The 139,280-nt window shown below is 38.9% G+C and overlaps 3 protein-coding genes across 4 annotated transcripts; 2 read left to right on the forward strand and 1 right to left on the reverse strand.

The window, feature by feature from the left end:
- The first annotated feature begins 37,223 nt into the window (after positions 1 to 37,223).
- Positions 37,224 to 80,144, forward strand: LOC127442615 (sickle tail protein homolog). Its single transcript, XM_051700778.1, is given in 21 exon segments — positions 37,224 to 37,466; positions 44,568 to 44,763; positions 48,941 to 49,139; positions 50,604 to 50,697; positions 56,918 to 57,666; positions 58,384 to 58,485; positions 58,607 to 58,656; positions 58,877 to 59,037; positions 59,822 to 59,997; positions 64,879 to 65,015; positions 66,618 to 66,765; positions 67,214 to 67,658; positions 67,877 to 68,105; positions 70,532 to 70,788; positions 71,138 to 71,281; positions 74,127 to 74,243; positions 75,214 to 75,276; positions 75,392 to 77,107; positions 77,600 to 77,722; positions 78,292 to 78,606; positions 78,608 to 80,144. Coding segments are annotated over 21 exon segments (5,739 nt in total). The 5' UTR covers positions 37,224 to 37,352; the 3' UTR covers positions 78,812 to 80,144.
- Positions 80,145 to 84,930: 4,786 nt separating this feature from the next.
- Positions 84,931 to 102,254, reverse strand: LOC127442644 (PAX-interacting protein 1-like). Of its 2 annotated transcripts, XM_051700821.1 has the most exons (21): positions 102,094 to 102,254; positions 101,336 to 101,470; positions 101,114 to 101,157; positions 100,892 to 100,955; positions 100,683 to 100,793; positions 99,345 to 99,977; positions 97,793 to 98,621; positions 97,496 to 97,590; positions 95,191 to 95,283; positions 94,885 to 95,022; positions 94,618 to 94,739; positions 93,016 to 93,200; positions 92,827 to 92,870; positions 92,595 to 92,662; positions 90,591 to 90,693; positions 89,887 to 90,055; positions 87,468 to 87,568; positions 87,082 to 87,216; positions 85,633 to 85,708; positions 85,390 to 85,454; positions 84,931 to 85,241 (listed from the first exon to the last, which is right to left on the reverse strand). In XM_051700821.1, the coding sequence occupies exons 1-21, from the start codon at positions 102,172 to 102,174 to the stop codon at positions 85,230 to 85,232; spliced, it is 3,303 nt and encodes a 1,100-aa protein (XP_051556781.1). In that variant the 5' UTR covers positions 102,175 to 102,254; the 3' UTR covers positions 84,931 to 85,229. The 2 variants fall into 2 exon arrangements, with proteins under 2 accessions (XP_051556781.1, XP_051556780.1); XM_051700820.1 differs by having other exon boundaries at positions 84,931 to 85,454.
- A 6,593-nt stretch (positions 102,255 to 108,847) lies between these two features.
- LOC127442546 (5-hydroxytryptamine receptor 5A-like) lies at positions 108,848 to 112,673 on the forward strand. Its single transcript, XM_051700657.1, has 2 exons — positions 108,848 to 109,546; positions 112,338 to 112,673. Exons 1-2 carry the CDS (start codon positions 108,848 to 108,850, stop codon positions 112,671 to 112,673), a joined length of 1,035 nt encoding a protein of 344 aa, XP_051556617.1.
- Positions 112,674 to 139,280: the final 26,607 nt, after the last annotated feature.

Raw genomic sequence — 139,280 nt, forward strand, 5'->3', positions numbered from 1 at the left:
AAAATGACATTTGATATAATTACGGACAACTTGTCATCTGCAAAGAGCATACAAAACTAGCACAGGTGCAGTGACACTCAGTATTTTCCCAAAGTTTAATAGCATATGTTTTTATTTAAATGCATTAATATTTTCACTTTTAACAGCGAGGTAAATATACAGAGCAAAATAATTATGGTGACTCCAGCGTTGCAGATGCATCAGCATTTCGCTGTAGATGCTAGAAATGTCCTGCCCCTTATTGAAACGGAAAATATGACTGATTAGAAAATATCCAAAGCTCAGCTAAGTCGAACTGTCTCCCGCTGTTCTGTGCGCGGTTAGAGAGAATTTATGTCAGGGCTGTTTCAGACCATTCTGGCGCCCTTGGTGGTGGCAGCAGGGTTGGCAGGGTTACTTTTGAAATGTATTCCATTACAGATTACAAAATACATGCTGTAAAATGTAAAGGTCAGTAACGTATTCTAAATACTAGGGATTACCTCTTCAGCACTGGTAGATTTTTCACTTGTTTTGACTATAAAATCTCTGCCAGTACAGTAAGACAAAATACACATTAAAAATACATTCTCTGAAAAACCTAAATATCTTATGCAGTGTTGTTTCTAAAACAAGATCAATCAAATTGAATTTTAAGAATTTTAAGATATTTTTACAGGAAAACAATACAAAAATTATTATCAAGAATATGATTTTTGCCCTAATATTAAAGGTCTTACTAGAAAAAAATTAATTATGATCCGACGAATTTTCTTGATAAAAAAATATGATTGTGCCTGGTAACATGTGCATGTAAAATGGCTAGAAATAGCATTTTAGCTAAGCGTAAAGCTGACAATTTACACAATGTATATTTCTATTTCTTCTGCTCCAAACTTACTTCAAACTTACTTCTCTGTCTGCTCGAATGAATGTAAAACATCATAAGAAAGTGTTTCACCGCTGTTCAAAGGCACTTTGGATCGCATCATTTATATGTATAAATGTTTTCCATCTGAAAGGACTAAATATTAAATTAAACAAACGACAATAAAATGCAAATTAATCTCTTCAGTAAACAAAATACTTTTTGAATGTAACTGTATTCTAATTACCAATGATTTAAATTGTAACTGTAGTGGAATATTTTGTATTTTAAATACGTAATCCCGTTACATGTATTCCGTTACTCCCCAACCCTGGATGGCAGAGGCCTCCTCTTTGGCGCCCTCCCAGCAGGTGGCACCCTAGGCGACCGCCTAGTTCGCCTTTGCCTAGAAATGGCCCTGATTTCTGTACACGTATTTAAAAAAAATAAACTCACAATTTACTCAACGGTGCTGCGGCATCACCAAATAATTAGAAGTTATGGGTCAAAAGCCTCCTCGCTTTTCTGGCTGCCATATGTATCATAACTCATTTTAGGTGGGCATATGCAAAATCCTTTGAAAGATAGGTGTGCATACGGCATATGCCTGCATATGCCCTAGACTACACTACTGCATTAAAGGTGCAATAAGCAATACGTTTTGCAAAACCACAGATAATGTGTCCCTATCTGACAGATATCACATCTATCTCTGTGACAGCCCTAGGCTCTGTAAACCAAGGACATATCTGAAGAAAGCTATCTTTTAACATTCTCACTTAGCTGGCACATGACCCCCAGAAAGTATGCAGTTTGAATTTTGCAATCTTTGCTCCCTCATGGAGTCAGTTCTGAACACAATTGTTTCTGAGCGAATTACTAAGCCCTTCACTAGCAACTATACTGAGCTGTGATCTCAAAGGAAAAACAGTCCATTTTATCAGCCCTCCAAAAATCAGTCACTGGCTAAACATGTCCTATAATAATGTCATATTTTATCAGAATACATGGCTACATTTTGGCTTTGTACCCCCAGATGACTAACTGGACTATTCTACCCAGCCAAACCTTGACCTCTTGCTGCAAACATAAAAAATGAGTTGGGGGATTGGCCCACCCTTTTTAGGCCAATCATGAAACTTAGACAATCAGCGATCACGCTCTGCCTTTATCTTTTACTGTTCGGGTTTGCTGACATCGGGTTGGCTGACATGTTTTTGAAGGGTGGATTTTTGGAGAGAGGGCGTATGGTTGAAGGGATGGGGGATGTATAATTCAGTGATTTAATCTAGTGAAAGATTGATAGAAGAAAGATGTGTACACACCTTTAGACACATTTAATTTGAATGTATTGTATGTGGAATTATGTTGAATATTAATTTGCCCATAGAGCCTAACACGGCAAAGTACCTGCTTCCTTCTTTACATTTGTTTGGCTACATTCTATTCATTGATCTTCAATGATAAAATTTTTCCTTGTTAATCATAGAACCTAGCAGACAACACATGCGAATATGCATACTTCTCTACAATATAGTATGTCAAAAACAGTATGCCAATGGAGTAGTATGTCCGAATCCTAAGTATTCATAAAACAGTTAGCGATAAATAATCGGATGAACTACTATTTGCAGCGAGTTTCTGAAGTGCGGATCAACTGGACACTTTACCATCCCATAATTTCTCAGGAGCTGAGGAGATGTCAAGTTAAAAATGCTGGATTTAAAACAAATGGCAGAGAACCGCAAGTCGGACGGCTCATCTCATCTGTAAGTGCAATATATAACAAGAAAGTTGTTTCTTGTGCTTAAATGGGGCTTGTTTAACAAAACCAGAATAAATTATTTTCATGACAGTTGAGCACTTAATTAGCAACACCTGTACACCTACTTATTCATGCAGTTATCTAATCAGCCAATCGTGTGGCAGCAGAGCAATGCATAAAATCATGCAGATATGGGTCAGGAGCTTCAGTTAATGTTCACATCAACCATTAGAATGGGAAAAAACTATGATCTCTGTGATTTTGACCATAGCATTATTGTTTTTTTCTGATTAACAGTTTTTATTGATTCACACAACTGACAAAGAAAAGCAAAACATATATTCACAGAATCAGCATTTAACCCCCATTATTCCCTGTCCCCCTCCCAATCCCCAACCCCACCCCCACCCTGACCCTCAACAAATATCCTGTGGTCACACTTGAATATACACACCAAAAAAGAAAAAAGAAAGAAAAATGTGTTTAATAAATAAAAAATGAATAAAAATAATCACACACATTTAAAACTACACTTCTCTCTCCAGTGCCCTTCCCAGAGAGCCCTCCAAGAACGCCAAGCAGCTGCCCCATTTTTTATTAAATTAATCTAACTTGCTTAGCCTTCTACATGGCATTTCCCCGAATGCCGCCACCCTCCCCATCTCTGTGCACCACTCTTGAAATGAGGGCACTCCAGCCGACTTCCATACCCTAAGAACAATCTGTCTTACAATCATAAAACTGGCTACTATAATATCCACTATATTAATGACCGCCTCATCGCCTAAAATACAGAGTCTGGGGCAAAATTAAATTTGAGTGCCCATATGTCACACATAAAACTCTGAACCCTCAACCAAAATTCTTGGATCTTAACACGCCACCACCAAAAATCATGGGTTGTGTCTCCACCTTCTGATTGGCATCGCCAGCAGCTGTCTTTCAAACCAAGCCTATACAAACTAGTGGGGGTCCAATAGAATTGATGTAAAATCTTAAATTGCAAAAGTCGCACCCCTGCATCTCTAGATGTAGACTTGACGTTATTTAGAATCCTAGCCCACATTCCCTCCTCCAATACCAAGTTTAGATCTTTCTACCATAATCTCTTGAGAGAAGCCGAAGCTCTGTCCCCCAGACTCTGAATTAGCAGGGAGGAATACACTGATGCCTAGTGACCTTTTCCAAAAGCAGTAATCACCACTCCCAGAGTATCTGCCACTTTAGGGGGTGTATGCTACTCCCAAAAATAGTACAGAGCAGGTGGCACAGCTGTAAATACCTAAAGAACTGAGACCTGGGAATCCCAAAATGTTGAACCATATTTTCAAAGGATCTCAACACTCCACTCTCATATAGGCCACTGAGCATATTAACCTTCCTCTCAATCCACTCTGTCCAGCAGAAAGGGGACTTATTAATACATAATTTTGGGTTCAGCCAATATACATTTAAATAAATGTCCGAATTAAACACTCTGGACACTTTTGTCCATACTGACTGCAAATGCAAGATAACGGGGTGTAACTTAACTTCTCCGGTTAGTTTGATAGAAAGGCTTTGCAATGGCGAAATAGGGGCAAGAACTTCCTGTTCAATACAAAACTAGGGAGGGGCTATCTCAGGTGGAGCAACCAATGAGCCAAATATCTGAGACTGAATGCATAATAATAAAACAAAATCTTGATTAGGCCTAGCCCACCTTTGTCAATCAGCCTATGCAATTTACTGAAATGTAATCTTGGATGTTTACCATTCCAAATGAAGGACTTCGCCATGCTATCAAATTGCTTGAAATAAGAGAGGGGGACATCTATAGGGAGAGATTGTAGCAGGTACTGGAATTTTGGAATACAATTCATTTTAATAACATTAACCTTCCCATTCATAGATAAATGTAATGAAGCCCACGTCGCTCTAAAACCTTTTTATTAAAGGGTCAAAATTAACTCTAAATAAATCACACAAATTTGCTGGAAATAAAATACCCAAATACTTAATGCCCTGTTTGGGCCACTGGAAGGTGCCTTGCTGAAAAGCTGTTACCGGGCAGTACGCTGTCAGAGCCAAAGCTTCAGATTTAGACCAATTAACTCTGTATCCTGAGAACTTAGAAAAGGAATTAATAATTCTGTGGAGGCAAGGCATAGATCTAGTGAGGTCGGAGACGAATAATAAAATATAATCTGTGTAAAGCAAAAGCTTATGCACCACACCTCCCACCATCACACCTGGAAAATCATCCTTCTTTCTTTTCGCAGCTGCTAATGGTTCCAAGGCAAGACAGAACAATAATGGGGAAAGATGGCAACCCTGCCGGGTGCCCCTATCCATAGTAAAATAATCTGAAATTAAACAATTTGTTTTTACTGCTGCTACTGGGTGTCTATAAAGTAACTTAATCCATCCAATAAAATTATTCCCAAACACATACATTTCCAAAATCTTAAAAGAGTCTGATCATTCGCCACTGACCACATGATATTGATGAAACGCTTAATGTTATCAGAAGAGCTACGGCCCAGAATAAACCCCACCTGATCTATATTTATAAAAGATGTCATAACTTCACTTAATTGGTTAGCCAACATTTTTGACAATATTTTAACGTCTAGCTGGATCAGGGAAATTGGACGGTAACTCTTACACTCGCTTGGATCTTTGTCCTTCAGTCTGATCCGGGCTTGTGTCATGGTTGGCGGAAGCTTTCCATTCTTTAATGATTCCGTATAGACTTCTAGCAAGAGTGGAGCCAGTTCTGTAGCATAAGATCTAAAAAATTCAGCAGCAAAGCCATTTGGCCCCGGAGACTTGCCTATAGGCAAGGCCTTAATTACCTCACCAAGCTCCTCCAAGACTATCTCAGAATCAAAAGAATGTTTTTGCTCAGCCCAGAGTTTAGGAAGTTCTAATGGTTCCACAAAGTTTCTAATATCCTCTTCAGTAGAGGAAGATGTGGACCTATAAAGTTCAAGATAGAATTCTTTAAAAGCCTTATTAATATCAGTGGCCGAGGTAAATATTTCACCACTAGCAGATTTCACTGAGGGAATGGTAGAAAAAGACTCTCTCTGTTTTATTTATTTATCTAGCCAGAAGTTTTCCTGCTTTGTCCCCCAAATCAAAGTATGACTGTCTTGCCCTGAATAGCCAAAACTCCACCTTCCGCGACAAAATAGTATTATATCTCTATTTCAATCGGGTCAGTTCGCTGAGGCCATTAGATGACATTCGGCGCTTCAGCTCTGCCTCGGCACTTTTAATATTCACTTCCAATTCCACGAGTTCTTGTGCTTTGGATTTTTTGGTGAAAGCAGCATACTGTATAATCCGGCCCCTAAGAACTGCCTTAAGTGCCTCCCAAGCCACGCCCACAGAGGATACTGAGGACCAGCTGGTCTCCATATAGACATTGATTTCAGCCTTTAGCATTTGTTGGAATTCAGGATTTTGCAAGAGGGCTACATTAAAGTGCCAACTATATGATTTCCTTTTCTTCATACGTGGCAACACCTCTAAACACACCAGGGCATGATCTGAGACTAAAATGTTTCCAATTGAGCAATCAACGACAGTTGAAATGAGACTGATTGCCTTCCTTTACTCCTCACCTCACGTAACACAAGATCTTTATTGGATGATCTCAGAAATTTGGCCAGAATTGATCAGGGCCTGTCTCCCTCAGCGGATCGCTGAGCCGGAACCCTGTGAGCTTGCTCAATTTCCAGCTTATTGCCTGTTATGTCGAGCAGACTTGTAAAGAGCCTGTCCAGGAATTCCACCAAATTTTGTCCCTCCACTCCATATGGTTTTCCATGTACTTCCATGTTACTTCTCCCAGACATGCTCCAAATCCACCTTGGTCGCTAGCGGATTATCAGATAATTCCCTCTCCGATGACTCCAGATAATCGATGCATTTTTCAACATCCCCCACTCTTGTGACCACATCAGTAAATTTCCCCTCCATGGCAGTGATCGATCGACGTATCACAGTAAGATCCTCCAAGTCAGCAATGACCTTCGTCAGCATTGCCGACATGTCCAACATCTCTCGCCGCATTTCCCGCATCTCTCTGACCAAATCGACTCCAATCGATCCGCGGCCTGCTTAGGGGTGTCAGCCTGAGCGCGTTAGTGTCTTTTAATGTCTCTAGAGCCTGAGGATTTTGAATTCTTTGACATATTGTCCTCCTAGAACAGTTATGGAACAGAGTGTATCGAATCTCACCGGTTTATATCATTAAAAGGTATTAAAACTAGCAAAGTGCGCAGAGCTCGCCGTTCACACATCCGACCCTCGCATGGCGTCATGTGACTCACCATAGCATTATTGTTAATGCCAGACAGGCTGGTTTGAGGATTACTGAAACTGCTGATCTCCTGGAATTTTTATGCACAACAGTCTCTAGAGTTTACTCAAAATGATGGCAAAAACAAAAAACATCCAGTGAGCGGCAGTTCTGCAGATGAAAAGGCCTTGTTGATGAGACAGGTCAGAATGGTTCAAACTTTGAGCTGACAGAAAGGCTTTGGTAACTCAGATAACCACTCTGTACAATTGAAGTGAGCAGAATAGCATCTCAGAATGCACAACACATTGAACCATGAGGTGGATGGGATTTAGCAGCAGAAGACCACATGGGGAACTTTATTAGGACCATAGTTCCTAATAAAGTTCTCAGTGAGTGTATAAGGGTCACAGGACAATCAGAATCAGCTTTATTGCCAAGTATGCTCACACATACAAGGAATATGTCTTGGTGACAGGAGCTTCCAGTGTACAACAATACAAAAACAATACAAAAACAGCAGCAAGACATAGATAATAATAAAAAATAAAACTAATTATACACATACGTACAGACACACACTAACATACATACACACATACACATGGGTAGTGCAAAACTAATGCAATCTGTCATGTACAGTGCAAATACAAATCTGTTATGTACAGTGCAAATGTAATTTTTTTTATCTTTTCAGAGGAATGAAATGGCAGAAGAGGTTGGATGTGTTGGATAAATATTTAAAAAAAAAAAAAAAAAGACTAAACTGTGTACTGCACATAGTTATTGCTCAATGGGGCAATTTAACTGTTCATGAGATGGATAGCCTGAGGGAAAAAACTATCCGGGAACGTCGACATTAAGTATGGCAGGAATCTATTCATTCGGTTAGGTCATCAGATTTAAATGTCTTCCTCTCCCCATCAGGTGTCAAATGTGGATAAAATGGGTGAAAGGGCCAGAACACAGGAAAAAAAAAAGAAAAGGAACCCCCCCCCCCATACACACACACTTTTGAAAATGAGCATTAGGGCTGCTTGCAACTGTGTGATCCTGTGCTAATACCTTTTATATCACAAAATAAATAGTCTATAAAATAGCGACACTTTGATGTTGTGCATGTTTAGGAAAAGGAATGAGAAATATGTTTCAAAAGCAAGTGATATTAATCATAATTGGGCTGCAGTGGTGTAGCGGGTGGAGAAACGATCTGCTAGGTTGGAGATAATTTGGTTTCGTTATCTGTTAAATGGTGTGATTATGCTGGCCTGCTCTGCAGCTGCATGGGGAAAATATCCTCCATTAAACTTTTTCGAAAAAACTTCTGGAACAATGAATTCATTCACTTTGTTCTTTTCTGTTAAGTTAACGCTTATCACCCCATCAAAGACAAAAACAGGATGCTTTCAGAGGTACAGTAAAGCTTTCTTTTAAAAGAGAATGTTTGAAAACCACAGAAATAAAAATGTTTAAAGGGACCGTTTACCCAACAATTCATTCACCCACTTTCTTTTGTCTGCGGAAGACTCTGGGGGTGGAGCCGCGGAAGACTGAGCCGTGGGAGGCTCGAGGGGCCAAGCCGTGGAAGGTGGAGCCGTGGGAGGCTCGAGACAAAGAGTCCTGGATGAATGGGAAATTACCTCCATGGTCACGAACATGGAAGGAGACTCGGGAACGACTTCCGTGGTCGTGTACATGGGAGGAGACTCGGGAACGACCTCCGTGGTCGTGTACATGGGAGGAGACTCGGGAACGACCTCCGTGGTCGTGTACATGGGAGGAGACTCGGGAACGACCTCCGTGGTCGTGTACATGGGAGGAGACTCGGGAACGACCTCCGTGGTCGTGTACATGGGAGGAGACTCGGGAACGACCTCCGTGGTCGTGTACATGGGAGGAGACTCGGGAATGGAAAATGTTCTTCGCTTCCTCCTCTGGATGGCTAAAGTTGGCAACGCTGACTCCGGGACGGGCGAGGCTGGCAACGCTGGCTCCGAGACGGACGAGGCTGGCAACGCCGGCTCCGAGACGGACGAGGCTGGCAACTCGTTGGACGTGGCAGGCGTGGGCGCAGACAATTTTTGAGGTAGGGTCTTCATGGACCTACACACTGACATCAGTGGCAGATCATACAACTTCGAGACAGGGGCCGTGGAAGGCTTCGAGACAGGGGCCGTGGATGCAGGTTTTGGCCCGGGGTTCCCGCCATAATCCACTGTATAAGGGGAACCGCTAAGTTCCAGAGCCTTCGCCGAGCGTCCAGTGAGGATCAGCTGGTGGCATGAGTTCCCTCAGTGCACTATTCAGACCGGCCCGGAAGAAAACCACCAGAGAGCAGTCTGGAGAGTGTACTACATTTGCCAGCTCTAAAAACTCACGGGCATGATCCTCAACTGGACGGTCCCCTTGCTGAAGGAATAGAATCCTGATGGCCGCTAGATCCATTTCTTGGTCAGTCTTTCTGTGACGAGACAGGAGAGAAATGAGGATCTAAATGCAGCCTTTTTTAATGAAGCAAAAGTAAACCAGGTAACTCAGAACATAATGAAACAAAACACAGGGAACAAAGCACAGCATAATACAGATGAAGACTGACAAAAAACCAGGGGAAAACAAGGGCTTAAATACACAAGGGAAAACAAGGGAACTAGGAACACCTGGAGAAACAATCAGGGGAAAACCAATCATGAAAAGGAACTACAAAGGACTACAAAACTAACAGGAAACAGCAACAGGTAACTAAACCAGAATTTCAACATAAAAGTCAAAACAAACAACAGGGAATATGTGACAGACATTATGTAAACAAACTGGCATTTAAAGGGTTAAAATCCTGAAAATGAATGAATATTTGGTAGTTATGTTCAGGACTGATGTTGGTTAAAAAATCAGTCAGTGAAATTGGAAAATAATATTAATGTCCTCTAACTTTTTTATTGACACACAAGGGTTAAGGGTGGATGGCGTCTTACAATTACCCACTTTTTAGTCCTGAACACATAGACATGTGGAGACTTAATTACTAAACTGCGTATTGAACACAGAGATTCATGACTTCTTCTTCTTGCAAGTCAACTGAACTTTAATTCTCTGTAGTTACACAAGCTCCCTGCATCTGCCTCTAAATTCCTAATGTAATACAGGAATTAACCAGACTTTTATGTGTTGTTGCGTCTGTTTAATCTGTAGGAAGCGATATGGTTTGACATCAGTGTGATCTTACACAAGGATGTATGCCTGTCTTGTCCCATTCCTCTCTACTGCCTTGTCTAACCTCATTTTTGTCCCCTTCTCTGGCTTAGCTCTGTGACATTTTTCCATTGCTCTACAGCAAAATTGTCCACAGTTCAAAAACACACATCATCTGCTGCACAAAGATTTTTACGAAGATTCAATCCACCACTGACATTAAGATTCCTGTTGGTCAATGACAATCTACATGAAAGAACTGCAGAGAACTGGTTACTATACTGACCCCCTCTACATGCAATTGTTCTGATTTGGAGTTTAAAGTAATTACTGCACAATTAGACAAACATAAGACATACTGCTGCATAATTAAACATACTACAATCCCCATGTAGCAGATCTAGACATTGTATCTCTAATAACTCAGCCTTACCAGTTTACCTGCAAAACTAACCAATTTAAATGTTAGACAAAGAGCAGGTTGATTGGCTACTCAATTACATGTCAAAGGACCTATCAGTTTACACCATGCAAGCCGATTGGCTTAACATATCACATGTAAGTGAGCTTATTGGCTAACAGAAACCAGTTCAAAGAACCTATCACCCTGTGCCATGTATAGTTTCATGCCTGGACATCGTTGATTCAAAACCCACATTGTAGACTACTTACCTTGGCCTATTTAGGTTGAGTTATTAGAGATACAATTTATGTCCTTGCCATTATATTAAGGAATATGATTTGTGAACTGAGGTTAGTCTTAGTTAATTCTTCTGAGATTATGGTGTTTATGTCCTATGTTCAATTATTTGTTCAATTTCTAGGGAAGATTCTAAAAGCTAAACGTGAATAATGTGGCTTAATGAAAAAAAAAACACAAAAAAAACATGACCAAGTGCCAAATTAATTTTTTGAATTGGATGTTCCGGAACATTCCGTCTCAGTTTAACCACAAATTGCCCCTCCATGTGCATTTTGTGTTTTAGCATATTTTGGAAAATAATAATAAATCGTTCCAAAATAATAAAATCGATTTGTGAGATATTTAGATTTTTATAATTAAATAATATAAGCCTTATATTTGAATACATTAACAGGCCGACCTACTTCAATGCCAAAAGTAGTATTAATATTTAAATAGGCCTACATTAAGTCATTATAACCTAACACAGGGCTGAAAAATCATTCTGAGCTAAAATGACATTAATGCAATGGTTGTTATGTCACTTTATTGTGCTTCAGTTTTTGCACACCCTGTTTTCCCGTGGCACACCCCAGAGCCTGGTTTCTGGCTATGCCAGTGGATGCAATCCCAGATTCAGGTAAAAGTTAAGTTGTAATTTTAGTGGCTTATATAGCTGAAATTACTCTGATGTCACACCATAGGCAACTGCGTTTCCGGGTTCTTTTGAGCAGCAGATTTCAATGGTGGATATGGGCAGTGCTGCAGTTTTAATAATAATAATAAAAAAGCATTATATAAGGTAATAGCATGCGTTGATGTTATTAAAAACGGAGTGACTATTTACATTAGGTCTAAATAGCACCTGGCACACAGCGTGGCTATTTGCACTCAAATAGTCTGGTGGAAACACAGAAGTTGAAGACAAACTGCACCCGTAAGTTCTACTGTAATGGCGTAGTGTGTAAAGACAGCGTAGATGTGCTTTATTTCATGTGGAAGTCCCTTTTGTCCCACTTTTTCCCATCCTGTTTCTTCTCGTGTTTTTTGGCGATAGCCAATGTTTCAATGCAATTAACCATGGTTACTACAGTAATATGTTGTTTATATAGTAACCATGTTTAATTTTGTGGCTGCTATGATAAGTTTACTACAAAATACCATGATACTATGGTTAATGTAGTAAAACCATGGTTAATTTTTGTAAGGGAAGGTTAGGGTCAGGTTTAGGGGTAGGGGTTGGTGTAGGGTGTCTGTGGGACTCTAAATAAGCACAATAAACACACTGCAGTGATATTGTATGTTAGTATTTGTTTGTATTTAATTAGGAGAGCAAACAGTATATGCTACTGTTTGCACTAAGGTGCAAATAGCATCTAAAACTATTTTCACTTAGTGCAAATAAGATACTTTTTATTGCTATATACACTTACTGTAGTGTTATTTGCACTTATTGCAAATAGCCTCTGTCTAATAAAAGTTAGCTCATTTAACTGAACTAAGCTTTAAAAAGGAGTTTTAATTTTCATTATATCGTCATTAAAATGTAATGTGTTACATCTGTCTGATATGACACTGGGCAATCTAAAATGAAAAGTCTACAGTTGCAGTATTTGTGTGGCACAATCTGAAGAACTGGAGTTTGGCAGAGATTAATTGCTTCAAGGTGCACAATCAGCCAAGAACAGGACACTATATAATTTAAGCTTTTTATTACTGCTCATGAAGTGGATCTGTACCCACTGAGCATGCTATAGTAGTTTACCATGTGAATCTTACTTAAAGCTTTAAAGTTAACGTTTTGTGTTAATAGCTTATATTGCACAGAACTAAACAGAGAATAAATAATCTCTATGCTTGACTGAAAATGTCCTTTTAAGATGCTGTCAAATCACAGAAGCATCTTGTAGCTGTCTTACAAGGACATCACTAAATTGCCCAGTGCTTCAACTGCTGCCAAACAAACCACGTCTAACTGATCAAAAGCCACTCTCTTGAACATCCCACACTGTTCTCTTTAGCTAGATATTTGGTTTCTTCATATCTGAGCCCTTGGCTCTGTACCCAGTAATGTTTTGAGTGCTTTTTCATTTTCTCCTTAATATCCTCTTAACTGCCTGAATCAGAGAGGTCAAGTGTTAAGGTCATTTAGCTTTAATGCAAGTCCTTTTTGATGCAGGTGTTCCTAAAGTGATAGTTCATCCAAAAAATGTAATTCTGTCTCATGTACTTACCGTCCTGGTTACTTTCGTAACCTCCGTTCCCTGATGGAGGGAACGAGACGTTGTGTCGATGTAGTGACACTAGGGGTCACTCTTGGGAGCCCCAAACACCTCTGCTTTTTTGAAAAAGGCCAATGAGAATTGGCGAGTGGAATTTGCATGCCATTCCCCCGGACATACGGGTATAAAAGGATCTGGTATGCAACCACTCATTCAGGTTTTGTGCTGAGGAGCCGAGACCAGGTCCCAGCCATTTCAGCGGGTAGTTCAGCGTTGCTGCAAGAGGGACACAACGTCTCGTTCCCTCCATCAGGGCACGGAGGTTACAAAAGTAACCAGGACGTTCCCTATCTGTCACTCACTCGACGTTGTGTCGATGTAGTGACACTAGGGGTCCCTATATAAAAATGCCACAACTAGCTGAACTATGTTGCGTGAACTGGCGGTGTGTGATGGGCAGACTGCTGTGTGCCTTGTAGCCAGTGCACCAGGCCATCATGTAACCTCCCCCAACACTCTTATGAGCGTCGAATGGTCCATCAGGAATAAGTCGACTGCCCAGCTATAGGGACAGGCTAGCCCAGCCGAGGCCTCTTTTCCCTCTCTTTTCTCCCCAAAAAGAGTGGAATTTGTTAACTGACTGGGAGCCATAAATGTCTGCATTGGGGGTGTCCCTCCCAAGGGGAAGACACCGCGGAGACCACACCCCGCCCAAAAAGGGGGGGGGGGTATTTTGAGTGGAATATGTCACATGGTCTTACCGAGTCTTGTCGGAAGTATGTCATGTGGCGAGGTCCCATGGTAGGTCCTACCTGAAGGGGGAGGAGATTCTACAGAGCATGGCGACAGGGGGCAGAGGGGCCTCTGCCCAAGGAAGATGCAGTTTGCCCTCAGGGAAACAATTTTGTGGAAGATATCACATGGGGTCACCTTTGGAGTGCCTACCTCAGTACAGGGACTCATTAGAGCACGTACTGGGCCGGTCAGCGAGTTTCTCCGCAAACTCAGCTGTCAGAGGGCTAAGGAGGAAAGTCATCCAGGGATCACAGTCTGTGAACACGACTGGGAGTCAAGAGCGCACGTCTTCACCTCAAGGGAGGGGAAAGGCACTATGCGCAAGTGGTACACCCGGCCAGTTGTCCTGGAACTTATCTGCTCGTGCCTGCCAATACACAGGACAAGACCAGCTCAACCCGGAGATTGTAGAACCTCACAAAAGTGTTGGGTGTTCCACAGCCCGCTGCTCTGCAGATGTCTGCCAAAGAGGCGCCTCTGACCAGGGCCCAGGAGGCCACCACACTCCTGGTGGAGTGGGCTCATAACCCCACAGGGGGTGGCACGTCCTGAGCCTTATATGCCATCATGATGGCGTCGATGACCCAGTGGGCGATCCTCTGTTTGGAGACAGTGCTTCCTTTCCGCTGTCTACCAAAGCAAACAAAGAGCTGCTCAGAGCTTCTAAGGCTCTGCGTGCGATCCAAATAGATGCATAAAGCTCGCACCAGATACAGCAACGCCAAGGCTGGGTCTGCCTCCTCCTGGGGCAGTGCTTGCAGGTTCACCACCTGATCCCTAAAAGGAGTCATGGGAACCTTGGGCACATAGCCCGGTCGGGGTCTCAGGATCATGTGAGAGTAACCCGGATGAACTCCAGGCACGATTCACTGACAGAGAACACCTGCAAGTCCCCTACCCTTTTGATGGAAGTGAGTGCAATCAGGAGGGCAGTCTTCAAAGAGAGTGCTTTAAGCTCAGCTGACTCCAAGGGCTCAAAGGGTGCTCCCTGTAGACCCCGAAGGACTACGGAGAGGTCCCATGAGGGGACGAGGCATGGTCTGGAGGGATTCAACCTCCTAGTGCCTCTCAGGAACCTGATGATCAAGTCGTGCTTCCCCAAATACTTACAATCTACTGCACTGTGATGCGCCGAAATAGCGGCTACATACTCCTTATGGGTGGAGGGGGACAACCGCCCCTCCAGCCTCTCCTGCAGGAAGGAAAGCACTGATCTGACTGTGCATCTCTGGGGGTCTTTGCGTCAGGAAGAACACTACTTAGCGAACAGATGCCACTTTAAGGCATACAGGCGCCTCGTAGAGGGAGCCCTAGTCTGAGTGATCGCGTCTATCACCGTGGGTGGTAGGCCACTTAGGTCTTCCGCATCCCGTCCAGGGGCCAGATGTGGAGATTCCAGAGGTCTGGTCGTGGGTGCCAGATGGAGCCCTGTCCCTGAGAAAGAAGGTCCTTCCTCAGGGGAATTTGCCGGAGGGGGCTGTCGCGAGGAGCACGAGATCCGAGAACCACGTCTGGGTGGGCCAGTAGGGTGCTACTAGGATGATCTGCTCCTCGTCCTCCCTGACCTTGCACAGGGTCTGTGCAAGTAGGCTCACTGGGGGAAACGCGTATTTGCGTAGTCCAGGGGGCCAGCTGTGTGCCAGCGCATCTATACCGAGGGGTGCCTCGGTCAGGGCATACCAAAGCGGGCAGTGGGAGGATTCCCGGGAAGCGAATACCCCCTGGCCGCTCCGCCATCGAGGGTAGTGAGAGCAGGGGAGCTGAAAAACCAGGACCAGGCAGTAAAAGGTGCCTCCCACGATCTTGTCAGCTCCTCATGCACTTCCAGGAAGAAAGGAACGGGGGAGGGGCGTGGCTGTGGGTGGCGCCCCGAGCCCAGGAACCAATCTTCCAGCCACGAGGGTTCAGGGGAGAGCGGAGGGTTCCACTCTAGTCCGATGCTCACGGCCGCCCGGGAAAGCATGTCCGTCATTTCCGCATCGGCCTGGGACTGGGCGACCACTCCCGAAGGAGGAAGTCCAGTTGAAGCCTCTGTGTCCGACTGGATGAGCCTGCTCTCCGATGCTGCACTCGATAACTCGTCTTCTTCCCGGGCTCCAAACGAGATGTCGAACTTGCCCTGAGACGAGCCGGCGATCTCGTCCGAGCGCCCAACCGGAGCAAGCGAGTGTGCTGGGGAATGGGAGGTCCGTGGGGGGATACCCGGCAGAGGTGGTCCCATTGAGGTCCCAAAATCACCCCCAGTGCTAACCAGCACGGCCTCATACCCGTAGGTAGAAGGACCGAGGCGGGGAGCCGCTGGGGTGGCTTGCTGTCTAACGTATGCAAGCTGTGACCGCAACATTGCCATGGTCATGTTCTCGCAGTGAGGACAAGACCCATCCACGAATGATGTCTCCGCGTGGGCAGCACCCAGACACGTAAGACAGCGATCGTGGCTATCAGAAGTGGTGAGATTTCGATCACAACCAGGAATAACACACAGACAGAAAGGCATCTTTAAAAAGACGTTCCGTGTGTGCCGCTCTTTTAGAAAGAAAATATACTTTTTTGTTTTAGAATATACTCTTTTAGTTGTTTCTGCCGAAGCGCCCAGGGGCGTTCTCTGCACTCCATGGGTGCAGAGTGGGAGAAGCCGCAGAAATGCGTCGTAGAATCCAGCAGATGAGGTGAATGAACTTTGCGGATGAATTCAGCTTCAATTAATAGAACTGCTCGGCTCCGAATAGAAAATCTGAATGAGTGGCTGCATACCAGCTCCTTTTATACCCGTATGTCCAGGGGAGTGGTATGCAAATTCCACTCGACAATTCTCATTGGCCTTTTTAAAAAAAAGTGTTTGGGGTGTTTGGGGCTCCCAAGAGTGACCCCTAGTGTCACTACATCGACACAATATCGAGTGAGTGACAGATAAGGAACATCATGTTTTACCAAACTCGTATGATTTTCTCTTTTCTGTGGAACACAAAATGGTTGTTAGGCAGAACATTAACCTCAGTCACCATTCTCTTTCATTCCATCTTTTTAATACAGTGAAAGGCTTAGGGTGAGCAAATAATATCATAATTTTCATTTTGGGGTAAACTATCCCTTTAATGGATGCCTTTTGCAGTTGTACGCATTGTAGACACATGAATGAAAGGGTTTTATCATGGGCTTTTTCAGCTTTTAAACAAATTTTAGCGATGAGAGTTGTCCCTTGTTTAACAGACTGTCCAGAATAGCTTGGAATTTGGTACACTACCTAGTAAACAAGCTGGTGGGCATGATGTCGTGTCTTGGCCAGGTTGTGCACAGCATAAAAAAGGGACTAGAGTCCCCAAATGCCTGCTATTTTAACCACCTAATTTTAAACATCACATTCCCCACCTTTGTGCTTGTCTTTCCCTTTCTAAAGCTCTATCCTGCAGTGGCTTGAACAAACAGAAGAAGAGAGATTCATCTCATGACCATAATGAATTTCTCCTCCTCTCTTCTGTGCCATTTGTGATATGTGCTGTACATGCTCACTGAGAGTGTAGTGAACCATTGCAGCATGGCAGTCTTGAGGACCCCGCTCCAGGGCCCAAGTGAACTAGATCAATCAGCTTGGGTTTGTCAACCCAGGAGTACCATCCACTGCCTTCGTTACATCTGTGTCCCTCCGTGCACTGTGCTGTTCTTCCTGAAAGTTGCACTTAGGTGTCTTGTGCAGGAGCGCTGCATTTTTTTAGGCCAGCATGACCACATGGGAAGTCGACATATTGCTACGGAATGTTCTGGTTCCCTGACGTCAACCCCAATTCTGCCTAGTTACTGACTAGCGCCATCTTCCATCAGACATTTCTGCATCAGTTCAAATGTGTTTACCTTTTCCTGTGGCTCAACTGATAGCGTGTTGTGTCAGCACCCTCAGAATCCTGGGTTATCGTTCTGCATTGAAACCAAGAAGTAATTGCATTCACATAAGCATTGATGAGCGCAATTCGGAAGTTGCATTTTCCCTCTAAGATTCATTGTATTACATTATTTACTACTGGAAACACCTCTCTTTACAAGCCCTTTTGGTGCCCCTCTGTTGACATTTCATCTGGAAAAAGAAACTCAAATTTGCCCATACTTTAAAAGCACTTCCCGAACCACTGGGTCCAGTGTTTTGAATTTTGGTTCTGAATTGATTTTAGCTCAAGAACTCACAGTGAGATCAGTCTGTTTTAGACACTGTGTCAAGTTAAAAAGAACTTAAACTTTTAAAAAGGTGTCTCTAGACAACACCATTCTCTTCTATTTGTTTTGCTGTCTAGCTTTTTTTTTAGCGCAAGAACACATTGAGTATAAACAGCCCATAAGCATGCATGCTGCATTTAGAGCACTCTTAGAGCAACTTAGATCCTGTCTAATGCACGTATTCTAATCTAATTCACAAAAAGGGTACAAAATTGGACCTGAAACAAATTTTTACAAATGGTCAGTGAAAGAAGTTTCTTAACCTTCAGAAAATGTTGGACGTCAAACTCAAGTGTTGAAAGTAAATATTATAAGTCTTATTATAAAATTTTTATTCAAGGTTTGAAATTTCTGCAATTTTATTGTTATTTTCTTGCATCAAAATGAAATTTGACAAATTTTGTATAATTATACATTTGTAAATAACAATTTCATTCTAGGTTAATTTTATTTTATGTAACAGTTTATATAATACAGTATATATAGTTGTTCTCACTAAAATGGGATTTGTGTCCCCAGTGCTTTTAAAAAAAGTAATGAGACAAAGTGTACCATATTTGTAGAAAGTGCCCTAAAATAAAAGCATATGTAAACAACATGAACACCACTGAACAGTACTGATTTGCAGAACATTAGCCTTATTCAATTAAAAAGTTTGAAAGAGTTTCATGAGTCTGTCTCATATCCTAGGGATCTGATGTATTTATGCTCTCGGTGGTTAGCTTGGATAAAGAATACCATTAATGAAGAGCTTAAAGTTGTAAATTTGTGGGGGTAACAGTAGCAGTGCTTGTGTCTGTTATTGGTTGAATAAGACTGCTCAGGGATTTTTATTGTTATTGCTGTGAATGTGGACTTGGTTAGGAGGGAAAAGTTTTGTGATATAAAATGAACAGTTTTGAAAAATAAAGGTGCTGGACATTTTGAGGTTCTAAAAATCTATTAACATATATCATACTGTATGTATGAATGCAGATACAACATGTATGCATGCTGTTGTCTGATTAAGCCTGATTGAATGCTCTCAGTTTAGGCATTGGTTTATTGAAGAGAGTTTTTTTATTGATTGTTTGATTTGTTCTTCTTTGGCAGTACAAGAGTATCATGACAAAGAAAGCGTGTGATTTCATGACCTTTTTTTGTGTAGCAAGTCAATCTGCCACTCTGTGTACTATGAAAATATTTGAGTAGACTCAAGCTCTTGGCTCTGGCTTTGATAAAACATTTATTGGTTTCAAAGTTCGTGTCAGAACAATGTTCAGCTTGCTAAACTTGTCTGATGTTGTTATAGCAAGAAATGTCAGAGCATCATAGTACCAAATGAAGCACTATATGCAGTTATAAGTCTCACACTTCATTCGTATGGTTTGCTGATTTTAGAGGAGTTTGGGGCACTTGCCAACTGGTCAGGTTGGACAACCAGCAGGCCAACTAACAAAACCAGCAGAACACCAGCTTGGCCAGGCTGTGAGAGCAGCTTAAACCAGCTCAGACCAGCACACCTGCTTAGAGTTTTTTCATCAGGGATTGTATAGCAACTTTTTCTTTGTCTTGAAGTCTTGTTGATTCTTTCTCTCTCTGTCTGGGGATGGACAGGAAGAGAGGGTGGAGGAACGAGCTAAGGAAATTGGTTATTAACCCCAACAAGCAGAACCAAACAGCTATTTTTAATTCCTGCGAACAATGGGCAGGTGTTGGAAACATTATATGGAACACAATGCAGAGTGGAATATTTGACATCTTATGAGAAACATATCACAGCTATATTTTGCTCTCCCGTTTGGAGGTGGTGGAGGGAGATGTAACACAATCTGCACTACTGCTTATGCATTGTTAAAAGAGCTGGTGAACCCTCTGTTTTGGTCTGTTCAGGGTGATTGTTAGGGTTTGTTGCTGGAAAACTAACCCCTCGCTGACAGTGTAAGCACTGTGCTTTGAAACATGAAGGAAAGCTTTCAATGGCTGCGTTCTGATGCTGTAACCTGACTACAAACAAATTCTGGAACCACAAACATAAACACTTCTTAACTAATTGTGTTTAACCTATTGACCTTTTTACAGCCAGTGATCTCTCAGTCACTAGTTTACAAAGGTGAGGTTCTGTTTCAGAAGTAAGCTGAAATTAGGGTCTTTTTTACCATTAGTGCAGGGTTTACCAACAGAGGGTTTTAAATGGAACTGCAGGGGGTTCGTTTCAGAAATGCCAATGCCTAAATAAATAGAATAAAATAATATTCTTATACATTAAAATAATGTATAAGATTAAAACTATCAAAGTAAAACACTTACTAAAAAAAAAAGAAAAAAAAGTTTTTTAAAACAACGTGTGAAGATACTGAATATGGTTATAATTATTGACTGGATAGCATAACTTAAAATCCCAGGGGGCTTTTCAAGTAAATAACTTGGGTCTTATGGGTTTGGCTTATAAAAAAGGGTTTGGTGCCCCGGCATCAGACAAAAGACCCTCCTTTTTACTGCAACTCTGACTCACACACCCTAACTTCAGACAAACTCTGTTGGGCAGAGAGTGAATGCAGTGGTTTGAGCAGTGGGCGAGACAACATATTTAATAGAGGGTGAGTGTGAACCTCACATCAAGCAGGATACACATGCAAACTGACTCAGAGGACATTCAGAGCTGGTGAGTATTTTATACAACTAAACTACCTCTATTAATGTCAAATCATTTATGGGTGCACACATTTCACAAACACAGTGGCTTGGGACACTAATGTCTAATGGGTGTATTACTGATGAAGAACACCTTTGTAGAAATGTAACTTTGTCATTGATATGTATGTTTAACAATAACAACCAGCCTGTAGTGTGGCAATTTAAAGCACTGTTATTATTCAGACTTTTACAATAGATGTCTTTGCCAAGATTTCTGTCATTAAACAAGTGTAAAGAAAAATATATTTCCGATTTTGTAATATATTCGCATGACCAGGACATGATGTACTTGCCAAAGATGACATTGAGCATGTTTCAGATTTTTATTATACTTAGCTCTCTTCCTCTTTTGCTGTTAAAAGACAGAGGAGTGCATTTATGCCCTTCCTTATGCAGTAAGGTCACATGGTAACACTTTACAATAAGGTTCCCTTCGTTAACATTAGTTAATGCATTAAGTATCATGAACAAACGATTAACAATATATTGTTTACAGCATTTATTAATCTTTGTTAATGTTAGTTAAAAATACAACTGTTAATTGTTAGTTCATAGTACATTAACTAATGTTAACTAATACAATTTTTGATTTTAAAAATGTATTAGTATATGTTGAAATTAACATTAACTAAGATTAATAATTGCTGTAAAAGTATTGTTCATTGTTAGTTCATGTTAATTAATGTTATTAACTAATGTTAACAAATGGAACCTTATTGTAAAGTGTTACCTGTCACTTTATATAAACAACACTTCAAATAATAAATGCAAAGAAATTGGAAGGTTATATCAGTGCAGTAGCTTAATTAAAAGATGGTTGTGGACTAACAAATTGGCTACATTATAAGAATTTAATGTGTAAAGTAAAGGGCACTAGCATCAGCATAGATGCAAAGTCTTGAGAATTTGAAATGTTGTACATGGCAACAGCAGAAGTCTCCTTAATGTTCAGGGAATGTTTTCTTTTTATTTCTTTCAGGAAGTGTACCACAAGTGTTTTCTTTTGGTCAGTCAGACCACAGTGATGTGGTTGTATGATTTAATTACAGAAACAGTTTCTGGCTCTATTTGCAAAGGGGAGATTTTTTCACCTCATTAGCATTTTTGCATTTATAGATGTTATTTTCGTCATGCAGGGCTCTATTTTCTTGACCGCAATAGGTGCTGACCTGCTCTGCTCTGCTCTGTGTTTTGTCCAATTGTCATCATAGCTCTAATTCTAAGTGCAATTTTCATGCCAGCGCAGCACACAAGTGGCTGTGGGTAGGAGTGCTAGCGCTGTCTGTGGGCGTATGTGCACAAACTGTGGGTGTGATGTGTGTTAAGGAAGTGTCGCAAATCATAATTTGCTATTTTCCTGAGAAATAAGTAATTGCACTAAAATGTATGAAAACCACGACTATTCTCTGCGCAAAGTCTAAACTCCGTTCTACAAACCCATTTATGCTTTGCACATGCTTTTTTGCTAGCCCACTAAGGCCTAAGACTTAGTGCACATTTGCACGAAAATACCAAATCTTCATGGCCATGCCCACTGACTTTGCGCGTAAACTGCATCGTCACTAACAAATACTGCATGTACCAAAAAGAACCATGGTTTTTGGGCATGTGCCATGGTGTTTCCATGGTATTCTTTACAGTGCACCATGTAAATACCATGGTACCTTGTGTAATATGGTAATAATGCAGTGCCATACTGTATTGTATATTACAGTACCATAGTAGTACCGTCTGATAATCAGCAATTTTTGTAAGGGATGCCTGTCTGGAATATGAGCATACTGTTATATGAGCTTGAAAATGACCAGCTGTAACAGGTAAATAATTCATAGTGTTAATAATGAGCTAGGTATGCCAGCATAACCCACAGAGAGTGTCACAGTACTGGAATCAGGGTTCAGTTCTCTTTTCTAATGAGGCATTTGTGATACATCAACAGCGATTTGAGTCCCATTTGTTCTAATGGTGTAGAATGCAGGGCTCTAACATGGGCCAGCTAAATGGTCTATAAAATAGCACTGGTTGATGAGGCTTAATTGTTGTTGAGGTCTGCTGAAATGCGGATGGCCATGTGTCAGCCTAAATCTTTTGAGCCGAGGCGTTTGTGTGAGTGGGCGCAGGATGGGTTGCATTCCACTGCTTTGCTGACTTAGGGAGGATTTGTATTTGATGTGACTGTGCCAGTGCCAGTGCTGAGTTACAAAGCAGGGACAGCACATCCAGTATGTACAACAAAATGTCTGGGGTTTTAGACTAAGCGTATGGGTGGGGGAAAGCATCAAGCTGTTATAAAAGTGTCTCATTTTTTGGAGTTGCAGACTCTGTTAAAAAGACCAGCATTACTGTTCACTGGCATATGTTTTGTTTTGGACAGACTGATCACACTTTGAATTTGGCAGCAGGAGGTCGAAAGTTCTGCTGCTGAAATCTGTCTGTGCTTACCAAAATTTTAACCACTGCCCCCAGTGGCCGAAGCTTGAAGTTTTGTTGAGGTGAAATATCTACAGGGTGGCGCCAAAAAGTCGATTTCATTGTACATGAACATTCGGAATCAACATGTCGATTTCCTGTGTGATCATGTCATGTTTTGAATGCTTGTCCCCAGCATGGAATGCTGGTAAACTGGTGTCCTTACCAGGATTCCTAAGTAGCTTAACTATAGCCATGCTGGTCTAAGTTGGTCTTTTTAGCAGGGATGGTACATGAAATAAACATGATGTAACAGGTAAAGGTGGGCAAGGTGGAGGCGGGAACCGGCTGAACAGTCAACATAAACTTTAATGATATTAATGAACTTAAAGCAACATAAAACATAAGGACACACACACACATGCAGCGCGGCTGCGTGCGTCTCTCTCTCCCTCGAACAACCATCTCCAGCTCCCCTTTATCTCACTCTCCCGTTGATCAGCTGATTCAGTGCCGACCCTCCTCCTCGTTACACTCCTCCCCTGCCCAATTCAGGCCGGGGCGCCACCAGACTGACCTACTTTCGAACCCCCCCCATCTCTGGAGAGGGAAAGGGTGAGAGGGAGACACACAGAGAGAGAGAGAGTGTGGAGAGAGAGAGAAAACTTGCCCGCCGGTTCCCGGACATGCCGTTGCCCGGTCCTCAACCACTCCTCCCCTCTGGAGGACGACAGCTCGCTCCTCCCCTGGTGGATGGCAGCGAGCCCTCCGACCCCCAGGCAGATGGCCGCGGCTGCTCCTTTGGGTGGACGGCAGCGGTGAGGACTCCGCGAGGACTCTCAGCGCATCCCTCCTCCCTCCTGGGTTTCGGCACCACTGTAACAAGTAATGGTGGGCAAGGAGGAGGTGGGAACCAGCTGAACAGTCAACATGAACTTTAATGATATAAATGAACTTAAAACAACATAAAACATAAGGACACAGACACACATACAGTGCAGCCACGTGCGTCTCTCTCTCCTTCGAACTGCTGTCTCCGGCTCCCCTTTATCTCGCTCTCCCACTGATCAGCTGATTCAGCGCCAGCCTCACGGCCCTGCCACGCCCTCCACCTCATCACACATGACTTTGCAAGGAACAGTCAACAACACACATTTGCCTTTTTCACTTTCTAAATTGATTGATTTTTTTGAGTGATATACTTTTCCAAGCCAGATGGTTTTGTCTAATTTAAACTCCATGTAAGGTTCTAAGACACTAGTCTGATACTTGTATTAGTAGTATGCTGTACATAGCATGTGTTGCCATTATCTGCTATAACAGTTTATGTTAAAGCTTTGGATGATAGATTTGCCACTGAAAACATGTCTGTTTGATGGAGGAATTCATTTGCAGTACATATGCTTTTGCTGTATACTAGCACCCTTGAAAAAAGGTCTTTACCTTCCAGAGTTGTTTAAAAGCTGTTGAAGGGGTAGTTCACCAAAAAATGAAAATTCTGTATTTTTTTACTAACCCTTATCATGTTCCAAACCCATATGACTCCTGTTTATCTGTGCAACACAAAACATGTTAAAGGAATAGTTCACCCAAAAATAAAAATGCTCTCATGATTTACTCTCACCCTCATGCCATCCCAGATGTGGATGACTTTCTTTCTTCTGCAGAAAGCAAATTAAGATTTTAATGAATATATTTCAGCTCTGTAGGTCCATACAATGCATGAATGGTGACCAGACCAAAAAAATCACATAAAGGCAGCATATGACTCCAATCATATGACTCCAGAGGTTAAATCCATGTCTTCAGAAGTGATATGATAAATGTGGGTGAGAAACACATCAATATAAGTCATTTTTTACGATAAACCCCACTTTCACCTTCACATTCAAGCGAAAATGAAATTGGAGATTTACAGTAAAAAAAAAGAAAAAGGATAGGAAAATGTATCTGTTTCTCACCCAAAGTGATTGTGTCGCTTCAGAAGACATAGTATGAGTCCTATGGATTACTATTGTGCTGCCTTTATGTGATTTTGTGAGCTTCAGAGGTTTGGCCACCATTCATTTGTAATGAAAGTATCTACAGAGCTGAAATATTCTTCCAGAAATATTCCTTCGTGTTCAGCAGAAGAAAGAAAGTCATAAACATCTGGGATGGCATAAAAGTGAGTAAATGATGAGAGAATTTTCAATTTTGGGTGAACTATCCCTTTAAGCAGAATGTCAGCATCAGTCACCATTAATTTTCATTGCATCTTTGGGGATCATTCAGCTTAATCGCTCCTTTTGTGTTTTAAATGGAAGAAAGTCATATGGGTTTGGAACAACATAAGAGTTAGTAAATTATGACAGAATTTTCATTTTTGGTACTAAAATTCTATCCCTTCAGCTCGATCGCTATCGATATCAGTCTATTGGTCAAAATGTAAACCTACTGCCCAGTAAACAATGAAGTCATAAAGCCATGATCAAATTATCAAAAACCAAAGCAGTCACTGAATAAACTCCTCCAGTGCATCACAAGTGTAGCTGCTGCTCTTGCCTGCTCACATTGCTTCCACAGTCTGCATGTGATGTACTCTAATGAGCTCTCTCTGCACATATCCATAGATATTCTCTTGTGCTGCACAGTCCTGGTTTAACTCACCTGAAGTTTGCATTGCTGTATTTATGCTCCTTCTTTGACATTCTAATGCAAGCTTGCTGCATGAATCATGCTTGTTAGAGAACAAGACTGCAATTTGTTCTGAGCTTAGGGGGAAAAAAATATTATTTACAGAAAATAAAAAATATACAAAAGGAATGTCACTGTCTCCTCTGCACAGCAGAAGTTCTGGTAAACTGATGAGCTTGCTGAAATGGTTTTAAGCCGTCCATGTCGAGTTGCTGTGTAATATCAACTGAGGAGCATTTGTCCCATGTAGTCATTTATCCTGCCCTTAAAAACTGAGTTGAAATAAGATTTACAACAAGGCTGCGACATTAATTAAGCTGCAACTTTAGTCAGATTAGATCGTTTAAGGGATATAATGTAATGAATATAGATCGAAAGCCCCACAACCCTTCAGCTGCTCCTAGGGATGTACAGAGAGTTTTAACAGTGTCATGAATTCATATTTGCTAACCACAATGTTATTCAGCTGTCTTTGAATATTTTGAAAAGACACCAGTATGACCCCATCATGCTCTAATCTAATTTTCCATGTGGGGGACAGTTGGTTTGGGTTTATTGTGAGAGTCTGTTAGGGTGTGAGCAGGGAAAACAGTCAAGGACGAATGAATGGAAATGGTTGTGCAGGGGGGATCTGGGCTGGTTGATATTTCCTGTCTGCCGGTGTTAATGCTGGTGTCCTGATCTGCTCAGTGCAGTGCCAAGTTAATGGAAGATTCCAATTCTCTCCATTCATAGAATAGCAGGAAAGGATGGTAGCTGCCAAATATGAAAAAGAGACTTTGGAATACTTGCTTGGTCTGATTGGTCAAATGTGGCATTCTGCAGTGAAATATTTTTGTATAATGACCGGTAACCTGTATATTTGAGCATTGTCCCTTGTCTACCCTGTGCTAATTTCATGCCTCTCGTATTATAAGGACTCTTTCTTCACAAATCACTAAATAATTCAAACTCAAATCAATATTTCATTCCCATTTAATATTTAGTAAGTAGTTGTGTAATAAGTGTGATAATGTACATTCAGCTAGTTAGTATGACAAAATAAACCCCTTCAGGATGATAAACAATTTACATATAGTATTTGTTTAAATCATTTTCTTATGATTTCCTACCTGCCATTTACAGTTTTACACAATTACTTTGGCTCATTTTTTGAAACAGTCTTAACATTCTCAACTGTAAGTGCAATTGTCAGCTGTTTTATGGGACATCACAACTCTATTGCATGTCTGCAAAATGTAGTAACGCAAATGTAGTAATTCATGCTTCAAAACCTAGTTATTGTGTCAGTAAATTGGCCAATGCCATCAAAATGAAAAGTTTTTTTATCACCATGTGAGCCGTACTGGTCAAAATGTTTACATGTTTTATTACCATGGCAGTCAACCCTGGAAATGTTTGTTATATACAAATTTCATTTTTGTTCTACTTTTTTGTTGACACTGACTGCTTACTTTACTATACAAGAATGTCAGTTTTGTTTAGCTGAATGCTATTGTGTATCACACTGAGCTTTTTACATACCGATTTCAACAGTAGGTAAAAGTTTACTGGGAAAAGTCAATACTGTACAATACTGTAGTTGTATGTATACAGTAAATGTATTTTTGTAGCAATGTGTTACATGTAAACAGAAAATTCACATTTGCATGTCCATTTTTACACATTTCTTACATGTAAAATCATATATAGTGAACAGTAAATTGCCACAAAATTACATCCATGCAAAACATCCTGTTGCTCTTGTTGGTCTGGCCAGAGATATAGCAGACATCACAAACATTCCATGTCATAGATATTTATGGAATATACATGTATATCAGACAGATTTTGATAATTGAATGGATCATTTGGCATGTGATGGCTCACACGATGAAAGAATGTTTAGAAGTTGTGAAGAGTATGACAATTTCACTGAGAATCAACTCATCAGTTTTGATCAGGAAGCCATGTGCCATGTTTAGTTATTGTGCAAATTGTAAACAATTGTACTTTGTTGCACACATGTGCCAAAACACGTGCAATTTGCTTAAATGAATAAGAAATTCAAAACTGGTGTGAACAAGAAACTAACTGTTAAAAGATTTTAACTTAATTTTTGAAAAATATAATTCTCATTCGATAATTGAGCCAAATCGAGAAAAACTGTAAGACATGGCAATATTAATCTGTATAAAAATAATTGACCAAAATTAAAACTCATGGAATAGGATTTTTAAGAAAAGCTACATTTGTTTAACAGACATCTGTATGATGTATTGAGTTATTACTCCAGTCAGACAATTTTTTGCCATTGAATTTCTGGGCTCATTTTAAGGATATACATGCATTGGTCTTGGTACAGTCAGTTCTCAAGAAGTATCATACACTAATCCCTAACGGAAAGCAGAATTGAACATCCAGAAGTTGAGTTTGCAGAGTTTTTTTTTTTTTTTTTTTTTTTGGATTGTTCAAAAGTATATTTGAACAGTGTGGTTTAAATATGCTGTGGCTACACTGAAAGATTGATACTCTTGGCTACTTTGCAGGTTACTTTTTAGACTGTAGGAGGGGCTACCAAAATAATTGCAAGGTCAGGAATAAGCTTAACAGGGGAGGCACATTCCTTTCAAATGTGTCACACACCTACCAAATGTTGTGCTTAAAGTCTCGCTCTTTTCAGCCAGCGCTGTTTCACACACACACCAGTTCAGATTCAGAATGGCAGAGGGGAGACTTACGGGCTCACGTGGTGGACAGGAGTACTGCGTGAACATAAATAATCGTAACAGACTGAATAAGGATGAGTTTCATTAAGTAACTTTGCTCTGTTTATGTGTGTGATTGTGTATTTATCCCCTAAGGGTTTGCCGTAGAAAGCAAATGCCCATACGGCGCTTTAATAAGAAAATGAGTTGCGTTCAATAAACAGACTGTTTTGTCTGAGATTGCTCGGTTTTCTGCATTTTATTGCCAATTATCCTAATTTTAGTGTATGAATATCGCAGTGTCGCATCGCACCTGGTGTAGACAGACAGATAGCTTGTCACTGGAATCTTACTGCATCACATCTGGTGACAAGAAACACTATGGGGAAAAGTGGGGCATAGTGGGTAATCGAACCTGGGATGTCCGCTTGACAAAAAAATATCCACACTGTCTTTACACACTACACCATTGCAGCAACACTTGATAGTGCAGTTTGTCTTTAATTTCTGTGTTTCCAGCAGACTACTGGAGTGCAAATAGTAGCACTGTGTGGCAGGTGCTGTTTACACCTAGTGCAAATAGTCACACCATATTTGAAATGCTGAATTGTGTTCAAAGGAATGTTCTACAATTTTATATTTGTGTGAATTCACATACTGTACCAGAGGATCTGTTTGAACAGGTCAGGGAGTCATTCTGTGAAAGACAGTTCATGAAAATTATGGATGTGTTAGCTTTACTTCATTCATATAGTGTCCCCTGAGGCTACGTCTACATTAATCCGGATACATTTGAAAAAAGCGGTTTCGTTTTTGAAATGCTCTCCTTCCACACTGCTGTTTTCTAAGTGTTTTCCAAAAGTTGCTTGTCTACACTAAAACTTATGAAAACTCTTAAATCTCCTTACTGCGCATGTGCAAAAATCGGCCTACCATGTACAGTCTGAAATGCAACTGTCCTTGTGTTCTGCCACTGGACAGCAATTCCAAGTAAACTCCCCGTCAGCTATGAAGGAATGCAATGTGAAGGTTGTACAAAGCAACATGTATCTTTAACAATACTGTCAAAGTGGATAGCAGACACAACAATGCATCTAAAACATGGGCCACCATCTTGATTGTTTTGGGGTGAATGGATCACATGACTGTGTCACATGACAACAAATACATCATAGTTTTCAGATTTCTCCATTTCCCCTGTCCAAAATGCGGGAGATAAACGTAGAGAAACGTAGAGAAAAAGATGCGTTTTCAAACAAAACGTATTAGTGTGGACGTGGCCTGAGTTATGCAACACTTTAGAGCATTTATTGCTGGAATATAAGCGAATGCCAAACACAGTTTAGTATTTGGAAGATAAAGCAATTTTCCCATAACAAGGCAGAGAGGTAAGTATGCAAAGCTGCTTATCATGGTTAGCACAGGTGCCAACACCTATAATGCAAGCACCGTACTGAAAACTGATTGAAAGCAAGTCATTAAAAACGTCCTACATTATATGACTATGGTAAATCGGTTTTACGTAATACTTAGGGATTCTCAACTGAAAACACCTCACTGAATACTAATCACAATACACTGCAGTCAGAGCATTCAAACTGTAGCAGATGGCAGACACAAAGCACACTAGCCATGCTAGCATGATGTCAATGGCATTATTAGGATGTTCATACTATGAGAAAAAGTTTTTCCTTGTCATTTTACTCTTCTGGGAAGACAACTAGGGGCCTTTTCTGAGAAATCACTGTGTGTCTCATAACCCTGATCTTTTACTTTGGATGTCCTTTCATTGGATTCTCATGTACACAGCTTGTGTATTTCAGAAGGGAATAAAAGTGAGCTTAGCTGCTGCTTTACGAAAAACAGCTGATGTCTTTAAATTCTCAGTCCACCTGTCACATGGTAAGTGATCAAACTGATGTGAAAATGAAATGCATGTCTGTATCCCTATAAAGTTCTATAAAGGTACAGTATGTGTCACTCTTTTTCCGTTTTTTCGGAGTGACTAATTGCACTAGGTGTAAATAGCACCTGCCACACAGCGGGGCTGTTTGCACTCCAATAGTTTGATGGAAACACAGAAATTAAAGTCAAACTGCACCCCTAGAGTCTCTGCAATAGCATAGTGTGGATTACTTTTTATCAAGCAGACATCCCGGGTTCGATTCCCTGCTTTGTTCCTACTTTTTCCCATCCTGTCTCCTGTCTCCACTCTTAATATTTCCGTTAATGCTACTTATAATACTTAATAAAAATGGATATAAAGGTTGTTTTTTTTTATTTTTTGGACATGGTGGGGAGTTGAGACAAAGGTCTGATGCAGGTAAAATTAACCATGCTTTTAGTAATATTGTAGAAACCATGCTTTTTGGCCATAGTTTTAATGCAATTAACTATGGTGTTACTACAGTAATATGGTGTTAATATGTAACCATGTTTAATTCTGTGGTTTACTATGATTTTATTACAAAATACCATTGTGATACTATGGTTTCTGTAGTAAAACTATGGTTAATTTTCATAAGGTAAGGTTAGGGGTAGGGGTTGGTGTAGTGGTGCAGTGATGCACCAACATATTGATGAACACTAGTTGCATTCAGTGCAAAGAAGATTGTGTAAATAGCATATATTGGGGTTTTTAAAGGCATTATTTTCATATGTAAATGGTACATTTTCAAAACACTTTTAGGACAAAACTCCAAAGGGGTTTTTTGTAATTAAGGCTGTAAATGTTTCCTTTCAAACAACCATCATTTTGAAACATGTGTCTGTGTTATATAATGAGATTGGTTTAATCACCAAAACACAACAGAATTATCTTATTTCAATTTATTCATTTTAATTAGATAGCAAACTATTCAAGATAAATATTTCAAATTGCTCTTACCTTAAAAGTAATGAATAAATTCCTGTACTGTATTGTACAGTTGATAGCCTATATTAGGCAAAACACTTTAATTAACCAAATTGATATAAATTCCATAATACCTGTAATATACTGTATATTCAGTGTGTGATCAATAAAGACATGACACCGACATGGGATTTTACTTTCAGTTCTGTCTAAAAATATCAGCTTTTAGACAGAATGATGGATGAATGTATTAAAATTAATGAGAATATCAGCAAATGGAAAATTTCATGTGAACTGCAATCAGAAAGGTTAGTAGGAAGTTCAACCTGCCACAGGTGCTTCTGATACAGGTCTACTCAGCAGTCATTGAGTCTGTCCTCTGCACTTCAATAACTGTCTGGTTTGGTTCAGCTACGAAATTGGACATCAGAAGACTACAAAGGACAGTTCGGACTGCTGAGCGGATTATTAGTTGACCCCTGCCTTCCCTTCAAGAACTGTACACTTCCAGAGGGAGGAAAAGGGCTGGAAAAATCACTCTGGACCCAACTCATCCAGCCCACTACCTTTTTTAACTGTTGCCTTCTGGCCGGCGCTACAGAGCACAGAGCACTGAGCACCAGAACCATCAGGTACAAGAACAGTTTTTTCCCTCAGGTTATCCATCTCATGAACAGTTAAAACTATACTATAATTACGTACAATACACAGCCTAGTCAATTACATTATTTAACATACCCTACCTCTGCTGCATTACATTCCCTTGCACTGTATATAACAGGTTTGTAATTGTACATACTTTATGTATATTTTTGTCTTATTGTGTATTTCTATTTATACTTATATTTCTATTTGCTCTTTATTTTTATTCTATTTTTTTATTATCTCTGTCTTGTTGTTGTATTGTTTGTGCACTGGAAGCTTTTGTCACCAAGAAGAATTCCTAGTATGTGGAAGCATACTTGGCAATAAAGCTCATTCTGATTCTGATTTATATGAAAGCTTTTTCTAGGTTAAACACTGATTAGGTTTTTTGAAAGGTGTGGTTACTTTGTGATTTTGTGTTTTGTACACAAAATCACAAATTAGTACTTTGAGATTAGTACTTAGAGTTTTTACAAATTTCCACTGACTTGTGAAAATAATGCCAAAGCAATTACAAAACTATATTGCTGTGGAATGACCCAATATTAATTGTGTGATATTTAAATTCACAATATACAAGAAACAGATGTTTGCAATTGGTGTTTTTTATCCCCTGCTGTCAGTACATGGGGCAACAATAAAAGCAGAGCACATGAAAACATTAAATGTTGCTCTGATGTGTCATGTTGAAATAAACCCCTGTCTGTGTTAGAAGAGACATGGATTTATTAGCTGATGGGAGCTCTAAATGCCAATACACTATTGATGAAACCAGAAATGCTCTTTGCTACTTTTGTATATGGTGTTCTATATTACATTAGTTGCCTGCATCATGTTTTGGTATGGTTATTATTAATGTGACATATATCAGAAGATTTTCTCTCTTTTGTCTCATACAGTAGCTATCTATGGCTGATTATTCTTTCAGGAAAAAGCACACAATCAATCTATTGTCTGGCTCTCTAATGACCCCATCAACAGTGGATTAAGTGCTTGTCTACATGGCATGTGACTGCTTTATGCTTAATGGAAGACTAAAAAAGACTACCTATGTCTCTAGAGTAGACCTCTCACGATAGAGGAATAGGAGTCAACATTTATTTCATTTCCATAGGAAAGCAAACGCTCATCAGGCCAAGCCTGTAAATCCTTCAACCTCTTCAAATTGTCCAGGCTAGTACCTTATTATGGAGTGATGATATATTTGTCAAACACAGCCCTGTTTAAACAGGAAACCTTTGATTTATTGATAGAGTGAGACTTTTAAATGTTTTGTTCAAATGATAAACTACCAATGTTATATGGTTGCGCTTCATCATGCCCACGCTATGCTTAAGTTTAGTTGAGGAGATACAGGTTTGTCATTTAGGTCCACATGCCCATAAGCAACATCTGTGAATGGAGAAGAGGATATCCTCACCATGAGGTGACCTCACAAGCTTGAAATATTTTGGAACAGACAATGGCTGGATTTTCTCCAGTGGTAGCCTGCTTTACTTAAGTGGGTTTTCCAAGGCATTGTGTGCAAGGGATGTTTTATTTTTTTCTATCATACATATTGAATTGGAAAACATTGAAAGAACATTAAGGTTTGTATTTCTGGGAAATTGGAGAAAACAGAAATATAAACCCAGAGGGGCTATTCAAAGCTAATGGAGATAATGTTTGCTTATTTTTTGTTCTACTTAAGTCATTAAAAACAATAAAAATATAAATGTAATATTGACAATGGATGGATGGACAGACGGACGGACGGACAGACAGACAGATAGATAGATAGAATAAGACATAAGATAAAATGTTAAGTGTATTATGTGTTAAATATCATAAAGTACAATAACATCTAATACTTGAAATTAGTACTAAGATCATTTGCAAAACAAAAGCAACAACACTTTCCTCTTAGTCCTCTCCATTTCTTAGAATAATTGCAGCATTTTTAGTTTTGTCTGTCTGTATGTGTGATAGCTTTCAGAGGAGTGTAAAGGTTTGGTTACTGCAATAGAAACAACAATCAGGCGTTCATACATAATCCCACAAGAACAGCTGGCTATCAACAGTTATCTATGACCACTCAACAGCATTAACCATGCCCTTCCTCTCGGGGCCATCCAGATGCCTGTTAATGATCACACACCAAGTGATTTTTTTCTCTCAAATGGGTGGTTAAAATGGCAGGAACATCTCTTTTCTGCATGATGGCTTGTGGGGGTGGGGAGTGCCTTGTAAAAATGTTTCATTTTTCCTCTAGTACAAATAAGTAAGTTATAATTTCTTCTCAACAGACCTCATTCACAATATGTGATATTTGCTGCTCAAAAATTATATATTTTCTCCTATGCAATATATTTGATGGGGAATAAGTGCAGAGGCATGCAAACTGGAAACATTTTCATTTTCATTGGTCTGAACCTCTTCAGTCTTGTTGACAGTGTGATTTTTCTTTCATGATGTCTTATTGAGGAAAGGAGTCTTTCAGAGTGTCATACTGTGTGTCCATTTCCCCGTATTTCTTCATAACTGAGCGAATGGTCTGAGGAAAGTTTAGGTCAGGTCAAGGAAAATTAATGGACATTCAAAGGATCGGGGCTTGAACCCCTGCCAAAATGATGTTCACTGAGATTACACCTTAGCTGCCAATGTCAGAGAAACACCTTGTTCTATGTGTCGTAATCTCTCAAATGACTATCTGTTCTCTGGACAAGTACAAGGCCAGCAGTACAAGCAACATGAAATAAAAACCCCACAGCACATTGTCTTGGCCCCTTTTAGGCATTTGAATGCAGTTTTTTTATTTGTAATCTACAAAGTGTCCTGCTGAACAGATTATCTTACACCAGCATGAATTTCCATGTTGGTTAAGGATGGTTTATGCCGGTCAGCAATGCTGTCCTCCAAAAAAACAAATGCTGGTCAGCCAACTGGTCCACATTGTGACACTCGTTGACCAAGGAAGTCCTGCTGGTCACACTTGCTAAGAAGCCTGATAGGGACACCAGCACACGCAGCATCCAAAATACAACATATGCTTATGACTAGCAGTGTTGGCCTGTGACGAGGAGGAGAGTGGTGCAGGGCCGTGACTACACACGCCTGGCCCCCAATCGGGCTAATCAGCCAAGGAGAGGGATAGGTGCAGTGGAATGCAGCAGTTTGAGAGAGAGAGAGAGCCACACGCAGCTGCCATGTGTGCGTTTGTGTTGTGTGTCGTTTTGTTTCATTAAATATTATTTTGACCGTTCAGCCGGTTCCCGCCTCCTCCTTTCCCATTTTAACCTTGTTACACTGGTGCCGAAGCCCTGGAAGGAGGAGGGATGCGCTGACATGGAGTCCTCGCCACTGCCATCCACCCAAAGGAGCAGTTGTGGCCGGGGGATGGAGTCGTCGCTGCTGGTCGCCTGGACACGGAGGAATGGTTGCCGTCCACGAGGGGAGGAGGGGCTCTCTGCCGGCCGCTTGGAGCAGTGGATCCGCTGCCAGGGGCGGAGGGGCTCCCTACCAGCCGCCAAAACGTGGAGGGGCATTCCATCCGCCAGGGGAGGAGCGGCTGTCATCAGCCAGAGGGTGGAGGAGTGATCGAGGACCAGGCAACGGCGTGTCTGGGAACTGGCGAGCAAGTTTTTTCTCTCTCTTCACTCTCTGACTGTCGCTCCACCTTGCCCTTTCCCTCTCCTCTTTTTTTTTTTTTTTTTTTTCCCTCCCCTTGTCCCCCTCCGCAGCTCTAGAGAGGGATGGGAAAAGCCTGCCGGCAGGCGGGGCCAGAAGTACGTCATGCTGGGTATTCCCCGGCCTGAGGCAAAGGAGGAAGGAGTGTAACGAGGAGGAGGGTGGGGCCGGGCCGTGTCTACACACGCCCGGCTCCCAGTCGGGCTCATCAGCCGAGGAGAGGGATAGGTGCAGCAGGATGCGGCAGTTCGAGAGAGAGAGAGCCACACGAAGCTGCCGTGTATGCGTTTGTCTTGTGTGTCTTTTTGTATCATTAAATATTATTTTGACCGTTCAGCTGGTTCCCGCCTCCTCCTTTCCCATTTTAACCTTGTTACATGGTCTTGTCAACAGGGTAAAGGTCACATTGAAGTGCAAAAAGAAAAACATTCTTGCAGATTAAACTCTTGACCAAAATCTTATTTTTTTCCTTATTGTTGAAGCTTATCCACATAGAGAGGATGGAGGCACTGTAAAGGATGATGGATGTGCTACACATTCAGTACCATAGAGAATCTCCTATCTCATGATGAAGGTTTCTCAGATAAAAAAAAGCATTAGAATGTTTCCCTAACAAGAAGCTTGAGACTTTATGACTTCAGTTACGTAAAATGATCATCATGAGAAAGGAAATTAAAGTGGATTACTTCTTGTCTCTCATTATCCTTCTGTGATGGAATGCATCTGTCATAGCCAATAATGAGGCAACGATTCTTTACAGTAAACCTGTTGGCAGATTCACTAAAAATATTTTATATTGACAATCCTGGGAATAACTATGGTTTAAAAACTATGGTTTAAAATGGCTGTCTTGTTATATTTCGAACTCCGTGCCATTTCTCATTCCCTTAATAAAGGTTCCATGAAAGACAGAATTTAAATTCATACTGTAGAAGCAAACCTTTACAAAGTTTTGTGCATCTTTACAATTTACCAAGTATCATGGTGCAGAAGCTATTTCATTTGTATAAGAATCAATATCATAATATAATAAATTGTTCCCCAAATTATTAATTTCATATTGATTTTTATGTTTGTCTCTTGGATACACATTCACAACATGACAAATTATGAAAGTCAAGTAGCTCAAGAAGTGTGGAGGCTCATAAGCATTGAAATGTGTATGTCCAAACCAACTTTGGCCATTTGAGTAATAATTTTAAAAGTAGAACCGACCTTCTCCCGGAACTGTAATGTGTAATAGGCTATCTGACTCATTGCCTGATAGAAATGACCCCTGACTTTGCTCTGTAGTTTGACTCCCCACTGGAGGCCCTCAGTGCCATGCAGACAGCCCCGAACCAATAATGAGCCACCACACTGAGTGCTCGGAGACCTCTTTTGGCAAATGGCCTGTTTGTAGCATTGCTCAGTAATTGTTCTCTTGGCCAGCAGCTGTCTGAATCTAAGCCGGTCATTGCCTTAACTGCGCTGCTTATCACACTAATTAATGGCAGATCTCGAGCCAAGTGCAGCCGCTCACTGAGTGTCCCTTATCTAATCTTTATTCCTTTGTATATTTTCCCATGCCTTTAATCAAAGAGCCAGTGAAAAGCATCCAGAGGCTGTGCTCCCCCGAGGATGTGGACAGCCACAGCAGAACGCGAAACAGCGCAGGTGAGAGCGATCAGTCAGAACCCTGGTCCCCCTGCACCGTGCCAAGGAGACACACAGTAGGAGGGCCTCGCACTGCTGGGGACGTCATGCAATCCTACAACACGGACCACAGGAAAGAGGCCTTTCTTGAGCACCTGAAACAGAAGTATCCCCATCATGCCACCATAATCATGGGCCACCAGGAAAGACTCAGAGAGCAGGTAAGCTTAGCTCTCTTTTTGTTCCTTTTGGGTCATCCGAAGGTACACAGTTTATGTGAAATACTTAAATCAGCTAGTGGTATAAATTACTTTTTTTTATTCTCAGAAACTGCATTTTCTAGCTTGCTCTTTGTAAACTTCTTTAAAGAAGTTTCTGCTGATTTTACATTGTTTTATTTACAGTATATACTGAATTCAAAGCAAAATGGCACTATCAAAAAGGGATGGATGCATGAGAATGTATTATAGCAGCACACACAACAAAAAAAAACAAACAAAAAAAAACAGAGAAGTCAATATTGTGATTCACTATTATGGAATATAACATTTTATAGATTTTTGTTCTGTATAAATCATTAGACTTGGTCATGGGCAATTACATTCCATGTTACGTTTAGTCTTTCTGTAAGGCATTTTTCCAATGAGGCATAAGGAGTTGCCTTATAAGATGCTGCTGATGTGTTCTCATATTTCATCTTTGCAGCAGAGTATTCTAACTCTCATCAACACATGTATCACCTGACTCTTGAAAGATTAAAGAAGGAATGTCCCAGGTTCAATACAGGTTAAGCTCAATGAACAGCATTTGTGGCATAATGTTGATTACCACAAAAATTAATTTCGAGTCGTTCCTCCTTTTCTTTATTAAAAAAAAAAAAGAGAAAAAAAAAAGGAAAAATCGAGGTTCCAGTGAGGCACTTACAATGAAAGTGAATGTGGCCAATATTTTGAGGGTTTAAACACAGAAATGTGAAGCTTATCATTTTATAAAAGCACTGAGGCTACATTCATTCTTCTGTTAAAACTTGTGTATTATTTGAGCTGTAAAGTTGTTTAAATTGTAATTTCTACAGTTGTTTTAGGGTTTTAGGGTTTGTTGACATTACATTGTCATGGTAACAAAGTTGTACAGTTGGCTATAACTTCACACAGAAAAGGTTTGTAAGTGATGTTATCACACTAAAATCATGTTTACACTCATATCCTTTCTGTATTGTGGTTATGCTTTTGAAAAAGTATCTTAATGTTAAAAAATTGTCCCCCATTCACTTCCAATGTAAGTGTCTCACAGGAATTTTTGCTTTTTTTAAAGAAAAGGAGGAACGAGTTGAAATTATTTTTTGTGGTAATCAACATTATGCCAGAAATGCTGTTGATTGAGCTTAACTTGTATTGAACCCGGAACATTCCTTTAAGGAGCACTGACATTTTCATTGCCGCTGGTTTCCGCTTGACATTTTCAATGCATGTTTGTTGGTTGGATAACTTGAGTGTTTTATGGCTATTACTGTTGCCATTAACAATTAAAGAAATCAAATAAATGTGATACAAATCATGTCAAGTATGACAACATTTCCACTTTTGTTGCATCTCAAATAAATTAGGAAAGATATATTATATAGATATACGTGATCATCGATTTAAGTTGAATTTGTAGCCTGTATCAAATGTATAGAGGGGATGCAATACCATGGCATCGCCAGATGATGGCGCTCGAGACGAGTATAGCTGTTGGTATTTTACACCGATCAGATTTGCCTTCATACACAGTACTGTAGTAAAACGCAGGGGGGGAATGTGGCACATAATGTAAAAGAAAGCGCGTTTACAAACTAAGTGCAGCTTTAACGTCATTGACAGACCATAACTTCACTTTGGTTGAGTCTTGCTCGGGGACGGTCGCCCTCTCGCGGGGAAGTCATCAGTTTGCGTAACATTAGCGATTTTGATCTAGATTTAAGATCTAGTTTTGTAGATTAGGTGCACTATTTTTATTTATTTATTATTATTATTATTATTATTATTATTAAACCATAAATGTAGAAAAACGTATCGTTTGTGAACTGCAAACGTAACATTTGAAAACTGCACTTTTTAAATGCTTATCTAGGTCCAGTAGCTAGCCTACATTTGCAAAAAAAAAAAAAAAAAAATGATGAGGGGCACATACTCCACACTGTCCCCCTCCAAACACCACAAGTGTTTTCCGACTTTTAGAAGTTGATCTCCGTTGTAGTATATAAGAAGGTGGTGTAACAGATGCATGTGGAAAGGTTGCACATTTCGCAACCTTGCCTGGAATACTTACACATTTTGTAGCCCAACAAGTCTTTCAGGTAAGTTCATAGAGGCGGGTGTGTCTATGTAAAGACGCTGATGTCACCGTGCATCTGTCTTAGACCATTTTACTAGAAACGCGCACTCCTTCTGACCCTACATAGGAGTTTTTGAAGCTCTGCGGAGTTTCCAGACAAAACTCTGGACTTGGTATCGACACGTACTGTTATTATATGGAATATGCTCTGATCCTCAGTGTGAAGAATCAAGGTGGACGTTTCGCAGGTTTTGCGTCAAGGTATTGTGAATTAAATTTACAGTGTCTGCAAATCAGATCCATCCTAGTCTCGTTCAGTTGTGAAAAATAAATAAATAAATAAATAAAATTCAAGTTGTATTATATACATACAAAAATAATTTTAGATGTAAGATTGATACATTTTAATTAATTAATATTTAATAAATAAAAAAACTACGTTTTATTCATTTAATTTAGTTAAACATTACATAATTCAGTTTGATGGAATTTTGTTATGAAATTGAAATGCGTAAATCTTAAAAATAGGCTTAAATATTTTATCTGTTTATTGAGTGAATGGGTTTTCAGTAATTTAAAAGACCAATAAACTAAATTATACATGTATATATTTATATCAATAAGTGACTTCAACATGTTTTCTTGCATGTCCCTGGAATACTGAGGAAATGATAATGGATGTGTAAACTGAATTTGTACAGAGTACAATTTTAGATAAATTGTCAAAACAATTTGGATGTTTTGACAATGATCATAGTATAAGATAAACACTACTGATAAGTAGTCCATGTCTGGCTTGACTAAAGAATTATGCTATTATCAAGTTTATTTGGATATGGTATGGTGACTATGGTGATCATGCAGTGCCATGGTATTACCATCTGATACCATCACTGCATGGTCACTTCTAAGGGTTTTTTGAGATGTTGAACCTTTCTTGCAACTCTTGTAAATCACTTATGTTCACAGTAGCTGGTTTCTTGAAAAATAATGTGTCTTTTTGAGCATAGTTTTTGTAAATTTTCTTTGTGTTCATGCTCCAGACACAGAATAATACTCAAGCCCATCCAGCAAGAGAGGGAGTCTGTCTTTCGTCCTCCTTTCTCTCTTCAATATTCTTCAGACGATGGACCTATGATTTATCTGACCCTGCCAGTGCTTTCAAAGACCTGGCATTAGACCAGCTCAGATGAAGCATGGTCTCTGGCCATTCATCTGCCTGTGATTAGAGGAGAGTGCAGTGAACCATGCAAACTGCTCCCTTCAAGCCCTACCTTATGCTATAAACTCCTGTATTCAGGCCTCTTTCTATTTCCCTGCATACTGCAGGTAACACATTCTGACAACGTCTGAGTGCAAACGTATGTTGGCACGGCTTGCTTATGCACGTGGAATCCGTGTCAAATTAAACCCTGGTCTGCTGGTTACAGTTTGGGCATCTGGAGCTAGACAATCCAAGGTTAATAATGCTCTCAACAAGTGTAACATGCAGTGGCTGTTGATGACTACTTATTCAAAATTCTTTTTTCCACGTGACAGACTTCCGGTCCTTAGGAATCTTTAGAATGCTATCTTATTTATTTTATTTAATCCACACAAATAATACGTTTAATGAACCATTGCATTATGCATGTGTGGAATTATCTCAGCTGTCATGCACCATAAATCTTGTTTTTCAAGTGAAGATAAAAGGTTATTATTTGCTCTTCCAGTGCATGTGAACACATGAGCGATTGTTAGTCGACCAATAATGCAACACCTGTGCAAAGATAACATCTAACTCATATTCATCACTTTCTAGTCTCAGCCTGGACCTTGGATATGTCGCCTAGCGAACTGCAAGAGCACAGCTCTCTATCACTCAGCACAGTTTTTGGCTTTGAAAAGAGGTTTCTGAAATTGGCTCAATAGGAGGCAAATTCAACCTTACTCATTGTACAAAGCCACACTGCAAAAGGTAATTTCTTTGTATTTTTGTCTTCTTTTCCTATAAAAATTATATAAACATCCTTAAAACAAGACATTTACGTGAAGAAAAAAGGTCATAAGGAGCTAAATGACATTAGGGGCCCTATTTAGCTAGCGCTAAGCTCAGTGCTTTGCCATAAGTCATAAGTGCAAAGTCAGTGGGCATGGCCATGAAGTTTTGGTATTTTTGTGCAAGCGTGGGCTAAGTCTAGGCACAAGTTTGGCGAAATCGTGCACTCAAGGCTCTAGTTAGGTCAAGTGCAATTTAATTCTGAGGTTCTTTTCGGGTTATTGCAACGTCTGCGTCATATTATATAGTCCATTCCCTCAAGCACCAGCGATATAAACAAAGACAGCACATACAGAAGTTGGTATATAAATGGATTGTATGCAATGAATTATAAGAATAGAAATATGAACTTACATTATATTGTGCATTAACTGCGTCTTTGTTAAATGGGACACGCTCCTTACATACGCATGGAAAATCTGGTTCAGGATATGGATGTATGCTCCGTTAAATTATAGAGAATGTAAGTATTAATAATAATAATATCATTTACTGACACACAAATCATGGCTAGTATTAACAGTGATTATATCGGAACGCACTTCACTTCTGCCTGTCGATTTTGATTCTGAAATATGTAATTCATTTATTGAAACACAAAAATGTTTTACCAAAAAAATATTTTTAAATTCAATTTACACTTCAAAGGAAACACAAATATAATCAAAATATCGAAGTGGTCAAAAAATAAAAAAATTAAAATAAATCATACCAAATCCAAAAATTTTACCATCTTCAACTTCTTCCACCGGCCCCTTTTGCAGTAATTAAAAATCACTCTACGACAACAGGTGGAAAAATACCAATACAAATTATATCATAAATACAATTGTAAATATAAACATAATAATAATAATAATAATAATAATAATAATAATAATAATTGAAAATAAGCTATAACAATGATAGTTTAACACAAATTTTGTATATTTTTGTTTCATAAAATGGCTACAACAGTGATTGTCATGGACATAATTTGATGTTCCACTATATTTTCAGAGTTTGGACATGAACTTTATTACCATCTGCTGCTGGAATCTCCAAACTACAAATGCAGAAACTGAGTTTAGACTTTGCACTGAAAACAGACGTGGTATTGAAACGTCTTAGCGAAATTACCTATTTCTCAGGAAATTGTGTTTTGCGCCACTTCATTACCATACAATACACCCACAGTTTGCGTGCATACACCCACATATAGTGCAAACACTCCTACAGACACGCACTTGTGCTTTGTGCTAGCACAAAAATTGCACTTAGAATTAGCGCTCTCACGCAAATTGGATAAAATTCGATTTTTTTTCTTGTTTTAAAATTTTGTTAGATTTCTTTGAAAAAAAGACCTAATATTTTACCTTATTTGTTTCTCGAGTAAATGTGTCATGTTTTAAGTATGTTTAGATATTTTTACTGATAAACAAGACATTTTTTTTACAGTGCAGTGGAAACAGTTTGTGCATTCTGTGAGAATGTCTCAGTGTAGTGGTGAAAGGGTGAATTTGGTGTCAGTTTGCCTCTGAGCAGCTCTTATATTCATCCCTCAGCTGAGAGTGACCTCCTGCTCACTGTCCTGCATTGTGTAAAATAGAAAACATCCTGAGTCAGGAATGCAGGGTGAGTTTAACCACTCAACTGGTTATGTAGACCTTACTCTTTTTGGGACTGAGTCCTGCACAGTGTGCTGCTGTGTGTCATGGAGGTTTTTGGATCTCTAAGAGAACAGAATTTATTTTTCGATTTGCGTCACACAAGACCTCAGATCAAAAGTGTCTCAGATTTGTAACACAATTAAGTATTGTTTGCTCAAAACATATTTAGAGCTTGAGCTAATCTCTGGAGATGCACTAAACCTTTAAAAAAAAAAAAGAAGACGAAAAAAAAAGTACAAAAGAATGTTCTGATTTAAATTCCTTCCTCATAGTTTTGGAAATATAGTGAGGTGTTTACAGGATTGTTTTGCAACTCATTTGTCCAGAAATGCTGGTGTCAGACTTACAGTCTAAGATGTAATTGTGTGCCTTTGTGCTGACCTCATAATTGTGGTGTCACCAAAACCACTGACGAAAATGAAGCACCGCTAGGATTTAGATCCTAAATCATGCATGGTGGTTATTCGGCAGGCATGCATGTCAAAGCAGGTCAGTTGTGCTGCTGTTGTGATGAGGCACACTCTGACTCAGAATATGTGATCTTCTGCCTGTTGGTTTTTCCTATTGCCGAGGAGGGAGCAATGAGTTCCAGCCTCAGGGTGAGATCTTAACTCGGCATATCCGCTAACCTTTGCCTGCCGTCAGTTTAGCCCCATAAGGTGTTATTAGAAAGACAACCCAGCTAGCACTTTGGTGTGTGCATATAAAAATGCTACAAAAGTATAAGGCTTGAACACACTAATTGCTCCTTGTGCGTTTACTGCTTTTGTGTGACTGGAGATAAATAAAAATAAAAAAAATTTATGTGTGAGCTAAATTACAGGACTGAGCTGTAATTGACTTGAAGACAGGTTGACAGTTGTATATTTGCATGCACGAGTCTTTTTACAGCAGACTGCTACCTTGCATCACCCTTTTCATTAGTAGATAATTGTTTTCATTTAATAACTTTCAGGCACACAGTTTGCAAGCCTGTGTGTAGGTGTACTCTAAATAAAGGACTATGACATCATCTTTACTTTTCATTCTGTCCTCTCGGATGCCACTCTGTGTAATTGTTTTTACTGAATAGATCTCTCTATGCCCACTTTGTGGCATCTAGAGTTATAAAACAGCATTTAGCATCTCTCCACCTTCCTCCCTGACCTTTCTGTGGACTTGCCTTTTATTGAGCATAACATTTTATGGCGGTGACCTTGCTCACATCTTGGCATTCAGAATTACACTACCCTGCACAGTAAATAAGAAACCTATGTATATCAGTTCAGATGCAAAACTCTATGGCTAACTTCTGCTTTGATCATTGTGTTGTCCTTTAGATCAGAAGCTCTGCACACAGTGTAACCACCCAGTCGACTGTAGGGGAGCCAGGGGAGCATCTCTCTTTGGCTTCCCTCAACTCTTTGGAGGCCATGTCGGAGGGAGAAGCCCCCTCCGCCTTCACACGAGGCAGCCGCTCCCGAGCGAGCCTCCCTGTGGTCAAGTCAACTTACCAGACCAAGGACAGGTCATTAGGTACAGTACAGTCTCAAAACTCCTAAATGTATTAACTTGGTGTATTTCTTGGCCATTTTTATTTTTTTTGTGTGTGTGCACTTGAATAGTGAAGAGACTGATGAAATCATATATTAGTGAAAATTAATTCCAAAGACTTTTTATCCACATTGATGTTAGAAAGGGTTGATCATTAACCCTTAAACGCATGGGAATTTCACCAAACACTCTTACATGCTTATTCTTATCCGGCATGTTTATCTATCAAAAATGGGTCTACAAAATGCCCAGATAGTGTAAAATTTTCAAAATCTTTGAAAACAATTAGAAAATAATAAAAAGAAAAAAAATTATATATATTTTTTTAGTTTTTTTTTTTTGTTGTTGTTGTTTTTTTACACTATTTATAAGAGATAGGTTGAGGAATACTAAAGAGGTGTGGGTACAACTCCAAAAAATGGATGAGGCACAGGGGGTGAAATGAGGTCCCGGGTCTCTAAATACCAAAGGTATGTGTTTAAGGATTAAGCCCTTATTGTTTTATTTAACAATTTTGTTTAATATTTTAATATGGTTGATTAATATGAAAAGCATTACTTTTAGTATAATTACTTTTAAAATAAACAAGAAAAGATCCTGCACACTGCTGTTTCTTACAAACATGTTGCAATATTCTTTTTTAGCATCATTCTTATTGAAATATAATCTAAATTCCAACATGCTGTGACAAAATGCCTACCTTTGGGCATGGCAGACCAAATGTGGTTGAAAAATTCCATGCTATTTTGCCAGCTCTGGCTGCCCTTTGCAGTTCTTGTTTTACCTCAGACACAAAGCATGTAATGCCATGAAATAAAAAAAAAATAAAAATAAAAAAAAAAAAACAGCAAAGTGTACCCTTATAGCACAGTGTGCACAGTTTATATTTCAATAAATAAAATTATTTGCAGACAATAAACTACTGTACATAGTACATAGTTGCCTCTTTTAAATATCATGTTGATATAATTATGCAAAAACTGGGCTTTCTTTCACTATAATTGGTAATTCATTTGGAAAAGCTTTAATTTTCAAATGCATCTCGATTTGTTCAAAACTTTAATGCATTCCAATCTGTTCATATACTGTATGTTTCAACATCTGATTGATGTTACAGCTAAGGAACAAATGGTAAATTTTCTCTCCATATATCTCATGTCATGTGGCAAGAAAACGCTAACACTGCATTCCTACCAGACCCCATTTAGGCTATCTCGAGGGATTCCTTTAATGAAGGTTTAAATACCAAACACAAGAAGGAATGCAGTTGTTACCATTTACCATCAATACCTTCATTAGTCTATGCTATACTGTATGCATTAAAGAATATTTATACAGCTTTTAGTGATTCCATAGTGTTAGGAATGACTCAAATTATAACATAAAGTGAGATGAAGACACACATACCAATTTGCCAAATCAAAATGTATTCATTCAGTTATGTGTACTGTATGTTAAATAGCATGGATTGCTTCAACAAAAGTGATCAAGGAAAATTTAATTAATTAAAGAAAAAGACAATTAAAGCAAAAAAATGGAGAGAGAGAGAGAGATACAGGAATCTGCAATAAGAAACCCACTTTTTTTCTTCTCTAAGAAAGCCACTCAGTGCTCTTTTATTTTCTAATGGACCAACCATACCATTTACAAAATTAAAAAGGATAGTTTACCCAAAAATGAAAATTCTTTAATTTATTCACCCTTATGTTGTTCCAACCCAGCGTGACATTCCTCCGTGGAACTCTGTAGATTTTAGGCAGAATGTTAGCCTCAGTCACCATTCACTTTCATTGCATCTTTTTTCTGTGTAATGAAAGTGAATGGTGACTGAGGTTAACATTCTGCCTAACATCTCCTTTTGTGTTTCACAGAGGACATTCTGATTTGGAACAGCATGAGGGTGAGTAAATTATGACAATTTTCATTTTTGGGTAAACTATCTCTTTCATGATGACCATATGTGTCATGATTCACTGTTGTTTTGCCCTGTGTTTTGCCTCTGTCATCTGTCTCTAGTCTCCTATGCACTACATTTCCCATAATTCACTGCCCTGATCACTACCAGCTGTTCCCTATTGTTCTCACCTGTGTTTCATTTACCTTGTTAATCCCTGTGTATATATTGCCCTGATGTCTGTTTTACCTTTGTCAGTTGTTGTGTTTCTCTCCAGTTTGTGCTCCGGTTTCTATCCTGTTTGTTTACTTTTGTTTTTGCTTCCTGGTTCCCAGTCTTGCCCTGTTCCAGCATTGATCCTGTTTTGTATTCCTGTTTTGTATTTTGTTTCATTTTTTCATTAAAGTTAAGCTGCCCTTAGATCACGCTCTTGTGACCTTCTTTAAACATTACAGAACAACTGACCGAACCGAAATGGATCTAGCAGCTTACTTTGTCCAGTTGAGCCAGGCGGACTTACCCATTAAGGAATACTCACATCTTTTTAGCACCATTGCCAGATACACAGGATTTGCTGATTCCCACCTGAAATCCCTGTATCGGATCGGACTCTTAGCTCACAGGTGGAGGGATTTGCCAGAGACAGGAGACTACACTTGGGAGAAATACATGAGTTTAACACTAGAAACTCTCTGTTCAGAGGATCATCCTCTCCCTACCCTGAACCCAGCTTCCAAACCTCCCACGCCTGAGTCTGCTCCACACCATGTCACAGCCACGCCTGAGTCTGCTCCACACCATGTCACAGCCACGCCTGAGTCTGCTCCACACCATGTCACAGCCACGCCTGAGTCTGCTCCACACCATGTCACAACCAAGCTGCCCGTGGCTCCTTGCTCCACGCCTGCCACAACCACTGAGCCAACGCCCACGCCTGCCACGGCCACCAAGCTTGAAGCCTTGTCCGTCCCAGAGCCAGTATTGCCAGCCTTGTCCGTCCCAGAGCCAGCGTACACATCTGCCCGGAAGCAGAGGAGAAGAAGGGCTTCTACTCCCGAGTCTCTGCTCATGTTCGCGACCACGGAGGTCATTTCCCAGTCATCTAAGACTCTTAGTATCGAGCCTTCCACGGCTTTGCCCCTTGAGCCTACCATGATTCTGCCTTCCACGGCTTTGCCCCTCGAGCCTCCTATGTCTCCGCCATCCACGGCTTCACCCCTCGAGCCTTCCACAGCTCTGCATGCTGCGGCTTTGCCCCTCGAGCCTCCTATTGCTTCACCTACCCTGAGGTGGTCTCCTGGGTCTCCTGGCCGTCCGCCTGATCTGCTCTGGTCTCCTGGCCGTCCGCCAGATCTGCTCTGGTCTCCTGGCCGTCCGCCTGATCTGCTCTGGTCTCCTGGCCTTCCGCCTGATCTGCTCTGGTCTCCTGGCCGTCCGCCTGATCTGCTCTGGTCTCCTGGCCTTCCGCCTGATCTGCTCTGGTCTTCTGGGTCCCCTGGCCGTCCGCCTGATCTGCTCTGGTCTCCATGGTCTCTCGGCTGTCCGCCTGTTCTGCTCTGGTCTCCTTGGTCTCCCAGCCTTCCACCTGATCTGCTCTGGCCTCTTTGATCTCCGGCTCCATCTTGGCCCTGCCTCCCTTACCTGCCTTCCTTGGGTGTCAGGAGCTGCCCATTGGGGGGGGGTTTATGTCATGATTCACTGTTTTGCCCTGTGTTTTACCTCTGTCTCTAGTCTCCCTTGCACTACATTTCCCATAATTCACTGCCCTTATCACTACCAGCTGTTCCCTATTGTTCTCACCTGTATTTCATTTACCTCGTTTATCCCTGTGTATATATTGCCCTGATGTCTGTTTTACCTTCGTCAGTTGTTGTGTTTCTCTCCAGTTCATGCTCCGGTTTCTATCCTCTTTGTTTACATTTGTTTTTGCTTCCTAGTTCCCAGTCTTGCCCTGTTCCAGCGTTTATCCCATTTTATGTTCTTATTAAAGTTAAGCTGCTCCTAGATCCTGCTCTCGTGACCTTCTTTAAACATTACAATATTTGGCGCAACCTGTCAAAAAGGAAGAGAACAGCAAAACAGACCACAAATACAAACACTAGAGAGGGTAAATGGGAAAATAATAAATAATTGCAAAATAAATGATAGATAAATATTCTGTATATCTGAGAACATAACAATAGTTAATGCACCTCCAAAGTACAGCAAACATCATGTTTTTTACATTAAATGTTGGTAATGAATTCTCATTTTGTTTTTTCTCAGGTGTACTTTACCTGCAATATGGAGAGGAGACCAAACAGATCCGAATGCCCAAAGAGGTGACAAGTGCAGACATCATCAGGGCCATGTTTGTCAGTGCCTTCCCTCAGCACCTCACCATGAAGACCATGGAGTCTCCAAGTGTGGCCATATACATCAAAGATGATATGAGGAATATGTACTATGAGTTAACTGATATCAGGTGTGTGTCGCAGCAGTCTTGCGCAATACGATCTCTTGTCAATTGTGTGATTTTTTAATGGTAATGGAGCTTAGCCTGTTTCAATTTGAAAGAGGAAACAATTTGTCAGAGTATATCAAGTGTGTCACTGTGCATTAGCAGTGCAGTGTACACCAGGAAGGATGCATGATAAACTGCAGATCCTCTTCTTGAGTGCACAGTCACATGCTTCTGCATGAATTAGCAGAATGTGCTAATTAAATATGGTTGACCTTTTTATACATATATATAAAAACATCCCAAGCCTAACATGGGATGCTTCAATGGTGCATGCAGTTTATGATGCAGACATTTCCTTTCATGTGCAGTTAATGCAGTGTGGTTAGCTTACTTTTGTTGTTTTTAAAGTACAGAAAATTGCAGGGAGTGCTTGATTTTAAGTACGCATAGCCTGTTGGGTGACTCCCTTTTCCACACCCTATTCTACACTGGCCTGCGGCTCCCTAACAAGTCAGCAATGACAGTGTGATCCATCTCTTTGTGCGTGCGCGCGTGTGCACGCGTGCGTGTCCAGGTATTCCCAAAGATAGTAAAACCTGAAACTTTTGACTTTGTGGGGACAATCAGTCGGTCCCCATGAGGAAAACAGCTTAAATCATACTAAATTATGTTTTTTGAAAAATGTAAAAATGCAGAACGTTTTTTTTGTAAGGGTTAGGTTTAGGGGTAGGGTTAGGGGATAGAATATAAAGTTTGTACAGTATAAAAGCCATTATGTCTATGGACAGTCCTAAACCCAACATGCATGTGTGGGCGTGAGTGTGTGGGTGTGTGGGCAGGTTTAAGTGGTTTACGAGGACTTGTTTTTTTAGGTTACAAACTGGTAATTACAAGGGTATTATGCTATAAATGTGGTTTATGAGGACATTTCTAGTGTCCCCATAATTCAAATCGCTTAAAAAAAACATACTAAACGATGTTTTATTGAAAATGTAAAAATATTAGTTTTTTGTGAGGGTTAGGGTTAGGGGATAGAATCTATGGTTCATACAGTATAAAAATCATTGTCTATGGAGAGTCCTCATAATGATAGCTGCACCAACGTGTGTGTGTGTGTGTGTGTGTGTGTGTGTGTGTGTGTGTGTTATTTAGCACAGACTGGGCTTGGTTTCTGAACAAGCTTTAGAGTTAGGAGGAGGGAGCTTGTGTTGACACGCTTCTCACTTTTCTGTCACTATGAGGTGCAGATATATGATAATGCTCTGTTTCGAGGTTTGTGGCAGTGAGCTTGTATTTTTAGTTGTTATTTGCGCTATTTACACCATCACACTTTGCATTCATTCCCACTGAAATGTCTACAGAATATCTTGGAAATAATCTCACTACACATTGACAAAGCACTCGAGATGGGATATATTTGTTCAATCCCCTTAAACCCAGGTGACACAATATGAGATCCATTTCTTTTTTGTCTTTTGTCTACAGGAACATCACACCACACTCTTGCCTGAAGGTGTATCACAAAGACCCAGCCCAGGCCTTCAATCACAACGCAAAAGCCAATAATGGAGATATTAGGGTGGGTATAAGAGTGTGACCACAGTCCCATAAAACTATCACGCTATTAGTACTCATTGTGTGTGTCAAAGAAAATCTCTTTTTGGCAAAAAAGTGCTTCTGTTCAGCACTGTATGCAGCTCGTGTTGACAGGTGTTAAGGGCGTGAAGGTTAAGGTTCTGCATCTGTTTTTTTAGAGCATAGAATTTAATGCGAATACTTGCCACACCCATTCATGTTGGATGGGGGCTGACTGATTGGTCATTCCACCACATGACAGGAAAAAACTGCTGCAGTTATAATGATTGGTGTTCACATTTAGCAAAGCTTCTCCTCAGGTTAACTCTGCAGAGAACTTTGTCTTCTTGCTGGTTGGCTAAATTACACAATACAGTAGGTACAGTAGTGTTTGCTGCATAGTGTGCTACATTATGTCAGGAATGTAGTTAATTCAGAAGTATTCCTTTGTCTCTAGAGGCCAATGAACCTATGAATACAAATAAATTAAAAAAGGCATATAATGACAGTTCCTTATCTCATTATGTAATATGTGGCATCTGGATTTGAGTAATGGATTTAATTGGAAACATGCTCCAAACATCTCGCTCTATAATCATTTCAGGGAAATGCTTGATGAATCCCTAAAGTGCCATGAGTGTGAATTTATGACACTGACCCCACAAACATATACAATAGGATAATTTTACATCTTAGGGTTAGTCTACCCAAAAAATTTTCTTCTTCTGTTAACGCTGCTGTGTTTTTTCATACAATGAAAGTGAATGGTGAATGAGGCTGTCAGTCCCTAACATTCTGCCTAGCATCTTCTTTTGTGTTTCAAGGAAGAAAGTCATACAGGTTTGGAACAACTTGAAGGTGAGTAAATGAGGACAGAATGTTCATTTTTGGGTTACCTGTCCCTTTAAAGTAACTCAGTATTTAAGTTCTTTTTTACTACCAATCTCCACTTTCACTTTAACATTCTTCTTTTTTGTCGATTCGCATTATTCATGCAAATCACCACCTACTGGGCTGGGAGGAGAATTTATAGTTAAAAAGTACTTAAATATTGATCTGTTTCTCACCCACACCTATTATATCGCTTCTGAAAATATGGATTTAACCATTGGAGTCATATGGATTACTTTTATGCTGCCTTTATGTGCTTTTTGGAGCTTCAAAATTTTGGTACCCATTCACTTGCATCTTCGTTTGTATTCAACAGAAGAAAGTCATACATATCACAGATGGCAGGAGCGTGAGTAAATCTTATCATCTTTAATCTTATCAAATATTGTGATAAGCTACAAGATCTAAAATATAGCACATGGTAGCTTTTCAAATGCATGAAAAGAATATATAAATCAAATACACTGTGACCATTTATATGACTATTTTAAGCCCCAAGGCTACACACAGTGTTGCACCTCTAACATGAGATACACGTTTTTGGAGCTATTGTGCTGTGGTGCAATTTTCTATATCTAATTTGTAAGCATTTCTGGAAAACTGCTCTGTCTCCTGCTATCTTATCCCTGTCTCTAGTCCAGCAGACAATAGAGGATTGGGAAGAACATAATACAAAGCCAGGGTTGAAATTCTTTGGCCGGGTGTGGAAAAGAACTGAGGTCAAGTCATGAGACAATCAGAGCTCCAGTCGCTCTCTAAAAGAAAAAAAAATGGAGAAGCATCTGACCTTGTAGTTCTCTGCTCTAATGAGAGTGGAGAAAGGATCAGCTCCTGTCTGCTCCGACACACCACCCGCACTACAAGAAGCCTGCTATTTAGTTGGGCTTCTGCGGCCTTCATAACCAGTTCTAGTGTGGAAAACTGGCCAGATGTTTGAAAACAATATCAATAGAACAGGGTTTGCTTCCAACACAATGCAATTAACTGACAATTTTAATCTAGAGAGACTATTATAGCATAATTAACTGCTGTACAGGTAGGTTGAAGCTGTCAACCTGATTCCAGAATATTAGTTGGAGGACTTTGAACATTCCTGAGCAAAGTTTGTTGGAAGTAACGAGTTGAACCTAAATGTGCAAAACTGCATATTTTTAAAAATTGACAAGGTGGTTTGTCGATCTTAAAGGTGCACTCACTAAAAGTTACCAATGCAATCGAAGAAATGCGCTATTTGCAATCAGTCATGATTAATTTATTCAGCAAGGAAAAGTTTCCAATTACAAGGGAGTATCGAGATAATGTGGGTAATATTGGGTTGGTCATTTGATCTCAGCATTTTGTGCTGGGGGTTGTGCTGGCTGACTGACTTTTTTAGATGTTCCCTTACCCACTGTAGGAAAAATTCATAACGAATATCAAAGATAAATTAACGATCTTGAGCGATTTTGCCATGACGGAATCGGACCAGCTTAAATACAGGACAAATCACGTCCTGCATTTTTTCGTTAAAAAAAAATGGATGATCCTGTTTTGTGCGGGACAGGTGGCATCCCTACATAAATGTGCCTGTAGTGTTTAATTCACTACTAAACTGCCACAATATGTACAACGAGCCACAAAAATCATGTAGCAAAAATGTAGGTATAGAAATGTGATTCTTCTGTATGAGAATAGATTGCAAGGAGCTCTTTATAATTATATTATATACTGTAACAATATATGATCAAATTCTTTTCTTAGAGATATACAGTGTGTATGCAAAGCGCTGCACTTCAATAGGATGACAGATATTCAACAAATAAATTACCTATAACCTTATTTCACAAAACTATCTTAGTCCTCACAAAAATCTGATAATGCATAATAACGGGAACATTGCTCTCAGCAGGTGATTTGAAGTTCAAAAGCATTTCTTGAAGTAATTCTTGAGTGGTGCTTTGATAGCAATAGTGGTGGGGCTTTAAAGGGGGATGAGCAACTTCTTGCAGAGGGTTTTAGTGTGTTGACGGACAGTCTAACAATTACTGGTAGTATGCTTAAACCCTCTGCAAAAACTTGAGTCTCTAAATGCTTCCCTTTTAAAACACTGCAGCTAAAAACTATTAAAGCAAAGAAATCTAGATAAACTAGTCAAGCTCACAAATCAGCTAGTAGGTTGATGGATGAATAGTCAACCAGTTGACCATCCTGGCTCATCCCGAGTCTAGTCAGATCTGAGCTTTCTAAACCAAAGCAAGCCTCCTTTGTGTGGATGCTAAAGCAGATGGCGGCTTTCCAGCCATGCCTTCACTCTGTGTGTTTTTTGTATAGGAGGCTGTGCATTTTACAACATGAAGTTACTTTCCATGTTTTCCATTTTCCTGGCCTACACAGCTGGCTTGCCTTCCAGCCTCTCACATATTATCGCCACACAGTGTGTTGGCACATGTGTCGGCACATGTGTCATTGTGTTTAGGGGATGTGAGACCTGCATAAGGGTTTCAACCTGTGACCCCACAGGAGTTTCACTGGCACAGCTGTAAGCCCTCCAAATATTCTTCCCACATGCTTTTGGTATGGTGAAACCTCCTAAACCAAATGTCATATCAGTGGGATCATAGGAACTAGAAAAACAAATTAATGTGTAAAACAGGTCCTCTGAGAGTGTGAGAAAGCATACATGCATGGACATGTTTGTTGATGTAATGCACTTGTTTTGAAGGGCTATAAAAATGACCCATTTTTATATAATGTTTGGCTCAATGATATATTGGCCTTTCATTTTAGCTGTTTATCAGTGCTTTAAATCTCTGGAAAGTTGAAGCTTGTCCTTCATACAAATAATTTATAGACTCATGTACAATGGTGCTCGATGAATTGTTCCTACATTCCCAGGTGCTTTGCATCACTTCTGACATGTTGTTGAGCTAACAGTCCCTTAAGCTTTAATATTTAAAGGTGTGTTTGCAGTGTTTGGTTCCTGTGGTCGTATGTGAAAATTACTGCATTTTAATGGAGTTCTTTATTTACCCATTGAAAGAAGACACATTTTTGAGCTTAGATGATACAATAATGAAAAGAGGGCTGCACCTGTTTTAACATGCCTGACTTTGCATGTATCATCACACTTGAGTACTTGGCCTATTCTTACTATGTCCTGTTTCTTTAAGCACAATGGCAGAAAGACTTAACTGTTAGAAACTTTTACAGATGCAACTTGTTTTGTCATGTCATTTAGTTGACGTTAATTTACCAATCACTTAGCCAAATTATCAGCCAGATAAATTCAGTATAGTGTCGAGACAGTACTTTTGAAGCTACTCACAATTTAAAGTAGTTAAAGTCAAGCTACTCTTTTTGAAAAAAAAATATTGTTGCACTACAAACAAAAAGTAGCTATGAAAACTAGAATGAATCAGACTTCCAAACGGTACATATGGGAAGGAGAACTGTTTAGGCGAGCATGTTTGACTACTTCCTCAGCTAGCTTTGCAGTAAAGCTGTGTGCACAATACAATGTGATTAAAACAATTATGTAGCATTTTGTTGGGCTACGCTGTTACTTGTTGGAAGAAATAGGATGGTTACTGGAAGAAAAAAAAAAATACTATTTTGAAAACAGCTGAACTACTGTCACGCTACTGAAAAATTTAGTTAAGTTATTAGTGTCATTACATTTAGTTATAGTTACTCCCCATCCCTGATTAAGTGCACAAGTGCAAAGTGAATATGGTCTGGAAACTAGACCTGAGGTTGTAAAGACAGGTTTGGAGAATGTTATTAATTTTTGTGCAAATGCAGAGGCTGCTGTTGTGCTCTGAATGGGGGATAATTCACCTGCACACACACTCTGTCTGTGGGCTTTATTACTGCATGCTTAAGCATGACCACTGTACAAAGACAGGTCTGGGCAGGGCTATTGTGTGTGCTTTTTCTCAGATTCAATCTTTTGTTCAGATCTGTTATATTTCTTAACAAATCATATAACATTGCGTAGTTTCCTACCTTGAAAAGTTTGGTAGGTTTAAATGCTGGGAACATCTTAATCTTTTTTTCATGGCATATATGTGTTAAAAGGTTAGAACCTTTTCAGATCCAACAACTTTCTGTCACTGAGTTGTTTACACCTGAGGTGTAATCATTTTAATTTATATGCACCAATATAATTAGTAATAAACTAACAGCAATATTTATATACCAAAATGTTGTAGTAAAACTTTATGGAATAATGCCACAATTTGAGTGATGAATGATGCAAATTAATAGTTGAATCAGTTTTGAATCGATTTACTTAACCCTTGGATGGTCTTAACGATCAAGTCCCTACTTTGAATCTGCTGGGTCAAATTGACCAGAATTTATTTTCAATTTCAAAAGCTTGTAATAATGGCTCTGTTTGCTCTGTTTCTCTACTTTTTGTCTTAAATCGTTCCTCTAGGTGGCAGCAAACACTTAAATATTTTTTTTCTCCATCAACTTCTATTACAATACAAAGGTCTGAAAGGCAGGGGGATCCCCAGTGTGTTTTGTGACTCCGCCCATAGACATCCAGACTTTTTTGGAAGCCCTGCCTCTTTCCCCATGTTTTGTGGAATATCTCAACGTGTGTGTGTGTGTGTGTGTGTGTGTGTGTGTGTGTGTGTGTGTGTGTGTGTGTGTGTGTGTGTGTGTGTGTGTGTGTGTGTGTGTGTGTGTGTGTGTGTGTGTGTGTGTGTGTGTGTGTGTGTGTGTGTGTGTGTGTGTGTGTGTGTGTGTGTGTGTGTGTGGAAATTGAGTATACTGATAATAACATTTTGAACATTTCTGCCATTATTTTCTCATAAGTTTTGGTAAGATCTGGGTCAAATTGACCTGGAGGTACAAAGTAGGTACTTTTGTTTTTTAACTTTATTTATAAAGACATGAATTTAAAGAAATTACATTGCCAGGTTCAGATCACCTCTGTAGAAGAAGTCATGAAGTTTCAGGCCGAAAACTTAGTTAAATTAATGTAAATCATTGTTAAAAGTTTATACGGGTCAAAGTGACCCATGAGTCCAAAAACTTAAATTAATTCTGAGTGATGACATGAATTACCATTATCGTTGAATCAGAATTTTAAATAATTGAACTTACCAACTCTTTTAAAACAAGCCTTCTTAATGCTCTCATACTCGCAAGCCATGAAGACTTGTAAAATTAATCTAATAACACAGTCTAGGAAACTTAATGGCCAAATAAAGTCCATCAAATCATGGCAATTATTCAAAGTGTTGCTTAATTTTATATTGTCAGCAAGATCATTGCATACAGATAGTGTATATTTAATATATTGCTTAACCCTAGTGTGATATGCTTTTTCGATCTATCCCCAGATCACAAAAGAGAGGCTTTATAGCAGCAGACAGCAACCGGGAGGCCAAAGCCCAGTGCATACTCTTCCCCACAGTCCCATCCACACAATCCAGGGCTCCACGTCTCCACCTACACCTCGTTCCATGCCCTCCTCCCCATCCAGGACCGCCTACAGTCACTCTGTTTCCATGCCAGGTGGCGCTACCTTACCCAGGGACCGTCTGTCCAGCGTTCCCCCCAGTCGCTCCATCACGCCCTGCGCCAGTGCCATCTTGGAGCGGCGTGATGTAAAACCGGACGAGGATCTGAGCAGCAAGAGTGTTCCACTGTATGGAGACCGTCACACTCCACCTGAGGCCAGGCTCAGTGTTGCTTCTCAAGGCAGTCATACTGGAGATGTCCCGGATGGAGTGGCATATATCCAGCATCGCTCCTCTATCAAGTCTACTGGTGCTTATGCAGAGGGTCAGGACCAGCAGCACACCCTCTACAGACAGAAATCTCGCAAGTACAGCGACAGTCAGATCACCTCCATGGGATCCAAAACTCCGCCTACTTCCCCCCACAGGGTCAGAATGATTGACATGCAGGGAGAGGCAGTGGAAAGGGCATCACCTGTTAAAAGGTCTTTCCGTAAGGACAGTAATGGAACCATGGAGGTCATGACCAGGGTGAGAGGCAACTTGGCCTCTCCTGTTTTTGCTGACCTTCCACGCGGTCATGGGGAGAGGCCATTTCAAGGACACGTGTCAACCGGAGATCCTCAGAGGTGAGAGTGAATGTGACTTTTTAAATTCAACGCAGATTGTTAGAGCAGTGCACAAATGGTTAGCACATGTGCTCTACACATTGAAGCTTGGTGCTCATGTGGGAGACACAGGTTCGAATCTGTCCTCTTTATAAAGTTCTGTCAATTAAAAGTGGAAAAAATCCCAAGAATGAAATAAAAACATCCTTGCAGTTTAAAGATACTGTATATGTGATTTTCCAACTGTTCCAAAGGCATTCTTTGGTTACCAGCTCAACTGTGCAGCTTATCTCAGAAATCAGTGGCAAATCCAAGCAGGTTCAGCTATCTGAAATTAATGCTGTAGATATTAAAGTTTTAATGATTTTAATAAAATAAGAAAAAAAAGATGAAATATGTCAAATACTTGTTCAAACAGTGCATAAGTAATCAAAGGCTTAGGGAAAAAACAGAATAATCATGTTGTGGCAAAGTAAGAGAAATGTAACAGAGGAGGACAGAGGTTCTACATTTAAGAGCAAAGGCCAATGATTATGTTCTACTATTCATAGCAAAATCATCAAAGATTGCCACGAGATCTCCCTTGAAGATCAGAGAAAGGCGAAATATTGCCCTCCTGGTGCCCACAGTTAGATCCACAGCTTTGTGGACTGCGAACATGTTCATTATGTTGTTTATTTAATTGTTATAGTCTTTATTGTCCAGTATATCTATAATGATGTGGACTTTGTTTTGCAGTGAAAGAATAAAAGCAATGGAACAGCAGATAGCAAGTCTTACTGGACTTGTTCAGAATGCTCTTTTCAAGGGGACAAATACCAGTGGCATAGAGACATCAAGGTAATATTGTGTCCACCAAAAGATTTTTGATCTATATATCTTAGGAGTGTCTAGATTGGTTTTCAAACACATTGCATAAAGTTGTTGTTTTTAAAACTCACGATTTTATTTTTCACTGTAGTGAGAAATCGTTGAGGATGTCCTCTCCTGCTCATAACATTAATAATGAGGGTCAGTTATTTATATTCTCTGCTGTGCAAAATCAACAAAGAATACTGAAATATTTGTATCATTTCAATACCTCACTTGATCCCATCACCCTCCTTTCTTGCCTCCATAAATCATGCTTAATTTAATGTAGTTACCACATATGTTCAGTAGTTTCATGATATTTACCCTACCATTCACTTTGTTACCTGAGCAATAATTTGAAAATATTTATTTTCTCCAGGAGTCTGTGCTGTAGCATCGTCTAAAAACCCAGCTTTGCATATAGACACCCTTTCAGCACAGGCCCCTGTCGGAGACCCTGCTATATGCTCCATTCTCTCAACCTTCAGGAGAAATGTCTCTGACCTAAGACTGCAACTTCACCAACTTAAACAGATGCAGGTATAGAGTATATAAAATTCTAAAAGAAAATTAAGCAAGATCTGTCCAGTGCATCTGTAAGATTGGTTCTTAACCAGGGGGTCAGGTTTCCTCTGCTGAACACAAACGAAGATTTTTAGAAGAATATCTCAGCTCTGTTGGTCCTTAAAATGCAAGTGAATGGTGACCAGACCTTTTGAAGCTCCAAAAGTCACATAAAGGCCACATAAAAGTAATCCATAAGACTCAAGTGGTTAAATCCATATCTTCAGAAGCAATATAATAAGTGTGGGTGAGAAACAGATCAATATTTAAGTCCTTTTTTACCATAAATCTCCACTTTTACTTTTAAAATGTGAAAGAATGTGAAAATGGAGATTTATAGTTAAAAAGGACTTAAATATTGATCTGTTTCTCACTCACACTTATTATATTACTTCTGAAGACATGGATTAAACCACTGGTGTTTTATGGATTACTTATGTTGCCTTTATGTGCTTTTTGGAACTTCAAATGTCTAGTCACCATTCGCTTGCATTGTATGGACCAACAGAGCTGAAATATTCTTCTAAAAATCTTTGTGTTCTGCAGAAGACAAAGTTATACACATCTGGGTTTTTCATTTTTGGGTGAACTGTCCCTTTAACTGTTATGTAACATGTTGATATTCTGTTGGTGTTTCCCTTGTCTTATAACTGATACTTTTGGAAAGGTGTTGTATGAATAAAATATTAATATTATTGTGATATGTGTGCAGTAACTCAAGTGTCAAGTGTGTTGAAAACGCTTTGCTTTGGATATACAGTTGCAGAACCAGGAGGCAATGCAGCTGATGCTGCGACAGGCAGAGCAGGAGATCTCTGGAAAAGCTTCAGACACTCTCTTGCACCTTGAAGACCCTGTAAATAGACAGAGAATCCAGGTGGATGAAGAAAGGCACAGATATTTGGGAACGGAGGAGAGGGTTCTCATTCAGCTCGGGTAAGAGTACAAGACATCATAAATCTTTTGGGACTAGTGTGCAATTACTGATCCTGTTAAAACCTTGAAATTAATTACCCATGAAAAATCCATTATGGATTGGTCATCTGTCTAGAATGTGAGACAGCTGTAGAAGAACAGAGCAACATGTTGCAAACTGACGGGGAAAATCACAACAGTGATTAGCTGCTGCTAATGAGCCAGATTTGATGCTGATTAAATTCTCATGTCAAATCAAAGCTGAATTCCTCCTGATATCCAGCACTAATTAATTATAATCTCAGGTCTGCAGTCAATGCTAAATACAGTCTTCAATAAACAAAGATCAGTGTTGAGTTTTAATAGATTGGATATCCTAAAAAAAATGACTTTCCGACTTAAAATATATAGACATTTTCAGTTCTGTTCAGTCTAGTTTTCATCTATAAAAGCTGAAGGTAAAAAAATAAAATAAAAATTAACATCTTGACATTTATCTGTGTTCATTAAAGGATAACTTGACTGTTGTTCTTTATTTTATTATTTCATTTTGGTTCACGAATGAAGCAAGGTTGTAACACCAGTGACAAATCATCTCAAAAGATGGTGTCAATAGCACTAAAATCTGAATAAATCACACCATTAAATCAGTTATTTTCAAAAAAAACAGTTAAAATGTAAGTTTATAATTTTTTACAACATGGTCGGAAAATTACTGTATGCACATTTGAGCAGCCCCTTCATCTTTGACCATGGAAGTTCTTTTCTACAACCTTTTGTATTTTCAAAATACAAGTTTTTAACATCTATAACACCAATAACATGAAATCAACAGACAAACTCTTTTCAAATTATTTAAATTAAACTTATTTAATTTTTTTGCACACTTGTAAGGCCTTGCACTAATGCTTGACCTGAGAAAACAAAATGAGTAAAATATGAACAAGTAAATGTCATAGAAGTGGTTTACAGGATGAAGGGCACAAGGCCTTTTTTCAGGCAATTGACAAATTTAAATATATTTTCAAAAAATGGTGTCAAACAATACAGGTGCATCTCAATAAATTAGAATGTCATGGAAAAGTTCATTTATTTCAGTAATTCAACTCAAATTGTGAAACTCGTGTATTAAATAAATTCAGTGCACACAGACTGAAGTAGTTTAAGTCTTTGGTTCTTTTAATTGTGATGATTTTGGCTCACATTTAACAAAAACCCACCAATTCACTATCTCAAAAAATTAGAATATGGTGACATGCCAATCAGCTAATCAACTCAAAACACCTGCAAAGGTTTCCTGAGCCTTCAAAATGGTCTCTCAGTTTGGTTCACTAGGCTACACAATCATGGGGAAGACTGCTGATCTGACAGTTGTCCAGAAGACAATCATTGACACCCTTCACAAGGAGGGTAAGCCACAAACATTCATTGCCAAAGAAGCTGGCTGTTCACAGAGTGCTGTATCCAAGCATGTTAACAGAAAGTTGAGTGGAAGGAAAAAGTGTGGAAGAAAAAGATGCGCAACCAACCGAGAGAACCGCAGCCTTATGATTGTCAAGCAAAATCGATTCAAGAATTTGGGTGAACTTCACAAGGAATGGACTGAGGCTGGGGTCAAGGCATCAAGAGCCACCACACACAGACATGTCAAGGAATTTGGCTACAGTTGTCGTATTCCTCTTGTTAAGCCACTCCTGAACCACAGACAACATCAGAGGTGTCTTACCTGGGCTAAGGAGAAGAAGAACTGGACTGTTGTCCAGTGGTCCAAAGTCCTCTTTTCAGATGAGAGCAAGTTTTGTATTTCATTTGGAAACCAAGGTCCTAGAGTCTGGAGGAAGGGTGGAGAAGCTCATAGCCCAAGTTGCTTGAAGTCCAGTGTTAAGTTTCCACAGTCTGTGATGATTTGGGGTGCAATGTCATCTGCTGGTGTTGGTCCATTTGTGTTTTTTGAAAACCAAAGTCACTGCACCCGTTTACCAAGAAATTTTGGAGCACTTCAGGCTTCCTTCTGCTGACCAGCTTTTTAAAGATGCTGATTTCATTTTCCAGCAGGATTTGGCACCTGCCCACACTGCCAAAAGCACCAAAAGTTGGTTAAATGACCATGGTGTTGGTGTGCTTGACTGGCCAGCAAACTCACCAGACCTGAACCCCATAGAGAATCTGTGGGGTATTGTCAAGAGGAAAATGAGAAACAAGAGACCAAAAAATGCAGATGAGCTGAAGGCCACTGTCAAAGAAACCTGGGCTTCCATACCACCTCAGCAGTGCCACAAACTGATCACCTCCATGCCACGCCGAATTGAGGCAGTAATTAAAGCAAAAGGAGCCCCTACCAAGTATTGAGTACATATACAGTAAATGAACATACTTTCCAGAAGGCCAACAATTCACTAAAAATGTTTTTTTTTATTGGTCTTATGATGTATTCTAATTTTTTGAGATAGTGAATTGGTGGGTTTTTGTTAAATGTGAGCCAAAATCATCACAATTAAAAGAACCAAAGACTTAAACTACTTCAGTCTGTGTGCATTGAATTTATTTAATACACGAGTTTCACAATTTGAGTTGAATTACTGAAATAAATGAACTTTTCCACGACATTCCAATTTATTGAGATGCACCTGTATAGTCAAACCACTTTATATTCTTTTATAAAAGGTTAGGTTATAGAATGATGCCTTTTAAATGGGGTTTCCTGTCTATTTGAAATCTTTCATGACTGAAAGGTCAAAGGACTTGTTTGTCACCATATTTTATAAAATGACCCAAATGTGAACAAAGGGGATTTTTACATCATTAGTGTTGTATTGGGTATAATTTCAGGGTTCCCATGGTCAGAGAAAACTTGGAAATTGTAAAGAATAATAAAAAATGAAAAAAAAATCCAGGCATGGAAAATAAACTAATTAAAGAAAATACTAAAAATTAAAGAAATTAATAAAAGCTTAAAAATAATGGACATTTCTATAGTGAATATAATTTTTTTTTTTTTTTATCTGCTCTAAAACATTTCATCGGTTAGATACTGCTATTTTGCTTCTGCATCCATCCAGACTTCAACAATGCTATCCTGAACTGTGTGAGTGTGACTGACTGAACTAAACGTAGTTTCTCCAGCCGGAACATGAGACTGCCGGTTCTTTTTTCTGTGCTTACAGATATGACGTAATCATGCAAGGATGTATGTATAAACCAGCGATTTTGTGCCAAATCTGACCCGACAGCTCAAAAATATATATATATTTTTTTTATAAGCTTTCCATAGTGAATCGGGGTAAGGTAAGGATGTTGTTTTGAACATTGATTGTTTATGTATCCAATCAATAATGGCAATTTGTTCATTCTGAACCAAAAAAATCGTACATAGTGCAGCTTTAATTTAGATGTTATGACATGAAACACATTTTTTACTTTTTTTAACATTCAGGTTTAATGCAAGCAATAGTGACCAATAATTTCAATTAATTGGTCAAAATGGTTCACAAATCAGTCTGAATGATTCATCAGTGAATCAGTTCAGTCAAAATGATTTTTAAAAATCCTTCCTCTGTAATCACAAATGATATGAAAAAAATGGATATTCGTTGATCAAAAAATTTCAAAACCCTGTTATTCTGAGGCCCATTTGGAAGTATAGACCTTGATAATTAAAACTACTCATGCCTTGGGTGGAGTTGTGTATGATTTAATAAAATTACACATTGAATAAGCAACTGTCCCGACCTGTCTCAAATGAAAAAAGGCTTGTTAAAGTTTCTTTGGGTTTGAATATTACTGTCACAGTGAACGCTCAGTGTACTTCTGGAGAAATATAATAGGATTACTTCAGCAAGGTACGTTTTGTTTAGTCACTACTGCTAAATTTCAAAGCATTTGTTCCAGTGACTAAGATTGTCAATTCATACACATACTAAAAACAATAAAAAAATCTTGTTGTGTGCCCATCTAATGTAAGACAGTGCCACAGTGAGACTGATAACAGAAAAGCATGACTTGACATTGTGCATGGGAAAACCCTTAGGACAGCCCTCAGGTAAATCATAGAAAACAGTAACCATTTCCCACAGAGACAGGACTAAACTATGATCTCAGAGCATGTGTACTGGCACGCAGATACCTGCATGGCTGCTACAGGCTTTTATATGTTGGTAATACCCAGTCATGATGACCAGCTTTAGCAATTCTGAAAACAGTAAACAAGAAAATGAGAAAGGCAGACGTTATTATGATCCTCTACAGGTATTTGGCTGAAAGGTGACTGTTGTTGCCATTTGCAATCTTTTGCTTGCTCACAACGACAAACTTCTCTGTATGCCAACTGTCAGTCAACAAACAGGCCTAAAGCACGTCAAACAGGTTCCAGCCTTGTTAGCAGGTATCACAGTCAAGACATTGTCGGACAGTATTAAATGTCAATTTATGCACTGAATGTTGCAAACATAAATAATACAGTTGGTTGAAATGAACTAAAATAAAGTTTTGATAAAGAAACACTATGGTGTAAAATGAATTGGAAATATTTAAGATTCTAAACCATTTCTTGGTCACTATTAAAATAAGCTAATTTGTGACATTGTCCATGTTAATTCAGCTTTACAAAGTTCACTTAAGCACACAAGAGTCAGAACATTATTTAGAACATTCTCAATTTATACTGGGAAAACAAAGCTCAACAGGTTTTGCACTTGTGAAGTCCATGCCATCTCGAATACATGCTGTGTGCAAGCCAAAAGACATACCAAACAAAATTTAAAAATCATGTTATTTTATAACTCAAATTGTTTTGCTTATAAAATAATTTGTAATGTACCCACTGTATATTCCGTAATTACATTTTTGCAATTGGAGTGATGGTTGTCGTGCTGACAAATGACATCCTCTGTAACTATGTTGCAGAGAGCTGGAGAGCTATGTGGAGAAGCTCAAGCAAGAATCCACCTCTGCCACAAGCCATCGGCCAGTCACTCTAAAGGATGTGGAGGAAGGGGCGGTCAATCTACGTAAAGTAGGAGAAGCTTTGGCTTCTCTCAAAGGTAAACATTTATATTTTCCCAACCTAGTCACTTTATATAACTACATTTTTTGCAAACTGAGTTTAATGTGATACTTTTTGTTTTGCTGCAGTTTCCTGGTGAAATTAACACTTGAGGTGCTACAACTGTGCTTTCAATTCTTTTTCACATAAATCACGGGTGCTATGGCTGTTTATGATTTTATAAACACTTATTTTTCGCTTTATTACTCACACCCTACTATATCATTATATCAAAACACTTTCACTCTAACCAACATTTGAAAAACGATACATTTGAATGCTTTTATTACAGACCCACCTACATTTACACACTTATTCCAACTTGATTAGCTTGCGCTGTAGTTCACCTGATAGTGTGGACTTCAGACTCAGAGACCAAGCCTCGAGCCCAGTCAAGGAGACTTAAAACGAAAGTAAAAGTGATGTGGAAGTGCCATAGAAGCGACACGAAATGACGTGGTTGCTTCAGTAAATGTGCTTTTAATGTCAAATTTGCTTTTAAAACACTATCAGTTAGGTTTAAGTGTTGATTTAGGGTAAGGATGTCTGTTTTGTTCACCTCTCATTACATTTGTTTTTAACACTATTGGTTAGGTTTAGGTTAAGGTTGTAGGTTAGCGAGGTACGTTTTACTCATTAAAACATCAATCTAATATTCACCTTAAAAACTTTGTCTGATCACAACATAATTTCACTCACTTTTGGCGCCCCCCAGCTGGACATTTCACTGGGAAACTGCAGCCAAATGTGTAATGAGGCACGTAATTTCTGTTTGCAAAAATGTTGCCATTGTCATGTAAATTTTAACCTTTTCACATGTGAGGTTCTCCTGTACTGACAGACCCTGCAGTGTGAGTTCTTTAATGCGTGCTGTAATTAAAAAACAAAAAAACAAATCTTGCCTTTCACTTCATAGCAGGTGCACTGAAGGTCAGATTATATGTTATCAAACATATAATGTAGTGATTTAGATGTTTATAATGATTGATTATGATAGATCAGATGTGATCGCAAATGCGCTTGCCGGCTATGCGTGCCACCATATTGTTTAAATGCAAAGCAACATGGGATTCGGAGTAGGTATTAGAAGCATAGAAGGTTCTAAAAGCCTAGCCCTTCCACTTTCCCAGCACCAGAAGTGGTTAGAATGAGTGATGGACGGAATGGGAGAAGGCTCGAGTGTACTGACTAGTTTGTATATTCTTTGTTTGACGTTAGAAAACATGGCTGCATCGCTGCATCAAAACAGTGTGCTCTGACGGCTTTAAACTTATATTTAATGATTGTTTGTAACATATAAAAATAAAGATATTGTGATGTTGAAAAGACTATTTGAGCAGCTGGTTCATTATTACAGCTGCTTCAGTCCCTCTTTTGCTGGTAAAAGTAGCAGGAATGCAGATCACATCGGTTTGATTGTACACATCTGAGCCCTGCCTAGTGTAATCACACCGATTTGATCATACATGTGAAAGGGTTAAGAGATTAGGCTGATTTTTCCTTCTTGTAGAGCCATCTTATACTGTATATTAATGCAATATCTGAGTTATTTGATGGTAGATCTATCTATTGTGTAATAATTGTGCATCTGGAACTTCAGGAGAGTTCCCAGCACTGCAGATGAAAATGCGTGCAGTGTTGAGGGTGGAGGTGGAGGCAGTGCGCTTCCTGAAGGAGGAGCCTCACAAGATGGACAGCATGCTGAAGAGAGTCAAAGCTCTGACTGACACTCTCAGTGGACTGAGAAGGTGAAATGCTAACAATGCTGTGTCTCATGCACCATTAGCAATACCAAAGTATCTAGCTGTAAAAAGGGTATAGTTCACCCAAAAAAAGACAATTTTGTCATCATTTACCCACCCTCATGTGGTTCCAAACCCATATTACTTTCTTTCTTGCATGGAACACAAAAGGAGATCTTAGGCTGAATGTTAGCCTCAGTCACCATCCATTTTCATTGCTTCTTTTATTTATACAATGAAAGTGAATGGTGACTGAGGCTAACATTCTGCCTAATATCTCTGTGTTCCACAAAAGAAAGACATACATATGGGTTTGAAACCTGAGGGAGAATAAATGTTGACAAGGTTTTAGTGTTTGAGTAAACTAATCCTTCAAGAGTGTGTACTAGACCATTTTTTTTTTTTATTTGCTTGAGGTCAATTTATAAGTGTTATTTTTCTTTGTTTTGTGCAGATATGGTACTGAGAGCCACAACCATGCTTCTGATGCAGTGCCTGCTAAGGCAGTGGCTGCTGATGCAGTTACCTTTGTGGAGGAGTGTAGATCAACCCAACCTGTTCACGATTCCCCAAACCCACAACCTAGATCTCCTGCCAAAATTAGCTGCTCAGAGCCCACGCCCTCATCTCCCGTAACTTTGCACCATGTTCGGACGGCTCCCGTCACCTCACACCACCACAGCCCCCGGCTCACACCCACCCATGGCAGGGACTCTCCAACTGTGGCGAAGGTCAGCCCTAGGAGCAGAGAGACCAGCCCTGCTCTGCACAAGAGAGCAGCTCCACAAGACCAGGAAGCCCCACTGGCAACTACTGCCATCAGGACAACTGGATCATCCACATCTCCACTGCAAGGAGAGGAGATCACTGTCAACACAAGCAGGCCCATGCCTGAAGAGGTGCGGCTCAACTGCGTCTTTCACTTTTCATTGATTGAGATTAGTGCATTGGCACCAACACAAGAATGTTGATAACAATCTAAAATCGAGTAATTGTTTGCAACAAACTGATTTTTTGATAAAAGCCATAACTCTCATTTTAGCCATAGTCATACACAAAAGGTCATCATGAATGATATAACAAATGAGTGGTTCTGATATGTAAAATAAACTCACAGGTTTCAGAAAGCACAGCAGAGGGGGATGAGGGCACACCCAGCATGGTTCACTCTGCTGGCACAGAAATGGAAAAGGAAATGGATAGGATCCTTCAGCAAACCCAGGCCAGCCTTATGAAGGCCATACCTAACCTGGAGTTGAGCAACCAGGTGGACAACACCCACTCCCAAACACCCAACATCCTGCTGGACGAGGTGGACTCTCCACTCCCTGTGTCTCCAGTCCCTTGTATGTCTGCTTTTTTTAATATTAGTATTTTTGTCTGTGTAGAAAAATCGAATTCTTAAAACAATATACTTTTACTTGGGACGTAAAATGACACAAGATATTAGGTCTTTGTTTTCAGAGAAATCAAACAGAAATTTGCGAGGATTGTGCTTAAAAGAAGAAACAACTTTACTGATGGGGTAATAAAAATAAACTTGCTTTCCCTTTGAATTACAAGTTGTAAGTTTATTTTTCTTACCTGGGAGTTTTTTTGTTTTTTAAGACTGTTTGTTAGATTTCTCTGGGGGGAAAAAAATTAATATCTTTATGTAATTTTGCTTCTGAAGTTTATGTATCTAAGAATGTTTATATTATATTTCTACTGGAAAACAAGATAAAAATACCATGTAAGACATTTTTTATTTTATTTATTTGCAGTGTGTCCACTTATGTTGTGAATCTGCATATACCACTAAAATATTAATTCAGGTTGCAAAGGTTTCAAAGCATAAATAAAACAGAATAGGGATATACTATCATATGTTTTTTTTTTTTTTTTTTTCGATTGTATCATAGCATTTATAGAGGCACTTTAATTAGGGATGGGAATCATAAGGAATTGAATGATCCCAGTTCCTCCAAGGGATGGTTCACACCAAAATGTATCTCATTATTTAATCATCCTCATGCCATCCCAGATGTATTTGACTTTCTTTTTTCTTCAGAACACAAACGAAGATTTTTAGAAGAATATCTCAGCTCTGTAGGTCCATATAATGCAAGTAAATGGTGACCAAAACTTTGAAGCTCCAAAAAACACAAAGGCAGCATAAAAGTAATCCATTTGACTCCAGTGTTTTAATCCATAGGTGCATCCCAAACCTCACACTTCTGCAGTATTCTACGCCATTTTGTAGTGTAAGAAGTGTGAGTAGTATGTTTACACTGAAAATGCAGCAAAAGTAAGTGTTCTTTAAGTATCCATATGATGCACTTTTTCATAATTTTTCAAATGGAGTGTGGAATGTTGGACACTTCATGCACTCAACGCACACGGCTTGCCATACATAGTGGAAGGGGCAGAGTTACCTTGCTGCGCTGCTGGTCTGACAAAACAGTTGTAAATAATGAAAGTAGCAGCTAGCAAAATTTCAGTGGATACAGCACCTTACAAACGTGAGTTGAATGCTTTACCATCACCCCAATCTGTGTGAATATGTATGTTTAAGATACAAATGTTGAACTGAGGTTGGCTAACGCGCTAAACCTAGCGGCAACACATCACGTGCGCTTGAAACGTTATTTCCATCAGCTGTTAAACAGTGCTTCTGTATAGTAAAAAATCCATTAAGTGTTCCATTTGGGACGATAATACACTTTGAAAATTCATACACTACATGGCTGAGTGTATAGTATATTTTGTAAGTGCAAAGCGTATAGTGTGTCGTTTGGGACACAGCTCATGTCTTCTAAAGCTATCTTAATCGATTTTGGATGAGAACAGTCCAAAATATAACACCTTTTATAGGTGTTCATCTTGTCATTACAGTCTCTAGGCATGATCATGATTTCAAGCTCGATTACACTTCCTAGTGCTTGACGCATGCGCAGAGTGCTAGATGGCAATAGGAAGTGTTATCGAGCTTGAAATCATGATCGCCAATGAGACTACTGATGTCAAGATTTATTGTGAAAAATGTTTTATATTTTGGTCTGTTCTCACCCAAAACCAATTGGATTGCTTCAGAAGACAAGGATTAAAACACTGGAGTCATATAGATTACTTTTATGCTGCCTTTATATGCTTATTGGAGCTTCACATTTTGGTCACCATTGAAGAGTCGTACACATCTGGGATGGCATGAGGGTGAGTAAATGATGAGATTATTTTCATTTTGGGGTGAATTAATCCTTTAATGATTCCAATTACAATTATTTTTTGTATTTTAGGAAGAAATGTTTGGAAATAAAAAAATGCAATGTGGTGATTATTTCATATTTTAAAAGAACAGATTCTTGCAGGTGTGCTGACAGACTTTTTAAGATATTTAATTTTTATACATATAATATCAATAATTACTAAACTCCTAATGTGTAATAAGTTTATTTAACTACACATTGTCATATGTACAATACAGTAATTACTCTGTTTTAAGCCTCATAAGTTTGACATGGCAAAATGATTGACTTGCTGTTCAGTAAGTTTGATTCACTAAAATGAACCGGATAATATAATTCGTTCAGAAATTGGGCTACACTGGTTGCACTGTGTTTCGCACTGTAGATGGCATTGTGGCACCTCTGTATAGCAATGCAGGAATCATTGGCAGAGTTTATTACGGTGCGCTGTATTCTCGTTAAAGAATCGTTAACAGTACCGTAAGTCATGAAAATCATTTGAACAGTTTCTGAATAAGTTTCAACCCTAACTTTAATACACCTCTTAGTTCAAACAGAAGTCACACTGCAAGATGGATCTGAAGCAGAAAAACCAGTCCAGACCAGTTTGGAGAGACCACAGAAGCCGGCCATAGAGAAGCCCCACAGGGCCAGTGTTGACAGCGTAAAGTCCAACCCGGAGACAGCCAGCAAATCACCTCCCCCTCCTCCTCCACGTAGATTCTACCCCTCTGGAACTGGCCTTACCACAGGACGTTCAGGAGAGGTTATCTACACCACCCGGAAAGAGTCCACTAGCACTCAGGTGTGTGTGTTTGTTTTGCGTGTGTATTGGTAAGTGTCAGCTGCCCATTATAAAGATCACACAAACATTATCTAAGTGACTCAGGCCTTGCTAAGCTGCATTCTCTCTCCATACTGTATATACCTGCAGTTGTTTGAAAACAACACTTCTACCATAGAGTGTGCTTACCAGGTGTTAATTTCAGTTTGCTATCTTTTGCCTGGGTATGCTGATCACTGCATATTGTTTCCTGATTTTGTGAACAATGATGACGGAAAGTCACGGTAGAGATTCCAGCTGCTCTTGTTGTTTTGAGAGACATAATGGAGGGTGAGGGTCGGTCACACTTGGCTGATTGTTTTGACTATAGGAGGGTGAAGAGGAGGCCCTGCAGCATAAGCCCTTGCGTGTGCCCCCAGAGGTCAAGCCAAAGACCCACACCCCTCCCCCTGTCAACACCTCCACTTTACACGATGAAGAGGATGAAGGAGATAAGATTATGGCTGAGCTACAGGTGAGCAAACCTTCTCACAAGTGCCACTCACACAATGACCTGAATGCATGCCCATTCTTTACAAACACACATATAAATGAGGAAATGAGGAAAACCGAAAGCCAGGGAGTGAAAATATTGCTAGCATGCATGGAGGAAGCATGTGTCTGAGACATGGCGGAGGTGTTAAAGGACAAGCATTGAGCCTCTATGAACATCAAACAGCCAAACCAATGTAAACATTTAGAGGAAAGCATGACAAGGAGGCCTTTCTGGAGGATGGTCTTGCTCAGAAGTTTGACCTGTGCTGCCCTCTATAGATCAGAATTGGTAACTACTTCCATTAATCTGTTACTATGAATCCATATGCAGTCATGGGGAAAAGAAACTAACACAGAACACACAGAAGCCAGTTGCCCCAAAAAGTATTTGGACATTTAAGACTATATGGGAAGCATGACTTCCCCTAAAATTTCATTAGAAATGTGGCATTGCCAATTTGAATATACAAAAAACTATATAAATTACATATTACTCTTTGTGCATTTTAATATCTTGGCGAATAAAAGTGTAAATGATTGCACCACACTATTGCGCTTTTCATTCAAGGAATGCAATCTGGATACCCTGGATACTAAATGACTGTGGCAGTCTATGGGAGCTTAAAGTCCCAGTGTTGTGCCTTGATGAGCACAGTTTTCTTTGGTCTGTTAATGTATTTCCTACTGAAACATTAAGTTGACAAAAAACGCTGCACATTACGGTCTGTACTTACGTCGAAGCCTGAGCCGTTGTGCAAGTCCAATACAGATGAATGAGAAAAAGCGATTAAATGATCACAATATGTTCTTTTAATATCAATGTTTTGAATCAAAATACACTTAAACATAAAGAATAAAGAACACTTACTCATGCTGTACATCCCAAGAGACGCCTGCATTAAATATATTAATAAACTCCAGCCACTTTCCTCGCACCCAGCTCCCGTGTTGGCACGTTCTATTCAAAAGTGATCCTCCCTATGCCCTATTCCCTTGAAGACATTTACCATCCACTGTGAGAGCTTCAGAAGGCTGAAAGGTGATAACAGTCATTCAGAACTTACTTTTTAAGTTATTCTTATCACCCTACATCTTGGTTTGCGCTCCCTTTGAAGTGTCCTGCAAAGGCATCATCAGCGCCGGTGAGGACACAGCCATGTGCGCTTAACAGATGTAAGGGGAGGATTTCTCATGGGGGCAAATTTTCTTAGGCTCTATGTGATGTTATGATTTTGCCTGGGCCAGAAGAGAGAGACTGTAGATTTGCAATGCTTCTATCTTCTAAAAACGTTTAGAAGTACACTAGCATATAGATGCCCTTAAAGTTAATAGATATGGACTTAAAATATATTCCAGTATTCAAGTTAATATACTTTAAAAAAAGCAAAAATCTAAGTAACAGTGAGGCACAATTGTTAATTCTTCTGTTTAAACTCATGTATTATTTGAGCTGTAAAGTTGTTTAAATTGTCATTTTTACAGTCATATTAGGGTTTATCGGTTTGTTGACATTACATCGTCATGGCAACGAAGTTGTAAAATTGGCTAAAACTTTACACCGAAAAAGTTTAAGTGATTTTTTTCACACTAAAATCATGTTAACACACTTATTGTTTGTCTTGTAGCGATATTATTGAACTAGTGAGTATTTTAACATTTACGGATTGGCCCCATTCACTTCCATACCTCACTGGAACCCAGATTTTTGCTTTTTTTTTTTTTTAAAGAAAAGGAGGGGCAAGTCAAAATAATTGTTTGTGGTTATCAATATTATGACACACGTTGTCGATTGAGCTTAACTTGTATTGAACCCGGAATATTCCTTTAAACCAGCAAAACTTTGATTTTGATTTCATGGGGTCTTTAATGCTATTTGCATTGGATCTGCATCTGATTGCCTATTGGACATTGGGCTTTCAATCAATGTATTTTTTCCCCACCTAGAAGCCAGGTTTGGCAATATGATGATGACTTTGCAACAAGCAGCAAATAATTAAACAGTGAAGTATGTGATTGACAGCGAATGAAATTTAAATGCACCACTCTCGAGTGCAGAGTGTTCGACATCTCAGAGATACATGAGCAGTTATTTGCAATCTGATGTAACAAATTTTTTCAGCCGTTATAATCAGAATATTTTGCCTTTTTGTTGCAAAAACACTTTCAAGCTTAATTGTTTTTGTATTAAATTTTACTTTGATATTTAACATTGCAGACATCAAAAACAATAGTCTGTTCTTCCCCAGTTTTGAAAAGCAGCAGCTGCCACTGTAGCACAACCACAATTTTCAAGCTAAACATTTCAGAAAAACAATTTTCTTAGATTTTAAATCATAAAACAAAACATATGTTGTACAAAAGTAATACACAAATAATTTAGACACTTTCTGGTCAAAGTGGAACATTTGTGGAACATGTCCATAGTTAATGTGATGAATTACACCTGTGGTTGCTCTGCTAGGACTCCAGTGTGAACTTGAGGGGAACTGACTTACATCCTCTTGGGTAACAGTAATAGCCAAAATGGGAGAGAGAAAAAAATTGTTCTGTGAAATAAATCTAGCTTAATTTGTTTGCAGATGCAACTGATATTTTGTATCTAATGCAATGACATTCATAAATTTTTTAGAAGTGTCCAGAATTCAGTACAATTGTGTAAGCCAATACAAGCATCAGTATAATAACAGATTTGGGGAGTATTTAATGTATCCTGTGTGGCTCAAGGTGCTCAGTTTTGTTTGACAGTTCATAATCACTCAATCACAACCAAAGGACAGAAACTTGCGCAATGCCATCTAATGGCCATACCCCTATCCCTTCCTCAGGTGTTTCAGAAGTGCACAGTTAAAGATTTACAGCCCAGATACATTGTTGATCTCACAACCAATGAGCTCTCAGACAGGGAGATGGAGTCAGTGCTTTCCCTCTCTTACCATACAAAGGTAATGGAAATGATGTGTGCAAACTACCCATTGCAGTCTAACGCCAGTGCTCACATGAGCAATCATGTCCCATAACCTCCTGCTCTTCTGACACTAATACGCAACATTTATACTAATGCAAGCTGACGTCTGACCACAGCCCCTCATTACGAGAGGGGATAATATGATTGAATGTGTCTAACACTGGTCTGTCACTCACAGCTCTTCTACTGAATGCTTATAGAGACAGCTGTATAAGATGGGGTGGGTAAGAGTGACTGGGGCATTAGGAAGGCTATTCAGCACAAATTTGACTCCTGACCTTTTCCTTTTCAGCATTCACAGTTCACTCTGAAAAAGAGCCAGGAAATACACTCTAAAGACACAAGCAATTTTTTATTTATTTATTTTTTTTTTTGTGGATGTTTGGAATTATTTATTTGTACTCCTGCATAATATGGCACTGACATTGGATATATGTTCAACTTAAGTTTTAGAATGAGATTGGTCATTGTTAATGCTCAATCAATATTATAATTGTTGGGATCTTATTCTATGGGTTTAAAAACAGGGAATGTTTCAACATATATATTTCTACTTGATCATTTTATGTCTCTACAAATATTGGATACACCTCACTTTCTCCACTACTTTTTTTTTTTAAAACATGTGTTGTCCACAGATCTCTCTAACAGTCAAAACATCATTGCATGTAAAGTTTTGCATCTAAAAAGTCCCAGCTCAAGCACTTCAAGTCACAATAATTGCATATTTTGTTATTTTGTTATTGCTTGATAAAATACTGTGATTTTCAAACTTTTAGAATTGCGTTCTAGATGGCGCCATTGGTCTGTTTTACCTTGTAATGTTTGTCTCTGTATTGTACTGAATAGTTGTGTGTTGATTTGAAAATGTAAATCAATGAAGCTCACATAATATCTGTCACACATTCAGTTTAATGTAATGACTCTGTGCTAACAAACTGTCCTAGCAGACCACCACTCACCCATCTGAGGAAGAAAGTAGGGAAGATAGTGCATCAGCTGGCTCCGGGGTAAATAATATTTGTTTTTCTATTTGTTTTTTTCTTTTTATTAAATAGATTATACCTTTTTTATACTTTATCATTAATGTGGTGTTTTTAAGCCAAACAATGATTTCTTTGTCAGGTTATGTATTACATCACGGGAACAGCAAAGACATCAAAAGAAAGCACTTCAAGGGCAGAAAACCCAAAGTCCAAGGAAACCACTTGTCCTCCTTCAAAGGTTGCATCTGTGAATGCTTCAGTTGACTTATCTATAACTTCACTTAAATCAGTCAAGGAAGTCCAAAGCAAGCTGAGTGGTACTCAGCAGGTGTCACCTGACCCAGTTAACTCTTTAAAGACTAGCCATGTAGCTGGAGAAGAGGCATCTCTCATTAAACCCATAGAGCATAAGACTGAATCGGTTCTAAAGTCACTAAAACAGGCATTACCTGCAAGCTCTGAGAAATTCACACCTGTTAAGAAGTCAGAGCAGCAGATAGAACATGCATCCTCCGAGCAAATGTCTTTACCTGTCCAGGAGAAGTCATTAGGACAGGGACAATGTACGACCACTGTTCAAGTTACACTTGTTAGCAAGGGCCCGCACATTGTTAAACCTCAGATTCAGTCACCTGTCCAACAGCCAAACAATGATGCTTCAAGGTCAACACAGCAGAATGAATGTAATGGAAATGAGCAGCAAGTAATAATGAGGTCAGAGGCCAGATACACAGAGGAGGCCAGTCTAAGCCCAGACCTCCCAGGAGAAGAAGGTCCTCCTCCACCAGATAACATTGCCTTCAGGATCACTAAAACCAAGGTACAGGCTCTGTCAAATGGAGAGTACCAACAGCTGGTCAACAGCAAGGGCATGGATGTCCAGACTGTTAAAGTGGGCTCAGAACCAACCATATCTGCCCCAGAGGACTCTGGATATGACAGGAAGCCAGTTATAATAATTTTTGATGAGCCTATGGATATCTGTCAGGCCTACAAGCGGCTGTCCACCATCATTGAATGTGAGGAAGAGCTTGAGAGGGTGCTGTCAGAAGAACGAATTGATGAAGAAACCGAAGAGGAAGTGGAAGCAATCTCAAATAGTGAGTCAGTCAGTCAGATAACACCTAAAAATAATGTTGTAGACACATGCAGGATGGAGAACCGTGTAAACGATCAAAGGACTAGTAGTGTTGGTAATGCAATGCCTCTACAACAGCAAAGTTTCTTTGAGAGTCGTTCTCTTGATGTTGAGGATGAAGACCATACAGAATCTTCTAATGGCGCAAAACAAGATTCAAAAAAGAAATTCAAGTTTAAATTCCCCAAGAAGCAGCTCGCAGCTATCGGCCAGGCCCTTCGCACGGGGAAGAAAAATGGCAAGAAGACGCTGCAAGTAGTCGTATACGAGGATGAAGAGGAACCAGATGGAACTGTGACTGAGCTCAAAGAAACCAAGAGGTTTGAGATCAAGTCCCATACAGACTCAAGTTCTCCCACCCCTAGGTCTTTATCGCAAAGCCAGACCGCCACATCCAAGACAACCAAAGACAGAACAGAGGAGCTCTGTAAGACCACGTATCAAACATTAGATAGCCTTGAGCAGACCATTAAGCAGCTAGAAAGCACCATAAGCGACATTGGTCCTGTAGTGTCAGCGGAAGTCTCCCGCAAAGACTCAAAGGCAAAAAGAATTGCCAGTCAAGCAAAACCAGAGGAGGGCAGCCCCACCAAAAGGCCAGCTCCTGTGGAGCCAAAGCCCAACAAGTCTGCCAAACATAAGAGGCCTAAAACACAGTCTCGATCATCCTCAAGCACTTCCACCTCCTCCAGTTCCTCCAGCTCCAGCAGTCAACAGGTCTCTTTCCACAGCTCCTCTTCCCCCTTTGTGCCGGTGGCTTGGGTTTGCTCTAAGGGCCTGAATTTCTAACCACTGACTTTAATCAGCCGTGAATTTGTTTTGTAGGTGTCTGCTGTTGAGCACACTTGGGAACGCTCTGCTTTGAAGGCTCTGTGTGATTAGTCTAAATGATTATGGACTTGGTGTCTTGATGGGATTGTTGTCCTTCTTTTTCAAACCAGTCTGTTTACTTTTAACTTTTCCAGACTTTCAGTTAGGTTGAAGCCATGAAATTTTTCTCTGTTCAAGTGACTGGTTCTAGTTTGTTATGGGATTAATAAAGTGCATGTTGTTGGGAAATTGGTGTTATATTTGAGCATGCTGCCTGTATTCTTCTGTCCCTAATCATATCTGGAAATCAGAAATTTAAAAGCTCTGTTCTCATTCTGTCATGCGCTTGTCAATCATCTCAAAGTGTTTCTGACATTGTTCTTTTGTGGATCTTTACAGAACTCTGGTGACTCCCCTGCTTCAAGTGGGATTTCCTCGCCCAAATCGCACCAGCAGTCTGGGAGTGTGGAAAAACCTGGAAAACCCCAAAAGCTCCAGGACTCCCAAAGGCAATTCCGACAGGTAGTTTTACTGTAGGTCTGCAAGTGTAAGGGATGCTTATGGCTTCGGCATAAAGACTCTGTAAACTGTGAATCTGTGAGTCATTTTATTGTGTACACTTGGATCCAACATGGTGTTCTCATTTCCTGGTCATAATTCTTCCCCTACACGTCATCAAAAGCTGTTTGTGCATGCTTTTCATCTTACTACAATTACCCATCAAGAGGAACAGAAAGGGTCTTACAGTGTAATGCCACTGTGCTGGTTGGGCATTGATGACTTACAGTTTAATTTCTTTGGTTAATGAAGACATTTTGGGTATAACAGCAGGTCATACCTTTTGGTATCTTCTGTCTCATGCCAAATCCTCTGATTCCTCCTTTCTCTCTTAATTGTTTAATGTGTGAAACAAACTGAGAGAAAAAAAGAGAAACACAAAGTGATCCACATTATGCCTTTTTGTTACAAGAGTAATATTTTTGTTGGTGTTTTACTGTTGAGTATTTTTATGCAATATAGAGCTCTATATTTTCATTTAAATGTTATCATCCTACTTGACTTTCCATGTCTTCCGGCATCTTTATTTGCAGGCTAATGGGAGTGCTATGAAAGCTGGTGGGAATAGTAAACATTTTTCCCTTGCTTTGCCTGCTTCTAAGATCCCAGCCTTTATACCTAGCTCAACCCGTGCTCCTAATGCGAACGTGTCTAGGCCTACTAATCAAACTTCTTCCTCTCTTAAGTCCTCAATCCCATGTCTCAGTCTGAGCTGGCCCAACTGTAGACCCATCTTGCCCTCCAATGACTCTATCCAAAGCCCTCGTTCCCCTCGGCTGACTAAAGGTCAAACCCTAACCCTTCCTTCACAGACTCAAAATTGCCCCGTCTCCTCATACTACTCATCCCTACTCGTCCTCCACTTCTGTCTCTCCGACCTCTACTTCCTCCTCCTCCTCCCCTTCCTCTCCTTCCCTCCTGTCCCCCACTACCATGTGCCGGGGTGGCCGAGCTGTACACATGCTCACAAACATCAGCAGCCACAGGTCTCTGAAGGCCAGCAGTGGCCAAGCCACTACCACACCAGCATCCTTTACTGGGGACATGGAATGAGCTTTACAATTCTCTCTTGCTCTTTGTGTTTGCACTCCCATTCCGGTGGGATTTAAGGTGTGCATCTCCTTTGAGACACTGACTCAGTTATGATGTGTGTTGGGGTGGTATTATTGTTTTTGTGCAAATCTTCTGAAATCTTAGTAATTCAGCAGCTTTGTATTTCGAAAAAAGTTAACAAAATAGATCTAGAGCCGCATATGGTGCTTCTAAATAATAGACTTCTTTTTTTGTTTATGTGAGGGATTACACTTGACAGTGTTGGCTTTATATTTTTAGATGTGCATTTGAAAATGATTTGTTTACTTATATAAACTATATAAAATATACATTGTTATTTTAGAGAAAGGAAATTAGATGAATACAGTATGTTATAGTATATTTTGTTTTAATTAGTCAAATTCAGTGAGGTCAAAAAGTCTGAGACTGCATTGAAAATAATAAATAGTAAAATAAGGAATAAATATTTTCTACACAATTTCTAGGTCACTAATCAAGACTAAGCAAATGTAGGATGTTGACCATGTTAAATCCACATGCTCTTTGGAACATTCTCTGATCATGTTAAGAGATCATTGATCATCTGGATTTACACAAACTTGCAAAGTCCTTGGCAGCTCAAATGCATGCTGTCATTAAAACAAAAGCAAAAATAATTATATAATTTGTAATAAAAAGTATGTGTACTGAATTAGAAAAGAATAAAAAATGTAAACATTTTCACTAATGGTCTCAGACTTAACCCCTTTTCAATCCAAGAAATGGTTGAACAGGTCTGTGGTGATTGATTTGACTGTTTGAAAGGTATCTAACCATATTTAATCTGAATTAGTTTTAACTTTGCCTCCAGTGCACTGCCAGTTTAAAAAAAAAAAAAAGAAAAGAAAAATGCAGGCAACAAGCTTGCTATTTATAGTATTTTGCCACAAAACCAAGTGTTTGTTGAAAGATTTTACATGACATTAGAAACAAAAGTGTATATAGTGTGAGTGGATGACATACAACCAATGTAGTGATTCTGTAGCCTTTCTTTGTGTTACACCATTTTTTTTCTAACCTTTAAATAGCTGATGTAAAATGCTAAATAATTGTATTTTACTTGCTAGTTGATTAAATAAGAGGTTCATAAAATACCTTGGCTATGATAAAAAAGGTATTTTATCTTGCCAAACGTTACTATGCATGCTGTTAGATATTGAATTGCAGAGAGGATAATGCAAAGGCAAATGCTGTAAATATTATCTCTGATTTTGTATAATTGTATAACTTGTACAAAAATTGTGTGGAACAAATTGCTTGCCAGAGAAGTTTCTCAAATAAAGGGCTGCCAGTGCATTGTGATTTATTTTCTCTTGAGGTAAAGTTTTCTTCATGCTGTCCGAGGTACGTCTGGATTATATTAGTTACATCAATCCTTAGTTTTTAGTTCTTGTGGAACATTTTAAGACAGAAAAAGCTGAAGTACAGAATTCAAAGCAAATATTAAAACATCACACTTTGCTCTCTTGCACTCAGGTAAATCTTTTTAACCTTGAAGCTCAAGGCCAAGCCTGACTAAATGCAAAGTTAAAAAATATAAAACTCAGCAAAAAAAGAAACATCTCTTTTTCAGGACACTGTATTTTAAAGATAATTTTGAAAAAATCCAAATAACTTTACAGATCTTTATTTTAAAGGGTTTAAACAATGTTTTCCATGCTTGTTCAATGAACCATAAACAATTAATGAACATGCAGCTGTGGAACGGTCGTTAAGACGCTAACAAATTACAGACGGTAGGCAATTAAGGTCACAGTTATAAAAACTTAGGATGCTAAAGAGACCTTGCTACTGACTCTGGAAAAACACCAAAAGAAAGATGCCCAGGGTCCCTGCTCATCCGCGTGAACGTGCCTTAGGCATGCTGCATAGAGGCATGAGGACTGCAGATGTGGCCAGGGCAATAAATTGCAATGTCTGTACTGTGAGACGCCCAAGACAGCGCTACAGGGAGACAGGAAGGACAGCTGATCGTCCTCGGAGTGGCAGACCACGTGTAACAACACCTGCACAGGACCAGCACATCCGAATATCACACCTGCGGGACAGGTACAGGATGGCAACAACAACTGCCCAAGTTACACAAGGAACACACAATCCCTCCATCAGTTCTCAGACTGTCCGCAATAGGCTGAGAGAGGCTGGACTGAGGGCTTGTAGGCCTGTTGTACCAGCCTGTACTCTGGAGCGGGATCGATTTGGAGGTGGAGGGTCCATCATGGTCTGAGGCGGTGTGTCACAGCATTATCGGACTGAGCTTGTTGTCATTGCAGGCAATCTCAATGCTGTGCGTTAAAGGGAAGACATCCTCCTCCCTCATGTGGTACCCTTCCTGCAGGCTCATCCTGACATGACCCTCCAGCATTACAATGCCACCAGCCATACTGCTCGTTCTGTGCGTGATTTCCTGAAAGACAGGAATGTCAGTGTTCTGCCATGGCCAGCGAAGAGCCCGGATCTCAATCCCACTGAGCACATCTGGGACCTGTTGGATCGGAGGGTGAGGGCTAGGGCCATTCCCCCCAGAAATGTCTGGGAACTTGCAAGTGCCTTGGTGCAAGAGTGGGGTAACATCTCACAGCAAGAACTGGCAAATCTGGTGCAGTCCATGAGGAGGAGATGCACTGCAGTACTTAATGCAGATGGTGGCCACACCAGAAACTGACCGTTACTTTTGATTTTGTTTGTGTTGGAAAACATTATTGACCCAGTTGAAAGCAACTAAAAAACAATGTTTTAGCACTCTATTTGTAGCCAAAGTCCTCATAGTAATAAAAATGGTAACACTTTACAATAAGGTTCCATTTAGTTAACATTAGTTAGCAACATTAGTTAACATGAACTAACAATGAACAATACTTGTGCATTTATTAATCTTAATTCCAACATATAGTAATACATTTTTTAATCAAAAGTTGCGTTTGTTAACATTAATGCACTATAAACTAACATGAACTGTCAATGAACAAAAGTATTTTTATTAACTAACATTAACGAAGATTAATAAATGTAAAAAAATATATTGTTAATTGTTTGTTCATGATACCCAGTTAATTAATGTTAATGGATGGAAACTTATTGTAAAGTGTTACCATGAAAACCCTGTCAGAAACACTTTACAATAAGGTTCTATTTGTTAACATTAGTTAATGAATAATGTATCATGAACAAACAATTAACAATATTTTTAACAGCATTTATTAATCTTGATTAATGTTAATTCATCAAAATACTATTGTTTAATATTAGTTCATTTCTTTTTTATTACGTTAACAAATGTTAACATATACAACTTAATTAACATTAACAAAATCACTAAGTGCTGTAAAAGTATTGTTCATTGTTAGTTCATGTTAAGTCTAATGTTAACAAATACAACCATATTTTGGTATTTGTTGCCAAGCCTGTCAGTATGCTTTTGGATCAAATCACATTCATACGCCACACTGTAAACAAGTAGGTCAATGTTGGAAATTGTCCTGTCAACTGTGTTACCAAAGTATCCCCTTACCATTTCAGACATTAAGTAACAATTTCAGAAAGACTATATTGAGATATCAGATAAAGTGAAGTGGGTGTCTTAAACAAGTCTAAAAATGGGTTTCAAAAGTCATTTAAGAACTATGCCTATGCCCCTTAGCGGTCCTTTCATCATATGAGACATGAAAGCAATTAATACCTGATTGATGTAAGAGTCATATCTGAGACAAATGATTGGCATATCTATTAATTTGGACTTCTCTGTGCTTAGATATGCATTACTTTTAATGCCAAGTTCAATGCAGTTTTAAAGAATCAATTTGGCATACCTGGTCAGACACATGTTGATAATAGTTGGTCAAATTTTCTGAGGATTTCATCTTCCTGTGACAATGTTGTATTGTTACCATTCACACAATAACCACTAGAACATTGCCAAGTATTCTCTAAAGGGCATTTGCAACATTAAAAGAAAAAAGAAAGCAATTTGTCTAAATGTTTTGATGAGATAATTAAGATTTTATCATTGCATCTACAAATATACAAACGTTTATGGCAACATTTAAAATCATTTGCAATTTTGTCAGCGCTTCTAAAATTCTATTTAGTGTAGAATACACTGTCTGGACAAAGGAACGCTGTACGTTCAATTCTAGGTCCTCCTTAAATTTGTAATTAGCCAGCTTTAATGAAAGAAAATTAGCTCATATGCTAATTTTACAATGACTGAATCCCTAAGCTTTGCGCCTTCTAATTAGCATGTAATTTGTGTATTATAATACATTTACCATTAAGAAGTGAGGAGTCCAGATGCTACGGAGAGGAGAAAACGAGTAATTGAAAGGCAAGTCCTTTTAGCATTTAAGATTAATTATTGTCTCCTGATGTTTTATGGTACAAGAGCAACTTGTGCATATCAGCATCGTAAATCTTTGAGGACATTAACAAACCAACAAGGAACTTGTGTAAGTTAATCAAAGATCTGGTCACTAATTTGAATTTTTAATTCACTGCAATTAACAAGAGTGTCAATTAGATGGAAAACTAAGTAAGCTACAATATTCATCCAAGCTACTGCAATTTGTCTAAAATGAACGTTTGTAACCCTACTTATTTTAACTGTAGAACAAAAGGGAGCTTGAAGCACCTACTTGAAACTCATGTTAATGTCTGTCAATCAATTCTACTAGAGTTTAAAGGATTCATTCACACAATAATGAAAACTTGTCTTTATCAAATCATAACCCAAACTTAAGCAGCTAACAATGCTCTGATTACATACACTCACTGAGCACTATATTAGGAACACTGTGGTCCTAATAAAGTACCAGACATGGTCTTCTGCTGTTGTAGCCCATTCGCCTCAAGGTTCGACATGTTGTGCATTCTAAGATATTCTGCTCACTACAATTGTACAGAGTTACCAAAGCCTTTCTGTCAGCTCGAACCAGTCTGGCCATTCTCTGTTGATTTCTGTCATTAACAAGAAGTTTCCATCCGCAGAACTGCTGCTCACTGGATGTTTTTTTTGCTTTTGGCACCATTCTGAGTAAACGCTAGAGACTGTTGTGTGTGAAAATCCCAGAAGATCAGCAGTTACAGAAATACTCAAACCAGCCCGTCTGGCACCAACAATCATGTCACGGGTCTAAATCACTGAGATCAAATTTTGTACCCATTTTGATGGTTGATGTGAACTTTAACTGAAGCTCCTGACCCATATCTGCATGATTTTATGCATTGCACCGCTGCCGCATGATTGGAGGATTGGAGGATTAGATAAATCGCATGATTAAGTAGGTGTACAGGTGTTCCTAATAAAGTTTTCAGTGAGTGTATGTGTGGCCATACAGCCATAACTTTTAATTTTTTTTTTGTTATTCTAAACAGTCTTGAGTAGCAGTTATGTAGGGAAAAACAGATGGATACTCAGACACTCATTTCATTCCACTATACTGAATTCAAGGTTTTTATAGCTACAAAAAGAAACACCTTAAATGGAATCCACAGTAGAGTGTCCAATAATATTTGCAAAGGAACATCTAGTAAGCACTTCCTAATGCAATAAGACAAAGCTAACTGCAAAAACAGAACACACCTTCTCAACACAGATTTCCACACTAGCAAGGATGAATCAATGCTCAGAGTGAACAACCTATGTTTCCCCTGCTGCATTTCTGGCACATGACCTTGGATGCATAAGTTTTAATTTATCCAATTTTAGAGGGCAATACTGCCGGCTCCTCTCCACAACCCAGCTCAAGAGCCAGGGGATCACCCCAGGCGAACTGTCTGACAGCACACAATTGCCTTCCACCGGTAAGTACTCTAACACTTCATTAGCATTTAATTGAAATTTGTCTATCAGGAATAATGCTTTTAAGTGAAGAATGCATCAATAAGAACAGAGCACTCTGTGTACTCCCAAAAGCATCAGTGAAAAGATGATTTGGAGCCAGAGTGTAAATATGATTGCCATCACTTTTCAGTATTACTACTCAAATGTTGGAATAGACCTTAGCAAGGTGTGTATATAATTAGATATGGATAGCAGGTAGATATCAGATTGACAGAGTGGTTACTTTCAATATTTAAAATCATAATCAAATTCAGATTTTATTCCAAAATCATAAAAGGGTCAAACATTTAAATCACAGTAAAAACATAGCTTTGCCTTCATTTAAACAATCATTACAAATAAAAGTAATTAATTTAGAATCACTATTACTTGATTTACAAAACTGGTAACAAATGATTTATTTATCAGGTAATAAAATACAAACATTGAAATTTAACATACTGTATTGACTGTACACTAAAATTTAACAAATAACCTTTAGCGTTGATCCAGAACAGGGCACCAGCAGAACCATATAAAACTCATGTCCTTAGAAGGACATCATGTAAATTTATATGTGAGCTTATTAAGGAGAACAATAAATGCCCAGCATAACAATCAATGAGATCTAGATGACTACATAAGATTTATTGCACTGAAACCCAAAATATATTTAAGAGTGAGTGTTCATTTGTGTTTTTAAACCTTGTATTTTAAAAGGATATGATTCATAGTCCAAGGTCTGAGTCAACACACCCGTCAATATGAGCTCAGCATTGTGCACATCTAAAATACAATAAGACCGAAATGGAGGGTAAAGATTTATTTCAGTTACGAAAAAAGATCATGTTAAAAATAAAAAGCTCAGATAAGTGAATTGCCTTTGAAATATATATACACACACACACATGCATTTCCATGTAGTATACTTACTGTAGTATAATGGTTTTGTGTGTACTCTTACCAATGTTTTTCAGAAAGTAATCTCCGCACAGATGCAGGTCATTCTCACAGGATATTAGAATGATCTCCGGTAAATTCTAGCACAAACATAGATGAAAATACATCAAGTTAGGATTACGCATAAAAACTAATAGAAGGGATTCTATACTTAAGCACAGCTTTAAGAAGTTTGGAAAAAAAAGGAACACTTTATAATAACTTTCACTGAAAACTTTAGTGATCTGTTAAGCATTACATAATGTTTGTTATAAAACAGTTCTGACTGGATGAGTCGTGTTTGAGGCACATAGCTGATAAAAAAAAAACTGGCTGTACACAAGTTACATTTTATATTAGAGGAATTATTTTTCTGATTATTATTACTATTAATAAATGTAACTATTGAACATTGTTGTCTCACAATAAATCACAGTTTCTGCCATTTTATAAAAATTAATAAGGCACTAAAGGCGCATGCTGACAGTGATTTTACCAGTGAAGTGGGACACTATGCGTTGTAGCTAAGAAAGCCCCCTTCCCATGGTAAAGTCACTGTAACATACTGTTTTTTTTAGGCTTATTCCTTAAATGAATTAAGACAGTTATTATACATTGTAACTACTAATTTTTTCAGATACATTTAACAACTGTTTTTAACAGGGATGCAAACTCATGACAGGTGAAAAAGGTGAGAAAGTCATAGCAGGTATTCAATATATATATATATATTTTGCATTGATTTGTTTGTTGCATTCAAAGCTTTAAAAGTGTTTAAGCTTAAAGTAACCTTTTCAAGTGATTTTAATAAGAAAAATGTAGAACGGGGGCCTGGGTAGCTCAGTGGTAAAATACGCTGGCTACCACTCCTGGAGTTCGCTAGTTCGAATCCCAGGGCGTGCTGAGTGACTCCAGCCAGGTCTCCTAAGCAACCAAATTGGCCCGGTTGCTAGGGAGGGTAGAGTCATATGGGGTAACATCCTCGTGGTCGCTATAATGTGGTTTGTTCTCGGGGGTGTGCGTGGTGAGTTGAGCGCGTGGATGGCATGAAGCCTCCACGCGTGCTATGTCCCCATGGCAACGCGCTCAACAAGCCACGTGATAAGATGCGCGGGTTGATGTTCTCAGACGCGAAGGCAACTGGGATTCATCCTCCGCCAAACAATCTAGGCAAATTAGCGTAATTTTTTTTTTACTTTAGCTGAAAGGTGAGTATTTTGCATTCCTGTTTTAAAATTGCAATGCACTTGTGGTTCTCTACTGTCCTTGAAACTCTCAAACAATACTTTAAAATTTATATTTATCCGTCAAGCAATAATTCTAACCATGGAACGAAACTGGAAAACAATGCAAAACCCAGGGACCAACTTGGTTTTGTTAGGTGTAAAAATAGGTGAAAAGGTAGAGTCTGGCCCAGCAGGCTCATCAATACAACAGCCCACACACCCCTGTATCAGGGATTTGATTAGAGTACCTTGTTTTGCTTGTGCTCCATAATCTTGCGGTAGGAGGGCTTCTTGGGGAGCACTTTCCCTCCGGCACTCTCCACTATAATTTTCATTGTACTGAGGCTTGGACAGATTCCTGGAGTTATATAGAAAAACTTCCCCTGTTAAAAGAAGAGTGAGACGACTGAACACACACTCGTCAGCGAGACTGTTGTTTGTGACATCCAATTAGCCACATGTCAGTGCTGAGATACGCTGAAGGCAAGTTGTTTGGCCTATTGTTCTGCACAGTAACATAAACAGCGATGTTTGTGTATGTGTACGTGAATGTGCATGCATACACACACACACACACATTAAAGTGGGGAAGTGATGAAGTGAAAAGACTCCAAATATCCTCAAAGCGCCTAACCTTGAAGAGTTGAGCTGCATGAGCTCTCTTCAGTGACTCCTCGAGACTGAAACAGAATAGCACCTCTGCTTCTGCATCTCGCAGCATGTAGCTCTGCTCATCTGGACACACAAAAGACATGCAGCCATCAAGTTAGTGTGAAGGATGCTCAATATATCAGTGACTGAATCAGCATCAACTAGTTTTTGTGTTTTGAAATGATCAGGGTTGGTCTGAATAAGCCAATATTTGAAGCGGATAATTTTTAGACCTTACATAAAGTACTTTATCTACTCTAAACCTTAAAGGTATTAATCCATTAGTTCATTAATTTGATCTGTTGCATGTAAAAATTTAGATTAAAATTTTTGTATGAAACAAAAATGAAAAATATAGTTTAATAGGTTGACATAATTTAATACATTAGGTATCATGAACTAACAATGAAAAAAGTTTACAGGATTAATTCATCTTAGTTAATGTTCATTTATAAATATACTACGGTTTACTTGGTTCATGTTAGCAGATTACAATTAACAAATGTTAACTTTAAAAAAATATATATATATATACACACGCTGGTGGCCAAAAGTTTGGAATAATGTACAGATTTTGCTTTTATGGAAAGAAATTGGTACTTTTATTCACCAAAGTGGCGTTCAACTGATTACAAAGAATAGTCAAGACATTAATAACGTGAAGAGTTACTATTACAATTTGAAAAAGAGTTTGAAGAGTTCTCATCAAATAATCCTCCACGTGCAGCAATGACAGCTTTGCAGATCCTTGACATTCTAGATGTCAGTTTGTCCAGATACTCATGTGACATTTCACCCCACACTTCCTGTAGCACTCGCCATTGATGTGGCTGTCTTGTTGGGCACTTCTCACGCACCTTACAGTCTAGCTGATCCCACAAAAGCTCAATGGGGTTAAGATCCATAACACTCTTTTCCAATTATCTGTTGTCCAATGTCTGTGTTTCTTTGCCCACTCTAACCTTTCTTTTTGTTTTTCTGTTTCAGTCGCGGCTTTTTCTTTGCAATTCTTCCCATAAGGCCTGCACCCAAGTCTTCTATTTACTGTTGTACATGAAACTGGTGTTGAGCGAGTAGAATTCAATGAAGCTGTCAGCTGAGGACATGTGAGGCGTCTATTTCTCAAACTAGAGACTCTGATGTACTTATCCTCTTTTTTAGTTGTGCATCTTGTCTTCCACATCTCTTTCTGTCCTTGTTAGAGCCAGTTGTCTTTTATCTTTGAAGACTGTAGTGTACACCTTTGTATGAAATCTTCAGTTTTTTGGCAATTTCAAGCATTGTATAGCCTTCATTCCTCAAAACAATGATAGACTGATGAGTTTCTAGAGAAAGCTGTTTCTTTTTTGCCATTTTTAACCTAATATTGACCTTAAGACATGCCAGTCTATTGCATACTGTGGAAACTCAAAAACACACAAAGACAATGTTAAGCTTCATTTGATGAACCAAATAGCTTTCAACTGTGTTTGATATAATGGCAAGTGATTTTCTAGTACCAAATTAGCAATTTAGCATGATTACTCAAGGATAAGGTGTTTGAGTGACGGCTGCACGAAATGGGGCCTGTCTAGATTTGATCAAAAATTACTTTTTTCAAATAGTGATGGTGCTGGTTTTTTTACATCAGTATTGTCCTGACTATATTTTGTGATCAGTTGAATGCCACTTTGGTGAATTAAAGTACCAATTTCCTTCAGAAACAGCAAAATCTGTAAATTATTCCAAACTTTTGGCCGCCAGTGGATATATACAATATATGGTATATGTAGAAATTAATACTTAACCCAAATTTAAGTGCTTTAAAAGTATTATAAATCCTTATTAAGTCGCTAACACTTTACAATAAGTTTTCATTTGTTAACATCAACTAACAATGAACAATACTTTTACAGCATTTATTAATCTTTGTTAATTTCAACATATAGTAATACATTTACGTTTGTTAACATTAGTTATTGCACTATGAACTAAAACTATCAATGAACAATTGTATTTTTATTAACTAACAATAACAAATATTAATAAATGCTGTAAAAAAAAAAGTACTGATTATTGTTAGTTCATGATACCCAATGCATTTACTGATGTTAACAAATGGAACCTTATTGTAAAGTGTTACCGTTAAGCCTTACTGATTTACAGTATAAGCCAAAAATAAAAATTACCATATCGGTGCATCCCTAGTTTCCAATTACTTAGATTGTTCTTACATTTCTTGAGAATGCCCGGTGGCAAAGAACCAACCAGCTATATTCCATTCCATGTTTTCATTAAATAATATTAATACAGTATTTATGGCTGGGTTGGGATATGAAGCACAGCTCTTCGGAGCCTCCACACTTCACTCAGAACTGATTGTAACAAAAATTAGAGTTCTAACTGACTCTACACTGACTCACCCACAAATTTCTGGCTTTTCCAGCTTTCCTCCAGCCATTCTGGGGTGACGATGTGCTTAACTACAGAAATAGCAGTGAGGAACTTCACTGTTCTCGTCACTTTGTTAGCCACCAGATGAGTGCACTTCTGAGTTCTGTCAGCCACTTCCCCTCCAAGATCATACAATTTCTGCAGCCAAGGAGAGGGAGAAAGATGATAAATAGAGGATGAATGGATGTAGGGGAAGGTGAGCAAAACACCATAAGGGTTACCAATTGAATAGTGTCTGAAATGAGCAATATATTTCTCAGTGTTCCTGAACAGTTTAAAGGAAAAGAGCTCATAACCATTGTTCAAACAAGTTAAGTTTTAGAGCTTTACAGCAGTCTCGAGGGCTGAGAATGCATCTAGATTTAGTGCAGTAGAGTTCCATGGACAGATGCCTGGTGACATTTAATGGGACTTCCTAAAACTAGGTTCAATTCAATTAAAAAATGTTTTTATATTATTTGTATAGGCTTTTTACAATACATATAGTTCCAAAGCAGCTTTACAGAAAAAAGTAAAAAAAGAAAAAAGAAAAATAATGCAACAGTGGCAACGAAAGTCTTTCCAAGATGTTATATAGGAGGAACTCCTTCTCCAAGGTCAGCTAGGTTCATTTTGTGATTATTTTGAAAAGGTGTCTCCACTTTCAACAGGAAGAGAGAATGTGTTTAGTTACCTTTATGTACTGCTGAGACTGCAGTGGTTCAAAACCTGTGAAAAGCACGTAAGGAGTGGACTCAGGCGGAAGCTTTTTAGTAGGTGTTGGCAACTCTTCTAGCCTGCAAATGAAGAGAGTAACAATGATTTTGCCATTTTAGTTACATCCTCTTTTAACAAAAATCCACCATGTTTTTTGTGTGTAATTACAGGTGTAAAAAAAATCCCTCATGAAAAAGTTTTATACCTAAATATATGAAAATGCTGAAAAATATCAAAATACACTTAAGAAGAATTGTGAAGAATCCAATCATAACAGAAGGCTAGTAAAAGCTGATTTATTTCACATGAGAACACATGACTTGAATAATACTTGCATCATCTTGATAGTAACTAGGGCTGATAATTGATACAGATTTCCTGCTTTGATTTAAATTCACAAGCTCTCTATTCGATTTGATTCAATATTGATTTTATATGGGTATATTTTGGTAATAATGTCCCTTTGCTTACATATGAAATAAATTCTCTCCCAGCTAATGCTGTTAATAATACAGGGGACCTTCTAACTATGTACATAATGAAAATATAAATGACTAATTATATTTTATGAATTTTCCATCATTTTGATCACATTTTAGCTTTTTCAAATGAATAAAAATCCATGTCTTCAAACAATAAATGTGATACATCATTTTTTTTTCATGTTTATTGTTTAACCTCTTCAACTCTGGAGGATTTTTGGGCTGCCGCCTGCAATTTTTCACACTCGAATTTAAAAGCTCATCATTTACACATAATGTGGACTACTTGCCAAAAGTGTGTCTAATTTTTTTCAGATGTGCTCGTCCATAGACATTCATCAAATATCTCGGCCTCTTAGTGGACTAGCTCAATTTAGGTGTTGTTACAAAGTTGAGATCCTCCCCTTTGCGATGTCGATGATGTATATAATATTTTAACATCAATAGTCGATAACATATATTTCTGATGGTTTTAGCATGCTTTTCCTGCTGAACCGCATATTTTGTTCTGGAAGATATAAGATTTAACATTGTATTATTCACACAAGCAAGCTCACAGACAATTATTGGCCTTATTTTGTTATTTTATATAACATAAATGCAGAAATTAAATCAGAATCTAAGCTTTCAAACGATAACCCATGTACCTGACTTATGTATTCCGAGACTTGAAAATTTTAAGCGTAAACTTTGTTTTGCAACATAGTGCCCCTTTTTGGACCCGCCGGGGGTCTGCAGAGTTGAAGAGGTTAATTGCTTATTTAGTGCCATTTACAGGTATTTACATTCATTTGTAGAACACAAGCTAAAAATCCTTTCTGTCTCTCTAAGAAAACAGGCACCTCTGTGAATGAGCACATGTTAACAAGCAAGGGCTTGAATGGATTTATCTCATCTAAGGTATGTGTGATTAGAATTAAATGTTTCTTTTTTGTTGTTTTTGATCAACAACTGACTGTAAAGAACAGAAAAGGTATTAAGAGAGTATTTGTTCCATAACAAATAGGACGCATGGATCTCATCTTTGGACACACATTACACGGAACAACTTTTACTCTCAACATGCATTGAAAGGACCTTGCTGCTGAATACTCCACCACTATACTACACAATTACTGGTGAGCGCAATCTAAATATTTACCAGTCAGTTGCCAAATGTAAACATTTTAGTTGGATAGTGCAAAATTTGGTTGCAAATTTGAGTGATTACTCTCATTGTAGTAGAGGGTTGCGAACAATAGATGGATATCAAGATCGTTCAAATGAAGATGTGACAGAACACTTTTGCAATGTCACCGGTAACTATTGTTTTTGTGTGCTGCATCCACACAGTTAGATGCCAGATTAAATTCAAGACAACTATCATATCGGCCAACGCAAAAGCCCAGTAAAAAAAGCTCCCAAACCTCAATGCCCACATGAGCACCATGGCTCAAAACATCACATGCGCACTAACCACTAGACTATGGTTCTAACAATCTTTCAGCGTTTGAACTTACTTGGGCTTCTTGTTGGGCGGCTGTGGGCCAACATCATTCTTTTTCTGTTTCTGCTGCAGACGTAAGCTCTGTGAGAGGTGATAACACAAAGATGATTGCGAGACTATCTCCACATATGCACCTCTGGTAAGATATGCTTTTACATGTGGATCTATTGAGGACTTTCACTGCAAGACTCAAACATCAGTCAAGAGAGAGCAATCAGAGTGTGTCTGTGTGAGTGCCAACTTACCGCCAACACCTCTAGTGAGATCTTAACAGGAATGCGCCAGGCACCTGACCACAAAACGACAACACGTTATTTTCTAACTACTCAACAGCTTGGAATACTGCCAGCTCTAGCATCAATTCAACTCAAAATCTCAAAGTTACATTGCTGGTAACGGGAAGGAAAAAAATGCAAAAATAAATAAAAACTTACTCAGAAGATTGTGCACAAGATGTGGGTTCGGTGCAAGTGGATCAGGCAAATTAAACTGCGAGTATCTGCTGTGCTGAATTTGCCGCAGAGCTTCAAAGTTCCCTAGTAGGATGTCACACAGCCATTGGGCGTTTACACATGGGATCTTCCACTCCTTTGCTTTCTCATATTTCAGCCCACTTGGTCTGATGGGATTGAAAGAGGGGGGAACAGCATATTAGCAATACTGATTAAAAACAGACAGATTTTCCTGCTGAATCTCCAAAGAGATTTTTAAACAGTTACGAATCAAATGTTAAGAATCATTTATTGTATCACTGCCTTCTTAAAGGCAAAAATCTGGTGAGCAAAACAACCTTGGAAGGGAATTCAAGATGAATCTGCTTAAAGACAGACAATGCAAAACACAAAGAACACTAACATTCAGCAATGAAAGAACAGAGAAAGCTTTAAAAAAAAAAAAAAGTATGGGTCTACAGCATTTCAGTATGACAGCCCACAGAAGCGTTGAATTTGTCATATTGAGATAATAAAAAAAACTTTTTTTTTTAAACGTATTTAAAAAATCTTTTCCCATTTCTTATTGATTTTTTTTTTCTTCTTATCCCACCAGTTTTATTCAAGAGACAAGTCTTGGTCCAATAGAGCTGTTCAGCCGTGATGTCAATTTGTAAGCGAACCCGGAAGTCTAATTTGCCATGGGATCCCTCTGAATTTTCCAATGGGTTTTTATTATGGGGTTTTTGAACTTATGAGTAAAATAAGGTCTGTGGTAAACATTACTTGACGATACATGGACATTTTGTTCTACAACATAAATGACACACACTTTCATACCTCAAACATAAATTTTGAAGCCGCCGTGTTTTTAAAAAGAAAGTATGTAGGGGCCTGGGTAGCTCAGCGAGTAAAGATGCTGACTACCAACCCTGGAGTCGCGAGTTTGAATCCAGGGCATGCTGAGTGACTCCAGCCAGGTCTCCTAAGCAACCAAATTGGCCCGGTTGCTAAGGAGGGTAGAGTCACATGGGGCAACCTCCTCGTGGTCGCTATAATGTGGTTCTAGCTCTCGGTGAGGAGCGTGGTGAGTTGTGTGTGGATGCCGCGGAGAATAGCGTGAAGCCTCCACACGCGCTGTCTCCCCGCGGTAACGCGCTCAACAAGCCACGTGATAATATGCGTGGATTGATGGTCTCAGACTCAGAGGCAACTGAGATTCGTCCTCCGCCACCCGGACTGAGCCAAGTCACTACGCCACCACGAGGACTTAGAGCGCATTGGGAATTGGACATTCCAAATTGGGGGAAAAAAAAAGAGAAAATCAAAACAAATGTATGTAATTCAATACAGCTTCCAAATTCACAATTCACATATAACTGTGTGTAATTTAGGTTGTAGAAGAAAATGTCTTCATATCGTCCAGTTACGTTTACCACATTAGTTCAAAAGCCCCATTATAAAAACTGATAGAAAAATCCAGAGGGAACCCATGGTGAATTATCTTCCGAGTTTGCGGACTACAACAAGAACAGCTCTATAGCCTTCAACAAACAAAGTCAGCAAATGAAAGGCAAAAAATCCGGTGACTGCACTTCTTCTTACTCTACACAAATGAGCACAGTGTTGCTTCGACACAGATATCCTGTGTATCGGGCTCCTGCTAGATAGGCCATGAGCTTCAAATCGTCACGATCACTGTCCACAAATCCCGTCACAGAAATAATCTGTTACAACAAAAGCACAACACAAAATCAGACCCTGACCCTAACGTTTATGTACAGTATATCACTACACAATTGTATGGCGATAAAATGGGTATTTGTTGAATACTCCTACACGGCTCCTGAAAGAGAAAAGGCTGGTTCCTACATGCTGTGAGCAGGGCTTGGCTCCTGGAGGGAAGTTAAAGGGAAGATGAAGTGTCCTGTGAGGTGGAACCATCCTTTTCTTCTTGAGAACAGTGTTAAGCCAATGAGCCGTCACACAACGCTTGCCTTCTCTCAGAGCCTGGCAACAACAAATGTAACTCCTTTAAAAAGACTTAAGAGCACACATCTTAAATAGGACTCTTTCCCACCAATTTAACAATTACACAGTGTACTAGATGGGTATAATACGGAGATAGTAGTGATAATTTATGTTCCAATTTTTTAACAACTTATTTTCTATGCTTACCTGGACATAAGTGTTGCTGACTTGACTCTCACAAAGCAAATGAGTGCAGCGACTGAGAGTGGAGTCCACAGTCCCTCCATATGTTTGAATGATCTGGGTGCAAAACAAAATTGCTTACAGGCATTCTGACAAGAAAATCTAATAGGATATTCTTGTGAAGGGGTGGATTTCAGACCTGTAACTTTTGATATTCTGAGTTACTGTTTAATCACTTTTTTTTTCCTCCCCAATTTGGAATGCTCAAAAATGCACTCTAAATCCTCGTGGTGGCGTAGTGACACGCCTCAATCTGGGTGGCAGAGGACAAATCTCAGTTGCCTCCGTGCCTACTGAGAGCGAGAACCAAATTATAGTGACCATGAGGAGGTTACCCCATGTGACACTACCCTCCCTAGCAACCGGACCAATTTGTTTGCTTAGGAGACCTGGCTGGAGTCACTCAGCGCACCCTGGATTTGAACTCGCGACTCCAGGAGTGATAGTCAGCGTCTTTACTCGTTGAGCTACGCAGGCCCCACTGTTTAATCACTTTTTTAATCAATTTGTGTAAACCAACATATTCTGTTAAACACAGCGATTCATTTTCCTGACATTTGCTTTGTATGAATTATTAATGGGAAAAGCAAAAAGTTTTGCATTATCTGTACTGTTGTGTTATCGGATCAAGTCACACTTAAAATTACTCAAATCCAGCTTCAACAAATCAGAAACTCTAAACACTTGTGGTTTACTCTGAACTACTGTCATCATAATGGGTGCATTTCCCTTCAGATTTTACACTTAAGGCACAATCTTACTGACACCTAGCTGCATGGCATCACGCAAAGCAATAGTTTTCAGCTTCTGAATCCATTGTAGAAATGCTCCATTTGCAGACATCCATGATTGATTTATGCAATAAGCGAAATTGTCCAATAGCAGGTGGATTATCAACTATTATTAAACTGGTCATTTGATCTCAACTTGGCAGCCCCCATGAGACAAACCAGCTACAACAAGTAAATCAGCTTTTATTAGGCTACTGCTATGAATACTGTCTTCTCATTAACAATCGTGAGTGTAATGGCACTTTTCCACTGCACGTTACGGTTCGACTCGACTACGTTCGCTTTACTTTTCTGAGCTTGCTTTTCCAATGCAGTTTAGTGCCGCCTCAACGTGGGTGGGATTATAGGCTGATCGTCATAGTTGCGCCGCATCTACTGCCGTGACATCATCTTAAACGTGACACAAATATTACTGACCATAAACAATAACACGACCGCTAGCTGTTAGCTACTAGCTCATTGTGCTGCATAAAGCAGTTGTTGCATGGTGATTTTACACAAGTGTAACAGTTAAATTGGCCTGGTTGTTTTAGAAGCAAGCTTTTCAGTAGCAGGTCAACTAAATAAAGTGAAGCTTTCAAGCAGAATATAGAGTTAACGTAACAAAACGTACATCGTGGACTCCAACATCACCATGGCCGAGTCCAGGGCACTCTCCCTCCCATTGCTCGCCGGTCTATTGCCATAGATAGCATCCATTTGGTCGAACCTCTTCCACTTTCTTCTGTTTGAACCACTCCGGCTGTTGTGGTCCTTGATGGTTCTGTAGTCACTTAAGTTTTTTTAATTTTCCCCTACACCGTTGGTAGGTCCAGTGGTAACCGTGTGTGGCTAACAGCTGAGACACTTCCTGAAAGACTTTTTCATTTAGCGTCATTTCGTTCGTCGCTAACGAGAAGAACATCTGCATCTCGTTTATTGACCATGGCGTGGTTTTGCGCACAGCCATTTCTTTTTACAATTCGAAAGTCACGTGAACAAATTATGTTGCTAACTTTAAAACTAGCGGGTTGATGTCCCTTGTCGCAAATCCAGTGACATTGGTAGTGACGATTCTCTCTGATCAATCAGTGACCTGCAGGGTTTTGACATCACATTTAGTATCGGCTCGGCTCGCTTGGAACCTCGACCGAGGTGGTACTAAAAAAGTATCAGGTACCAGGTAAAATCCACAGTGGAAAACCCCCAAAAAGCGAGCAGAGTCAAGTCGAGTTGAGCTGTACCGTGCAATGGAAAAGCCCCATTAATGATTTAAAAATTACTAAGTGCACCTTTAATTAAAATAGCATAATTTATGCCATTAACTTGGGGTCTGTTGTGCTGGGCTTGGGTTGCTCCCCCACCTGCTTTCCTGTTCTGCTAATTTTGGAACGGTCTTCAGGGCACTCTAAACTGTCTACTGCACACTAGTACTCAAAGTTTTTTTTTTTTTACATGGACTCATTTAGTATTAGCTGAGGTGTGGTGGAGTCACTTACTCTTTTCCATGTTGCCAGTAACTGTTTATCAGCCATCTGCTCTGGATAGTCAGCAATGGCAAAGACACAGCCAACAAGGAATCCATCCTCAGGAACTAAATTACAAAAATGCATCATTTTGTTAAATTCCACTGGCATCTCTTGAGTCAGGCCATTCAGCAGCAACTGTTCCAGCTAGCTCAATTTTGCTGAGGGTCAGGGTACATTGTTAAAACTTACAGAAAACAATAGTCAAAACAATAGGCATTGACAAACAATTTGCACTATGCCCAGAAATAATACAGTGCAGGCACTTACTCTCTTGGCCTGTCTCGTGCCCAAACAGTTGGTGTGGCTGTGCAGGTATCAGTGGAGGTTGCAACGTGGTCTGGGTCTGTTGTGGAACCTGCTGGTTCTGATGCTGCAGTGGCTGTTGGTTCTGCAGATGTTGCTGCTGGTGCATCTGTTGCTGTTGCAGTTGTTGCATGTGCTGCTGTTGGAGCTGCTGTTGTAGGAAATGCTGTTGCTGCTGCAAATGCTGTTGATGCATCTGCTGCTGGTTTTGCTGTTGCTGCTGCTGCTGCTGTTGTTGTTGCTGCTGCTGCTGCTGCTGTTGTTGTTGTTGTAATTGCAATTGGAGCCTATGCTGCTGTTGTAACTGTTGCAACTGCTGCTGCAATGCATGTTGTTGCTGCGGCTGCAAGGGTGGCCTTTGGAGCTGCTGTGGTCGAATTTGTTGCTGTGGAAATGCATGCTGTTGCTGCTGCTGCTGTTGTTGTGCATACATCTGCTGATGCATCTGCTGCTGTAGGAACTGATGAGATTGCTGAGGCATTTGAGGGAAGCCTTGCTGTGGCTGCTGTTGTGATTGCTGCTGCGGCTGCTGATGGTGGTGCATCTGCATGACCTGCGGCTGAAGATGCACCATAGGATGCTGTTGTCCTATCTGTTGCGGGTGCTGTTGTTGTGGTAGTGGATGCGACTGCTGTGACTGCTGCTGCTGCTGCAATAGCTGTTGCTGTGCTTCAGGTGGGAGTTGCTGCTGGGTCTTAACTGGATTAAACAGGAGCTGGTTGGGAACACCAGGCTGGCCTTGATTTCCCAGGTGCTCCACACCTTTAGAGGTGGCTGAAAGACTCTGGAGGATCTGAATTACAGACAAAGTAACAATTACACAGACATCAATCAAACAAGCTTCTCAAAATTACAGCAATAAACTGAAGTATTTACTTTTTGCTGTACTAACATATAAGGGTGAGCGGTATGTCTAAAATTGTCCATCATGGTATGAGCAAATGTATATCACAGTAAAGGCTGAAGAATTCTTCAAGTGCAGCCCTGTTTTGTAATCTCGCACATCTGTGCATGTGCCTGGAGTTCACTGTATTAACAAGTATCACAAAGCAGTCGTAGTGTGCATGCGTGGAACGCATCCATACAGGCTTACAGTCAATATAGTAAAATATGAAAAGCTAGAATGTTTGATCGTGCACGAGACGTAATGGCATATGGAAAAAGTAAGCATACCCTTTTCTTAATGGTATGTATCAGATGAACTTTCTAATTTACTTTTCAAATTAAAGGTACTTAATCTCATTTGATTATTTTGAGTAATCTCCACTTTGCATTGTCTACTGAACCCCTCCTAATAAAGATGCTCTTTATTTTCACATTCTTCCATGTTTCTTCACTGTCTCACCTACTCATTGCCACACGGACATATCTACAGCAGTATAAATAGTATGACAGAAACTCTACCATCTTTCCCATCACACAGTATACGCCATCATACCACCCAGCCCTAAAAAAAAATTGTCATAGAGCTATAATCCTAATGCTTAGAAGTTACATTCATAACTTTAATCCTCACATGTGCCACATTGGAGGGCCGCGAGACCTGTTGTGTGTCTGTGTTGTTAGTAATGTTCCTAAGCGTCCTGGCAGCTGGATTCCATCCACCCATCACCTCCGACCTCTCCCCCCCTAGAGAGACACCTGCACCTGTGCCACCCATGCGAGCCTCTGACGGCCCAAAGCCTCCAGGAACAGGGGGAACATTGGCACAGAGATTGATTAGACCAGTTTCTTTGACAGGCTGCAGTCGACGTTTGGTCGGGCCAGGCTGTGGCACCTCAGCTGGGGTCCAGTTCAGGTTTCGGTCCTCCTTCTCTGGGGACGAGTCATCAGAGTCATCGAACATCAACTCTGATTTCCGTTCAGGTTTCGGTGAGAGTGAGCGCCTTCCTGCTGGGGAACCATCACGAGACGATGAACGGCTGGATCGTCGGCTGCGAGGTGAGCGTCTATCACTGTAGCTGCCATCAGAACGTGAGCTCCTCTCATTTTCATACTCACTACCCTCTTCTTCTGGTGACTCGTATATTGTAAGTTGTGGATGATATAGAGACTCATCCTTCCGGTTCTTGTCTTTTACAGAGTCCAAAATCCATTCAGGGGTTACTATCTTAATGTTGCTATGCCGCAAAGCACACTCATACTTTGCCTGGAACAGACAGAAAACCCCAAATTAACACACAATTTGTTTATATACTAGTATATCAATGCATGTTTGACAGACTAATGCTGAAAAAAAATCCACAACCCCAAATGTCACTTTACAGAGGGTTACAGAGAGAAGAAAACACAGAAGTCAGTGTAGTGACAATAATTTGATTTTCTTGAAAACAAACAGACCATTTTTCAATATTATGACCTTGATTTGGAGGGTTTCAACAGGCTCACCAGATGTTACAAATTACATTTGTTTGATTAACAATGGGCAGAACTGCCTATAAAAAGCAGGCTCTATAAACAGAAACGGTAAAGACAGGGGCTATAAAAATGACCTTTTTCAGAATACAGCCCCAAGACACCACAGGTCTCAGAAATGGGGCCAATAAATACAGACCAGCAATCCAGCTCCATCCCTCAATTGATCCAATAGCAAACTTCCCACAGACGTAAACCTACAATGACTTGTGGCTAGCAGTTGTTAAAGGCACTCTATTAGCCATAAACTTTAACCGAGAAGCATCTCACCCCTCCCCCACTTTACTTTGGAGAAAGAATGGAGACTATAAGATATTGTGTTGATGCAATATGGAACAACAGCACAAAGTATTTACTATTAGTGAAAACATAACAGACATGTAACTACCCACAAGAAACGCTGATTATGTAATCACTAGTAAGGCTTAGAGGCACTTACCCCTTTTGGTTCAGGCACAACCAGATGGGTGCACTTCTTGTTGAAATGGAGCTGACAGTCACCTCCATAAAATGTAATAAAGGCCCAAAGAGTGTTGAGATCCTCTGACAGCTATAAACAGGACAGGATCAGTAAACACAGTGATCAAACCTGTTGCCTTAAACTGAAAGATGACAATATATAGATGCGAATATGCAGAAGGAACTTACGTGTGGCAGACAAGCTGTAACACCAAAGAATACTTGTCCTGACTCTGGGGAAAATCCTGTAACACTGATTCATTAATAGTCAAGAAAATAAAAAGGAAAAAGCTTAAATACTCACAATCTCTTTAGATAATTACAAGAACATGTTTATGGTGAAGTGTATCAAATGTGCAAAAACAACAGCACAACTGTAGATATTCACACCAACGAATCACAAAAGGATACGGTAGCAGGTCTCCACATTTTACAGACAGTTTCACCCAACTTGGCTGAAACAGAAGGTAATGTCAATATTAAATGTTTAATTCAAAATTAAAATGACAATATTACACACATAATGTTAAGCAAAAGAAAGTGATTGCACACAGATAAGGGCAGGCAATGCTTGTAAAGGTCTAAATGTCTGGCTTTAAAATAATTCCATACTGCATTATTATGTGTATTTACCTTCACAACAGGCAAGTCAAAGACCTCTCTGGACTCCCCAACCTCAGGATTGTCTCCATCTTCGGCTATAATGTGGGTGGCGAGGGCATTGTAAGACACTTCCTTTCCTTTCCCAGCTTTCAGGAGTTGTACAACCTATTTGGGAATGTCAATCATCAAGTCAGAGTCAATAAACAGAATCTATTAAAACTAGTGTAACCATTAATGCTATGTGATCTTAGTTTCTGTGAGCTCTAAATGGATTAACAAAGACAACTGGATAATACCAATTATTGTTTTTTAAAGCAAGCATGACATGAAAAATAAGAGTAAAGGTCTACAACAATGCCAATGAGACACTGTGATCAACCCAGAATAGGGGGATACAGCTGCCAACGTTATAAAGTTTGCCTGGCAAGCTACCTGTCTATGAGATTACACACACTTTTAAGGCAGGATCATTCACACGCCTATATTAAAACGCAAATAAATCGCAAACAGGACTCAATCAGTGATGGGAGTAGCTTGGCTAACAGACTGTTCTCAGGACTTTCGCTTACAGCTGATCAAAGGAGGGATACCGTGCATATAAGATGAATAAAGCCTAATATAATCAGAAATAACCCTGAATTTAGCCAGCCCAAAGCTATCCTGAGTTCTTCGCCATGCTTGGAGTGTACAAATGTATTTGTGGGTTAGCCTTCGTGCTAACAGCAGTCAGTGAGCCACTATTAGCCAAAAGGCTAAATGAATAGCTTCCAGTTTGACAAAAAAATTACCTTCTGATCAATGTCTCCCACCACGTAGAACTTCACATCCTTGAAAAGCTCTTCTGGTACTTTAAAGTCGTCTTCCGACATTGTTTTGACTGCTTTATATATATTTACAGTACAAAGTAAGCATTATGTGGCTGTCAGATTAACGCACAACCGGCCTCACAGTGGACAGACTAGAGAAGCGCCAAAGAGGATTCGGCGGGCTTTGGACGCTTACATGTCTTTCCCGGGGGGAGATTAACACCTTTATATAAAGAGATCTGGCAAATATAGGAAAAACTGAAATAAAATGTGTAAATGTTCTTATGTGAAATAGTATTGTATTTCCCAGATCATTTTCGGGGTTGTATATTTTTTATTTGATAGAATATAATATATTGTGTATTTCACAACACCCCTATTTTTATGCAACATGTCACATTTGTGGGCGGTGCAAGATCTTCTACGCGCTTATTTACATCAGTAAAAGCGCCAAATATAAACCCCCCACTGTATTAGCGTATGCTTCGTTAGTAGAGCCAATACCGTTTAACTGAGAGGAAATTTAACGTACATTTGAATCTAAACGTTTTACATTTTTCGCGTGTATGTTCGCAATATAGTAATAATTTATTTTATGTCACTTGATAGCTTTATTTTTTATCCTTACATATCTGTGTTGCCTTCTTCTTACAAGAATCAAACACTTTATTATTAAATCATTTAATATTTCCAAAAGTGTGAATGATTCACACATAAACACATAAACTCTGAATGTTTACAATGTCTGTAGGCTATTTTAACTCCTAAACTTATGACAACAATTCCAATTCATCGTTGTATAGTAAGCGGGTATGCACCTTCTTAAATAACAAAGTTTTCTCGTTTGTCTTTAGATGAAGGTATTGAAGTGGAGTTTTATTTTTATTTGTAGCTTCATGATGATTTACCGTAATGTATGAACAAATCCATACGAAAATTGGGCAGTCTGTATGGGTGGAGTCAGAAGACAGAATTTTTCTCTATTTTCCATCTTCCAGTTACCTATGAATCCCAATCCATCATATCCATTTATTGTGCGTACTTTCTGTTTAACTTTAATCACATGTGGTTGCATTTAGCCACAGACCCTGAAGTCCTACGAATTGGTAGCGGGGTAAAGTTGTTTTTAAGTCCGAAATTCGCCTACGTAGAGTTAGGGACTGTCTGAAAACTCTACACATTAAATTCTCCAAAATAATCATTTCACATTCTAAAGGTTGTAGTAACTTTCCAGAGTATAGACAGACTTACTACAGGTGAGATTATTACAGTATGATCAATTATATGAGTACAGTAATCAATTATTTTAGAAAAATATTCACTTTAAAGGTTGTAGTAACTTTCCTGAGGATAGACGGATTTACAGGTGAGATTATTACAGTATTTATAACAATATGAGTACAATAATCAATTATTTTAGAAAAAAATTAATTGTGCTTTTCCACCTTCACCCACTTAATTATTGTGCTGGTGTCTTCTTTTACCCTATGAATTTACACTCTTACATCATGTGTTAGATCATCTGCTTTCTGTCTATTCCTTTTACTTGTTCAGGGAGTTTTGTATGTTCCTTGTGTGTCTCTGAATTAAGGCTTTTTTCATCTGGTTCTCAGCCTCCGTGCCTGTTGCGACCAATGCTACTTTATGATATCCTTACCCTGATTTAATGAATTTGCCCTCTGATTGGACTTTCACTATAAATTCAGTTCTGTTCTCCCTGCTCTACCTCTGCATGGCTGGGCAGTAAGAGCCCAGAAAAGAAGCATACAACGAAATTATTTCTTCAAATGAAAGTAAAATTGATATACTTGATGCAAGTGGTCCTGACTGAAACAATCATTGATTAAAACTATTGTATCCCTTAAAATCTCCAATGTTACTCAAAGCCAATTAATTAGCAACAACTTATTCAGTTATTTACTGAAATAAAATGAAAAACACTGCAAATTGACTTGCCTGTCACATTCTTTAAAGAAGATCCCAAATTAATTTAAAATAGTCTTACAGAAGGAATAAAAAATAAAGAAAAATAAAGAAAATAGAATAATTGCAAGAAACTTTTTTGGTGGAAAATTTGTTATGAATTTTTTATAAACTTTGTTAATGGAAATGTAGTGAATATACCTAAGTTTAGAAAACAATTTATGACAGCATTAACATAACAACTTGGGGATCATTATAAAAGAGAAGTTTCTGAAACAATAAATACCACAACTGCCCTACTTATTTGTTACTGGGAATTATCACAGTAATATTACTTTTATATCAGGTCTTATCTCACTTCATATAAAATGAAATATCTGATGAAACATCCAGTTGGAGAAATACTCATACAAACACAGATCCCTTGCATTAACTTTGCAAGCGAAACTTCAACTGGATGTTGCATTGAAAATGGAGAAGACTCAGATTACAAAAGGCTGGTGGATGACTTTTGGGGCTTTTCCACTGCACTGTACAGCTCGGCTCAACTCGACTCTGCTCGCTTTTTGGGGGTTTTCCACTGTGGATAGTACCTGGTACCTGATACTTTTTTTAGTATCACCTTGGTCGAAGTTCCAAACGAGCCGAGCCGATACTAAATGTGATGTCAAAACCCTGCAGATCACTGATTAGTCAGAGAGAATCTTCTCTACCAGCGTCACTGGATTTGCGACACGGGACATGAACCCACTAGTTTTAAAATTAGCGGCAGCGACAGCGACAACAATATAATTTTTTCACACAACTTTCGAATTGTACAAAGAAATGGCTGTGCGCAAAAACACACTGTTGTCAATAAACGAGGTGCAGACGTTCCTCTCGTTAGCGATGAACGAAACGATGCGAAATGAAAAAGTCTTTCAGAAAGTGTCTCAGCTGTTGGCCGCACACGGCTACCACCGGAACTACCAACAGTGTAGGGGAAAATTAAAAAACTTAAAAGTGACTACAGAACCATCAAGGACCACAACAGCCGGAGTGGTTCAAACAGAAGAAAGTGGAAGTGGTTCGACCAAATGGACGCTATCTATGGCAATAGACCTGCGAGCAATGGGAGGGAGAGTGGACTTGGACTTGGCGTTGTTGGAGTCCACGATGGAGGATGGTATGTTTTGTTACGTTAACTCTATATTCTGCTTGAAAGCTTCACTTTATTTAGTTGACTTGCTACTGAAAAGCTTGCTTCTAAAACAACCTGGCCAATTTAACCGTTACACTTGTGTAAAATCAACATGCAACAACTGCTTTATGCAGCACAATGAGCAAGTAGCTAACAGCTAGTGTTATTGTTTATGGTCAGTAATGTTTGTGTCGCGTTTAAGACGATGTCACGGCAGTAGAGGTGGCGCAACTATGACGATCATCCTATAATCCCATCCACGTTGAGGCGACACTAAACTGCAGTGGAAAAGCAAGCTCAGAAAAGTAAAGCGAGCAGAGTCGAGTCGAGTCGAACCGTAACGTGCAATGGAAAAGTGCCATTTGTCTTGTATTGTAGAAAACAACTGCAGCTGAATATCACAGACATAAAAAAGCTGGTGGTGGACTTTGAAGGAACACCTGAGTCTGACTATCACTGAGGCACATGATACAACAGTACATCAAGCAGATGACTAATAATATGTAAAAGAAATTACCAAAAAGGACAGCTATACTAGACCTGATATACATTTACTGAAATCAGATGTTAAAGTATCCTCTCCACAACAGCGATTTTATGAGCACCGTGCTCTAGGAAGTGACAGTGGAGATCTCTCTTGCCGTCAGCAAGCAGACTTTATTATGCCATTACTCCTGTTATGCCTATATTACAGGAAGCAGATACAGTATTAACAGAAATGTATATAATTGTTTCTAAAATAATTGATTTCTGTACTCTTTTGATCATACTGTAATAATCTCACCTGTTGTAAGTCCGTATATCCTCTGAAAAGTTACTACAAACTTTAGAATGTGAAAATATCATTTTGGTGAATTTTAGTGATTTTTTTCTAAATAATTGATTACTGTACTCATATAATTGATCATACTGTAATAATCTCACCTTTAATAAGTATGTCTATTCTCTGGGAAGTTACTACATCATTCTGAATGTTAATTTTTTTTTTTTTTTTTTTTTATGTAGAACTTGCACTTCAATTGAATTAATGATTAGACATCTCCTATGTTTTAGCGTAGTGGGTGGAGTTTTCAGACGGTCCCTTAAATCTGCTAGGCAGTCAAAGCGCTTCGGAGCATTTCAGGTATAATTTTGCAGCCACACCAAGCGTTGACTGTTCTGAGTCCAGTTTTTATGCCCATATAGTATAGTTATACTCCTTTTAAACCAAATGTGCTAATCACATCTTTGTAAGACTGTCGACTGAAGAAAGCGTGGCAAAGAGAAACCGAATTTCCAACGAATGTCGAACTTAAAACTAACTTTACCTCGCTCGAATAGGTACCGTCGTGCAAATACCCAGATGTGTAATGCAGAAAATGAGAAAATGTTTATTAACTTTATGCCCTACCCAAACTCCATATCTAAACCTTACCGTAGAGTAGCTAGAGTCTGTATTTGAAGCTTAAAAAGAATGTTTTGTTTGACAGAAGAAAGTAATTGTCGCGTTTTAGAAGCAGACGAGAGAGGGCGATTGGCTGTTGCAAAAGTCGTACGATGAGTGCCTACGACCCAACTGTACGATTACATACGATTAGACAACTCTTACGAATCGGAACTATTTCTCAGTGAGAGCGTATTGCACATTTACCAAGTCAGCAGCTTTAGTTCGTATGAGGCAGTTTTCATCCTTTATGCTTATTTTCACCCTATGTGATTTTAATTTCTCCTCTGCAAAGCCCTGTCATGAATGTAAGTCAGGAAAAAAATAAAGGGGGAAATGGTATACATATGTTTGCAATCAAACTAACGCCAAACAGTACACCAGAACACGGCTCAGTTGTCATATATTTAGGATTTCATTTGGTAACACAATGGTCATAACCTCCACTGTGGTCTGTCAGGCGACGACATGAGCTGCAGTAGTGACTCCTCTTGTCTGAGAGTCAGAGCCCGGCACACTCTGTCGACTCAGGGAATTGTTTTCAACCGAATGGGATGACACTCCCATCGCTGAATCAAATTTATTTTATTATTATTATTATTATTTTTATTTTTTATTTTTTTTCTAAAGGTAAGTGGAAAGCGGAGAGATAACGATATAGAGTTATGGAGACGAGATGCTGGTAAATGAGCGCTACTGTATACTGCACTGCAGAGCAACGTTGTACAGTATATTCAAGAAGAATGATTCTGATCTGTATTTCTAGATTTTAATAGTTTTAGGATTAGCTCGTCAGGTATGAATGTCACATCATGGAAGTGCTGAAAGGAGCTATCCTGCGCGTTCCTCTTAATTAGTATGCTAAGTTGAATAGAAATGGTATTATACGGATCATGACCATAACTTAACACTTTGGGTGACTTATTTGTGAATTTTCCAAAGGTCTGGTGGGTCATTGCTAGAAATGAAAATGTACTTAAAAATGAGGCATATTTCTACTGATTTTATTTTTCATGGTTGTTTATCTTCTTTAATTTATAATTGTATTGGTAGAATAGAATTGCATGTATATTTTCACAATGCATGTGATATTTACTTAGAATTATGAACTAACATTGTAATTCAAATGTAGCCTAGTTTAGCCAGATCATGGACCAAAAGTTTAAATGTGGGAACTATAAAATGTTGATAAGGTTTGGCATGTTACAGCATGAAGCAATCTTGTTTCCTGAGTGGTTAACAAGTACTTGCCATCAAGTCACTGAGCACGTCTGTAGATGTACTGAAATGAACTATTGTCACCTTATGTTTGAAGCAATCCGCTGTGAAGAGTGAATAAGAGCTGTCAGTCTGATTAGGATGAGCCCTCAGGCGCTACACTGTTTTAACTGTCATTAAAGTAATGATTTAAAGATGTGGACATTAGCTGTGAGAGCGGATGGCACAGTCTGTTGGATATTTCATATTTGATTAAAGGAAATTATGCGGTTTATGGAAATCATAACTTCCCACACATGCATGCAATTTCTAAAAGACTGTCTCTTGTTGATCAGTGTGACACTGTATGAAATAGTTCATCCAAAAATGAAAATTCTGCCATCATTTATTCACCCTCATGTCATTCCAAACCTGCATGGATTTCTTTCTTCCATGGAACACAAAAGGAGATGTTAGGCTTAATGTTAGGGACTGACAGCCTCAGATACCATTCACTTTCACTGCATATTTCATTTTTGCATACAATAAAAGTAAATTGTGATTGTCAGTCTCTATTATCTGCTTCTTTATTTTCATTTATTTTTTATTTAAAAAAATGTAATTGAAATACAGGTTCAGAGCAGAGGGTGAGTAGGCTAAATGATGACAGACTTTTATGGTTATAAAAGTCATTTAATGTTTGGTTTTGAGTATAAACCAAAAATATTTTATTGATACACAATGTGTGCAAGTTTGAGGTGTTTCACATACAGTACATCAAGCATATATTATTCATATTATAGCACATATGGTACATTGTTTCATATAGAAGAGTCTATTCAATCTGCAAGCTAAAGTGCAGTGCCCCATTATCACATAAATATTGTGTCACTATTGTTTTCTGTTAACAACACTATGTTAAAACTGAATGTGTATGTTACACAGAAGTAAATGTCTGTTTTCTCACTTTTTACAGCTGTTCCAGTCCAGTGAAGTTCATGTTCATGAATAACATGGCTGATGGCAATCAGAACAGCTCCTTCAATCAAAGCTCAGAATATGGAAATGTCTACAGGCCGCAGACAGTTTTCAGTGTCTTGACCTTCACCCTGCTGGCCATGCTTGTTGTAGCTACTTTTATTTGGAACATGCTTGTCCTAGTCATAATTCTCCGAGTAAGAATATTCCACCGTGTTCCCCACAATTTGGTGGCCTCCATGGCCATATCTGATGTTATGGTGGCTGCTCTGGTGATGCCTCTCAGTCTGGTACATGAGTTGAATGGTCGGATCTGGAAGCTGGGCCAAGCTCTCTGCCAAGTCTGGATATCTTTTGACGTCCTGTGCTGTACGGCCAGCATTTGGAATGTGACCGCAATAGCCCTTGATCGTTACTGGTCTATAACACGCCACCTGGAGTACACCCTAAAGACCCGCAAGAAGATCTCCAATGTAATGATTGGCTTGACTTGGCTGCTTTCATCTGTTATTTCCCTCTCCCCACTGTTTGGCTGGGGTGAGACATATTTAGAAGAGGGCATGGAGTGCAAGGTGAGCCAGGAGCCATCTTACACCATCTTTTCTACATTTGGGGCCTTCTATTTGCCTCTCTGCGTTGTGCTTTTTGTCTACTGGAAGATATACAAAGCTGCTAAGTTCCGTATTGGATCAAAGAAGACCAACATCATCACTCCAGTAGCAGAGGCTGGAGAGGTACAAGTGATATGTTGTGATATGCTTTTTCTTTATGCAACATTTGAGGTAAATGGTACAATTTGGGGGTCAATCTTTTTGTCTACACCAATATACTGGCATTTTGACTTCTTAAACTACACTTTAGATAAGGACTCATTTTAAATGTGCATAAAATATCTTATTTCTTAAAATTTCTTGAAATATTTTGAAATGCAGAACATATTAGTTCGTTTTAAAGGAGACTGCTCATATTCTCCCAGTCATTATACCAGAACTTATAAGACAACAGCGCTATTCAACTCAATTTAAACTTTTAACTTGCTCTATTAACTTCAACAACATAGTATAATTTTCTGAGTCTGTCCCAACATGTTTGTGAATAGTAATCCTGACACCCTTCTTAGATTAGTTCTACTTTAGTTCTACTCTATTATTTAAAGGTTTTAAAGCTTAGGCTTAGGATATTTTCAAGGCTATTTCAAAACATTAAAAATATTACTACATTGTGGCCTGGGTAGCTCAGCGAGTAAAGACGCTGACTACCACCCCTGGAGTCGCGAGTTCAAATCCAGGGTGTGCTGAGTGACTCCAGCCTGGTCTCCTAAGCAACCAAATTGACCCGGTTGCTAGGGTGGATAGAGTCACATTGGGTTAACCTCCTCGTGGTCGCTATAATGTGGTTCTCGCTCTCGGTGGGGCGTGTGGTGAGTTGTGCGTGGATGCCGCAGAGAATAGTGTGAAGCCTCCACACGTGCTATGTCTCTGCTGTAACATGCTCAGCAAGCCACGTGATAAGATGCGTGGATTGACGGTCTCAGAGATGGAGGCAACTGAGATTCATCCTCCGCCACCTGGATTGAGGTGTCACCACGAGCACGCACTGGGAATTGGGCATTCCAAATTGGGGTGAAAAGGGGAGAAAAATAATAATAATAATATTACTGCATTAGATAAACAACCTTACATTATGTTATCTTTAATGGATAGTTCATACATTGTAACAGTTCAAGGATGGGCAAGGAGGAGGCGAGAACCGACTGAACAGTCAACGTAAAGTTTAATAATATAAATGAACTTAAAACCAACATAAACAAACATGCAACATGCGTCTCTCTCTCTGCCCCACCGGTGTCTCCAGCTTCCCCTATTCTCACTCTCCCACTGATCAGCTGATTCAGCGCCGGCCGTGCTCCATCACAGCCTGGCCACGCCCTCCTCCTCTTCACACCCATAAATGAAAATCCAATCATCATTTACTCACCCTCAAGTCGTTTCAAACCTGCAAGCTAGCCTCAGTCAACATTTATTTTTATTGCATCTTTTGTCTATACTAGGAAAGTGAATGGTGACTGGAGCTGTCATTCAGCCAACATCTCCTTTTGCGTTCCACAGAAAAATAGAAAGTCCTACTGGTTTAGAACAGTTCACCCAAAAATAATAATTATTTTATAATTTACTCACCCATATCCAGTCTCAAACTTGTATGACTTTCTTCTCCAGAACACAAATGAAAATATTTTGATTGAGATATGCGATGTTTTGGTAACACTTTACAATAAGACTTCATTTTTTAACATTAGCTGGACTTAACTTGCATTGTGTAAACAAACATACCTCATATCTCCATCAAAATATATAAGAAAATCAATGAGAGAATTATACATTTTAGGTGAAATATTCCTTTGAAACTAAGTACTGTAGTTTATTTGACCTTAAAGGGATAGTTCACCCAAGAAAATGACAACATATTTTTCAATTTTGTGTGAACCAACTCTTTAATATATGCCTTATTGTGACGAGGAGGAGGGTGTGGCCTAATTGTCCTAATCAGCCGGGAGGGGGATGTAGACGAACCAGGGGTGCCATTTCAAGAGAGAGAGAGAGATACACACGCGGCCGCTCTGTGTGTGCGTGCGTGTCTGTGTGTTTTATGTTTCATTTTCTTTATGTAATTAAATTATGTTGAATGTTCTCCCGGTTCCCGTCTCCTCCTTGCCCATCGTAAGAACCCCGTTACACTGGTGCGAAACCCAGGAAGGAGCAGGGATGCGCTGTTGTGGAGTCCTCGCCGCTGCCCTCCGCTGGGAAGCGGAGGAGCCGTGGCCGTCTGCCAGGGGACAGAGGAGTCGCTGCCGGCCGCCAGGAGTGGGAGGAACTGCTGCCATCCACCAGGAAGCGGAGGAGCCATGACCATCCGCCAGGGTAGGAGGACTTGCTGCTGTCCACCAGGGGAGGAGCGGCTGTCATTCGCCAGAGGGCAGAGGAGTGGCTGAGGACCAGGCGACAGCGTGTCCAGGGACCGGCGAGCAAGTTTTTCTCTCTCTCTCTCATCTCTTTCTCTCTGTGTCTCTCCCCTCGCTCTTTCCCTCTCCCCTCTCCCTCCCCTCGTCTCTCCCAGCGCTCTAGATAGGCGGGGAAGACCTGCCTGCAGAAGGACGGCCGGAAGGGCAACACCTCCCCTCCAGGAATGGAGGGGAGTACGACACGGCGGAGGTTTCCTCAGATGAGGAGGAGGGCGGGGCCGGTCTGTGTGGATGCATGCCCAGCGCTGAATTGTCCTAATCAGCCGGGAGGAGATAAAGATGAGCCGGGGACACCAGTTCGAGAGAGAGAGACACACGTGGCCGCTGTGTGTGTGCGCATGTGTCTGTGTGTTTTATGTTATGTTTCAGTTTCTTTATGTCATTAAATTATGTTGACTGTTCTGCTGGTTCCCGCCTCCTCCTTGCCCATCGTAAGAGCCCTGTTACACTTATCTAATAAGTAATTCTTGAGACACATCTCATGGCTCGCTCCTATGTCCCCTCAGGTAAAAGAGGCATGTAGGCAACAGCCTCAGATGGTGTTCACTGTGCGCCATGCCACCGTGACCTTCCAGACTGACAGTGAGACGTGGAGAGAGCAGAAAGAGAAGAGAGCAGCTCTGATGGTGGGCATTCTCATTGGTGTGTTCGTCCTCTGCTGGATCCCATTTTTCCTCACCGAGCTCATCACCCCTCTGTGCTCCTGCCACATTCCGCCGATATGGAAGAGTGTCTTCCTCTGGCTGGGTTACTCCAACTCCTTCTTCAACCCGCTGATTTATACAGCCTTCAATAAGAACTACAATAATGCTTTCAGGAACCTCTTCTCCCAACAGCATTAAAACCCTCTGTCTGAGAGGTAGCATAGCAGACAGCTTGGCATCACCACAAATGCCATTTTAAACCCAAGTGTGGTTATCTGAGCACTTCAGTAATCACAGGTTCACAAAAGAGCATTGAAGGAATAATGTCTGGATATTTTACGTGGCAGGCAAAGTGAGACTTTGACCAAGTATCTTTCTTCGAGGAAGAAAGGTGGGGGGGGGGGTTGTTGCGTTGTTTTGTGGCCCTCTTCACAGTGGCGTTTTTGTGGCCCTCTTTAGCCTGTCGCATTCCTGTTCAGTATAACCCGGTGGCCCATTTCAGCTTATCACGGCCCGTTTGGCCCCGTTTCACAGCCAGCCCACCAAGAAAAGTCTCGGTTCTCCCTATGGGCCCCTGCCCACTTTTAATTAACGAGTTTTGCTATTTCAGCTTCAATCTTTACTAACAGGTGCATAAAATCAAGCATTCAGGCATACAATCTCCATAGACAAAAAATTTCAGTAGAATGGGGTGTACTTCTGTTCCAGCATGACACTGAATGTGGAAAAACTTGATAGGCTTGCAGAAAGCCCGGACCAATCACAGTGTATTCAGTGACAGAAGGTTGAAAGTTCTGCTGCTGAAATCGGTCTGTGCTTACCGAAATTTGAAACCATTGCCCACAGTGGCCAAAGCTGGAAGTGTTGTTGAGATGAAATGTCTACAGGGTGGCACGAAATGTGAGTTGTATTTTCAGCTGTAAATGATGTAATACAGTCAACAAGAATGAATTAATTTGATTAACCATACTCCCTTACCCAAACCCCAATCCTAGATCTAACAGTCAATGGAGTAAAATTTTAGAGCAAAAATGCAACTTCCAAACCTGAACACAATTACATCCTGGTTTCCAAGGGACCAAAACACGTCTCGGAGATTGCACGCTCAACACGCTATAAGCAGCGCCACAGTAAAAGGTGAACACATTTGAATTGATGAAAAAATGTCTGATGGGGGATGTCAGTAATTTGGCATTATGGGGTCGATTGTAAGGTGCATTCTGAAGCAGCATGTCGATTTCCACTGTGATTATGTTGGCTCAGTGTCAGTGCCTGACCTCACTGATATTTTTGGGTATGAATGGGAGCAAAACCCTTCAGCCATGTTCCTACAGTGGAGTGCCTTCCCAGTAGGTTAAGCGGTGATAGCAGCAAAGGGAGGACCAACTCCCTAATAATGCCAATGGTTATGCATATAGGTGTGGTGTTTGGTTGTTGTCATACTGTCATTGGCCATGTAGTGATATATACTGTATCTGTCTATTATATCTACATACTGTATTAATGTTTACATTTATTAAACAAATCACCAGTTGCCAACAAACTTTGGGGCAGGTGTCAGTAGCTGCATTTCCACTATTGGGCCAGTGCGTGCCAGGGCTATCAACTGGTCAGCCGGGGCCAATAGACTCGGACCTCAAGCCGCAAGACCAAACTCTATCTGCATTCCCACCATCAGGCCAATTGCGCTACAGCATTGCTCTAAAACCCACCTAAAATACACCGCCCTGGTTCCAACATCACACACCGCACCCATTTCACAAGCAAGAGACAAGCTCAAGTTGAGGTATCAGTCTCTGGAGACTAGCTAGCCCTCGAAATGAGCATGGTGGAGACTGAAGCAGCCATTTGTTTGCTTATTTTGGTCTTTGCTTGGTGGAAAGCGAGACCTGACTCGCGAAACTCCGCCTTTGCCTTTGACATTGACCCCACCTCTATCTCCAGTTGCCCTTCTTTGGCCCAAGGGTAATCGACGGGCCAAAGGTGCTTGGCCGTTGGCCTTGAGGAGGTACAATGAAAACCCAGAAGTGACAATGGGAGCGCATCTGACCCTGGCATGAACTAGCATGCCCAAATTTGGCCCGATTGTGGAAACGTGGGTAATGTACATTACTGTACAAAAGTTTTAAGCACTTATGAAATTTTTCTGCATAGTGAGGATGTCTTCAAAAATAATGCTATAAATAGTTTTCATTTATCAATTAACATCATACAAAGTCTGGTACACCTAGACACAGTTTTTCTTGTTGGTAGATAGGATGTCTCAATTGCTTCTGTCTCTTCATGTAATCCCAGACTGACTCGATGTTCAGTGGGGGGCTCTGTGGGGGCCATGCCATCTGTTGCAGGGCTCCCTGTTCTTCTATTCTATTCTATTTGCAAAATAAATGTTTAGGAATCTAAAATGTATATTTCCTATTGGCACACTAAAACTGAAGATATAAATAACCATCTTAAGACTGTCTTGTCTTAAAGACAAATGTCTTGTAACATCTTATGTGCCTAAGACTTTTGCACAGTACAGTCTGTCAAAATCCTCTGTACTTCTGTGAAACTCTTGTTTGTTGTGTTTACTAATACTGTTTATTATTCTTTTTAACTTAATTTTAAGGCAAAATTATATGCACTATAATCTCCTTTAGGAGGGAAAACATCAATAAATGAATAAAAAGATGCTTTGTAGTAGTTGCTGTATTTTATATGAAAAGCCTTTTGGTAACATATAGTTGATGATATAGGCTTTGTCTTATCTCTCTTTTGGAACATTTACATTTAAGGAGCATTTATATACGCAATGTAGATTGTGTGTAAGCTATCATTGGGCTCACATTTAACCTTTTAACTATTATTCATGCTTTATCATGATTGTTCCTATTGCAAAGTAGACAGATTCATACTTAAATGAGTACCGTAGAACAGATGGTTTGTGTTGCTGTGACTGTTTATAATCTGAAAGATGTACAAAAAAGTGATACATTGCTACAAAAAGTAATAAAAAGTTTGATCTAAGGGCTTTTTTGTTTTATGGATTTGGGAACATAGTGTTGAAGGTAACGATTTCTTTAAGAAGAGTCAGTGTGTGTGGGAATGATGAATTACGGCTGCACTGATAATCTTATTATAATACTTTTATTTTATTTACCTGGGATAGTGAAAATTGTATTCTTATTTTGGTAGATGTGCTGATAACTTTGACCAGGCCAAAACTTTTCCAGCTGTAAAGTTCTGTAAACTCTGTAATTAAGACTTTGACTAAAGTTATCCCTGCCTCTGGTCATTTAAAATTATTGATCAACAGCACTTATATCCCCATTTTTGTCAGTGCAAATTAAATTGAGCAACTTGACATTGTAAAAGTCATGGATTTCATTCAGTCTTATGACGCTCCAACTGGAATATCAAGTACATGTCAATAAAAGAGGAAATGCAGTAGCAATATCAATAGAATAAGTAATCTTGACCTAAATACTGAAAAGCAGATTAAGACATGTAGATACACTATATTGCCAAAAGTATTCGCTCATCTGCCTTTAGACGCATATGAACTTAAGTGACATCCCATTCTTAATCCATAGGGTTTAATATGACGTTGGCCCACCCTTTGCAGCTATAACAGCTTCAACTCTTCTGGGAAGGCTTTCCACAAGGTTTAGGAGTGTGTTTATGGGAATTTTTGACCATTCTTCCAGAAGCGCATTTGTGAGGTCAGACACTGATGTTGGACGAGAAGGCCTGGCTCGCAGTCTTCGCTCTAATTCATCCTAAAGGTGCTCTATCAGGTTGAGGTCAGGACTCTGTGCAGGCCAGTCAAGTTCTTCCACACCAAACTCGCTCATCCATGTCTTTATGGACCTTACTTTGTGCACTGGTGCGCAGTCATGTTGGAACAGGAAGGGGCCATCCCCAAACTGTTCCCACAAAGTTGGGAGCATGGAATTGTCCAAAATCTCTTGGTATGCTGAAGAATTCAGAGTTCCTTTCACTGGAACTAAGGGGCCAAGCCCAGCTCCTGAAAAACAACCCCACACCATAATCCCCCCTCCACCAAACTTCACAGTTGGCACAATGAAGTCAGACAAGTACCGTTCTCCTGGCAACCACCAAACCCAGACTCGTCCATCAGATTGCCAGATGGAGAAGAGTGATTCGTCACTCCAGAGAACACGTCTCCACTGCTCTAGAGACCAGTGGCGGCGTGCTTTACACCACTGCATCCGACGCTTTGCATTGCACTTGGTGATGTATGGCTTGGATGCAGCTGCTCGGCCATGGAAACCCATTCCATGAAGCTCTCTATGAACTGTTCTTGAGCTAATCTGAAGGCCACATGAACTTTGGAGGTCTTTAGCGATTGACTCTGCAGAAAGTTGGTGACCTCTGCGCACTATGCGCCTCAGCATCTGCTGACCCCGCTCTGTCATTTTACGTGGCCTACCACTTCGTGGCTGAGTTGCTGTCATTCCCAATCGCTTCCACTTTGTTATAATACCACTGACAGTTGACTGTGGAACATTTAGTAGCGAGGAAATTTCACAACTGGACTTGTTGCACAGGTGGCATCCTATCACAGTACCATGCTGGAATTCACTGAGCTCCTGAGAGCGGCCCATTCTTTCACAAATGTTTGTAGAAGCAGTCTGCATGCCTAGGTGCTTCATTTTATACACCTGTGGCCATGGAAGTGATTGGAACACCTGAATTCAATTATTTGGATGGGTGAGCGAATACTTTTGGCAATATAGTGTATATCAACTGATATTTAAGCATTAAAGAAAATTTTTTCAAATGATTCAGCCATTGAAAGGAAACAGTTCTAGTTCCCTGCACTCATTCACCTTCAATGGCTTAGTCATATTAAGATGTCTGTTTGAATGAAATGTAATGGCAACTTATTTTATATAGCTGTTCATCCTATCATTCTTAAACTTTCAGGCATTAGAGAATGCTTTTTGAAAGTCCTGAGTACACAGACAAGAGATTGACAGACCAAAGGCTCGGTTGGCTGAAAACTCAGCTTTGTAGAGTGTTTTTGCGTTTACAATGCACAGTGAAAATAGGAGACATTTTCAGGGGTAATTGAAACTTGAAGTGTCAGCTAAGTAATTTGCTGGTGGAGTGGAGACATGAATAATGACATGAGACATGAATGAATGGCACCTTCCCCTTTAGCAGAGATGGAAAGGACAGACAGAGATAGCACAACAGCCTGGATCTGACTCACTGAGGAAATAAGCAGAAATAAATTCCTTCTTTCCTATTACAAATACTCTCACACAGTACATCATTTCATAAATTATGGTAATAAATAAACACTAGAGATTATTGGTGAGGGAAATGGTTTTAGTAGTTTTCAGTGCCTGGCTCAAATATTCAAATACTCGAATTATTTTATCGGTAGGAAAAACACAGGCATATCAGAATTAAATGAGCCGTAAGTAAAGCTGATCTTTTTCAGAAGCAGTGGCCTTAATGGCAGATTCATGCCTGACATCCTGTACCTTTACCAAGGACAGATTCAGCACACTGGTGCATCTACTTTTTGTCTTTTAAAGAAGTGACAGTTTGCGCAGTTTTAATATCCTTTTCAGAGCTGTGTTATGATTTCAGATAAGTGAGCTATGACTATGGAATTCAGGAATGAAATTTTCATCATGGTCATATTCTTCAAGCTTTTTAAATAAAGAGAGATACAAAGAGATGGATAAAAATGTCATGGTAACCAAGGAAACGCCATCTGCTCCAACAAATATAAAGTTCAGAGGATTTCACTGAATGATGAGAAAACAGCAAGGGATCAGATCCATTTTGTTAAAATGTCACATCTGATATTCGTTCAATGCAGATTATCGGTTACTGCTTTGTCGGTGGTGCAGAGAGCTAACGGTTTTAAAGGCATCTATAACCTTTATTAAGTGAAAGTCAATCAATTCTAGTCTTGCACAGGTTTTCTTCTTTGTGTTGGTTTTCTAACATAAATCGCTTTTGACTGAAGTATGTCAAATCCTTAAAGCAGAACACAGTTGTGTAGTGTATTGTCACAGAAAGTCATAGAAAGTCAAACAGTAAAACAGACATCTTTATTTTATAGAAGTCATACATTCACATTTAAGATTCAGCATTTTTTATTGAAGTGCAGAGTAAGGAAAGGATGCAACATGAAAAAGAAATTCTATATTTACACAGAGCAGGCTACACACTCTCATGGTGAAATCGTAAGGATTCACATGACTTTTCTAAATTTGGCAAATGCGTATGAATTCGTACAACTTTCACTACAACCAGTGATGTTGCTGGACATCGTTTCCATCTAATATGCGACAATTACTTGCTTCTGTCCCACACAACAGCTTCCTATCATGTTTACACACACTACTGATCGGTTCGGTTTAGATAAGGGGTTTGGGTAAGGGCATAATATTAATAAGCATGTCCTTAATGCTTCGTGCGTGGAACTCACGCTTCCGCATTAGACATCCGGGCATTTGCACGTGATAAAACCATACAAATGTATACGAACAAACTCATACGAAATCATACAAAATAGCCAAATTGTAAAATATGTACGAATTTTCATGAGACTGGGTTGCTACAGGAGTAGGAGTAGAAAGTAAATTTCTGCATTGCTTGAAGTGGAAAGAAAACTGTGCCTGTGCAAATTACCGGTATTGTCAATCGTTATCAGATTTTGAATTATAGGCCCAATAGACCTTATTCACAGCAGCGCCATCTTTGATTTTTGATGGAAATTACAACAAGGCTGTGAGGGATGGACTTACAGTCTCTTCAATGGGCTGTACTGCCATTTAAAGTGTTTTTAGATCGTTCCACAGACAAAACATTGAAAAAACATCTTTCCAAAAATATTCAGTAGACAAAGAAACTCCAGACAACATGAGTTGTGGAAAATCAGATGTGATCTAGGAGCTTTTCAAAGCTTTATACCACGCATGCCATTGAAGAGATGCAAATCTATCCCTCACAGCCTCGTTGTCATTCCCATCAGAAATCAAAGATGGCAGTACCGTGAATAAGGTCTACAGCTGTATCAGCAGTATGTGCTTGTTTTGAATTTTGAAAAGCTGTCCATAGTGAATTACAATCTGTTTTGTCTGTGCTGGTATATTGAAATGTCAAGATATGATGGAATTGATCCAAATACTGTATGCAAACTGAGACATATTTTCAGATTTGCTTTATTTTTCAACATCTTTATAAAGTGGAAACTATCAGGAAGTCAAAAATAAAGTGCAAAATAAGTTCCTTAATTTATTGTGTAAAGAAGCTTAAACAGGCATTCCTTAGTGTCAAGTTAAATCTGAGAAAGCTGGAAAAATTTACAATGTCACTAATATATTTCAAAGTATTATTTCCCTGCAGATATAAGGCAGTTAATTTTTCAATTATTTTCAGAGCATTCATCCACAATTTCTGATATTATATAGCTTGATTAGTGAGAAAGATTCTCTAGTTTTTATATTTTGTGCTTGAGCAATGTAAGTGATCATTTGTTTTGACTCCCATATGATATACTTTGTTCAAGCATTACTTGACTGAATTTTGAACTACATTACAGAGCTTTAATAAGTCAATGCAATTTAATTGTGACAGTTGCTTCCCAATCATGTACCCATAATGTTATAAAGTGCACCAATTCTCTGCCCATAACATTGAGTGGAGCATAATTGGGCTTGTGTAATGGACATTACTTTCCCTACCATTCAATTTTTATTTTTATTTTTATTTAAAAAATTTTGCATCATAATTGTAATGTTTTTATTTGCAAGGCCTACATTACAACTTTGTTTGGCTGCTGTGTTGTGAAACCCTGCCCCCTGGTGTACATACAAGGGAAACACATTGCCTGAGGATTTAATACTTTTTATTGGTCAAGAATAGTGATCCAGGGCAGCCAGAAGAGGATATGTACAATATAGCACAGAGTGTTATATACAAACAAAAGAAGGTATACCAGATACACTGACACAGTCCAGTACAATGCCCTTTTTAATGTAACCCAATAAAATAATTAAAGAAAGGGAAGGGAAGTGGAACATGTGAAATATCATGCAGCATAATGTGTTATTAATGTGGCACAATATGTAACACAGCAGTTTGGGATATGGTAATATTTGGTGAAATCAAGCTCTTTATGGTCAACTGGTTCCATTAAAACTCCTATTATGACAGATGAGTTCAGTAACCACAAAGATGAATAAAATACTATAGAACTGTGTGTTTTAAGTGTTTTGTGTGGTGTTAAAAACACATATTTTGTATGTTTGATAGCTTTAAACATGACACATTCTGAAGGCTGAATAGTGTGCCACATTGTCTCTGTACCAAACACTGTAAATCGTCATGTAGCCAACAGAGATTTCAACGCAGACACTGTGAAAAGATGCTTCTGGATGTAGTGCCTTGCCATGAGTCGCCTTCATGTGTAATATCACTTGTTGTCTCCTTTTTGTCCTGGTGAGGGCACACTAGACAGCAAAACAGAGACACTTTCCACTTCATAATATCTAACAGTATCCCAGGTATGAACAAATGCCTCAGGTGTAACAATGAAAGTACATTGGGAAGTACCAAAAAGGACATTTGGGTTCACCCAAAAAGGAAAATTGTGTCATCATTTCCTCACACTCATGTCACTTCAAACCCATACAACTTTTTTCTTTCTTCCGTGGGACACAAAGGGAGATGTGAGGAAGAATGTTAGGAACTTACAGCCTCAGTCACAATTCACTTTCATTGGATGGAAAAAAAAATATGCGATGAAAGTGAATGGTGACTAAAGCTGTTTGTCCCTAGCATTCTACAAAGCATCTCAATTTATGTTCAATGGAAGAAATAAAGCCATACGGGTTTGAAATAACATGAGGGTGAGTAAATGATGACAAAATGTTCCATTTTTGGGTGAATTGTCTCTTTAAATGACAGATATTAATTGTAAAAATGACTTCAGTGGCTTGATAAAGGTATATGTCATGTTTTCGAGGCTCAAAATCGAGATCTGTTAGGATATAGTGTGAATGGTTATACATCACATGGTCAAACACATCAACACTAAAAGACCTTGACAAACACTGAAACGCGTCCAATTGGAAGCATAATTAGATCATTTAATTGACAGCTAGATTCAGTGCTGGGATGGGACCTTGTGACCTGAGAGAATTAGGTTTTGACATCCCTTTACCTGACTGTCTGACACAGCATGACAGACTGATTAAGACCAATTTTACCCATGTGGTCACATTTGCCACTTGCTTTTAAGGTGTACCCATCACATCTGTGTACAAGCTTTGATTTCTGGAATATAGTCAGTATGTTACAATTGGTGTGAAGGTTTTCATTAATTTATAGGCAAACATCCTGAGAAAGATTTTAAATCCTTCATTTTATTTCATGAAACACCCAGCTGATGATATATTCTACCAAAATGGGATGCTTGGGAAATCTAAACCAGAGCCTCCATCAGCACAAATTAGTCATGATTAAAGGTTAACCGCTAACGAAGGACAGATCAAATCACTTGGCATCACAGCAGATTATAACACACTATGACATGATGAATTAATTCTGAGAGCTGTTATGCTATACCTCTGACGTCCAATAAGAATTCTGACATTTTCAGCATAGTGGTAGCCTACATGATGAATTCATTACTGCCAAAAGGCATTTGCCCACATTTGTTCACACTTTCACACAGTCTATCTGTTTTGGTTTAGTGAAACAAAAGTTGTTAAATCTTTATCTTCATTGATTTACATTTAAATTGTGTCATTTGGATGTGTTGGCCTGCTTTGGTATAGAAATATGTAAACTTAAATAATCATACAGCCATATTATATACCTACTCACATGCAGTTTGTTGGTTTGTTTGTTTAGTTTGATATTGAGGGATTCAGTATTCTGGAACTATACAATCCATTTTTTAAACCCAGTTTTATTTGGGGTCTGATTTAAAGCTGAAGTGTTTAACCTTTGCGCTACTTGCACCACCAAATGGAATTGCAAAAACAAACAGATTGTTTTCACAGCCTTCCCAATACATGTTGATCAATTACACAGATAGTCCCACCCTCAAATCACGCCATTGGTTGAGTCAATGTTGCTGTAATGTGTCGGGCTGGATGGGTCTCTCAAAACAAACAGGAATTTTTATAGCCCCACAGAGACACAAGCTGTGTCCGACATCGCATACTGTCAGAGTATGTACTGTATTTGATGAAGGACACACTTATTGGTCGTTAACACAGTTAGGTATGCATGCGAGTTGTATAGACTCCAAACATACTTCATCATGGAACATGGCATTGTCCCGTGACACAAATATATGATGTAATAACAACTTTGCAAAAATAATTTACTCTTGTTTGGTTAAACATGTGCAATTAAGGCACAATGAACAACTTTCGTGGTATACAGTAGGCTATATAGCACTTACAGTTGCGATGAGCCATCAGACTCACGGATCTCTGCCGCTTTTTAAATCCAATGTTTTGAATGTGATGTCTCCTCAGCTCGCAAGGCTTTATGGGATAGTAGTAAGTGTCTAGTACATTGAGAAGGGTCTGTCTTTGTCCTACAAGACTAGTACAAAATACACCCATTACAAGACACGCCCACTACAAGACTTGCCCACTACAAGTTATGCCCCCTTTAAATATTCAGTGAAACCCTTGAGTCTTGAAACAGTTGGATGTCACATTCATAAACTGTGTTTATTGTTTTTATTTGGCATCAGGAAGCAACCCTACACCAATCCCTAGCCCTAAACCTAACCCCAACCCCAACCACAAAGATTAAAAAATTTAAAAAGTTAGTAAAAAATATTAAATATACCAGTTGTATTTAATACAATATAACATACCACTGTATCACAAGGTGGCAACCATGAGGAGAAATGTGATGAAAATAAAGAGAAAAAGCCAGCAGTATGCTAAGCTAATAGGCTAACCAGCAAGCTTGTGAGCTAACTGGAGAAAACAAAACAGAGAAATGTTCAATTTCACCGTTTATATCTTCGGTTTATTCATATGATATGTGACATATAATTTAAAATATATATTCTTTGTTATATTTACACAGTTAAGACAACATGAATCAAGAGATTGCAAAGGATTTTAATAGTTCTTTTAGCCAATAGAATCGCTTTATGACCCAAAGGGCGTGTTACTTGGAGTGGGCGAGTCATGTAGTGGGTGTTTCTTGTCTTGCTGGAGGCAGACGGATACTCTTGGGTAGCGATGGCAGAAAATAAGCTTTCCGAAACTTCCAGTCAATTGAACCAATTGCTTCGGAAAACGATTCACTGTTTCTAAGCGCTCGAAACACCACACACTGAGGACATATGCTGTAAATGCAATGAGAAGACTCGAGTCAAAAGCAGATGCAATGAAAAATTTTTTTAAGTATTTATTTACTGCCCTGTAGCTATTTGTCATATACTTTTCATGGTTGTCTACTATATATACTGAAATAAACAGATCTGGATATTTGGGGAATATGTAGACCATACATACGTAAGTTGGATTTTAATGATTGAAAAGGAAAATAATTTTAAATACCAAACAATATACAGGGCTCGAGTTGTGGGGGGCTGCGAGGGGATGGCATCCCCCTTGTTGCAAGAAATTCCACAATGCATTCCCCTTGTAAAACCACCATCCACCCTTACCACCCCCTTTAGATTAATTGTGTCATGTAGCCTATTACTTAGAACTAATCATGCAAGTAAAATATTTAATTGTCTACGTTTGATAAATGACAGACTTTAAATAACGTCGATTTGCCGGTCAGAATTAGATTTCGACATGTGTAAGGTTGCCAGATTTTATAGGTTAATATCCTCCAATCAGATTTTGACACCAATACAGTTTGGATATATTCTGCCAGGGAGACGTGAGTGCACAAGCTCTCTCTCCACTGCGAAAAGACACTTGTTTTCTGAAAACACTGGCAAACAGGTATGTCGGAGTTTAGAGATGGGTTGATTTGTTCTTCCTAGTGTTCACATGAAAGTTACGCCACTGAAGGTAATGCAAGCTTTCAAAAGTTTCGCGGCCTTTCAAAAATGGCCAAGAGAACAGTAATAGGAAAACTTTTGTCTTTCTTTAAAAACAAAAGGAGAACAGAATGTAAGATACTGCTATGACAAGTGTACAGTTACAGCGAATTCATGTTTTTAACTCAAACAATTTCAGGGTTTCACCCATAAAACACTTTTGTGTGTTGAACAATTATTCTACACCACTGTTTATGCATCCTTCATAAAAACAGCCCAAACTTCTTTTATACTAGTTCAGCTATTGGAGTAGAAAAAAATGTGTGTCTGTGACAGTGAGCGAGCGATCTAGAAAAACAAAACAAAAACTTTTTTTATGATCATAACGTGGATTCTTTTCACAAGATTCATCATAAAACACAATAACAGAGGGTAACAGGTGCATATTATGGCCATGTGTTCTAGGGATCAATGAAGTGACGCTCATTTTTGTCCAGATCTATTAAATTGCATAAATAGATAAAAAACGCAATTCACACAAACCATTTACTTAAATACACCTCTTCTATGATGAGCATTTTCAATTTCTGACTTTAAAGTCATATTGATATTTTTTCTGGGGCTTAAAAGTGAAAAATGTCATGTGGTGTCGAGAGGCACAATCTCATTAAAAGCTGAAATTCATGAAAAAAAATGATGGCATGACTAGTGCAGAATAATATTTTATTATTATTTCTTTAAGCAGTGAAACAATTGTGTTTTAAAATATGATTCATATTTAAAAATGCTTTTGTCCACCACATCAAAGTCGTAACATGTAGGTAGCCATTTTGTTGTTTATGTTGACCATAAAAACCATAAAACAGAGCGGATGCCTTTAGACCCTCAAGACTGAGCACGAAGTTTTAAAAAACATCTGATATTTATTTTGATATTTTTATGAAAAGGCACATTTTGTTCAAGTCATGCAATGTAACCCTGAAAAAAATAAAATTCATGATATTTATATAAAATAACAATAATTACCTTGAAAAATGTGTTTGAAAATTTTTGGAAAATAACGATTAAGTTAATTATACTCTCATGTATTTCAAGGCACAAAGAAAGTATTTATTATACTTTTTACTTGATGGTTACACTACATGACAATTTAAAAGTTATATATTTTTTTGCAGAAAATGCTATAAAGGTTTCTCAAAAATGTATGAAATCAAATTGGACACAAATATTACGTTTCTGTTTTAAACAAGATTTTAAAAAGATTTCTCATTTTAACACCTTGGACAACCTATTTGTCAATGACCAATAAGTATTATTTATATATATATATATATATATATATATATATATATATATATATATATATATATATATATATATATACTGAATATTATATATTTTTTTTTATTTATTTGAAGCTTCATGAAGTGTGTTTCAAAAGGGTCGATTGGGTCGATCAGCACTTTAGAATCTTGCCGGAAATATTAGGTTATCCGGGTATTTTTCGCTTACTGTTTTATTAATACTGAGGATTCAGACATACTGTACTACTCCATTGGCATACTGTTTGTGGGATACTATATAGTAGGGAAGTATAGATATTCAGACGCAGGGACAGTGTTTAGTTTCTAGAAAATGAAGCTACAAATGACTTATTTATAGTTTTCTCTGCATATATAAGACAGATTAGGAGAATGTTTTTGAACAGAAAAAGTTACACACGTCCTCTTCAGTATCTTAACATATTTAACATCAAAGTATAATGTTGAAACTTCATGACTTTTCCTTAGGAGAACTAATTAACTGTATATATATATATATGAACTTGATACTTCAACAGACCTCCATAAAACAATGTTACATTACTTATGTTTGGCATCTCAGAGATCCCAGAAATATAAAATATGACTAAATGCAATGATTTTTCACATGCTGAGATTTTCTGATCGGTGTACACAGTATACTGTAAGCACATTCCTGCAAGTTGTTTTATTGTATTTGTCTACAAGATGTTTTTGCTGGGGTCAAATTGACCCAAAGAAGCAATGTTACTCTACTGCATAACAGCCATTTCTGCATGTGCATGCCTACTTTATAATACAACAGATTCAGTAATAGTTGTCTAGTGTATTTTGATGAGGTCAGAGGAACAGATTAAATTAATCTGAAGGGAAAATAAGAGGTTAACTCTTAAGCAGTGGTAGCTCAGCGGTTAAGGCTCTGGGTTACTGATCAGAAGGTTGGGGGTTCAAGCCCCAGCACCGCCAAGATGCCACTGTTGGGCCCTTGAGCAAGGCCTTTGACCCTATCTGCTCCAGGGGCGCTGTATCATGGCTGACCCTGCACTCTGACCCCAGCCTAGCTGGGATATGTGAAAAAGAAGAATTTCACTGTATATGTGCAAATGTATAATGTGTGATAAGCAAAGTATCATGTCTCGTTAGTAACTCCAAGGATGACCAAAGATAAAACAGTGTGGACTAGACCTTGACTGAATTTCACCTTGTCACTTCTTTACAAGCTTACCTTAGCTAATTACTGTAGATACCTGCTGATATAAAGCATATAGGATCAATACACATATATTGTCATTGTACGTTGTCTAGCTCCCACTCTCTTTCATTTACTCTCAGTGCTCTCTCTCTCTCCCTCCCTTTTCTCTGCTGCATTCTATGTTGTTAGAGCAAGGCAGAAACCCTGGCACACTTCCAGCTCTTTCAGCCCAGACTGCTGCTGGGATGAGCACATTAACCTTCAAGGAAATGTATTCTGGTTCATTGGCTGGACTCCGGTTTGCAGACAGAATACAGAGGTGCCATATCCTCCAGCAACATGGGAACTCCCACCATCCCTTGTATCTGTGCCTCCAGCCATCACCAACCAATTATGAGTGAAAACAAAAACGGGGGGTAGAGAAGAGGTACTGCTCTCTCTGAGGAATGAGCCTCTCCATTTCATTATTAGAGGATGAGCACAATTGGCACAGCATTCAGCATTCTGCCTTTCACTCCCGCCGCTAAAATATTATCTCTGTTGACCAGATCACTAAATGTTGATTTAAACTGTTTATATGTTGCCATGAGCTTTATGTTGAATGTGTGATGTGTAAGGAATGAGCATGACAGAAAATGTGTGTGCAAGAGAGAAAAACAAGTGGAAGTAGATAGACAAATAGTTTTATAATTTCACATGACACAAATTTAATATTTACCTTATAATTGGTATTTCATTGGTATTTTGATCATCACTAAAGTTTTTCCCCCCATAAAGTATTAATACAATACTAATACAACAACCGAATCAAGTCTATAATGACCTTTAATATTGAAAAATAAAATCAATCATTAACATTTTGGAATCTTTGACAACATCTTGTATTACTTAAATGCTTCGCTTTTGACATCAACTGCTAGAGAGAAAAAGAGATTTATGATATTCTGACATCATTTAAATCAGAAAGGCATGCTGCAAAATTAGACTTGGAACAAAACACTTTTATCCCTAAAGCAATTTATGCATCAAATATTCATTTCTTGGCATTCATGTGATATTACTATGAATAACTAGATACAAAGCAATAAAAACAAGTGGCGTATCATGGGATTTGACACACAACAATTACAGCAAATGACTTTAATTAAAAATGGATGAAAATATAATGTAATGCCTACCACCTCTGATTCAAATGTGAAGCTATTTGATGAAAAAAAGAAGCACTAACTTATATTTGTATAAGTGTAAATGTATTAGAAGACCAGGGCTAATGGTCACACTTCAGTATTCAGGCTAGGTTTATTTTAATTTTCAACTAGGAACATACTTCAGAGTCTTGGCTACAAAAATGCTTTTGTACATTTCCACTGTTTTTGTCCAGGGTAAAAGAAACAGTTCATTGAACACACATTTACCTTTTTTGACAACTTGCTACATTAAAAGGGCATGGTGTCACACTATATGGGGGTACGATGTCCTGCCATTTAACAGCATATTTTCAGCTAAATTTAAACAGTGGACAATTATGAAACCACAAGATAGCAAAAAAAAAAAAACAGCAAAAAGGTATAACATATTGTTTATGACTATATATATATATATATATATATATATATATATATATATATATATATATACACTGGCGGCCAAAAGTTTGGAATAATGTACAGATTTTGCTGTTTCGGAAGGTAATTGTTACTTTAATTCACCAAAGTGGCATTCAACTGATCACAAAGTATAGTCAGGACATTACTGATGTAAAAAACAGCACCATCACTAGTTGAAAAAGTCATTTTTTATCAAATCTAGACAGGCCCCATTTCTAGCAGCCATCACTCCAACACCTTATCCTTGAGTAATCATGCTAAATTGCTAATTTGGTACTAGAAAATCACTTGCCATTATATCAAACACAGTTGAAAGCTATTTGGTATGTTAAATGAAGCTTAACATTGTCTTTGTGTTTGTTTTTGAGTTGGCACAGTATGCAAAAGAATGGCGTGTATTAAGGTCAATATTAGGTAAAAAAATGGCAAAAAAGAAACAGCTTTCTCTGGAAATTCATCAGTCAATCATTGTTTTGAGGAACGAAGGCTATACAAAGCTTAAAATTGCCAAAAAAAAAAACTGATTTCAAATAAAGGTTTCAAATACACTGCAGTCTTCAAAGACAAAGGACAACTGGCTCTAACAAGGACAGAAAGAGATGGAAGGCCAGATGTACAACTAAACAAGAGGATAAGTACATCAGAGTCTCTAGTTTGAGAAATAGACGCCTCACATGTCCTCAGCTGACAGCTTCATTGAATTCTACACGCTCAACACCAGTTTCATGTAACAGTAAAGAGAAGACTCAGGGGTGCAGGCTTTATAGGAAGAATTGCAAAGAAAAAGCCACTTTTGAAACAGAAAAGCAAAAAGAAAACGTTAGAGTGCAAAGAAGCACAGACATTGGACAACAGATAATTGGAAAAGAGTGTTATGAATCTTAACCCCATTGAGCTTTTGTGGGATCAGCTAGACTGTAAGGTGTGTGAGAAGTGCTCGACAAGACAGCCACATCTACAGGATGCGTGGGGTGAAATGTCACCTGAGTATCTGGACAAATTGACAGCTAGAATGCCAAGGATCTGCAAAGCTGTCATTGCTGTACATGGAGGATTTTTTGATGAGAAATCTTTGAAGTAGTTTAAGTAGTTTATATTTTTTTCAAATTGTAATAGTAATTTTTCACGTTATTAATGTCCTGACTATGCATGTGTATATATATATATACTGTATATATACAGTATGCAATCAACTTTTGGGATAATCTAATCCAATTACTTTTGGATTACTTTCAACCTAATTCTATTTTATTTTTTGTCACATGCATTTGAGTAGGAAAATAATTTTAACATAAAATACAAAGAGGAAGAAAATGTATTACATTCTTTATTACTAACAAATAGAGCCTCACAAAAATAGCTCCTTATGATATTTTTAAAAAGTGCATTAAACATTACATTAAGTAAATATAAATTAAATCTATCAGCAATGACAGTGCATGGCCAAAGTTTATAATTCAATATATTGAGACATCAAGTTCATTTTAAATGCATAAAACAATAGCAGCATAACGAATATTAATGACCATAAAATCAACATAAAACACTGAAACACTTTTAACCCTTAATGCTGATTGATAGTCCATCGCATATTCCTTAGCTGAGGTTGTAACGTTAAAGGAGCACATGCTCAAAATGTTCATCTGTGAGACTATGGCATTTTGGGGTAAGAATATGATGATATAGATATGAAAATTATCAATAAATTATTAACAATTTACTGCAGTTGCCTTGTTAATATGTAATCATGTAATCTATAAAAAAATTACGTGATGACTGTAGTAAGAAAGTAATGGCTGTAGTCTGATTATGAGTATTTTAAAATGCAATTCAATCCAATTACAAGTATTGTAATCTGATTACATAATCTATATTACATGTAATCCGTTACTACCCAGCATTGTGTGTGTGTGTGTATATATATATATATATATATATAATGTATAGAATGTATTTACCCTTTTACATGGTTCAACTGTTTATTTAAAATCTATTTTCATTATACAGGTGACCCTTGTCTAAATGTACACCAGTGTGGTTTTATTGTGTTCACTGTTTAACCTAACAGGCATAGCAAAAATATAATGATATTGAAATTTTACTTTGTAGGATAGAATTTACAATTATTGTAATTTAAGAGTTTTTTTTAACTAGGTGTTTCAAACCAACAAATCTACTGCTAGAGAAAATGCACATTGTTGTAAATGAATTTTGTCTCAAAATATATACATTGTGACAGCTTGCCCCAGCCTCCAATATTATATTAGTATAAATATTTAAAAAAATAATTTATATGTATGCTAAATTTTTGCTTATACCAAATGGGCTTAGTGTTAACCAATAACGAGAGGCAATGGACAGATTATGTCATACAAAGACAGTTTTCATTAAGATTGTGTATGACACAATTATTTACTAAAGGAGTAAATGAAAATTCAAGGCTTTATTCTAGTTTTTTCTATTTTTCTATAAGTGCTATTTTTATATTTTTCTAAAGAGCTGATCAGTGTTGGGTAAGTTACTCAAAAAGTAATCCACTACAAATAACCAATTACTTCTCTAAAATTGTAATCACATTACACTACTCATTAAGCAGCCATATCACCCTGGAGTTCTAGAATGGTTACCCACTGAACCTAAGCAGGGTTGAGCCTGGTCAGTACTAGGAAACCACCTGAGGAAAACTAAGGTTGCTGCTGGAAGAGGGGTTAGTGAGGCCAGCAGATAGTGATGGGGACACTATAGTGTAAAAAGGCACCGTCCTTTGGATGAGACGTTAAACCGAGGTCCTGACTCTCTGTGGTCACTAAAAATCCCAGGGCACTTCTCGCAAAGAGTAAGGGTATAACCCCAGTGTCCTGGCCAAATTCCTCCCCATTAGCCCTTATCAGTCATGGCCTCCTAATAATCCCCATACCTGAATTGGCTCTATCACTCCATTCTCTCCTCTCCACCAACAGCTGGTGTGTGATGAGCGTACTGGCCTGCCGTCGCATCATCCAGGTGGATGCTGCTGGTGGTGGTTGAGAAGAGTCCCTTGTTCAGTATGTAAAGCACTTTGAGTGTAGTGTCAGAATAGTGCTATATAAATATAACTTTCAACATTCACATTCATTAATTCATGGAAAAAGTAATCACATCACTTATTACTTTACTTTCAAGTTAGTTCCTAAAAACACTTCACTTAAACTTTTGTTTTTCCGTTCAAGTTCAAAATACAGTCTAGATTTCCTACTTGTTCACTGGTGCACTCAAGTCCTACACTCAGCACCACAAGTTTCTCCCTAACAATGACTTGTTAGCTGTCACAGAAACACAAACAGACATATTATTTATGTAAGTATTCTACATAAATATTATTTTAAAAATACATGTAACCCAAGTAATGAATTTAAGAAATTAACTTCATTGGAATTCAGTAACTGTCATCTGATTACTCGAATATTAAATGTAATGTATTACACTACTTTTTGACTTGAAAGTAATTAGATTACAGTAGCTAATTACATTGTAATCAGATTAAACCCAACACTGGTGCTGACAACGTTTTGTGAAATATCATGCTTGTCAAAAAATAACAATATATTTGGGGCATCAGAGGAACTGTAAGACTATGGAAATTACATGTCTGAGTGTCATTGCAGTGAAACACCATTGCCCACCCCTCACAGGCCAGACACTGTTCTATCTATTTGCACACTGTCAGTCTCAAAAGCAAGTGGCCCTCTGCTCTCCTCCTGGGCAAGTCCCTCCTGAGAGGTGGCCATTCCTGCCTGCTGGGATACTGACAGTTAACCATTTGCTCAGAGATTTCTGGGAGCTCCGCCAGATTTCCCCACCCTGAATAGCTTTTTGAAAAGAAGCTGCAATCTTAAAGGATCTCACGTCCTAAGCTGTGTACTACAGTACCGCTGCTCCATTAGCTTACCTAAAGAGATAATGACCCTGTTATCAAACCTCTGAGTGAACCAAAAATGGCCCTGCTGAAGATGTGGGTGACCTTACTTTCCTTTTTTTTTTTTTTTTTTTTTTTGCTGTATATGTGCAGTTTATTGTTTCTTGAACTTCTAAATAGACCAGTATTCCTTATTTTGTAGCTAAACACTGTTGGCAATACTGACATATTAGTTCAGCCTAGTTGCTTGGAAAAAGACTATACATTAAAATAAACTAAATTATATTATCATAACAAAAAACGCATTACATACTATAGGCAGCATAGCATCTTCAGAAATTAAGTGCATACTTTATCATTCCTGCTGCTGTTCAGCAGCATCAGTATAATAGCATTGCTCTGTCAATGGACACATGAATGAATATCCTGTCATACATCAACATGGCACATCATAACACATCTCTTAACTTTTCCTAATCTTGACAGATCTATTGTTGAGCCCAAAGACTAAGTAAACAATGGTGGTTTGACACAGGGAATTTGGGGTACAGTATGGGTGTCTCTCGCCCAATCTGGTAATTAAGTGGGGTGATAGCCAGAATGGGCTCAGCGGGAGTGATGCCTGGATGGTAGGTGTGCTTGAGTCACTGCAGGAGATCACAGTTATTCAAGACACAGACACCCCACCAGGAGCCCTGCCTCTACTGACATGCCAAGAGTGTGGATATGTCACCATGCTCATGTGCAGATTTAGGACCGTCTCACTAGACTGATTCATAGGGTCAATAAAAAGAGTTCCATTATACATACACTGATCAGTCACAACATTAAAACCACCTGCCTAATATTGTGTAGGTCCCCCTCGTGCCACCAAAACAGTGCCAAACCACATCTCAGAATAGCATTCTGAGATGCTATTCTTCTCACCACAATTGTACAGAGCGGTTGTCTAAATTACCTTAGACTTTGTCTGTTCGAACTAGTCTGGCCATTCTCTTTTGACCTCTCTCATCAACAAGGACTTTCCATCTGCAGAACTGCCGCTCACTGGATGTTTTTTTTGTGTGTGTGTGTGTGTTTTTGGCACCATTCGGAGTAAATTCTAGAGACTGTTGTGTGTGAAAATCCCAGGAGATCAGCAGTTACAGAAATACTCAAACCAGCCCGTCTGGCACCAACAATCATCCGTGCAATTATCTAATCAGCCAATCGTGTGGCAGCAGCGCAGTGCGTAAAATCATGAATTTACGGGTCAGGAGCTTCAGTTAATGTTCACATCAACCATCAGAATGGGGAAAAAATGTGATCTCAGTGATTTGGACCGTGGCATGATTGTTGGTGCCAGATGGGCTGGTTCGAGCATTTCTGAAACTGCTGAACTCCTGGGATTTTCACGTACAATAGTCTCTAAAATGTACTATGAATGGTGCCAAAAATAAAAAAACATCCAGTGAGGGGCAGTTTTGCGGATGGAAATGCCTTGTTGATGAGAGAGGTCAACAGAGAATGGCCAGACTAGTTTGAACTGACGAAGTATACGGTAACTCGGATAACCGCTCTGTACAATTGTGGTGAGAAGAATATCATCTCTGAATGCTATTCTGAGTTGCGGGTTGGCGCTGTTATGGCGGCACGTAGGGGACCTAAAAGCACATAATTTAATGTTCTGTGTCCATTGATCACTTAAATGATCCTTAAAATGTTAAATGTATATGGGACAGAGGGCATGTGAGAACAAACAAACAAACTGGCAAACAAATAAATGTCTGTTCTGTGCAGACTGCTAGATGTTTGGTCTTCCTACTAATGCTTGCATAGGTATTTTATATTTCTAGCAATACTAATCTAAAAAACAATAAAATAAATAAAAAGTAATTTTTAAACTGCATAAAGAGATTCTTATGCATAGCAATTGTAAGTCATTAAAATGTTACAACAATAGTTCAGTGTTTAGCAATGTCATAAAATATAAAAACACAGTCTGCACGGATTATGCCTGAACATAATTTATGGTTCATGAAAATTAGATAAATCTCTAACAAAAATGCAATGTAATCTAGAATTTTCCTACTTTTTCTAAACAGGACAGGGCATTGTTTTCTAGACTACTTCCAAGGTTCAGTAACACTGTGTAACTTATAGTGCATCATGTAATTTATATTTATATAACACAAAGAGCATATGGGTCAATAATGTGACTTTTTTTTAGATCTTCAAGATATTAGACTCTGCTCACGGAGACCAGTCTGGATACTTGACCCAGTTCAAGGAGGAGCAGAATTCTGTAAGAGAGGGTAGCAAATGGCCATCTTGTTGCTGACCCAGTAATGAGAGTGCCTGGCTGTGAACTGAAGTGGTGTGAGTGGGTCATGTTGAACTGGTTTCGCACCACTTAAGGAAGGTGTGCCTCTCTCATGTATAAGTGGGGAGCTGCAGATTCCCCAGCGGGTGACTGTGGTGCACCTTGCCAGACAACTGATCACATAGTAAATGAATGCCCAATAAGATGCTTTATTGGTGGTCTTCGGGCGCTACATGAAGCAGCTCTGAGGCAGTGCAGTATCTAATTGACTTTTTTTTTGTCTGAATCTATTAAGATATATATATATATATATATATATATATATATATATATATATATATATATATATATATATATATATATAGTTCAGGTCAAATGGAGTAACCCTGAGAAAACTTTTTGATATAGTGTAGTCATGTGTATTTAAGGTGCAAGAAATTATTTTACAGTAGCTAATACCTACTATATTTTTTTTAGAGTCATAAAATCTGTTTTGTACACAATAAAACAAAACATATTCAAAGTAAAAAGAAATGGCACATCTATTTCAAACTAGAGTTTTAATAATTTCAGACTTCCTTATTTGTCACTGGCCCATATGCAAAGTTTGATGGTAAACCATTTCTCTGTTTTATTAATCCCAAACTCCACTTGCCCACAAATACTGTCATACACAAAATTTTTGGCAAATTCTTTTTTTTTTTTTTTTCTGGATAGTAAAAAAAAAAAAAAAAAATACTTAGAAGTGTTCTTTCTTTCTCTCCCTGTTCATTTCTTTCTTTATTATAAAATTTGAAAGAATTTAACAAACATCACAAGGAAACACTACACTACAGGGCTTTTAGGTTCAACAGTTTTTGAAAATTAAATTAAGGGCTTGCTCCCCAAAGATATTGCGATCACATCATTAGGACTATTATACTTTAACAATATGACATTAATTGAAAACTAAAGAGTGACCTGCTGGAATACAGTTTCCTTAGCAGTACCTCTTATAAAAATGCCCCTTGGCTTGATTTACAGTAGTACTTACACTGGGAGCTAATAAGTAGAGTTAAATGAAAAAACGAGGCAACGTTTTTAATTAGGGCAGTCATCCCTAAGAACAACATACTTTCAGATTGATGAGTGGTATTATCATACCCAGGGTGAAAGATATTATGTTGGTTTTGACCTACAAAAATGACGATGTAAGATCAAGGTCGAGAATCATCAAGTCCTGACTGTCAAAAAGGATAGGACATGGGCAAAGAAGACCACCATTTGCAGCACATAATTTGATACACAAACTGGCAAAAGTATCCTAAATTAGCTTTAAAAAACAAAAATCGGGTGATTTTGCAACTTTAACAAAAAAACTTTTAAACAAATGCACTTTGAAGCATTTTACACTGACATAGTATTAACAACAGCAGGCAACGTTTTGTTTAGTAAAACATTTGTAGAGGACCATTACCCAAATCCCCATTTGAGAGGGTTCTTAAGGAGCTTAAGGGTCTTCCTTCTCATAAGAGAGCAGTCTAAAGAAGCGCGTTCAGCTCCGCTGAGCCTTTAATAAATAAGATACAGCCCTGTCCCTCTATGAGTCTCTCCTTAACTCACATTCAGCTGCCTTGATCGGGTGGCACAGTTGAAAGAAGGGTGTTAAATAAACCCCTTTTCTTCGTGCAGTTGAAGTTTCGATCGATTCTTCCGTCATTCCAAAATGTGCAAAACAGAAAGCAAATATATCTGTTGTAGGCCTATACATAACAGAGGTCAATGATCTCATGCAAGAAAGACAGTGGAATAGACCCAGCTGCAAAAGTTTCACAATTACTTTCAGTTCAAATTTTCAAAACGTTCCAAATTTGACCGTTGGAATTGGAAATATTTTTTTGGAATATTGGAGTCATTTGTCATAAACCCAACCGCCAACGTTTCCATTTTTAATTTCAGTACATTTAAAAGTTCTAAAATGGAGTGTTGTTTATTTGCTCATTAAATGAAGTTTATCTTTTCGTTAACCCTTCATAATAGACGTAGTCTAGCAGCATTGTAGCTACTAACATTTGACACGTTTTGATATAATGTAGGCTAATTCAGGTGAAATGTCAGCTTGTAACAATTGCTATTACGGCCATGCAATTAGTAGAGACTGGGCTTCTTTTAAGAAAATTAAATAGAGAGCATTTACATTAATTACCTATCCTACTAAGGCTACAAGTTTCTTCAAGACATATTTGGACGGCACAACAGCCGCATGCACGGCAAAAAGAAGTCAGATTCATAACATGGTAATTTGAGAGTTTTACAGATGAGAACATCGACCCCATATGGTCGTGAACCAACAATGAACATGACTACATCCCTAAATGCACAGTGTCATCTTAAAACAAAAGAACATGAAGTCGACGCACCGCTGATGCGTTTCCCTACAGCTGGCAAATATTATGCTCAAGTCACTGAAGTTCCGGTGTCTAATCACGCTAATTAGGCTGAAAAGCTAACTTTGCAGTCCTTCCTCTTTTGAGCTAAACAGAACTTTAATATATTTGAGGTCTAAAATATTTATAAACAAAATGCATTAGTACAGAAACAAAACCCCTATATCAGAATGGAAGAACTGATTCTCCAGAGTTTTCTGGAAAATTACTAAGGACTTTTGTTGTTTTAGCCTGATGAAATTTTGGTGGCAAGAACAGGATTTAACAGTTGATTAAAAAAGTTAAAATCCGTTCCACAAGTACTATCCTCCCATGATAAAAAATAATCATGAGAAAATCTTTGGATGAATAAATCAGTGATGTTGAGCTCTTGCGACCATACCAGTCATCAACATTGTTTTACATGGATATTTTACGTCTGAGCGATAAGTTATCCAGTTTAAATGTATATGGTATTACAAGTGATTTGCATGCACTTTAAACATTAGGGGTGATGAGGTTTTGTCATCTCAGAAAATTTGATTAATGTTAAAATAAATATTAATCGCGAAGGAGATAATATATATTTTGCTTATAATTTATGGCGTTGGAGACAGGTAATCAAACGGCTTCACATCTTTGAGGAAATATTTAAAGAAGAGATCAGAAGTAGCCTAGTCTAATCATATTAAACTCACCCAGATGACAAATGCCTCAAACATATTACAATGACAATAACTGTGGGTTTGTTGTCGTTAAGTGTTTTGCCTGTTGCTGGCTTTTTAGAATTACCTTCCAAGTGATGCCCAATGAATTTTTTCCAATTAAAACTTGAAAAATTAAACCGTCTCATAGAGACATAACAATAAGGGGACAGGCTCTGCATTATCTTATAACTACACTGCATACTATCTTATTGGAAGGAAAACGTGTAACAATGGTGACTTAACACGTACAGTACAGTAGAATCTATTATGTTGAATGATATAATTGTTTGTTTTCAGCCTCAACTCAGCCCTTTGAATTACTTCACTTGTGGCACAAGGGTTTTATACGGCAGACAGGGTTTATCTGTCAAGGTTAAAGAAAAATTCAGACCAACAAGGCTGACTCGTCAGTGAATAGAGCTCTTCCACCCAAGTAGCAGAGCTTTTTGCGGAGACATGTTAGACCATTGGGATAATGGTGGTTTGTGATGTCATATTGAAACATCCAATTAAAGACTCGATGACATTTCACAGTGCCAAAACTTACATGGTATCTTACAGGTAAATTATGGTAAATTTTGTTGTTAATGTACCATTGTTTCTCAGTCTCATCAGTCAAGTCATAATGTATACGGTCTTTAATTAGCTTATTTGTAACTACATTCTGTGACTTGAAATGAGAAAAATAGGCTCTGTGGTGCTAATGGAAGAAAATATGATTATTTAAATGTCCAAAATAGTATACGTGCAAAAGAACTGCAAATGAACCACCACCAAAGCAATAAATAATAACAGCAACGAAGTCTACATAAATGAGTTTACAGATAATGTCGATGAATAAGAGAAAGGAAATAATCTACTACATCTCTTGAAAATGTGGTATCTTGCTTTTGAAGAAATGTCGGTTAATTGGTTGATTTTATGATTGATTGATTGAGCTTAACAGCCGGGAATTATTATTATGTTTAAACATGGTATTAGAATCTCTTCGTCTTTGCTGTGACTACGTCATTATGAATGCAATCTACAGGTCAAGTACACTGAACCCTAAAACATGACCTACCCGAAATCAGAATACAACAATTTCTCTTACCATGCAACAAGAAAAACTTAATAAAAGTAGACCTACTATTTTGTTATTTCAGTCTATCAGTTCTTTCCGTGTTCTTGCGCTAGAGTTTGTTCCCACTTTTTTCTACATTCAACCAAGTAAAAATGTGAAGATATAATCAGAAGGAAAAAAAAACTTACAAACTTTTTTGAGGCTATACTCAGTCGGTTTGTTGTGATGGTCTCTAGATGAAATCTAAATGTTTGTCAGAGGCTTCGTGTCATAGAATAGCACTGGTGTGATGTTGTATGAATGACATGACGATGTCATTTCCTCCC

Source organism: Myxocyprinus asiaticus, chromosome 6 (assembly GCF_019703515.2).
Source record: "Myxocyprinus asiaticus isolate MX2 ecotype Aquarium Trade chromosome 6, UBuf_Myxa_2, whole genome shotgun sequence".
NCBI classification, from domain to species: Eukaryota; Metazoa; Chordata; class Actinopteri; order Cypriniformes; family Catostomidae; genus Myxocyprinus; species Myxocyprinus asiaticus.

Coding starts and splice junctions, on each gene's coding strand:
- LOC127442644 (XM_051700820.1), bottom strand. CDS start 102,174: ATGTCGGAAGACGACTTTAAAGTACCAGAAGAGCTTTTCAAGGATGTG. Junction 97,591..97,792: donor GCACGAGACAGGCCAAGAGA/GTAAGTGCCTGC, acceptor TTTGTAATTTAG/TTCCTGAGGATGGATTCCTT. Junction 90,694..92,594: donor CCGCCCAACAAGAAGCCCAA/GTAAGTTCAAAC, acceptor CTTCATTTGCAG/GCTAGAAGAGTTGCCAACAC.
- LOC127442546 (XM_051700657.1), top strand. CDS start 108,848: ATGGCTGATGGCAATCAGAACAGCTCCTTCAATCAAAGCTCAGAATAT. Junction 109,547..112,337: donor CAGTAGCAGAGGCTGGAGAG/GTACAAGTGATA, acceptor ATGTCCCCTCAG/GTAAAAGAGGCATGTAGGCA.